Below are 144,179 nucleotides of genomic sequence, written 5' to 3'. Positions count from 1 at the left end.
AGGGAGACACTAACTCTGGAAGGAGAAAGGTGATTGCAAATATTGACTCTCTCAGTCAAGGGGGTATAGCTGGGATTACTCTTTATTTCTTGACAATGGGAGGTATGGACTTCTGATCCCTGAGATCAATCATAATGCAAGAGTTTCAAGCAACAAGTTAAAGGGTGTTCGGGCATTCTCTCCCTTAGGTCTTTGGGCTACTGTGACTTCCAAAAGACTGAGGGCAATTCCATCCACCCAATGCCAAGACCCCTATTTCTTTTGTTTTGTTTTGCCCCAGGAATGGGGCATGAATCAACCATCATCCTTAGGGAATTCTGGGGAGATGAACTAAACATGGTCCTTAGGTTTAGGCCACTTTAAGGAATCTCCATTCTTTTCGAAAGGTTAATCATAGTACCAAAATCAAACCTTTAAGTGCCTAACACTATAGATGAAAAGACAAAAATGAGTTGTCTTTGACTTGGAGGATGCTTTATTTTATTAGATGAAGTAACATTCTTCACATAAACATACACAAAGTAAATGCAATTCTCAAGGAATTTATATTCTAATGAGGAATATAACATATACAGAGATTATGGAGATGGGGTAGGATGCTTGTATGGTGACATGATGTGGAAACTGTCAAGAAGTATCATGGAGAACTAGACTCTGGCAAGATGAGGAAAAAAACTCACTCCTCAAAGCCAAAATAACCCAGGATTGAGTTCCAAGTTCTGGTGGGCAGAGATAAAAATGGAGAACATTCTAGGAATGAGATATGGTGACAAAAGATGAGACCAGTTTGATTGGAAAGTACATAAAGGGAAGTAAATCTGATAAGCTCGGAATGGTCAGCCAAAGCAAGGTTGTAAGTACTTGAAATGCCAGATTAAAGGATTTGAACTAGATAATCTTTAACATGTCCTTTAGTTGGTGAATCCTCTGCTCCTTCTCTCCAAGGCCAAGCCATTGGGCTCTTATTTTCTTCCATAGTGACAACCTGTTGCCAGTATTCTTATTCTTTTCTTAAGTATCAATGCTGTCTTTATTTCCAAAAATCTTCTGGAGGTCTTGGCTCAGATTTCATTTTAAAAATTTATAATTTGTTATAATTTGGTCATGCTACAATGGGGCAGCCAGATGATGCAGTAGGTAGGCCACTGGGCTTGTTGTCAGGAAGACTCATCTTTGTGAATTCAAATTGTGTCCCAGATATTTACTAACTGTGTGACCCTGGGCAAGTCACCCCATTTGCTTCAATTTCCTCATCTGTAAAATGAGATGGAAAAGGAAAGGGTAAACCTCTCTAGTGTCTTTGCCAAGAAAAGTCCAAATGGGATATGCCTGAAAAACAATACAACAAAATCAACATGAATTGGTTCCTCCTAGTTCATTGCAATTGTGCATCTCCCATACATGTGTTCAATATGGAGACCTGTTGTGATTTTCTAAGTTCCTTAGCTTGCTCCAATATGTCCTTGTACATTCATGGTATGTGCAATTTAGAGGTACCATGTCCACAAATGCTGCAGCCTTGGGCATAATGACTGTGTTGACCTGCTCACCCTCACCTCCTTGGTACCTTTAATGCACATCTATTGTACCAGATTCATGTTATCAGAATAAATTGAATTTCAGAGTAGAAAGGAACCTTAACATCTATTCCAAATTTTATCTGAACAAAATACTCCTACACCATACCTAATAAGCAGTTATCCATCTACTTAAACACCTCTAATGAAAGGAAGCTTTCTGAGAAACACTTTCTTTTTTTAATAGTTTTAATTATTAGGAAATTTTTTGTCATTTGATTTCTGTGCAATCATTTTGTTTGTGTGGCTCAAGCCTAGATGAAGACAGGTTGTCACTGTATCCAATGAAGAAGGACTGTACAATATCTGAGTTGCCTATCAGATGGTATTCTAGCTCAGTTATAGACCCACTGTCTTAAATGGTTTCCCTCTGTGGCACCTGTGAAATAGTATCCCTACATGGCTGTACTTGTGCCACAAAGCACCATTAAATATTCCTGGGAAGAAAGAAAATATTTATGTATGCAACCCTTCTCCTTCCTCTGCTCTTCCTCTGGGATGTAGGTCTGCTTTACTGCCCTATGATCTATCTCCTCAAAGAGAGTGAGAAGAAAATAGGCTGATTGGAAATAATCAGAGAATGATGTACTCCCTTTATAAACACCAAAATTATGTACAAGTACTCACAAATAAAAAAGTAACTTCTAAAAATCTGAACAATCAAGCATTGGACTTACACATTTTGGTAACATTTGCTGCCAACTTGGATCAGTAAACATGGTTTCTATCCAGTTCTAAAGTTCTCTTTTGTGTTTTATGTGAAAAATCATGATGTAAGGTCTTCATGGTTATAGAGTTAATACACCTTGAATTTGTATAGTACCAACTTTTTTCTGGGATCATAAATGGACTGTTGAGAAGGGACTTGAGATCTTTAGATTTGTGTTCTTATTACTTGATTTTTATCTGCCCTGAAAGACCTTAATCATTCATTTACTCTTCCTCCAATCATCCAAAGATAACTTAGAAAGAGATGATTAGTTCAGTGTAACAGGGTTCTCATATGTTCCTGACATGGAGTCTAATGGATGCCTCAAACCTTAAAATTACTTCCACTTGGCTATGTTGAAGGTCCCTTGGTATACAGATAACTTTCACCCCATCTCGTGGTATTGCCATGGGTTCATCAGATTAAGGACTTCATTGTAACTAGTTTGCATTTTCTATAATTCATCCATTAAGTTGAAGTGTCTGGGTCTTCCATGTCATTTGGCCTCGGGATTAGCGATCTATACTCACATTCATGTTTCTCATATATTGAATTCTTTATATTGAATTCATAGGTGGTTAGTACTATTTCTCATGTCTAGCAAGTAGCATTCAACTTAATCAAACTATATATAATGTAGGACTGAAACCATCCCTATGATCTTTTTTATCTCATTTTAACTAGGATAACTTAAATAAGAATGTTAAGCGATCCATCGTGCATAGAGCTTAGACTATGTGTTAAAAGACCCTCCAAATGGAAATAATATTGACCAAGAATCATGTTCAGATAGTCTGAAGAAACCTTACTGAATTATCACATGAGATGAGAAGAATTGACTTCGAGAAATTAGAGCAAATTGACTTTCTAGTACATCCATGAAGTGCAACCACTATGTAAGGGGGTGGGGTGGGGATCAGTAGTGGTGGTGGTGATGGTTTTAGCCTTGGATAGATTTCCTTCCCATCTATATGCATCAACTGGAGGAGGACCTTTTGAACATCAAAGGGTTTGAATGATGTTTCAGTTTTTCTTCAGTGTCCTAGCCATATTCCTGAATTGATTGGTGTCTGTGTCCCCATTGGGACTAAAAAGTTCAATAAAGGATCACAGCAAAGACCGTGCCTTTAGGAAATTCCTTGAGTATCTTACAAATGGAAGAAAATTTTTGTTTTTTTGCAAAAAACATCAGTTAGAAGTCACCTCATTACCATGTGTACTCTCTAAGAATGAATCTTCTTTCCTCTGGACTCAATGCATACCTGTAGTAGAGTGTCACAGACTTTGGGGAGATGTTTCATACCAAATATTATTACTACACCTTAGAAAAATATCTCTTTCTAAAAGTTATTTAAGACTGACTGATAATGGGTTAGCTAGGTGGCACAGTGAATAGAGTACTGGCCTTGGAGTCAGGAGGACTTGAGTTTAAATCTGAACTCAGACACTTAATAATTGCCTAGCTGTGTGACCTTGGGCAAGTCACTTAACCCCCATTGCCTTGACAAAAAAAAATCAGACCAAAAAAGACTGACTCCTAAAAGGATCCTTAACTGATAGTCTTAGGGGGAAAGCATACTGGTAGGGGGTCAAGTCAATGTCATTAGAGAAATACTCCTGGCCTCTTAGGGAATACCTCTGAAACCCTGAGGATGAGAAGTATCCATACTCTGGGGACCCAATTTGTGAGAATGAGAATTGGGATTAGGGATCTGAAAATCTTGGTTGGACTACCAATATTTCAATGGATTATTATACTTGAAATTTAACTGTGTTTAATTTCACCATTATTAGTCCTCTATTAGAAGGTTTCTTAGGTTTTTTTATCTTTAAGTGATTTCTCATGACCATATTCTCTCATTATAGGACTGTTCAAATGCTTTCTTGGCTCACATCTCTATTCAGGACTGAGATGATACATATGAACTGCCAAAACCTAGGATGATATCATGGAACAATATTTCTTTTAATGGTGTCTCTCTCTTGAAATGGTCAGGTCGGTATTCATCAGCCATATGACATGAGGTAGTTAAAATCAAATCTTTAAAAGCTTCTTTCTTTGACAGTCTTAATCTCCAAAGATTATAAACATGATCAGGTTAAATTTGTTTCTTGTCTTTCTGCTTCCAATCTCTTCAATCAAGTGAGATCATTCTATGGATTTACAATTACAGCAGAATGCTTTAATTTTTTTATAGTAGTCACCAAGTCTTTGAAAAGACAATGTTGAGGAAGTTGAGGAGAACTTCTCATCTTTTCTGAGTCATTTTTCATTCCTGGTTGCTATACTCTATGACCCCTACATTTAACAGAAATGTTGTGAAATGGGTACTTGTCAACTAAGAGTTTCAGAGCAGCCTTCACAAGTCATTCCAATGCTTTCATCTACCTCTCTTCAGGGTCTTTCAGCGTCTTTCCATAGACATTGAGTTTATTAGACACATCAACATTTCCATGTAATTTCTGTCTCTAACTACTTTTTCCAATCAGTGGTTATGAAGAGTCAAATATTCCTTAAGTATAAGCCTTGGAGTTTATACTAAAACTAGTTATATCCAGCTAGATAGACAAAAGCTCAATTCTCTTTATTTTCCTATGCAGTAAGACTTTTATAGTATCCATAGTGCAAATTCAGCACTGAGAACCACTGACTGCCTAACAGCCTGGGGATCTCAAATTTTTGATAGAGTGTACTGGTCCACTTTAACTGTCTTGTTCTAATTCTGGTAGCCTATGCATAGTCCTTTTCCCTAGTCTTCTTCCCTTCTTTCCCTGTAGGTTATACATATGGACTACTAAAAGCTCTACTAAAAGCTAGGATGATATCATGGAACAAAGTTTCTTTTAATGGTATCTGAGGGATCCTATCACAGGTAAAGGAAACTTTTTCTCTTGAAATGGTCGGGTGTCAACAAGGTAGAGTCAGTATTCATCAAACATATCCACCCCTTACTTGGTTTGGGATTAATTCTAGAACAAGAAACAAGGTCACTTGTCTTACCCTGTTGCTGTACTCAACTCCACTTCTCCGCATTAGCTTGAATCAAGGAGAAGTGAAATACACAGCTTCTTCTTCCTGGAAAATATAGTTGACTTCCCCAAAATGAATCACAAACTTCTCAGAAACTAAAAGGAAAGGATAGCCTTTTCATCCCAACCCATCCAATTTCCCCCTACTTTTGTTACTAAATAAGTAGGTACTTCCTTGAAGTGACTCTGGGATCACAATCAGGGAAGCATAGAGGCAGATCTCCCCTTCCTATCACTACAGTCCCCACCTGTTACCCTCTCACTTTCTTCGGACCCCAGTTGCAACTAGTTGAGGCTTTCAGATGAACCTCTCTGAATCCAGGAAGGTAGGACTTAAGACTCCATTTTGGACAGAGACATTGGAAAAGTGAGAAGATACAAGGAAGAGCTGAAGGATTCTTGGATGGTAGTGTGGGAGGAAGGAGATATGATGTAAAGAGAACGTCATATGAAAAAGAGCTTCTACTTCTGCTTCTCTTGAGGGGCAGAAATAAGAGCAATAGGAAAAAGTTATAGGGAAGCAGATTTCATTTTAAGATGCAATCAGAAGGGAAGTGATTGGATTCACAATTCCTTGACCTAGCCAAGAGACAGGGTGGGGTGGACTGGACAATGGACAAATAGGCTCATGATCATCCTGTTCAGGATAGACAAAAAAAAAAAAAAAGAAGAGGACAAGAGGGTTAGGGAGAGAATAATGCTAACTACACAGGGCTTTCACCTGAAGCCATTGTGTGGGAGTTGGAAGAGACATTAGAAATCTAGTCCAGTTCTTTCCCCTCACCCAGGGAATATTACCCTTACTGGCAGGCAACACCTGTAGGCTCATTAGGATAGATAACACTCAGAGACAGGATATATCACCCACAGAATAGGACTCACCATTTGTTGAATTCAAGACACAGATCATCTCTTGAAAGAATTCAGGTTCATACTATCTCTAATTCAAATGAAAGCATATTGTGGGGATCATGCTCCCCAAGAGTGGACTGGGATCCCCAAAGGGAAAGGAGAAGATAGTTTTTTAAAGGGAAAAGGAATGGAAAGATGAGGTAATCAGGGACATGCAGGCGAGGGGCTCAGAGAAATCCTATCAGGAAGGAAGTTACTATCTTGTTGAAAGGGGGACTTAACAGGGAATCACCTTGTTGATAGGGGCCTTATCTTGTTTCATGGGATCTGGGCAGATGTTGAGTCCTTGCCAGGGAGTGAAATACTTCAGGTTGTCACCTCATCATTTCCCTCTTCAAGGAGTAGGAATCCAAATTCATTTGGGGAACAGGGATAAAGATTTCATCTTCTGGTACTGCTTCCTGCTGTCTAAGAATCATAGAGTTATTCCTGCCTTAATGAGTCCTTTTGATTTAAATAGAGTATATATAGAATCCAGGGGGTGCAGGAAAGATCTTATGGGGATGTAGCCATCCTGGGCCATCATATGGAGTTGAATAGACTTCAGCCTAGAAGATACAATACTACTGAACAAATGCAGGCTGCCTGGGCTAAATATCAAAAGAGGGAAAGGAAAAAGATGAATGATGCTTTAACAAAATCAAATGGGATAGTAAGTACCCTTTGGTAAGTGGATCCTACAAACAAAAGGCATGCAAGGGAAGAATGGTGGGCATGAAGCAAATTCAGATTCATTCCTTTGGAAGCATTTGATGAAGACTTGTGGGTCAGGTATGCTTTCTAGAGTAGGTATTTTCCTGTTTAAGTCACTTGGAAAGATTTTTTTCCTCTGCTAAAAGAACATCTTAACACAAATTTTTCTTCAAGAATAACAAAGTAAAACCATATTTCTATTATTAGAAAATGAAATTTGGAACCTTTTAGATCAGGGAACTTATAATTTTGGTTGGTCATTATCATTCTGACATACAGAAAACTCAAAATTAGTTTTTATAATTGACATTCTTCAATTGCCCCATTTGGAAGATAAGGTTCCACTAAGAAATTAATAATGGCATGCTTTTATTGGACTATACACTCTAATACAAAAGTAAATTAATTAAAAAATTCCCAAATTAATTTCAGTTGTAACAAAAGGTTTAGGAATGCTATTTATATGTGTATTCATATACATAAATGTATACATTGGGAGTGGCTAGGTGGTGCAGTGGATAAAGCACTGGCCCTGGAGTCAGGAGTACCTGAGTTCAAATCCAGCCTCAGACACTTAATAATTACCTAGCTGTGTGGCCTTGGGCAAGCCACTTAACCACACTGCCTTCTAAAAACTTTAAAAAAAAAAGAAAAGGAAAAGGAAAAAGACTAAATGTATACATTGAATAATTAATTTCAGAACAGTGCATATCAGGTAAGTTATTTATAATAAAACATTTTCAATCTTCAGCCATGTTTAAGATAAACAAAAATCTTAGCCAAAAATGGATCTCTCTTTAAGACATTTTCAAAATGGACCACAAATCATCCTTTTTTCTGATATAATTAGCTTTGCTGAAATTTTTTTCCTTAAAATAGAACTGAGATTGTTATGATAAACAATCATATCCTGGTGTCACAAATCTTTATCATTCACCTAATTATTCTTATGGCATTATGAGAAATTAAAGAATCTCAACTAACAACAGGAATATATATATATGTCAAAGACAAACTTGATTAGATAACTATCTAGAATATAGAAAATTCTAGACCAAATGACTCAAATCTTATACCTACATGTTACTATAGTAATTCAGATGTGCTATAGTATTAGCCTATAAATATTTAATATTATAATATCTAACATGATTATAAAAGGACATCAGGGAACATGTTCCCTTATTATTATATTAATTCCAGGGCAAAGGTTATGCAGGTGACCAATTGCATTAAACCAAGCTTAAAGTCAGTCAGTCAGGTGAGATATTGTCACTTTAGAGAAATTGAGTCAGGAGAATTATATCTCAGTCATGTCTTTAAACATTCTTCCAATCTTTCCCATGAGAACTCAATCTGATGTTTATGTATGTAAAATTCCATTAGGTTGCTAGCATCATGGTTCACAAATTCAATAGCACTTCTTTGCTGATTATACCTGGAATCAGATTCAGAACAATGTCAGTTAACAAACCCATAAAATAATTCAATATGAAGTTTCCATAATTAAAACTTCAGATGAATTCAGCTCATAAGGATTATAAGAAACCTATATGGTTACTCTAATCTCTCATTGATAACAGCAGGAGATTATCACAGAATAATCAGAATTTATCTTGTCAATATCGAATCAATGAATGTGTATTATGATGCTTGATAACAAACAAAAGATTTGGGATGAATGAATATAATAATCACAAATTGCAAATACAATAATCCTAATTGCATCTGTTTGGAGACAGATTTTATTAAAAAAAATTGTCTAGTATCCAGATAAGGAGCTGTGGAGTATGAACAAAGTACAAGGACTATTCCCTTTAATTCGAAAAAAAAAAAAACCCCAGATGTCTTATGGTTTGATCTGGTTACCTCTGAGAATTCTGTTCTCTTTAAGGATATGATTTCTCTCTCATCACACCCAATTTGGATCGAGGTACAACATGGAAACAAAGTAAAGACTGACGGAGTGCTATCTGTGGGGTGGGGGTGGGGGGAGGGAAGCAAGATTGGGGGAAAACTGTAAAACAAATAATATCCTTAATAAAAATTTTAAAAAAATTAAAAAAAACATTGTCTATCTAGTAAACTGTGTCCAATTATTAAACATGTTCAAATAAATTTGAATTTAAATAACTACTTTACAAATTCCTTTAAACAATGAGAACATCTTTAAGGTTAAGTAGTTTGCATATATTTCTATACATGTTCTAATTACAGATTAAACAACCAATAACAAGAATCAGATTTCCAAGTAGGGTGACTCAAGATAGCCCATAAAATTACTACTCTTTGTTGACATATTTCTATATTGAAATCCTGAACATCAGAACAAAAACAAAAGCAATACTTAACTTTAACCTTACAACCTAATAGATTTTACATCTTTGTTTCACAAACTTGTTTACCTCTAATTATATCATTTTGAAAAAAAATTCTTTAGGAATTGAATCTTAAAAATGTGTTAAGTTCAAGCAGTCATTTAATTCTTGCTTAGGTTATAGAATGGCAAGAAATTTAGATCAAAACAGTAAAATCATTTCCTTTTACAGCTTATTACAGTAATTTAGTTGCTTTAATATAATCTTAATAGCTAAAAGAGTCAGTATTACAATGGTAAACTTCCACTATTTCTATCCTGATAATAAAAATTTTGTTATGAGAGCTTTAAGCTAGGACCTGGTTATAACAACATCAAAACTGGTCCTGGGTCAAAGTGGATAGAGCACTAGCACTGGAGTCAGGAGGACTTGAGTTCAAATGTGACTTCGGGCACTTAAAAATTACCTGTGTGACCTTGGTCAAGTCACTTAATTCCATTGCCTTGCAAAAAAAAAAATAAAACAAACAAACAAAGAACAAAAAAAAGCCCTTGTCCCGAAGGCCTAAGTACCAGGTAGACATATTTCTTGTATGAGAATGTCCAACATTTCCCAAGGTAACCTCCCTACTTCATTCCCAACTTTGATTCATTAGCCTTAGATTTTAGCTGTTGCTACTGAACTGCTGATTGTTGATGTTTCTCTGAAAGCCCCCATCTAAGGGTAGTCCAAGGGCATAGCAAACCTAAGAATAAAACTTCAAAAAAATATTCAGGGTATCATAAATCATATGTTGGACATAATTGTGATCAACATCAAATTATCATTGCAATAAATAAACTAAAAATGTTCCCTTTCTTAAAAACAGCTTAAAGTTTATCCTGATGCTAAAGGAATAATCACTAAACTTTTATGAAATAGCTTTCTTATTCAAACTTAAGGCAAAAATAAATGATTAAAATTGGAATCTATTAAACCTAAGTTGGTATAAATTGTCTTAAAATATCGTAAATAAATCCCAAAGTTTTAAATATATAAATTCCTAATTGCCACCTTCCTTTAGCCAAAAGATATTTATAATATGCAGGAATCTATTTTCCTCAACCAGAGAGAATAAACTTAATTAAATTAGTTTCATCACAAAGTTTGCCACGGTTTTAAAATTTACTTGATTTGTTTGATCAAATTGTTTGATACGGTCACCAATTTTTCTCTCTAAATGCCTATGTAAACACAAAAACAATATCTTCAAATAACTTAGTTAATAATCTCATAATTTTATAAGTAATTGCCAAATAACTTTATGTGAATTTTCTTTCAGTATAAGAAAAATTTGGAATCTTATAATTTCTTAAATTACATTACTTTAGAACATTATAGCACATGATCAACAAAAATAACCCTAGATAATTATTTCTTAATCTATTTATTGTCTTTTTTGTTTCAACAGTGCAATTTTAAATCTCATAAATGTAGAATATAAGAGAACTTACCCTTAATAATAATCATAATTACTTACCAAATTTCTTTTTTTTTAATTTTTTTTATTTTATTTTTAATATTTTACAATTTCCCCCCAATCTTGCTTTTCTCCCCCCCCATTCCCCACAGAAGGCAGTCTGTTAGTCTTTACATTGTCTCCATGGCATACATTGATCTAAGTTGAATGTGATGAGAGAGAGAGATTATATCCCTAAGGAAGAAAAATAAAGTATTATGCCTGATTGTTGCACTAATGGAATGAGCAAGTCCAAGTCCAAGGTTGATCATCACCCCCCATGTTGCTTCTAGGGTGCACAATGTTCCTCTGGTTCTGCTCATCTCGCTCAGCATCAGTCCATGCAAATCTTTCCAGGCTTCCCTGAATTCCCATCCCTCCTGGCTTCTAATAGAACAATAGTGTTCCATCACATACATAAACCACATTTTGTTAAGCCATTCCCCAACTGAAGGACATTTAAGTTAATTTCCAATTCTTTGCCACCACAAACAGAGTTGCTATGAATATTTTTGTACAAGTGATTTTTAATACATTACTAAAATATTCTTGTTTAAGAGTAAACATAATACCCCTCCCCCCCAAATATAGACCCTCATGAGAAATAAAGTAAAGGAAAGAGAAAAAAATGTGTTTCAGTCTGTGTTCTGATACCATCAGCTCTGTCTTGGGTGGATCACATTCTTTGTGATAAGTCCATCATAAAAGTTACTTCTATATTTTTGCACTGTTGCTGTTGCTGATTGTAATTCCCTCTATCAATTCCTCCCTACTACCATATATTATATTTTCTCTCTCCTTTTACTTTGTCCCTCTTCTATAATGTGCTGTAGGATGGCTGAGTAGCACATTGGACTGATCACTGGCCCTGGGGTCAAGAGGCCCCAAGCCCACATACCACCCCTGAGATCCAGCCCCGTGGTCCCAGACAGGTCATCCAATCCCAGCCCCTTTCAAGAAATAAAAAAGAAAATGTGTTATATCTGACTTTCTCTCCTATGATCTACCCTCTCATCTATCACCCACATCCCCCCCTTCCCCCTTTCCGTCCTCTCTCCTTTTTACTCTAGATGCCTATACCCTATTGAGTGTGTATACTGTTTCCTCTATGAGTCATTTATGATGAGAGTGAAGGTTCCCTCATTCCCCCTCACTTTCCCCCCTTCCATATCATTGCAAAAGTTCATTGTAAAAAAGAAAAAAATCTTTTATATGAAATATCTTAGCCTATTCTACCTTTCCTTTCTCTTACTCCCAGTGCATTTCCCTTTTAACCTTTAACTCCATTTTTACAATATATCTTCAGATTCAGCTCTCTCCTGTGCTTCATCTATAAAAGCTCCTTCTACCTGTTCTATTAAATGAGAAGTTTCATATGAGTATTATCAGTATCATTCTTCTATGCAGGAATACATGCAATTCATCATCATTAAGTCCCTCATATTTTACCCTTCCCTTCCACTCTTTATACTTCACCTGAGTCCTATATTTGAAAGTCAAACTTTCTGTTCAGCTCTGGTCATTTCAGCAGGAACATTTGAAATTCCCCTGGTTCATGGAAAGTCAATATTTTCCCCTGGAAAAGGGTGTTCAGTTTTTCTGAGTAGTTGATTCTTGGTTGCATTCAAGCTCCTTTGCCTTCTGGAACATCATATTCCAAGCCCTATGAGCCTTTAATATAGTTGCTGCTAAGCTAAGTCCTGTGTGATCTTGACTGCAGCTCTTCAATATTTGAATTGTGTCCTTCTGGCTGCTTGTAATATTTTCTCTTTAATTTGGGAGTTCTGGAACTTGGTTATAATATTTTTTTGGATCTCTTTCCAGGGGAGATCAGTGGACTCTCAGTTTCTATTAGACCTCTGCTTTTAGGATATCAGGGCAATTTTTCCTATAGGATTTCTTTAAAAATGAGGTCAAGGCTCTTTTCCTGATCATGACTTTCAGGTATCCCAATAATTTTAAAATTATCTTTCCTAAATCTGTTTTCCAGATCAGTTGTTTTTTCAATGAGATGTTTCACATTTTCTTCTAATTTTTCATTCTTTTGCTGTTGAAGTATTGTATCTTGACTTCTTGTAAAGTCATCAGCTTCCTTTAGCTCCATTCTACATTTGAAGGATGTGTTTTCCTCAGAGTGCTTTCTTATCTCCTTTTCCATTTGACCAGTTCTGCTTTTTAAAGCATTCTTCTCCTCAATGACTTTTTGAACTGTTTTATCCATTTGACCTATGCTGGTTTTTAACATGTTAGTTTCTTCAGTGCGTTTTTGGATCTCCTTGACTAAGCTGCTGACTTCGTTTTCCTGTTTTTCCTGCATCTCTCTCATTTCTTTTCCCAAATTTTCTGCTATCTCTCTTGCATGATTTTCAAAATCTTTTCTGAGCTCTGTTATAGCCTGAGCCCAGTTTCTGTCTTTTCATGGAGTCTTTAGATGCAGTAGCTTGTACTTCCTCATCTTCAGATTTAGTAGGATTCTTGGGATCATAGACAATGTATTTCTCAATGGTATTCCTCTTTTTTCTCTGTTTATTCATTTCTCCAGTCTGTGCCTGGTTTGGGGGTGCTTCCTGAGCTTTTGAGTATTATTGGGACACCCGCTTTGGGGTTTTTTTGGCACACCCCACTGGGACCTTTATTCCTCCAAGGTCTTATGCTCTCTTGCCTATGGTTTGATATGTAGATGACTACAAGCACTCCACTCTGCCCTGGAGCTGTGAGGAAGATCCCTGCTATCTTAGTATGGAGGACCAAACTGCAACCTAGATCCAAGTGTAGGCAAACAGCAGAGTTCTGCCCCAGGGAGAGCAGAGAGATTTCTGCAGTTTCCCCTGACCCCCTTACTGTCTATAGGCTGTGCTCTGGAGGTGCAGGCTGGTTTCCCTCATTCTCTCTGCAGGTTCTATGGCCAGTGCTCCTCACTTCACACTCATTCTGGTATAGCAGAGTTCACTCATGACCCCTTCAAATTGTTGCTGGTGATCCCTGGGCTGGGCTGGGCTGGGCTGGGCTGGGCTAGGCTGTGCTGTGGCTGTGGCTTTTTTCCAACCTCCCAACCTAGTGAAACACACCTTTCTTGCAGAACTAATGAGCTGTCTTGGGCTGGGAAAATGTATCACTCAGTCTTTATGTGAGTTCTGCCCCTCTAAATTTTGGGCAGAGTCATAATTTGTTGGCTTTTGGAGTTTGTGGGGGAAGGAGTTTCTGGGAAATGCTGCCTTCATGCAGTCATCTTGGCTCTACCCCTCCCCAATTTCACAATATAAACAATATATGTATTTTAAAACTTTAACAAATCAGTTGACCTTAATTTAGTTAAATGCACTTCCAGATTACCTTACACAGAAAATTGTCTCAAGAATATTGTAGGGGCAACTAGATGATGCAGTGGAAAGAACAGTGGCCCTGGAATCATGAGGATGTGGGTTCAAATTTGACCTTAGACACTTATTACTTAGCTGTGTGACCTTGAGCAAGTCACTTAATCCCATTGCCTTGCAAAAACAAAAAAAAATACTGTATTTACTAATAAAAATCAAGTAAAGTTATGAAACACTTGCATCTAATTAAAATATCATTAAAAAATTCAATTAATAGTCATCTATCATTTACCTTATGCCAAGCATTTTACATTCATGTGATCCTCACAACAACCCTAAGAGGCTGTTATTGTCTCCTTTTAGAATATTAAACTGAGGTAAACAGACATAAGGTTACTAGCTTGGGGTTATACAGCTAATAAATTTAAAATCAAATCCAGATTTATAATTGCTAATGATAACATTTAAAATTCCAATACCTAGTACTTGAAAGAAAAAAGATTGTTATCCATAAATTGATATATTTCTATTTCTTAAAATATATGATGACAATTCCTAACTGTATAAACATTTCCTCTACTTCCTTAAAGAGCTGAATTCTTGATCCCCTGTCACCTTTACCTATCTTTGAGACTCTCCAGATTAAGAGCTTGTCTTAAGTATTCATGTTCCAATTCTCATTCTCCCAGGAATTTCAAACTGCAAAAATAAAAGCATACCTGTTCAAAAAAATTAGGCTGCCTCAAAGTGTCCAAGGTCAAAATATTATATCTTTGCTTTTAGAATTTCTTAGTCTAAGATTCTAAATTGGTGCTTTCTTTTCTTAAAATTCTATATAAATGTTGGCTATTATTATCTCCTACTCCTTCACCTTCCTCATCATTTTACCCACCCATGCATCCATTCATCAAATATTTATGGATTATGGTTGTTGAAAAAGATAGGGGAAATAAGTAACTCATTTCTGTAGTACCCTAAAGTCCACAGAGCACTTTGGATTTGTCCAACAATCTAACAACAACCTCATGAGACAAAATCTTATCATCTCCAGCTTTCAGAAGGCCCTGAAGGGGTAAATGAATTGTCTTTCTTTTTTGTCTGTATTTGTATCCCCACTGCTTATCACATTGTCTGGAACAGAAAAAAGTATCTAATTTCTTAGGCACTAACTTGCCTATGATTGAGTATCTGAGGCAGTCTTTGAAACCTCCAAGTTCAGGGTTCTTTCAACTCAACCAGGGGATGAGGAGCAGAAAGATTTGTGGTCCCTGCCCTGAGGGATTTAGAGTTCCAATGGGGCAAAAAGACTTCTACCCCAAATCTTAGATTTGGAAGGGATACAGGGTAGGCAGTCGGACCAACACTAAAGCAGAAATCTTTTCCATTTTCTCCCTAGCACTTTGCTTGAAGACCATTCATGAAAGAGAACTCACCATCTCCATTCTCCTTTTGGATAGCTACAGCTAATGTGTTAGGAATAGCTCTTCACAGTGACAGAAGTATAGTAGTCACTTAATACTTATTGACTGATTAATAGGAAGGTTTGCATTGTGTGAAGCCCAAATCTTTTTCTGTATCTTTTCCCCACTCACTCTTCCACATCCCCAAGTGCTCTTGGTTTTGTTCTTGAAGAAAAATAAAAAAATAGAACTCATTTAATCTCTTATGATAGCCTTCAAAATACATTGATAGAAATAATGTTCCTGACAAGTTTTTTTCTTCTCAGGCCAAATATAGCCCAATTTTAATCCTCTTGTGACTTTATTTCTAGTGTTTTCCCATGTGTACAAAATTTTAAAAATCTCTTTTTATAGTAGCAAAGAATTGGAAATTGAGGAAATGTTCATTGATTGAGGAATAGCTTAACAAGTTATGGTATATGGATGTAATAAAGTACTCTTGTTCTGTAAGAAATCACGAGTGACCAGACTTTAGACAAACCTGGACAAATCTACATGAGCTGATGTGAAGTGAAATGAGCAGAACCAGGAGAACATTGTACACTTTAAAAGCAATATTGTGAGATGGCTCAACTATGATGGACTATCAAAAGTTCAGTGATCAAAGACAACCCTGAGGGATCTGACATGCACATCTAGGCAAACAAAACAATACAAAAAACAGCCTATGGTATCTGAATGCAGAGCAAAGCATACTATGTTTATGTTTTAAAATTTCTTTGTTTTTTTCTTTATCATGTTTTTATCCCTTAGCTTTCACAACATGAATAATATGGAAATATGTTAAACACAATTGTACATAGATTGTCAGCTGCCATGAGGAGGGTAATAGAAAAATGTGTAACTCATAAATTTGCAAATGGATAAATGTTGATTTCTAGTGCTTTTTTTTACCATCCTGGTGAATGGATGGTAGAGCCAGTATTTGCTTTGTATATATTTGTTTGCATGTTATCTTCCCCATTAGATTGAGAACTCCTTGAGACAGCCTGTCTTTTGTCTCTTTTTATATCCTTACTTGCTTAGCATATAGTAGGCACTTAATGAATGTCTACTGATTGCTTAATTGACTAATAATCCAATGTATGCATATGGAGGTGGTGTGTATATATATTTATACAACTGTATACTTGACCCATAATTGAGTTCCCTGACTGAAGCATCTACTGGCAACTCAATATATAATATATAGTTTATAAAATACAGAAAAACAATTTAGAAAGAAAAAAAAACAAGCTGATGACTTTGAAGTTTCCTTCCAAACTGTAAGTCTATGATCCTTGATCTGTCCAGATCATTAGTAAGAGAAGGAAGAGAGGAATTTGGGAACTTCTGGAAGTTAAGGATATGAAAGATGTAATATCAAGAGGGTCAAGGCTGACATAGAAAGGAACTGGATATCAGGGTTACTTCCTCTGGGGAAGGGAGCTCAGTTATAGCAAAGGCAGAAGAGGAACCAGAGGGGCTAAATGGAAACCAATACATTCTTGTTCACCAGATTGGAAGTCGGAAGATCTAGGTCCCAATGCCAGCTTTGCCACCGACAAGTTAATGACTTTGGACAAGTAATGGCATCTTTTTGACTTTCTCTGTTTCCTCTTTTTTAAATGAGGGAGTTGAGAGAGATTAGACTAAAGTTAGACTAAGGTCCCTTCCAGTTCGAAGTTTATGATCTTATGACTTTGTAGAAATGAAGAAAGGTGGGAGGGGAGCACCAACAGAGACAGAGATGGACCAAATCAGATTATGTGTCTGCTCTGCTTCCCGGGGGGATGGGGACAAGGGGTCTCTGTCTCAGAAGATATGGTCCTTACTGTCTCAGTCTCAGTATGGGACTACTAGGAAAGAAAGAGCAGAATAGGCGGAGCCAAGATGGCGACAAGAAGTCATTCAGTCTTAGGCACTCTGTGATAAAACTTGAAACTAAGGACTCTAACTAAACTTTTGAGAGACAGAACCCACAAAGGGACCCATTGAGGCAGTTCTCCTACTCAAGGTAACCTGGAAAAGAGCAGAAAGGCTCTGCTCCTCGGGGTCGGAGGGGCAGCCCGCCAGAGGGGTGGCCCCCCAGAGCCAAAGAACTTCAGCCTCCCGGAGGCAGCCCCAGGGTGCTGGGAGCCAGGGCTCACAGCAGCGGGGGAGTCCCCTGAGCTGCACCCCGGGGAGCACCGGGCACAAAGTGAGGGAACAGTGGGGGACCTCTGCCAGAGAACACTTGGAGCCCAGCCCTCAGGGCACACAGCCAGCAGCTTGGCCAGCACAGCCCAGATCCAGAAACAGAAGCAGGTGGAGCTGGTAAGCAGGAGCCCCCAGGGCATGAGCCCATTGAGCTGAGGGAGGGGAGTGAAGAGAGACTGCAGAGCTCTGTCCTCTGCCTCTGGAACAGGACTCTGGGGCTCTGACCACATTCAGATCCTGATCCCAGTCTAGGCCCCCCCATAGAACAGCAGGGCCCCCCCACCTCGGCCCCATGGCAGAGGGGGGTGCTTATGGTCATTCACAGACCAGGAGGGAGGACAGAACCTCACATACTGAGACCCTTGTGGGAGTGTCCCAAAAGCTCAGGAAGCACCCAAAAAACAGGCTTAGGCTGGGAAAATGAACAAGCAAAGAAACAAGAGGAAGACCATTGAGAAATATTTTGCAAATGAGCCCAAGAAGGATCAAAATACTCAGTCTGAAGATGAGGAAGCACAAGCTCCTGCATCTAAAGACTCCAAGAAAAACAGAAATTGGGCTCAGGCTATGACAGAGCTCAAAAAAAACTTTGAAAATCAAATGAGGGAGTTGGAAGAAAAACTGGGAAAAGAAAAAAGAGAGATGCAGGAAAAACATGAAAATGAAGTCAGCAGCTTAGTCAAGGAAATCCAAAAAAATGCTGAATGAAATAGCATGTTAAAAACCAGCTTAGGTCAAATGGATAAAACAGTTCAAAAAGTTATTGAGGAGAAGAATGCTTTAAAAAGCAAAATTGGCCAGATGGAAAAAGAGATAAGAAAATTCTCTGAGGAGAACAAATCCTTCAGACAAAGAATAGAATTCAGGGAGACTGATGAATTTACCAGAAATCAGGAATCAATACTTCAAAACAAAAAAAAAATGAAAAATTAGAAGAAAATGTGAAATATCTCATTGAAAAAACAACTGATATGGAAAACAGACTTAGGAAAGATAATTTAAAAATTATTGGAATACCTGAAAGTCATGATCAGGTAAAGAGCCTTGACATCATTTTCAAAGAATTACTACAGGAAAATTGCCCTGATATTCTAGAAGCAGAGGGCAAAATAGAAATGGAGAGAATCTACCAACCCCCCCCGAGAAAGAGATCCCCAAAAACCAACCCCTAGGAATATTATAGCCAAGTTCCAGAACTCCCAAGTCAAAGAGAAAATATTACAAACAGCCAGAAGGACATAGTTCAAATATCATGGAGCTGCAGTCAGGATCACACAGGGCTTAGCAGCAACTACATTGGAAGCTCATAGGGCTTGGAATATAATATACTGGAAGGCAAAAGAGCTTAGAATGCAGCCAAGAACGAACTACCCAGCAAGGCTGAATGTCCTCTTCCAGGGAAAAAGATGGACTTTCAATGAACCAGGGGAATTTCAAAGGTTCCTTTTGGAATGGCCAGAGCTGAACAGAAGGTTTGATCTTCAGATACAGGACTCAGGTAAAGCATAGAGATTGGAGGAGAAGGGGAAAATATGAGGGACTTAATGATGATGAACTGCATGTATTCCTACATAGAAAAATGACACTGATAAAATTCATATGAACCTTCTCAGTTAATAGAGCAGGTAGAGGGAGCTTTTATAGTTGAAGCACAGGAGAAAGCTGAATTTGAAGATAAAATATGGCGTAAAAATGGAGTCAATAGGAAAAAAGGGAAATGTAATGGGAGAAAGAAAAAGGAGAGGGGGAATAGGCCAAGATATCTCATATAATAAGATTTTTGTTCATTACAATGAGCTATTGCAATGATATGGAAGGGGGGAAGGCAAGGGGGAATGAGGGAAACTTCTCTCTCATCAGAGGTGGCTAGGAGAGGAAATAGCATATATACTCAATGGGGTATAGGCATCTGGAGTAAGAAGGAGAGAGGGGGGACAGGGGGAAGGGGGGGGATGTGAGTGATGGAGGAGAGGATGGACCATGGCGGGGAGAATGGTCAGATATAACACATTTTCTTTTTTACTTCTTGCAAGGGGCTGGGATTGGATGGCCTGTCTGGGACCATAGGGCCAGGTGGACGCTGGGCCTAAGGGGTGGTATGGGGGTTCAGGGTCTCTTGGCCACAGAGCTGGGGATCTGTCTGCTGTGTCACTCAGCTACCCTACAGCAGAGTCAGAGTGAAAGGAGAGAGAAAATATAGTACATGCTAGTGGAGAAATAAGAAAGGAGGGAGTTGTGATCAGCAATGGCAACATTGGAAAAATATGGAAGCAACTTTTGTGATGCACTTACCATAAAGAATGTGATCCACCCATGACAGAGTTGTTGCTGTTGGAACAAAGACTGAAGCACATTTTTTACTATTATTATTTGTGGGAGGGTGCAGGGCAAATGGGGCTGGGTGGCCTGCCTGGGGCCACATAGCAGGGTGATCTTTGGGTGTCTGGGGCCAGATTTGGACCCGGGTGCTCCTGGCTCAGGGGCCAATGCTCTGTCTGCCACCCAGCCACCCTTACTATGATTTCTATTGTATTTTATTTTGGGTGTTTTGTTTTCCTTCTTTTTGGTTTTTGTAGGGCAATGGGGATCAGATGACTTGCATGCCACATGGCTGGGTGATTGTTGGGTCTATGGGGCTGGATGTGGGCTCAGGTGCTCATGGCTCCAGGGCTGGTGCTTCGTCCATTGCGCCACCTGGTCATACCTACAATTATTACTATTTTTTTTATTTTAATTTTTTTCTCTCCTCTTTATCGCCCAAGCAAGTCTATATTCAGGGGGGGGAGGGGTAGTTTGTTTACTCTTAAACAAGAATATTTTATTAATGTAAAAAAAACCATTTGTACAAAATGAGAATTAAAAAAATAAAATAAAATAAAATATAAAAAAAACAGAATAGAGGAGGAAGTGCCCAAAGTTCCTCATTTGCTGACATGACACCTAGAATCTGGGTGGTAATCTGAAAAGGAAGGAAGGGCTTAATAAATATGATATTCATGAGGATTGTAAGGAAAAGGCTCATTTCTCTCCTTTGGGTGACCCAGGCTACATCCTCACCATGAGCTCCTCCAACTATCAAAAATGGGAAGAAGACTATCCAGCTTTAGGTAAGTCCTAGAAAACAGGGAACTCACTGGGCACAGGTACTAGGCAAGGGTCCTCATTTTTCCCAGGGGCTTCTTAGAACTAGAAGGCAGGATGTTAGGAACCACTTGTACCTCTCTTTTTTCCTTTTGATTTACCCAGCTCCAGGACCCCCTTTGGAGGAGTGACCCAGGGTCCCAAAGGGAAAAAGAACAAAGATTATGGTTACAACCAAATTCCATCCTTGCTAACCTATCCCCTTGTCTGTACTATTAAGACATTCCCACCCACTCTCGGCCTACTCCAGATGTGAGATGCAGGTGGCCTTGGGTCTCCTTTGGTTGGGCTTGTGCCTTGGTATTCCTCTAAGGATGTTTCCAAGGGTTCTTCTTTCCTGATTTAACCACAGGTTGGTGGAGGAAATGCTTTCCCAGAGACTGGCCCTCGAAATCTGTCTCCCTGATGTTAGCTGTGATTCTACTGCTGTGGATTCTCCTCATTGTGGCACTGGTCAAGGGTGAGGAGAACAGAAGAAGGAAGCTAGATACCAGGTGGCCTCCCCAGAAGATGGGGTTGCAGGGAGGAGGCGTGAGGAAGGGGAAGAGAAGGGAATTGATCAAGCTTCAGCCTACAGACCTTTAGAGCATTGCTCTACTTGGTCTCACTAGCTCACTCCTCTTACCTGTCTTCATTCTCCCTGCTCCTTTCCTGGTCCCTGCTGACCTCTACTCCTCACAGTGGGTGGGGATCCTATAGAAGTGTGAATGCATCTATTTTGGGGTATTTGTACACATATGTGTCCCTAGGCTCAAAGACCTCCCAAGAACTGGATCAGCTAAAAGAGGAAGTGAGAACCAATGGTAGGTGGATTATCTTTCACACACTGATCCAAATGGGTACAATCCCATGAATCTATGGAACTGAGAAAATTGGGGAACTCTTTCCAGCTTTTAACTGGACAGAGCATATGGGATAGCTAAAAGAAGATATGGTTGCTGTCAGGAGAAATGGTGAGATGGGACAGAGAGGGTTGAGGGTGGGAGTTTAGAAGAATTGTTTGGGGAGGTTCTGAGAGAAAACTGGGGATACAGAGGGGGAGGAATTCAGGCTTACCTTGTCCCAGATCCCTCTCCTGTCCTTATGCCCAGACTCTGCTTTGTGGACTGGTTTGGGGAACACAGAGAAGAAACTGAGTGAAACTCATGCTTGATTACTCAAACTGGAAAGCAATCACAATGAGCTCAACACCAAGAGTAAGTCCTTCCCCCAGGCCAGCCCTCTGAGCCAAAGTCATCTCCTAGGGCCTGCCCCACTCTTTGAACATCCCTACCATAGACCTGGCTGTATGACCCTAGACGAATGCCCTTGGAAGATCAACACTGATCCTACTGAGTATTCCCATAATAACCCACTCTAACCCTTTCCTAACAACCTTATTGACCATTCTTAGAATCAGCCCTCTCAGAAACCCACTGTAGGGCTTGCCAAATATCTTGATGTTGCCACCAGACATAGCCATCCTCCCTCTGTTGGACACACTCTTTTCCCTGTGCTCTCCCAGTGACTCAAGCCCTGGCAGAGGCTGGGAAGGACAGACAAGACATTCGCAGTGAGATGTTCCGGGCTGTGGCTGCTGTGAGAAGTGGGAACAGTGAGTTGATTCAGTCAGAGACATTTGGCTGTGGGTTGGGGTGGCTCAGTCTGAGGGAATCTGGAGTAAGGAAAATGGGAACCAGAAGCCCTCAAAGTGACCTGACCTTAGGTTTAATTATTCACTATTGGCCCAGGTAGCTGCTTCTCCTGGGTCCAAGGACAGGGTTGCAACCCTACCTCCTCTACCCCTCCCCATCCCCATGACTATCCCATTGAGTGGTATCTGTCCATCCTGAGCACTGACCTCTCAGCATAGTCAGGGTTTTCCTGGGATCCTAGATTTACAGAGGCTGGGTTAGCAGCAAGGTTTAGTGTGGGCTCCAGAGGACCAGCAAAAGACCAAGGACCCATGGTAGTTCCAGAGTCATCATCCAGTGTCCTTCCTTGAACTTGACAGCATAAGAGACTCCCTTTCTCAGGCCAGGTTAGAGAGGCAGTTTGACCTGGGCATGGAGCAAACTCTAAGCATCATTTCCAGGCTCCTGCTCCCCGTGCCCTGATTCCTGGCTGGCCTTTGAGGGTTCCTGCTACTTCTTCTCTACCACCAAAGCTCACTGGGACCAGTCACAGCAGAACTGTGCTCAGAAACAGGCCCATCTGGTTATTGTGAACAACAATAAAGAACAGGTAGAAGCCTGGGAGAGACCCTCCCCCTGGGCCAAGGCCAGTGTGAGAAGAAAAACATGGACCCAGGATCCTATGGCCTGAGTGGGGAGCTTTGGAACCTGGGGGGACCTCTGTCCTGGGGGGATGTAAGACATGTCCCTTGCCCTCAGGATGTCCTTGGCTTGAGGGTAGAGGGAAGATACCCACCCACTTAGCTTCCAATCTGAGGAGGTAGGGAAAGACTGCCCCCTGCCCTAGACAGCCTCTTATCCAGTGGGGGAGCCCTGGCCCCTATAGCAGCCACTAGTGTGAATGGGGGAGATATATAACCTATGAAGGGTAGGGATTATGATTCCACTGACAACTCTTACCCCTTGTTAAGACCTTCTTGAACCAGAACACCAAAGGCTTGGGTTACTGGATTGGACTCACAGCAACTTGAGCCAGAGGAATGGTTACTGAGTATAAGTGGATTGATGGTACCAAACTCACTTGCAGGTAAATATCTTCTTCTGGGACACAGGCTCAGGTCTAGGTGTTAATTATTGCATTGAATCTGAAACACCATTACATAGGCTAAAGAATATCCAAGGTTGAAGGGCTCTTATTGAGAAAATCAATATAAAAAAAATCCAAGTTGGAGGACCCTTAACATATAAATTAGAGTATCAGAACTTGAGATGCTTTGGAGTATAACTCATTGAAATGAAGAGGGGAGAACATACCATATGGTATGTCAGCATTGATAAGGACTTGAGAATACAGAATGTTGAATGTGAGAACTAAATGAGATTTTAGAACATAAAGAATGGGACACTAAAGCTGGGATAGACTTTAGAGCATAGACTATCAGAGCTAGGAGGGTCCTTAAAACAAAGGATATTGGAGCTGGGAGGGCTCTTAGAACACAGGATGACAGAGCTGGGAGGGCTCTTAGAACTCAGGATGCCAGAACTAGGAGGGATCTTAGAATCCAGGATGTCAGAGCTGAGAGGAATCTTAGAATACAGGATGACAGAACTGGGAGGGTCCTTAGAACCCAGGATGTCAGAGCTGCAAGGGCCCTTAGAACATATGTTAGTTCATTCAAGTGGTCAGGTCCAAGGAAGCAATCTCCCCAGTCACTAAAAGAATGACCAGTACTTTTTGAACTATTAGCAAATGGATCAGATGTGAATTTAAAATCAAAGGAATAGTGTTAGAGTTTGGGTTCTGCCCCCTCCCTCTTTAAGTGAAATTTCTTTCTTTTTTCCAAACCTTTACTTTCATCATTGTTAAGGGAAAACTGTCAGCTCAGATTATCACTTAGATTTCTTCCAAGTTCCATTCTATAATACTATGATCATTGAAAAAATAATGAAGATTGGGAAAATTGTCATAGGACTGTAGGGGAGCAAATGTGGAGGAGTCTGGAAATTATGGGCTGTTGAACTTGACTTTGACTTCTGGCAAGATCTTAGCATACATTATTGAATGGGTAGTTTGTGAGCTTATATAGAAAAGGAAGCAATGAATTCCTAATGATATCTCTCCTAAATGGTCTCTGACGTCCCATCCGACTTTGAGATTCAGTGATTTTTTTTGATGGTGAAGAAACTAGAAAGCAGAAAAACTGGGGCAAGGGGAGGATCAAGAGACCCAGCTTCAATTATTCAAAGAGCTGTCATATGGGAAAGAGATTGGACTGTTTTTTTTTCTGTTTGGCCTCAAAGAACAGATGTAGGACTAAAGGCTTCAGAAAAGGAGAAGATTCTAGTTTAAGAGAAAAAGCTAGGTTCCAATTAGCATGAAGTGGTTGTTTATATTAGTATTCACATTATTTGAGAGTTACAATTATGTAAAATATGGTTATTGGTTCCAGTCCAATGGAAAGATACCACTGGAATTTTGGTCTGTGTCCATTATTTTCATGAATTGGACAGTGAGAACCTCATCCTTGGCCATCTTTAAGCAAAAGCTAGATGACTCTTTATGAGGATATTGGAGAGAAGATGACTGCTCAGGTTGGATATAATGTTAGAGCTTTGAGGGGACAAGAAAATCAGATAACTTTTTGGTTGATCTTTTCTATTCTATCATTCTTTCCCAAGTATGTGAAGTCCCCAAGTCTGAAAGCACCAGAAGGTATCTTAGGTTATTAGAACTCTAGGACACCAATGAAATTTGGCTTAGTGTGAATCTAGAGCATGGTATCTTCTGTTATCATGGTTATGGAACTTTCTACTCCCACCCCCACAGCTACTGGAATGAAGGGGAGCCCAATGATTCAAGAAGTAATGAGAATTGTATCATGATACTTTATTCGGGTCGGTGGAATGATGCACCCTGTCACAACCTCAATGACAACTGGATTTGTGAGAAGAGGCAGCAGTGTTGAGCTGAAACCTACTGCCCAAGTCTGGTCTAGCACAGAGAAGGGACAATAAATGATTTTCTCTTTGCACTCCCCCCCCCACCCATAGTGGATTATCTAAAGATCCCTGTCTTCTCCTCAAACTAGGGACACCTTAAGGGGAATGGTTGTTTTTCACCTCAAATTGCCCTGGAAAATAGGTACCATGTCTCTTTCACTCTAAAATCTTGACAGCAGAAAAGATAATCACATCTAATAAGACAAAATTTAACAATGACGAATAACCTCAGGTGCAAAAGAAATCAATTTGATGATGATGATGATCATTATCATCATAATAGCTAGCATTTATGAAGTGTCAGGTACTTTGCATATATTATTTCATTTGGTCCTCACAATAATTCTTAGAGATAGGGGCTGAGATGATCCCATTTACAGTTGAGGAAACTGAGGCAGACAGCAGTTAAGTGACTTGGGTTAAGCAAGGTCACACAACTAGTAAGTGTTTGAGACCAGATCTCAACTCAGACCTTCATAACTCTAAGCTCAGGGCTCTAACCATTTTGTCATCTAGCTGCCTTATATGGTAAAAGATGGAGTAGGTATGGCTAGACAAAACTTCATCCACAAGGTCAATATGAATCAACAATGCAATATGGTGGTCCAAGAAACTAATGATGGCTAGTATTCATGTAGCATTTTAAGGTTTGCAAAGTATTTATCAAAAATCTTATTTTATCCCTGTAACAAACCAGAAAGACACTTGGTGCACTTAGTTACTATTTGGAAGATTAGAATCACCTTCATAAGACACAATCTTAAATCACTTCAGAAAGCATGTGCTAATCTATTTAGAGGAAAAAAGGTTGAAAGTGAAAAAACTTATGTATGTGGTCACTAAGACAATCTGAATTACAACCAGAAAAACTCTTGGTGCTGAAGGTTCAGACTTGGGATCAATTCCAAATGAGAATCCACAGAGTCCTTCTCAAATGGATAAACAGATTGCTCCTACCAGTGTTGAATTAAGTATAGCCATTGAAATCACCAATTCAGGTTTTTAATTATCCCTTTTAACAAACTGATTGTTTAATAAATCAATTGTGTTTTGTTTTTGTGATTGGCATACAGGTTGGTAATTATTAAGCATCTGAGGTTAGATTTGAACTCAGGTCCTCCTGACTCCAGGGTCGGTGCTCTACTGTGCCACTCAGCTGCCCCTAAATAAATTACTTTTTAAAGGCAGTTTTTTTAGGTTTTTTTTTTTTTTGCAAGGCAGTTGGATTAAATGACTTGCCCAAGGTCACACATCTAGGCAATTATTATGTGTCTGAGACCGGATTTCAACTCAGGTCCTCTTGACTCCAGGGCCTGTGCTCTATCCACTGTACCACCTAGCTGCCCCCAGGCAGAAATTAGATTTAGGCCATATATTCACACTAGAAACCAAATGTGTTGTTATTTGTCCTTCATTCTCAAAGAAGACCGTGACAGCAGAGAGATGATGCCATGACATACATGTGAATTGGATTTGAGTGAGGAGTTGCTGTGCTAAGTCACCAACTTCACTTTCTCCTCTGGAGTCAACTGGGTCCAACAAACTGATATGGATCAGGATGACAGGATTGACCCTGGATGCAAGGCAGTCAAGGTCAAGTGACTTGCCCAAGGTTACACAGTTAGTAAGTGTAAAGTGTCTGAGACCAGATCTGAACTCAAATTGTCTGTCCTGACTCCACAGTTGGTGCTCTATCCACTGCTCCAACTAGTTGCCCTTAAATAGAATAAACTAAAATAAATTCCAAATGGATACATGACCTAAAAAATCAATTGTGAACAAATCAGAAGAATAAGGAAAGAGAAACCTATGACAACATGGATGGGGAGAACTCTTGATCAGACAAAGGCTAGAGAGGAGCACAGTGAGTTTTATGATGGTGATAATAATAGGTTTAGAACCAGAGGAAATGTTAGAGATTATTTGATTTCATTTCACAAATGAGGAAATTGAGTACTTCTTGAATAACTTGTCCGAGGTTATTCAAGTTAGGAACAGCGAAGCTGGATTTGAATACATCCCTTCTAAATTCAAATCTAGCACAATTTCCACTGCTTTGCAGAAAGATGGTGATAACTATGGTACAGTGAGTTGGGTATTATGGAGAAGAGACCCATGGATTTCATTCCCATGAGGCTCCAAGCTTAAAGAGCATTACATATGGGAAGAAATTCCCCAGTGTTAATTTCCCAGAAGTCTGGCTCTGGAGCAGTCTCATCAATAGGAAATCACTTTGATTTGGGGAGAGTTTTCTGGGTTTATCTAAACTACAGCATGATCTTCATTGAAGGGAGAGAAAAATAGGAGGATATAGAATCATACTATTTTGATCTCAAATTCTGGAGTTTTATGCTAAAAATGGTAACCAGATCCAAGCCAATGACTTTAACAAATCATCAGCCTGCCCTTAGAGATTTTTCACAGACTCTCGAGGTAGACATTGAATTCCAAAGCTTTCACTACAAGGCTGTGAGTGTGAATTAACTGTGTCCTTCCTCCAATGTGTGGGGGTGACTTATTGAGCTTGAGAGGTTATTAGATCATAATCCCTTGAGGATATATAAAAGATTGTCCCCAACTGTTTATAGATGAGGGTGGAGTTGAGAATGGCTCCATTATCTGTGTTTCCTTGTAATTTACTCCCCACAATATCATCATGATATGCTTTGCTATTGGATATTCTATAACTTTCTTTATAATTTCTCCTATATGATTTGCTATTGGATATACCATGACAGTGATATCCATGGAAGTGAAAAGTGTGATGATGTGGTGCTGATCATAGAGTTTAAAGCTAAAAGGACACTTAAGAGAATATTTAATCTAGTCCCTTATCTTGCAGAGAGGAAACTATCAAGTAGTCAATCAACAAACTTTTATTAAGTGCTTTCTATGTTCCAGACTGATCCAAAAAGGAACAAAATATAGTCCCTACCTTTATGTAAACAATCTGATGGTAAAGCAAATAAATATGTACTATGAAGCTATTTTCAGAGAGAAAAAGGAAATAATTAAGAGGGAAAGCTAGGATAAAGAGAAGTTGGGAAAGGCTTGTAGAAGGCTCTTTGCAAACCCACTGGAGAATTCAAATTCAAATAGAAAGGGCCTGCAAAACTTACCTAAGGGCTCACATTGATTTGGAAAATGATATCTTAACAACATTACCTATATTCTGTTGTATTTTATTTATTTTGTTAAATGTTTTCCAATTTTATTTCAGGTTTTGGGAGTGTTCCAGTGGAATGCAGCAGCCTCTGGCCAATTGTTTTGACATCTTTGCTGTAGAAGATGGGATTTTCATTAGGATTTAAAGATAGCCAAGGAATCCAGAAGGCAGAGAGGAGGAGGGATAGCATTCTAAGTGTGAGGGAAAGCCAGAAAAATTGCCCAGAGCTGAGAGATGGAGTGTCTTGTTCATGGATCATCCAGGAGGCTTGTGTTACTGGATCAAAGAGTATGTGTTTGAGGAGTGAGGGGACTAGATTAGGGAGGGCTTTGAATGACAAACAGAACATTTTGAATTTTATCCTGGAGGCAATAATAATCACTAAAGCATATTGAATAGGAAGGGGTTGACAAGTTGGGTCTGTGCTTTAGGAAACTCACTTTGGTGAAGAAATAGATGATGAATTGATTGGAGTGGGGAGACAGGTAGGCAGACCCATCAGACAAAAGTCAAAAAATTAGCACAAGCAAACATTGCAATAGTCCAGGAATGACCTGAACTAGAGTGGTAGCAATGTCAGAGGAAAGAAGGGGATATATTTGGGAGATATTGAAAGGTGAGAAGACTTGACAATATATTGCATATGGAGGAGAGGTAGTCCAGGATGAACTCTAGCTTGTGGGCCTGAAGGACTAGGAAGATGGTGTTACCTTCCACAGGTAATAGGGAAGGTAGGAGATAGGGAGGGTTTAAGAGGAAAGATGATAAGTCCTATTTTGAATATTCAAGCACTCTATTGGACATCCAGTTCAAGATATCTGAAAGACATGGAGCAGCTAGTTGGCACAGTAGACAGAGCACCGACCCTGAAGTCAGGAGGTCCTGAGTTCAAATCCTACCTCAGGTACTTAATAATTACCTAGCTGTGTGATCTTGGGCAAGTCACTTCACTTAACCCCATTGCCTTGCAAAAAATAAAAACATAAACAAAAAGATATATGAAAGGCAGTTGGAGATGTGAGAGATTGGTCATCAGCAGAAAGTGTAGGGAATGTTGAGTCAATATGAGAACCATCAACGTAGAGGTTACTAATTAAATCCATGGGAGCTGATGAGATCATTAGTGATGTAATGTAGAGGGAGAAGAGGGACTAGAACAGAGCCCCAAGGTTAAGTGACTTGTCTAAGGTCATATGAGTAGGTATTAAGGAACAGAAATGAGATTTGAAGTCAGATCCTTTGTCTCTAAATCTAGTTTTTTTCTGTCTTACCTTGCTGTCTCAGTTTAGAGTTGATGGTGATGATGATAATAACCATGATGATTAGAGTGGCTCATGATTCCCATTTCTTCTACAATTCCTGACCTTATATATCCTTGAGGATTTCAGTGTTGGCAATGATGAGCCTTTTAATACCTGACCTCCTCAGGAAACAGTCTCTTTAACTTAAACATATGTCACCTCTCTACCTTACTCCCCAACAGGACTGACCATGTTCAACACCCCAAACCCTTTGGCAAAATTGACCCCCTTCATGAATTTCTGAACTCTGAAACTTAAATCCATGAATTCCTAAATTATGAAATTCAGTCCATCCTTCATACTTTTCCTGAACTCTGGAAGTGTCCCAGCTCTGATCACAATTGGACTGCCTTTCTGTTCACCTCTTTCATGGTCTCATTTCTCTTGAATCTTTGTTTTCATTACACCTGTGGTTCTCCCTGTTCCTCCAGTTCCTAAGCCCTATTCTGAGCTCCCTTCTCCCCTTTCTGGGCCTTGTCTCTATAGTTAGTCTGTTCAACAGGGCACTATCCTCCACCTTCAAATTCCATTTCCCACTTGACCTTCTATTTCTTCTGTTCTGAGAAATTATTATATCCTGAGTCACTTCCACCATCTGCCTTATCTGCTCTACTTTCCAAGTCATCACTCTAGGAAATGTGGCACACTCCCAGATCAAGTTGTCTGACTCCTATTGGACCCCTACCACTTCATGCAATTGATTTTACTCACCTGCCCTCAACCTCGCCTCTCTCCTCAAGTGCTAAATTATACCACCACCATCACCTGCCAGACATTCTCCTTAGCAGGGCACTTTGCCTCCTATTACACTGAGTCAGTCTGTCACCTCTCAAAACATTTTCCTCCTCATCAGAGGATGAGGTAAGCTAACTCCTCCACCTGAACTGATTTCCTTTCTTCTCATCTCTTCCAAGGGATGCTGCAATAATCATTCATCTTCAGTGTCTCCCTTTTTATTGACTCCCTCTCTGCTACCTATAAACATTTCCAGGTGTCCCTATCCTTAAAAAAAAGCAAACTCTTCTCTTGTCCTTTGCCATCCCTTCATTATGCTGTCCTAAACTCCTAGAAAGAGTTTCTACCAGTTGCCCACTATTCATTCACTTCTTAAGTCCATCCAGTCTTACTTCTATAACTACACCAACTGAAACTGCTCTCTCCAAGTTCACCTTAATAATCAAGATTTAATTGTTCAGTCCAGTGACCTCTCAGTATTTAATCCTTCTTGGTGTTTTCCCTACATCTCTTTATTCTGGAAAACCTCCCTGCAACATTGACTTCTGTAATGCATATTTCTCTCTCTCTCTCTCTCTCTCTCTCTCTCTCTCTCTCTCTCTCTCTCTCTCTCTCTCCTCTATTTCTACCTGTGTGCTATTTCTAAATCTTCTTAGGTGCTTTTTTCCCTTCCTTCTGCTTCTGAAAAGTGGGTTTCCCCTCAGTCCCTCAATCCTTTTCTTCCCTCTGTATCCTCTCCCTCTCTAGAGCTGACACATCATTGGCCTTTATAAATGTCTGTTGACTTGACTATTAATTTCATTTAATCTCTGACTTCAACTACCACCTCTTGGTTAATGACTTGCAAATCTGTAACTGTAGTTCTAATCCCCCCTTGAGTTTCAAAAATGGTTTCTTCAGCAGCTACAAGACACCTCTATCTGTATTACCACCATCTAAAATTCTGCATATTCCAAAAGAAAATTTCCCTATTTTTAAAAGTTATTTGTTTTTGTTGTTGCTTCCAGTAAACCAGGCTCACAACCTTAGATCTAGCTTTAATTTCCTCCCTCTCTCACTCTTACATTCAGTTTAATAGCCTCCTGACTAATTTTTTCTTCTTTCTTTCCTCTGCTCAATCCATCCTTCATATAGCTTCCAGAATAATATTCGTAAAACAAAATGTGGATTTGTCATTCTCCTGATGAAAACTCTTTAATGGCTTCCTATTACTAAAAGAATAAAATAACTCTTCAATTAGTCTATGGTTGCTATCCTTCATGTTCAAAGAGGACCAAAATGACATCATTATGTCAGAGTCAAGGTACAATGGAAGTGATTCAGTTTCCTGGCATGGAACTGGTAGACTCCTGATTTCACAGGAATACAACAATGAGGTCAGTACAATGGTTGTAGACCTTCAGAATGCTAAGCAATCTAATACCTCTTCTCTCCCAAACTTTCCTTCAGAGCCTCCCAAATACTGATAACACGTGAGTCAACCTCATCATCTAGGTCTACTTACTTGGAAAATATATTACCAAAATAAGTGAACTTATCCATAGTATTTCTCCATTTGCTGTAAAGATGGTTTCCACATATAGATAGTGTGATATTGGCTGGTGGAGAACTTCTGACTTTTAGTGTTAAATATTAGAACAATATTAGCACAAGCAGCAGAGAATTGATCCATACTTTGTTGCAGTTTGGTTTCAGAGGCTACACCGAGGGCACAATCATATGTGGACAAAAAGTCGTGCACCAACTCTCCCTTCGCTTTAGTTTTGGCTACTGTCTTTACGAGTTAAATAAATTACTATTAGTGTGATAGCTGACTTTGACTCTATTTTTGTTCTCTTTGAAGCCATCCAACAATACCTCTGAAAACATCATATTTAAAAATATGGAAGCAAGCATAGAGCCCTATTTCACTCTGTTGGTGTCTGGGGAAACAAAAGAATATTGCATAAATTGGATTTAAGTGAGGCAGAGTTGGGTGAAGTCATCAGTCTCATTCTCTCTTTCAGAGTCATCAGAGTTTGGTGGGAAGACAAAAGTCAAAATGGCTGATGATGGTTTAGATGCAGTGGATGACCTTGTCCTCTTGGAAGTCTAACCAAGCTCTAAGTTCTCCACAATTCCTGCTAAAGCACCTTCATGGTCTATTAGAATTGATTGTTCACATCTGCCTATTATGCCAGGGAAGTCTACACATACTTGAGGTAAACACCTCCCTACCTCACTGACAAGTCTAAGATTCTTCAGTTACTGTCAACCTGTTTTAGCCCATCTGCTGAAATGGTTTACCTGGATGTATCCACTGCACATGTTATAGCTTTGTGGAGCCACAGGTGAAAGTTGGGTGGTAGATGAACACCAAAGACAGAGAAGCCGCCCTGAAAAGGGCTCTGCAGTCCTTACACCAAAGGTACTAATCTTCCTTGAACATCTCTACACTCTTAAATCTAGTCTAATATTCAAGACTCCTTGTAATGCCTCAAAACAATCTTTTTTTCATATTACTATTTTTCACACACTACTAAAAATCAAATAAGATGATAAGATCCTTCCTAATCTCTTTCTACTTTCTCCCAGTCACCTTACATTCTTACAATCTAGCTCCCTGAAAATACACTCCCTCAGTGTTTATACCTGTTGAAACTTCCTTTTTCCTCCAGGCTTAAATGAGGTCACCCTCCCAGCTCCTAGGTCCCAGACTGAAAGCATTCTCTCTTCCATTTTCACTGGAGTATTATTTCTGGATCTCTCTGCCTTCATTGTTGTCCTGCTCTTCATATTACTTAGAAGTTATTTGTGCACATCATATCACTCACCTTCCAGAAAAACTCCTTGAGGACAAAAATCTCTTTTTTTTTAATCATTGCATCACTAATACCCAACACAGGCTCTTGCACTCAGCTGGCACTTAAAAGTAATTATCTACTAGCCAAGAATTAGCCTTGCTTAATATGGAGAAAGTCATTATCATAAAATTGGTCATTAGGTTATTAATTTTTTAACCATAGAAACCCATGAAACAAAAAATAAATAAATAATGTGTCTCTTTCCAGTTCTGCAGTGATGGAAATGGGATAAAATCCACAAATATTACTTTCACTGTTGAGATTTGAAATATGAAGATCCTTGATCAAGGATCAATGAATTGACACAATCCTGGAGGAACTGAAACATTATGAATATTGATATTCTACTATCACATTTATATCTGATTCTTGGATCCTGACTCTTAGGATATGCTGGTAAATATTTAATAACCAGTTTTCTTAAAAAAAAAAAAAGGAGAGGGGTAGCTAAATAGCATAGAGGATAGATACCTGGCTTTGGAGTCAGGAGAACATGAGTTCAAATCTAGCCTCAGACACTAGCTGTTTCTCCCTGGGCAAGTCATTCAATCCTAATTGCTTCCCTCCCCCCAAAACCCTTCTTAGGAAAAAAAGTACATACATTAAGTGCAACATTGTGAAATGATCCACTATGATGGACTCCGAAGTTCAGTGATCAAGGACAATTCTGAGAGACCTTTTATGGAAAATGCAATCACATTCAGAGGAAAAAACTAGAGAGTCTAAATAAAGAGTAAAGCAAACTATGTTCACTTTTTAAAACTTCCTTTGTTCTTTCTTTCTCATGGTTTTTTCCCATTTAATTCTATTTCTTCTTTCACAATAAGATTAATAAGGAAATATGTTAAAAATGATTATACATGTACAATCAGATTGATTATTGCCATGGGGAGGAAGGAAGGAAGGGAAGTAGAAAAATGTGGAATTCAAAAGTTTGCAAAAGGATGAATGTTAAAAACTATCTTTGCATATGACTGGAAAAAAGCAAATTAATAATTTTTTTTAAAAAGGAGAAAAAGTACATTTTTTTTTACTTTTAAGTTTAGACTGTATTAACTTTCTCTACCAACACTTTCTTAAATCTAGTCAATCAACAAAACAAATTTACAAAAATTTACAAACAATCAACAAAACACTTTACAAATTTCCAAGGTGAAAATGGTGTAAGAAAAAGTCTAAAAATTAAAAACTTAACAATTGGCTCTCTGGAATTGGTAGGAGCTACCTGGGTATATTACTCTCATAGTTTTCATTTTGCATCAGTTCATATAAATCTTCTTGGGTTGCTCTGATTCTATCTCTTTCATCTTTTCTTATGGTACAATAATATTCCATTACATTCATATACCATAATTTGTTTAGTCAAAAAAAGTACTTAAATATTGTTGTTCTTATGTTTTGTTCTTATGTTTCCTTTCCATCTTATGCAGGACTTTTTGGAGTAGTGGTATCACTGGGATAAAATTAATGCACAGAATGACTGGAATAATTTCTTACTCCATCATCCATCCATAAATCATGTTCCCTGGCATGGTCATTCTCCTCAAATCTTCCCAATCCACTGTGCTTAAAAAAAAGACAGAAGAAAAGGCCAACTCCTACATTAAAGGGGAAAAAAACAAAGACTTACCCTCTGACTCACCAGTCTGCTGGTAAAATAGCTGCCAAGGGAATCAATTCTGAAGGATGTGGGTTATAACTCTGGCCTTGTTGGCCCTCAGCTTCCCTGGCAAACAGGTTGAGTTCACTGTTCAGATCACCTCCACCAACTCACTTCCCAGAAGATTTAACTAGAGCAAATAGGGAGAAAAAAGACACAGGGAAAGGATGCCAAGAGGGAGATATTGTCTCTTTTATTCTGTCACCAAAGAGTGGCTCATCAAGGACTCAAATAAAAGGGGAAAGGGGAGGACAATCTCTTTCTGTACCAGAATCTCAAAATTTGCTCGACCAATCTTTCTCTGTTAATGAATCATGTCCTTGGATCCAAAAAAAGGGAAAATGAAAAGAGATAAAAGGTCAAAGTAGATTCACTCAGAATGCAAAGTTTTTCCTTACTTAAATTTGTTTCTTTGTAACTTCTACCCATGACTCTAATGCTAACCTCTAATTAGAGTTTTAAGTTTTTATGTCTTATCACCCTTCTCGGATTAAATGCTTTATGAGGTCCGAGTCTTCTATGCCCAGCATTTAATATCTGTTGAATTAATTAAAAATTTAAATATAGTACATCCAGAGGAGGGAGAGATCATTGTGGGGAGTCAAATGATAAAAATATTACAGAGGGTTTTTCCCCTTTTGCTCTGTTTTTTCCCTTTATAACATGACTAGTGTGGAAATAAGTGACTTGCCCAGGGTCACACAGTCAGTAAATATCTGAAACTGGATTTGAACTCAGTTCTTTCTGACTCCAAATCTAGTCTTCTATCCACTATGCCATCTTGGGTCTTTTTGGCTAGGTAAAAGAGGTCATTCTTTGTCTCTTTTTTTTTTACCTAGCTTTAATCATTGAATGGGCATTGCCTCAATAAAGCTGAGACCTGGGAAAGACCTTATCTTAAAAAGACCAAGGGGTGGCTAGGTGGCACAGTGGACAGAGCACTGGCCCTGGAGTCAGGGGTACCCAGGTTCAAATCCGGCTTCAGACACTTAATAATTACCTAGCTGTGTGGTCTTGGGCAAGCCACTTAACCCCACTGCCTTGCAAAAAATCTAAAAAAAAAAAAAAAAAAAAGACCAAGGTCTCCACTGCATCCAGGGTCATCTCCAGTCACCCTAATCCATATTTGGCTCCAGAAGAGAGAGTGGGGACTGGTGCCTTTGCATAGCCCTTCCTCGCTTAAATACAATTCACTTGTATGTCATGGTATTGCTTCTATAAAGATATGGTCCTCTTTGACAAACAATACGGAATGATGTTTTACATGATTGCACAGGTATAACCTATATCAGACTGTTTCCTGTCTTGGGGAGGAGAAAAGAGAGGGAAGGAGGTAAAAAAAATTTGGAATTCACAATCTTCTAAAAAATGTTGCTAAAAAAAGAAGTAAACAAATGAAAATATGAATAAAAATAAAAATAATCCCAGGGACCATCTAGTCTTAGGGGTCCTTACACTAGAATTCATAAACTTTTTAAAAACTACATTTAGAACTGCATTTCAATACAATTGGTTTCTTTTGTCATCCTATGTATTTTTCTTTATGTATTGAATAAAAGAAATTTTACTGAGGTGTCTATGGGCTTAATCAAGCTGTCAAAGGGGATCAGGACCCAAAGTGGGTTCCTATATGGATGAGATAAAACTGAAACTCATAAAAGTAACCTGGCACAGGGGGAGGGACAAGGGTAAGATTTGAACTCAAGTCCTCCTGCTCTAAATCCTGTGTTGTTTCCAATACACGATGACTCAGCTTGCTTCTTTGGGCCCTAGATCCTAGAACCCAGGCTTTTTGCTTCTTTTCACTGAAACTCCTGGATTGTTCTGGCAGAAGATATTTCCAGGGAGGAAATCTCTTTATCCAAGGAGAAACGTCCTTCACTTTGCAGATCTGGCAAAAGCAAGTCACCTTCCTGGCTTTGGCTTTGGCTCAGTGACTTCTGTCAAAATGTTTTGAACAGCAACAACATCTTGTGGAACTATGATGGGGTAAACAAGGGAAAGGCATGTTTTTGTGTGTAGGAGTCTATTTCCTGAGATCCCAGGAGCTCTCTGAAAGTAAGGCTGGCAGACAATAAGCATTTATTAAGCTCCTATGATATGCTAGACATTGTATTTAGCTCTGGGTATTCAAAGAAAGGCAAAAGACTAGTCCTTGTTCTCAAGGTCAACAATTCTATACAAAGAAGTCAGTGTAGTGGGTAGAGTACTGGGACTAGAATAAAGAAGATTCATCTTCATGAGTTCAAATCCAGCCTCAGGTCTTGTATGACCCTGGGCAAGTCACTTCACCCTGTTTGCCTCAGTTTGTCATCTGTAAAATGACAAGTGGAGAAGGAAATGGCAAACCACTCCAGTATCTCTGCCAAGAAAACTCCCAAAATAGGGTCATGGTGAGTTGGATGTGAGTGGACAAAGAAAAGCAGGATAGATTGAACATAATCAAGAGAGGGAAGCAAGGAGATTGGGATCTAAGGGAGTTGGGGGGAGGAGTCAGAAATCCAGCCTCCCAAGTAAATGAGGCAACCCCAAAGGTCCAAAGTTACAGATATGGGTCATGGGATTGCAATGAGCTGAAAGGGATCTTAGAGGTCATTTCATTCAACCTATTATTTTACACAAATACAGAATATAATATGATACAATACAATGTAATACAATACAATACAATATAATACAATGCAATTAATTAATATAACAGAATTAATATAATAACATAATATAACATAACATAATATAACATAACATAATATAGTAATGTGATTAATATAATATAATTAATATAATATAGTAATGTGATTAATATAATACAGTAATGTGATTAATATAATATAATTAATATAATAAATTAATATAATCAGAAATGGAGTCTGAGAAGTTGAGACTACAGACACATTGCTAGAAAGTGGCAGTCAGGATTCCAAATCACTATTAACTCTGAATCAGGTGTGTGTGTATTAACCTGAAAATTACCTCCAGGAGCAGACACCTACTACATGGGGGCAGCTAGGACAGGACCTGGAGTCAGGAAGGCCTGAGTTCAAATCTAGCCTCAGACACTTACTAGCTGTGTGACCCTGGGCAAGTCATTTCACCCCGTTGATCTCGGTTTCCTCAGCTGTAAAATAAGCTGAAGAAGCAGATGACAAACCCTTCCAGCATGTTTGCCAAGAAACCCCCAACCCATGGGCTCATCACAGAGTCACCAAAGCATTGTAGCATGTGGCAGAGACGGCAGCACCACAATGGCAGAGTCGGAGCAGGTGGTGCACTCCAGCCTTCTCGTTTTATAGATGAGGAATTTGAAGCCCACAGAAGTTAAGTGGTTTGCTCGGTGTCACACAGTAAACTAGCAACTCGGAGGATTGGGATTTGAATCCAAGACCTGTGACTCCAAATCCAAATGCTCTCTTTTGTGGGTGGAGCCAGGCAGTTGGTGTCACAGCGCCCCTCCTTTTTGACTCCCTATTGGCTGACTCAGGTGCCTGTCTTTATGGTCACACCTATCAGACTCCTTGGTGGGGCTGGAGGTTGGTGTAGATTGATGGCTATTTCAGGTGCCCGAGTCACAGGACTAAAAGACAGCTCGCGGGCGGAGACTCCTCCGCAGCGCCTCCGCCTCTCCCTGGGGACACACCCCTCTCCTTCGTTCTTTCCGCAGTATTGGTGATTCCAGATGTCCCTCATTCACTCTCTAAATTTTTATTGGTGCAATTACCTATCCTTTACCGTCTCCCCTTTTTCCATTCGCTGCTTTTTGAAGGGGCGGTGACGTTTCTACGTAAACACGGAGTGTCCTCCGGTTGGCTACTCTCCCGGTCACTCCTGTCAGTAGTCCCGGCGACGGGGGGTTCCGGGCTCCCGGATTGGGCCCGCCGTCGGGCGTAGGGCGGGGCGGAGGCTCCTGTCAGTGAGGTGAAATGGCAGCGGCAGTGCCGGCGGCGGCTGCGGTCCCGGGGGGCGGCTGAGGGGGCCGGGACGAGTCGGGGGGCGGGTGGGAGGGAGGAAGGGGGCGGCGGCCCGAGCTCGAGCCGGAGCCGGAGAACAGAAGGCGGCGGCGGCGGCGGCGGCCATGGCGGCGGCGGCGGCGGCGGCGCAGGTAGGGCCGGGGCTGCCCCAGCTCCGGGAGCCCCGAGCCTCCCCGCCCCGGGCCCGGCCCCGCGCCCCGGTGCACCTGCCGGGCCGGACCGCGGCGGGGCCAGGCCCCCTCGCTCCCTCCCCCCAGCCCAGCCTTGCTGCCCCCCGCCATCCAGGGCCTCGGAGCCGGGGGGCTCGGCCGACAGGTGGGGGACTGGGGTCCGGAAAGAGGAGGGGGCCTGGCCAAGGTCACACGGGACTCGAACCCAGCTCCCCCGGCCCCCAAACCAGGATCTTTTCACCCTCCACCCCCTTCCCCTGCTCCCCTCCCTCCGGCAAAATGCGGAAGGGGGAGGGGGAGGCCTGGGAAGTTGCCCCAAATCCCTCCCCCCCTCTGCCCAAGCGTGGGGTTTGGGGGCGCAGGAGTCTGGCCACCGATCTCCATCAGAGCCCAGCCCCGAGACCTGGCTTGGCTTCTGGCCCCTGGGGGGGGGGGGGGAGAAAGCCAAAGGCTGAGTCTTCTGGATCGCTATGGAGAGCCCCCCCCCCCACAGGCCTTCCTCGCCTTGGTCTGTTCAAAGGGCATGGGGGGCTCCCCCGCCTCCTCTAACTTCTCCCACCCCAGCTTTCAGGATGAGGCAGAATGCTGTAGTAAGAAAAAACCCCGAGTTTAGAGTCAGAAGACTTGGGTTCCGCTGCAGGGTCCGCAGCTTAGACCACCTGTGTGTCCTTGGGCAAGTAATTTAACCTCTCTGCATCTGTTTTCTCATCTGTTAAACGAAGGGATTCCCTCCTGCTCTCTAAGAGCCCTCCCAGTTGGATATCATATCAAGATCACTAAGGTCTTTTCCTTGTCCTCACCTCCCCCCATTTCTGTCTGGTCGTTAGAATTCCTCTGATCCCTTCCCCAGAATTGTAAGGTATTCAGACCTGCTTGGGGTGTCATGCATGAAGTCCTGTGCTATGGTGGAGTTAGACCACTGGCTTCCCCAGCTGACCCTAGGACAAGTGAGGTACAGTACAGGGAAGGGGGTGTGACCTGATAAAGCCACACTGGTACCTGGGAAGCCAGGAGAGCCATTCCAGGAGCAGTGTTGAGAAGAAACTTGGAAAAAGGCAGGGGTCAAGGGGAAGCAAGCTGAGGGTGGGCAAAGAGAAGTCTCTGTGATGATTTGTAGAAGAGAGTTCTATTCAGAGGTCACCTAGTCCAGTCTACTGTGTCTCATGTCCCTTCCTTTGAGATTCTTTGGATTTTCCCTCCAATACAATCATCCCAATTTATATCATTTAACCAGTCTTCCAACTCAGTCTGTTCAACTGCAGGAGGTAATAAGTTGCCAGTCTTAAGGGCTGACCAGACTGGTTGGGTGGCATCCTGACTCTGGCTGATGATGCTGACCTTCAGACGGCAGTAGTCTGCTCACCCTTTCCATGACTGTTAATTGGGGCTGCACCTCGATAGCAAGAATCTAGTCTCTAGCCTTTGATTGGATTGTTTTGTCAGAATGAAATATCTTCAATAGGTTGTGGCATTTGGGGCACAGTAGGGTTGGATGTGATTTTGCCAAGAGCAGGCATTTCTTTGTGAAGTCATATTTTTTTTAGAAAGGAAATATACTAAAAAGCTTGGGTTAAAAAAAAATCAGTGAATAGGTCATTTCATTTTTCTCTTCTGGACTGAATTGAGATTTAGCAGAAGAAACTGCTTTTTCTAAAACTATCTGTTTCCATCTTTCCAGGTGGCATTAGCTGTCTGTCATCTTGCCTCTATCCCAGTTTCTGATTTCTGGCAAGAGGAAAGTGTCAGAGCAGTTGGTTTGACCTGTGGGCTCCTATGAGCTCCTGTAGATAGCTGTGGGGTGGTTTGGGAGGAATTCCATTTGGGTTAGCAGCTGGCATAGAAAGCTGGCTAGAGTCAAGTTAGCTGGTGAGGTGGCATGGAGAAGAATGACAGGAACAGTTTGGAGTGTTTGACAGAAGCAGTTCTTGTTTTCCTGTTCCTGATGGACCACTGTGTGAATGAAAATGACAAACTATTAGAGCCCTGACTATATCATATTATTCAGGCCAGGAAGCAGTTTTGCCTACTTTTTCAAAGAAAGAACTATAAAGCACCCACAGAGGAAGGAGCCTGAGGTGACTAAACTGTTGGCTCTCTGCACACCTTTGAGCAAACCTTTCCCCTCTCAGTGCCTCAGTCTTTCAACCTGAAAAATGGAAGAAACATTATTGAGAATTCCCGGGGCTGGGCCACGACCTAAATTCATCTCAGTCCAAAAAATATTTACTGTTCCCTTTTCAATTTACTTTCCATGGGGCAGTAGAATGAGTGCTATGTTTGTAGTGAGAGAACCTGAGATCATCCCAGCTCTGCCACCAATTTACAACCTTGAGCAAATCATTTTAATCTCTCCAAGCCTTAGTTTCCTCATCTTTAAAATAAGGGGCTTGGAGTCAATGAGTCTAATATCTCATCCAGTATCCTATCTCTATATTCTCTAATCCATTTTGGATACCAGGTAGTAGAAGTTAAAAAAAAAAAAACCAAAACCAAGGTTCCCACCAGTTTATCTATGTTCAATATAGAAGAAATCAGTAGTTTGGGGTGGTTTTTTTTAGGTTTTTGCAAGGCAAATGGGGTTAAGTGGCTTGCCCAAGGCCACACAGGTAGGTAGTTATTAAGTGTCTGAGGCTGGATTTGAACTCAGGTATTCCTGACTCCAGGGCTGGTGCTCCATCCACTGCACCACCTAGTTGCCCCCAAATCAGTAGGAGTTTTGAAGGAGGATCATCTCTATTCCAACACTGAGCTTATCCTACCTGGTATATTACTAGGTAGCTAAAATGAAAGCCTATAAAGCCTGTGTTGCTGCTACATTTAGATGGGGGTCTCCTTAGGTAACTCTTTATGACTGATCAGAAAAAAATTGGCCTGAAACGGAACCAGCAGGAATAACAGGTGATGGAGGGATTAGGTCAGTCTGTCCTATGTGGGAAGGAAATTTGGAACAAGTTGAGATGGGGAGAGGACCTGTTTAGTGCTTAAGAAAGGATGAATCTCCATTTGCTTTCTTGAAAGCCCCAGCAGTCTCTTGGGGTATTTTATGAAGTAGGGAACTAAGATCAATAAAATACTTAAAGCTTCACCTTCATAGGCAGAGTTGGGAGAGAACTCCAGAGTCATTAGCAGCCAAGGACATCACAAAGATTGTAGAAGTGAAAACATGAATGTGCCATTGAGAGAGTAACACCTGAAAATAGGATTTGAAGTTCCTTTATTAAAGTTCAAGCATTCTGGACCATCCTCAGGATGATACAAAAGTGAAAAGCTGTTCATAGAAGAAAAAAATATTTTTGCTTCATATATAGGACCATTGTGAGTTTTCCTGAGGCAAGTATGTGTCATAAGATCATAGGATTTAGAGTTGGGAGAGACTCTTTTTGTTTTTTACAAATTAGTAAACTGAGGCTCCAGGAGGTGATATACTACCCCCCCAAGTCCAACCAAAGATCCTAGGTCTTTTAATTTCAAATCTTGTGCTTCCTCTGGAATACAATATTGCCTCTGCTATTTCATTTGATTCTCATGATATGTGGGGGGGGGGGGGGATTCTGTTTCAAGGTGTACACTGGATCCTAAGAACTATACCTCAAATCAGAAAACAGAAATGTCAGATGGTCAGATGTCATTTGGACCTATCTGTTCTCTTTCCTCTCAGTCTCAAGTGATGGAGTTGTTCTGCCCCTTTCATTGTTCTCCCATTGAGGCTTTTGTAGGTCTTGAAGAAAGCTTCTCTTATAAAGATTCCACTTCTAACAAAACCATAAATATGAAAAAGAATATCATCTGTTCTTCCTGCTTCTTGGTGCTGGACTTTTAAGGAACCAAGAACCCTTACTGGATCCCAGTGCATCATCTTCCTGCATCTTTCATGGCTTAAAAAATTATTTCTTTCATGTTCAAAATTAATTATCTTGGTTAACAGTGAACTTGACCACAAAGGTAGAGAACCTACAAGGTGTGGGTTGAAACCTCCTTTCCAGATCAGATGGAATATTCCAGTAATGACAGTCCTTCAAACTTTAGGCATCGGGCCTTACATATGTTGCTTCTGTTATTAGTAACAGTTGTAATAAATAATAATAATAGCTTACTGTGAACCAGCATCCATCATCAAACAAGGAGCATCCACTGGGCATTGAGAGTCTAAATAAGATGAGAAAGAGTCATTTGCAGTGCCAACTCAAATGGATTTTAAGTGCTAGCTCTGCCACTTAACTTGCTTCGTAACCTTGGACAAATTCCTTCCCAAGAGATGCTGTGATATATTAGGAATTGTACTGAATTTGAAGTCAGGAAAAATGTTCCACCTCTGATACTAAGTGTTTGAATAGCAGCAAGTTGTTTCACTTCTCTGAAGTGGATTTCATTATCCATAAAATGGGGCGTTATTATCTCTCAAGTATCTGCTTCCCAAACTTGTTCCAAGAATGAAATGAGATAATGTATGTATTTTGTAAACTTAAAGCACTATATAAATATCAGTTTAATCACTATTGTTCTCTTTTCTGAGATTTGCAAAATGAGGGGATCAGATTGGATGACCTACAAGCTCCCTTCCTGTTTCACCATTCTCAAAGGATGAGAGAAGTCAGAAACTGTGGAAATAGAGCTCAGGTTATGACCCTGGAAGTCCAAAGGAAGTTTTTTCATCTTTCCCAAAAGATATGAAAGGGATAGGAGTTGAATAGATATAGAATAGTAACAGTAGCACAGTTAAAAGATAGAAATAAGAATCGGTTATGTTAATCCAGTGAAAGGTTTCTTTCCATTGTTAGACTGTTATAGTGTTCCTGTGACCAGTAACTAAATTCTGAAATGACTGTGCTTAGTCAGAGGAGAGCCTCCCATCCTGAGGATGGGAAAATTTTTTTTTGTTGTTACTTAGGAAAAGTAGTACTTAGGGGGGGAAAACCCCCATCACATTTCATTGGGATTATTGAACTATTTTTCTCTGCATTGAAGCCAATTATCATCCTGGAAATGTCTGGTGTATGTTGATGCTCTAAAAGCATGATTGCCCAACCCTTTAGCTCTTCTGAGCCTCATCGCACAACAAAAACTTGTCAAAGGCTACATATAGAATTTAATATTTATTTATGACTACAGTGTAACCCATATTACCCATGAGTATTATAATAATAAACTGTAATAATGCCACTTGATTGGACTTTGAGAGCTGCATATGGCATTTGGGTTGGACACACCTGCCCTAAAGGCTAATAGCTATATTAGACAAACTAGAAAATGTGGTTCCTTTGAGGTCTTTGAACTACGAAGGAGTCTAGGTTCTTAAGGAGCTAAACACCTGTTGTATAGGCATAAGAAGAGATCAGGAACATGATGCACTGGATGGGGGGAGGAGCAGGGAACTCAGGTGGGAGGTAGAAAAGCTACAAAGCATGAACTTAAATGTTTCCATAGGCAGGAATATGTGGGTTCCTTACTCCTTGGAAGGGAGAACTCTTCTTGCTATGTTGGTTTACAAAGATCTGAAAAAAGGGCTATATTTCTGAAAAGGAGATGCCATTTTGAAGAAGGATGAAATCTTATATAAAATATATAGCCCCAAAGCCAGCAGCCTCAACTCTCCTCTAAACTGTTTCTGGGGGAGGCTGTGATATCATTTCAGGACAGGGCTAGTCATAGCAGTGACTGTCTCATAGCCAGTAGACATTTCCAGTGCCTAGGCATTGTGCCCAGGTAGAATAGAAGATTGCTAAGGGGTCAGAGGCAGCAAGGACTTTATGGAAAGTGATGGAGAAGTGAATTTCTTGCTAGTCTAATGAACATCTTGTCTTTAAGCTTGCAAATCTCAGATTGATGATGCTTAATAATTTTGACTCCCTACAAAAACAGCTCATTTATGTAGAAACACCTGACCGATTTCCAGTAATTTCTTATTCTAGTTTTGTTTTGGAAACCCATGTTCAGGCTGTCCCCTCACCTTATTTAACAAAGTAGAGTGGGAGAGAAGAATAAGGAATCAGAACTCCTAAGTTTTCTTTCTAGAACTAATATTAAGGATATTGGAACAATTCTTCTCCCCTCCCTATCCATTCCACCTTTTTGGTCCTTTTGGTGTTTTTTTTTTAAAGAAAACTCCTAGTTCAATCCTTACTGGCCACATGTGGTCTATTGTATGTTTTGAGCCTCTCAGACAAATTCAGGCAATAATTATGGTGATACCATAATTCCAGCTAATTTGGAAATCTCCTTTGTGCACTTATTTTGCCCTCTCTCTTTTCCTCCCTTCCCCCAAATTCTTGGGTGAATCCTTTAGACTCAGCATTTTCTGTTCACAATTCAATTCCTTCCAGCCCCAGCTGCAGACTTTGACTCTCTCAGGAAGCGCTTGAGTGGACTGCGTTGTCAGAATCTTAAGAATGATTAACCCCCAGTTAGGCTGAAGTCATCTTCATTGAGTCAAAACACCTCCCTTGGACTTGTCGGTAGGTTGTTTCTGGGATAGGAGGGTCAGTATACTGGCAAAGATATAGCTAGAATGGGAAGGTTGACCCTGTTGCTTGGGACTGTCATTTGGAAGGGGTGGTGTGGAAGAGGGCCATTTCCATAAATAATTTACTTTGCTTGAAAATTGATAAGGGAACTATTTCACAGGTTGTTTATGGCATTTGGAGAATAGAAGTTCCTTGAGTTTTCTATGAGGTGAATGAGAATTGGTGAAGTTTTGGCATGTTTTAAACATCTAAATGCGACCAATTCCTTTTTTTCCCACAGAGAAGGACAAGGGCATTTCTGTAATTATACTGGGGCAGGAGAAAACAATATGTGATATAATAGAAGAAATGTGTAAAAGGAAATCAGAAATTGAGGTTCTTATGCCTATCTCCATAGCCCTTGGCAATTCTCTTTCTGGTCTTAAGAGACAAATGGGGTACCTACTCAGCCATGGTGAATTTGGCTAATCAGAAGCCATAATATCAACTCATTTCCCAGAATAGGATCTGACCACACACTCTAAGCTTTGATTCCCAAGCCTACCTACTAAAAAGAGACAGAACTTGTTTAGTTGAGCAACAGAAGGTATGCTGAGGTCCCCCATATCTTGACCCATGGTTCTCTGTACTACTGCTGGTAGACAGTATATTTTGGCCATTTTATCTATGTCTCCCAGTAGGAGGGGAAAAGGCAGTGTCTGGAGGTAGGTAGATGAGGATTTTGAGGTACTAAGTAGATGAGAGCCTTGATGCTCATCAGGAATGCCAAGGCCAGTCTCAGGAGCTCCACTGGGTAATTGTGGGGGGGGGGGGGAGATGAGATCAGGAGACATCTGACTTTGGCCCAGATAACCAAGAGGACAAATTGCCAGTGCTTTGATCAATCCTGGGCTTCCTGCTAAGGAAAAACTGACTTTTTGGCCCATTAACAAACAGCCACATAATTAATGGTGAGTGGTAATTGCCTCTGTCAGTGCCAGTAGCACACTCTAGTAAATGAGATGAGAACTATTAGATGCTCAGCTAGGAGGGCAGGATAGTGGGAGAAGACTGTGAGGTGGACAGGGGTGATCAAGAAGGAATGCAGAAACAGTAACATCCATAGCATTAACAACCTATATTCTCTAGGGCCTGCACCTGGATTCTTTCAGCATTCTGGAGCACTCTGGTATATTGTAGGGCTCTGGCAGGAACCTTAAGTACTGTTGTTATAGAGTACTATGGGGCATTGTTAAAACTTGGGAATATCTGTTCCTTGGATGCTATTGAGTTGTATTTGGTACTTGAGTACAATTGGATTTTCAAAAAATCAAATCTTGTTGCCTATTGTTCACTTAGTATTTATCTGGGGGCAGCTAGGTGGTGCAGTAGATAGAGCACTGGCCCTAGAATCAGAAGGACCTGAGTTCAGATCCAGCCTCAGATACTTAATAATTGCCTGGCTGTGTGACCTTGGGCAAGTCATTTAACCCCATTGCCTTAAATAAATAATTTTTTTTAAAAAATAATTTATCTGGGACCCTATGTATCATATGAGAAATTACTTTCCTTATTCCCTAAGGATCCATTCTGATCTTTCTCCTTTCAATGATGGAACCATATTGGGGGAGTCAAGTTCTGAAAATGGGAAAGATGCTGACTTAACTTGTAGGTTTGACTAGAAGGCAAAGGAATTGGAGTGGACTAGAGAGAACTGGTTAATTGGTCAATAGGTGAAGAAAAATAATGTTAATTTTGGGGGCTGAAAAGAGTTGAATGGTAAACTTTTATTGGTATAGACAGAATTTAAGGAGACAGGTGAGACATGAATAGAAATCAGTCAAATATTTATTGAGAGCACACTACATGGCCACTGTTTTGTATAACTAACATGTTTCTCTCCTGCTACAGATGGAGTTGTAATCTCCTTCATTTGTGTCTCCTGTGAACCTCTTTTCTTCCCCTTCAATTTCCCCTATCCCTAACCATTTCTGATGAACATCCCTGAGACCCTGAGCCTTCCCGGCATGGCGAGCCCAGCCCTCAGCCCTGACTCCTCTTCCCATGAGGCCCTTTCAGGCCCTGCCTGTTCCCCTACCTCAGATTCTGAGAATCTCAGCCCAGATGAACTGGAGTTGTTGGCCAAACTAGAGGAACAGAATCGGTAAGTGGAGAAAGGGATATTTGCTTCCTAACAAAAGCCTGGAAAAAGGGCTGACATTTTGACCAACCTTAAAATACTTCTTAAAGGGTCAAATTATACATGATGGCTATAATTGAAATTATACAAAGTCCTACATGGAGCCATTTCTTGGTGTGTAAAAATTAATTCTTCAAAGCAAACTGAAGAAAGAGGAGAATGAAGGTAGGGAGGCTAGTTGGGGGAGGGTGGAGAGAGGCAGAAAGTTCTGGGATGAAGGGAGATTGTGAGGAAGAATGAGATGAGCATGAGAATTCTGAGATTGGACAGGACTAGGACTTTACTGACCCAGTGATGAGGTAGTTACTACAGCTCTCCCCAATCTTATCTGCTGAACAAAGTCCCTAAAACTCCACTGTCATTGAGCTACATAGATGGTCCCTCCAAACAAATGGTGACTGGGAGGGACTAGAAGACTCATATAGGACTGTGGGACCCAATGCCCAAAAAAGAGGGGAAGTTAGCTATAGTCTGGCAGTGATGGCTGTTTCTGTGCAGGCTTCTGGAGGCTGACTCCAAGTCGATGCGCTCCATGAATGGCTCCCGGAGAAATAGCGGTTCTTCCCTGGTCTCCAGCTCCTCTGCCTCTTCTAACCTCAGCCACCTGGAGGAGGACACTTGGATTCTCTGGGGCCGGATTGTGAATGAGTGGGAGGAGTGGCGAAGAAAAAAAGAGAAGCTACTCAAGGTAGGGCTCCTGGGGGGGGGTGCAACTGGAGCAGAGCCCCCCTCCCCAGCAGAGTCCACCAGGTGGGAGGAGGGTGGGGAGCATTCATTACTGCATTAGTCACCACTGATTCTTCTCTCAGGACCATTGAGACATGATTCCTGTGGAGCTTTCATCCTGGAGAAAGTAGAATATATGACATATAGATGCATTGATAATTAAGATAATAATTCATAAACAAGTTTTTGTGAAGCACCTGCTTTGGGCCAAGCACCATGCTAAATAAACAATCAAGATACAAAAAAAGGGGACAAAACTAATCCTGCCTTCAAAGAGCTTCAATTCTAATAGGGCGGACCACATCCGTTTAAATCAATACCTAGAACATAAATTCAGAGGAAATAGAAAGTAACCCTAGAGAAGAAGGAACTAGTATCTGAGATGATTTAGAGCTGTGTCTTAAAGGAAGTCAGTGATAGAGATTCTGAGGGGAATCATTTCAGCATGGGGAACAGCCAGTATAAAGAAACCTGGTTAAGAGATAGAGTGCTTTCTGAAAAATAGCAAATAAGCTATTTTTGATTGGACTCTAGAGTTTGTAGAAGATCATAATGTGTTAAAAGACTAGAAAGGAAACAAGGGGCAAGATTGTAAAGAACTTTAAAAGCCAAGCAGAAGAGGCTCAATAATAGGAAGTCATTGTGATGCATTGAGTAGTGATGTGAGAAGTGATCTGTGCATTAGGAAAATCTTTTGGGAGATTTGAGGTAGGGAGTCTATGAAGTCATCATTAACCCCCTAGCCAATAGCCCTCTCTCCCTCAGAACTCCATGATGGCTACCCCAACACTGCCTCTCAAAGTCTCATTTGCCTTTTAGACTCCAATCCATCTTCTTCATAGTTGCCAAAGAGAGAGTCCTAAAGTGTAGTTCATTCCTTACATTGCTACTGAGAACATTGCAATAACTTCCTATTTTAAGTCAAAAATAATCTCTTAACGAGGCTCTAAGAGGCAATGTGGTGTAGTAAACTAAGAGGTGGCCTCAGAGTTAGGATGGATCTAGGTTCAGGCCCTGCCTTTGATTTGTATTAGCTATGTGACCCTGAGCAAGTCATTTAACTTCTTGTTGCCCCCCCCAATTGTCTTAAAACTATAACTGTACCAGACTGCTTTGGTAGGAGTTTCTTGATGAGATCACAGGACAAGAGGAAAAAAAACAAAATCGCTTTTCGTAAGTGCCAAGTAATCAGTCTGCATAGTCATGGAATTCAGAGGGGAGACATTACTCTTGGACCTGGAAAATTGTTATAGGATTTAGATCAAAAGAGATGTGAGGAAGGGCATTCTAGGTGCAAGTCAGACACTATTAGCACAGGCCCAGAGTCAGAAAGGTATCTAGTGTGTTCATAGGAGAGTGATGAGGTCGGTTTTGCTTCAGTGACAGGCTTTGGTAGAGCAGCAGGAGCCCCAACAATAAAGGAGGTAGGAAGAATCAAATGATTTTGAATATTCTAATTGGGTCTTATGCCCGTTAACATTTCCATTGGTTTGATGCACTGTTTTCAGAACAATGTTTTTAAATGCATAAAACAATGAAGAAAACCAATCACATCAAAATACATTTATTAAAATGTGAAAGAAACAAGTTCCTGAACTTCCTAAGATCCCCTGTTTCAAAATGTACTTAAGGAATTACAGAAGAGGCTTTGGGCTTCTTTGGATCCTAGTGTTTTGGCAGCTGACAGTGACCACCATTTTGTCTCTGGACCACAATTTTGATCCCTCTAGGATTTTGATGCCAAGAACTCAGTAGCAAGTACTATATAAGATATAACGGCAGGAGAGTCATTCAATGTGTTTTTGCAATCCAGATTCTTTATATATCTATATATTTATATAATTATGTTATATTTATATAATTATGATATATTATAATATATATATATATATATATATATTTGTAAAAACAGTAGAATGTGATGCCTGGACTAAGGAAGATCTAGTACTAGTTTATTAAGTTACCTATTTTTCTTCTTGCCCTGCTTTGTAACCTCACAAGTTGATCACATTTCCTTAACCTCATCACCTTTTATAAACCCCATCGATATTAGGTTTGGTTGCTTCACCTCCTCTCCTTCCCACCCCGCTCCCCACTCCCACCAAATGTTTTATAGACTGTTCAGTCAGGTTTTTCTCCCCAATTACTCAAGCCCAATTGTCTCAGTGTGATTCTACTGATCCTGTCCATCTGAGTCACTCTGCTTTGCCTTTCTTCATAATCTGAAAATAGTTCCATTTCCTAATCTCAGGATTGTGGTTCTGTTGGAGTCCACCTGTGAGATGATTTGTCCAACTAGTGGGATTAGGTTCCCCAAAGCCTAGTATGTAAAATAATGTGAAAGAATTTTTTTAATGAACTGAACACAAAGCTGTGAAAAGTAGTAGAATTGTTTCCTAATTTTAAAAATATCCTGATGTGGGACAGCTAGGTGGCATAGTGGATAGAGCACCGGCCCTGGAGTCAGGAGGACCTGAGTTCAAATCCAGACTCAGACACTTAATAATTACCTAGCTGTGTGGCCTTGGGCAAGCCACTTAACCCCATTTGCCTTGCAAAAACTAAAAAAAAAACACTAAAAAAAAATCCCAATGTTCCATAAATTGTAGCAGACGATTTACTACTTTGTTATTTTAAAAAAAGTCAGTGTTTTCCCAAATTTTGTGTAACTCCATTCAATATTTGATACAATATTGTTAGACTTGTTAAGCTCTTCTAAATTAAAACAATAAAGAAGAGGTGCTGGGGGTGTAGTGGATCATACCAGAAATTAAGTCAGAAAACCAAGGTTTGTACCCTATCTCAGATTTTTAACTAGAAGTATGACATTGAACAAGTCATTTTACTTATCTCTGCCTCAGTTTGTTCTTCTATAAAATGAGCATGATTGAACATAATAGCCTAGATACTAGAGATTTGAAGTAAAAAAACAAGTGTTCTTAGGAAGCTAACATTCTATTTGGAGAATATAGCATGTACACAGATAAGGACATACAAAGCAAGATCAGTTAGGAAGAGATAAATCAATACCTGGGAGATCAGGAAGGGATTTGAGTAGGAGGTGACCTGGGAGATGAGCTTTAAAAGAAATTAGGAGTTTAAAGAGGTATAGTTGAGAGGTACAACATTTCCAGTATTGGAGAACCTATATAAAGGTCTGGAGGAGGAAAGTGGAGTGTTGTGGCCTGAGAATAGTGAATAAGCCAGAACTTCACCTATGTATGTGTGTATAGGAATAATGTGTATAAGTTCAAAAATGCAAACTGGAGTAAGACTGTGAAGGCAAATTTAAAGGCAAGATAATTCCTGAAGAGAGTATATAGATAACTAACGAGGTAGCAGTACTTCTACACCATAGCAAAAAAAAAAAAAAATGCTGAAGGTGCAAATCTGGATTACTCGAAGGATGGTTGACTTGTCAGCTTAACTTAGTGCCCTAGATAGAAAGAGAGAAGTTCAGAAAAGAATAGGTTTGGAGAGAAAGATAAGTCAAGTCAGCTAAGTGGCATAGTAGATAGAGTCAAAAAATTCTAAGTTAAAAACCATGTCTCAGACATTTACTAGCTATGTGACCCAGGCAAGTCAATCAGCCTGTCTATCTCAGTTTCCTCCTTCAGAGAATGAGGGTAATAAAAGTACCTATTTTCCAGGGTTACTATAAAGATGAAAATGGGATAATATTTCTAAAACACTTTGCAAACCTTAAAGAGCTTTATAAATGCTAGCTAATATTATTAAGTCACTTAACCTCTCTGTACCTGTTTCCTCATCTGAAAAGAGGGGATTGGTGATGATCTCTGTCTCATTTAGCCCTATCATTCTAGGATTCTAGACAAAATCAGAGCTATAAATCATGAGGTTGGTAAATGGAAGAACGTGCCACTGAACCCTTGAGTCAAAAGCAGTATCTTGTGCTCCTTGAAATAATAAAAAAGAAGTATGGCTACCAAGGTGTATGAGGAAAGAAGAGATGTGCTAGAACCCTGTTCAATTGTATGGAGAATGACTATGGTCCCCCCTGACATAGCCATTTAAGAGATATGTTGCTGTTTTGGAATTTGTATTCAGGACCCAAGAACCTTGTGAGACTCCTCAAATTCACTAATCACTGTGATGGTTTATGTGTGGATGAATAAAGCTGCCACAAAACATCTGTAGGTACTGGGAAGCCCTGAGAAGTAAAATGAAAGTCTGAGATGGGGGGAGGAGGCATAAGTGGGATTTTAACCACCACTTTTAATTAAATAATGAAACTTTTAGAAAAGAAGATACTTAAAAATGAATATCTGTCTATGTAGATAGTATCCAAAAAATAAGATTTGGTGATGTTTTCATACTTCAGAATGATGGATACTTGCCTAAGGGCAACATGAATAATACTAGGAAGAAAAAAACTTGGCAACCTGATCAAGAGGGCATTAAACTGTAATTAGAGGCAAAGAGAGAAAAATTCATAAATATAGTTGTAAAACTAAACACTATAGAGATACCTGGAACTAAGAAGGCATGTAGCCTATTTATTCTTAATAAATCATAAGTAAAAGGACTAAAACCAGAACTTATTGTTATACAGGATATGGATAATAAGCAAGGTCAACTTGAAATGTAAACACAAATATGTAAAAATGATTTCATAAGAATCCCCAAGAATTAATGACTTGGGAGATATTTTAATTTATTCAATAAAAACTTATTAAAAATCCTTAGGAGAAAAAGCTTTACAATTGTTGATCCAACTTCATCTTCTCCCACTTGTTTCTCAATTCCTTGCAAAGTCCCTTTCAACTTTACCTTTTATTTGAAACTTATAAGATTATGACAGCTGTTCCTTACAAAAACTAAAGTCCTGTTTTTAAAAATCCCCATACTGCTTGATCTAGACTACATTCTTCTCTTAGATTCGTTCTTCCTCTTAGGTTTTAGTGATACTCTCCACTCCTGGTTTTTCTTCCTGTCTGTCTGACCACCTCTCATAACTATGGATATCTCCAATATTCAGCCCTGAGACCTCTTTCCTTTCTCTTTACAGCTTCTTGATGTTTTCATCAGGTCCTATGACTTCAGTTATCTTTTATCTATATGTTTAACTCTAATCTTTTTCCTGAACATCACCACCTACTGTGTGAACTTTTCCAACTGGATGTCTTTCCACTAAACTTCTCTATTATGTTATGGACTCCATCATCCTTCATTTCTTACTCTTCACTGCCCCACCCATCCAATTAATTGCCCAATTCTTGTTAATTCTGCCTTCCTAATATAGCTTTCATATGTCCCTTTCTCAGCCCTCAAACAACCTTCACCCAAGTGCAGGCCTCTCATTCAGACTATTACAATAACCTCACTAAACTCTTAGCTTCCAGGTTTTTCTTCTCTGATCCATCCACATAATTTCTCAAATATTTTTTGAAGAGCACTGTCTGACAATGTTACTTTCTTGCTCAAGAACCTTTGGTTATTCCCTAATGCCTCTAGAATAAAGTAAAAATACTCTGCTTAGTATATATTAGCCTTTTACCACCCAGTACCAGCCTATCTTTCCTAGTTTATGATCTATTATTCCTTGATATTGGCCTGCTATCTTGATGAAACTATCCTACTGGCTGTTCCTTAAACATGTCATTCCATCTTTCACCTCTGTTCTTTTGTACAGATTTGCCCCTGCCTGGAACATACTCCTTGCTTATTTCTGCAGGATATAAGCTTTTGAGGGCAGGGACTTTTTGGTTTTATTTTTCTAACAGCTAGTACATTACTTTGCATATCATAGTTACTTAATAAATGCTTTTAAACTACATGACAAGCTAATCACTAAGTCATCAGATTCAGATAAACTACATACCTGAATACTCAAAGAACTGGTGAATATGACTGTTGAGAATCTATCAGTGATCTTTGAAAGACTGGGGAGAATGAGAGTGGACTGGATAAGGCAGTTGTTCCATTTTGTTTAATTTTTTAAAAAATTATTTTAGATGAAAAATAGAGTTTCAGTGATCAGAGAACTTGACAAGAGGCCACTTGACTTTGAGTCCCAGCAAGACTATAAAATATTTTATTAAAGGGATGGTTGATGAACATCTAGAAAGTGATCACAAACAGCAAGCATCAAGAAGAGGTCATAGGATCATAGATTTAAAACTGGGATGACCTTGGTGGTCATCTAGTCTGATCGCTTCATTTTGCAGTTGAGAAAACTGAGGGCCAGAGAATTGAACTGGCTTTCTGAAGGTATACTCAAATAGGTTCCATCAGCGGGATAATTATTTATGTATTATATAGATTTAACATATATGTGTATATGCACATGATATATACACATGTGTACACATATTATATACATGTTCATTTATACACACATAGAGACTGATATGACCATCCCAAATTGAACCCTCCCTCAAAACAGAAGAAAACAGTATAGCAAAATCAATTGCCATGTCATATATTATATGTGATATGTATAATGTTTCTCATCCTAGAGAGGAGGGAAATATTTTCCACTATTTTTTCTCTGGGACCAATATCAGTTATTACAGTTAATTGGTGTCTGGCTGTCTTTTAACATAGTTTTAGTTTACATTGTTGTATAATTAATCTTCTTATATGTTTACTTCACTTTGCATCAATTCACACAAGTTTTCCTTTTTTATTGAATTCCTCATATTCATCATTTCTTATAACATAATAGTATTTCATTTCAGTCATATACCACAGTTCATTCAGTTATACTCTAAATGGACACTCAATTTGTTTCCATGTTGAATGGCATGATAAGCTGGAGAATATCCCAAGGAAAACAAATAGGATGATAAAAGACCTCATCATGTCACATGAGGATCAATTGAGAATCTTGTGGATGCCTAACCTAGGGGTGACGTGGTAACAGTTTTGATGTATTCAAAGGATTGTAGATGGGAAATTAGCTTCTTCTGCTCAGCCCCAAAAGGAAAGAACCTAAAAGCAATGGAGAAAAATTGCAGAGAGACAAACTTCCAAACAAGAAAGCCTGTCTGTATGTCTATAAGGTAATGACTTTACCCTCTACTTGAGAGTTTAAAGCAAAGGCTGAATACTTGCCTGGCAAGTTGTTAGAACATTCTTATTCAGGGGTTGAACAAGATGGATACTGAGGTCTTTTCTAACTCTTTGATTATATAGAAGATTCATTATGCTAAAAACAGCATCTGGTAAATTTGTTGTATTCATTTCTCAATAGGGAACCAAGGGAAATTACTACTCTGAACGTGATTTTGACCACCAGGGAGAAAGTGCTTTAAAGTAAATAGTTTCTGTAATAGAGTACATTCATTGGAAGGAAGGATCACTTCAATTTTGTTTTACTGGTACCCAGCATAGACCCTGGAACACAAGAGATACTTATTAAAAGTCTGGCTAATTTGTCACTCTAATAACATTCCCAAGTCTGTGTTGACTTGTTTTTAGTGAATATATTTTAGTCCTTAGTAGTTAATATTTCTCTTCCTAAAACTAAATAACTTTATAGAATTTGTCTGGGATTGATATTCTGCTGACCTGTTTATAGTTTGTGGAGCCCTCTTTCTCTTTAAAAACAAAACAAAACAGGGCGGCTAGGTGGCATAGTGGATAAAGCACCGGCCTTGGAGTCAGGAGTACCTGGGTTCAAATCTGGTCTCAGACACTTAATAATTACCTAGCTGTGTGGCCTTGGGCATGCCACTTAACCCCATTTGCCTTGCAAAAAACCTAAAAAAAAGAATAAAAAACAAAACAAAACAGGGGCAACATTTTCTCCATCTCTAGCCTCCCAGTCTCTTCCATTTTCTCTGAGTCCCATTTCCTCAAAGGCCACAATAAATAATCATTTAAATTTTTTTTCAATACTTGGAATAATTCCTCTAGCTCTAGAGGCTTGACCTTGTTTATAAAATCATAGACTCTCAGAACTGGAAAGGATGTCAATTGTCATCTGGTTCAAAAGGACCCTGAACAAATGTCCCCTCTGAAACATCCCCCAAGTGATTAGCCAATCTGGGGTTTTTTCCCCATCTAGAGAAAATAAAACTTCTCCTTTTGGATTTATCTATTATTTCTCTTGTGCACAGGTAATAAATGATTTAAAAATGATTTGTGAAAAAAAGAGAACACTCCAAAGAGTGATTTTTTTGGAATTTCTAACCTGTGGAGGACTAATAATGTTTGACATTCCCCTGTTTTCTATAAGCCTAAGGTGACATGACCCCCTTTCTTCCATGTTCTAGTACTCTACTAACAGAATGAGAGAGGCTACTCACAGTTGAGGGAATCAGGAATGGCTTCAATTTTATGAGGAACAGGGAGGATCGAAATGCATTTCAGGCTTTGGGGGGAAGAGAGACATCCAGTGCAAAGGCCAAAGATAGACAGAAAATGGATGGCCATGTTTGAAGGGAGAGAGAAGACCAAATTGACTGGATCAGAGGAATAGGAGGAGAAAGAGTAGTACATCATGATTGTGGAATGATAAGTTGGGACCAAACTGTGAAAGGGTTGAAAACCCAGAAGAGCTTATATTTGATCCTGTATGTTTTAGAAGCCACTGAAGTTTGAGTAGGAGTTTTAAATTTATGGAAAATAATTTTGTCAGTTGGCTGAGGGATGCATTAGAATGGGGAGATATGAGATAGGAAGACCAATGAGGAGGTCAGTGCAGCAGTTCAGGTGAAGAGTAAAGAAGGCCTGAATTTAAAAAAAGGGATTGTGAGTAGAGAGAATTAATTGAATTCAGAAGATGTTGTAGAAGCCAAAATAGTAAGATATGGCAACTGATTGGGTGTGGGAAATAAAAAAAAGTGATGAATTAAGGATACTCCAAAGTTATAAACCTGAGGGACTAGAAGAGAAGGTTTGTGAGAAAGAAAAATAACTTGGGTTTGGTTGTGTTTGAAATAAACCATGATTACGGGGCAGCTAGGTGGCATAGTGGATAGAGCACTGGCCCTGGAGTCAGGAGTACCTGAGTTCAAATCTGGCCTCAGACACTTAATAATTACCTAGCTGTGTGACCTTGGGCAAGTCACTTAACCCTATTGCCTTACAAAAAAATATATTAAAAAAAAAGAAATAAACCATGATTCTAGAGGATGAGGGGGTGAATTATACTATCCATTTCTTGGATAAAGAGATAATGGACTCAAACTGTAAAATAAAACAAGAAACTTCATACACAGCCAATAGAGGAATTTGTTTTGTTGACTATGCATATTTGTTTCTATGACTTTGTCAGTGTGAGCTGAGTTTGGAGAGGATAAGGGAGAGAAGGGAAGGGATAAGGAAAAAAAGACAAGAGAAAAGAAATCCCCTGAGATATTGTTTGTTTTGTTTTGTTTTTTAATTCAGAGAGCAAAAGGAAGTCCCAAGGAAACTGAAACAGGCAGGGCAACTTTGAAAGCTACAAAAATATATACTTGAAAAAAAAAGAAGCATGGAGATCTGCAGTCTCCTGGACAGTCTTCTTTGTCTATTCTACTATGTTTATGAAAATTCCCATTTTGTTTAAAGTTAAGTTCAGAATAAAATTTTGTTAAGACTTTTTTTTAAGGGAGAGATCTCTGTGATCTTCAGTTTGAAATGTTCAATCAGTAGCTTGTGATGTGAAACAAGAATTCAGGAAGGAGACTGAGATTATTCTGAAAACATATATGTATATATGTATATATATATATATATATACACATACATACACATACATATATAACTGAGAGTTATCTTCATGAAACTGAGAATTAAACCCTTAAGAACTGAAAAGATTGTTGAAGAAGTATAAAGAGAAAGGTCCCAGGACAGAGCCTGGGGGTATGCCCAGATTAAGAGGATGCAGAACTAGCAAAATGGGCCTGAAAAGGAGTGGTAAAGCCAAAAGAAAGAGAATCGGGAGAGAGGAGCATCCTGAAGATCCATCCAGAAACCATGACTAGTCAACAGAGTCTACAATTGCAGAGAAAAAAAGGATGAATTAGAAATCATTCATTAGCCCTGATAGCAAAAGAATATTTATTCAGTATCAACTTGGAGCAAGGTGGCAACCTTGGTAGCTAAGGAGCATGGTGTAGAGAGCACTGGTCTTGGAGTCAAAAGGATGGCCTCTGACACTTGACCCTCAGTAGCTGTGTGACCTTGGGCAAACCCTGATTGCCTCCTCACATCCAGGGCCATCTCCAGTCATCCTGATTCATGTCTGGCCACTGGATCCATATGACTCTGGAGGAGAAAGTGAATTAGGTGACTTAGCACAGCTCCCCTCACTCAAATCCACATGAGCTTGTCATGGCATCACCTTCCTGGTGTCATGGTCTTCTTCAAGAACAGAGGATAAATATCATCATATGGAGCACAATATCCCTAGTGTATGCAGGGCTCTGTCTGTTGTTATAGTCTGATCTATATTTTATTAGCAGCTTAGTAGGAGGCATTGATAGTATGCTTACCAAATTTGCAGATGACAGAAAAATGAAAAGGAAAGTAATATCTGGGATTTCAGAATGAGGAGCCAGAAAGGACTTGTCTGACCAGAATGTTGAGTCAAATCTTAACAAGATAATACGTTAAATCCTCTACTTAGATGTTTTAAAAATCAGCTGTTCAGGTACAAGTTGGGAGGAGATTTCTGAATGTCACTTCATGTGAAAAAGACTTGGGGGGTTTTAGTTGACTGCACAGTCAGTCCATGGAATTGAGCAGGGTAGCATAAGACACAAAAAGCTGAAGTATGAGGTCTAAAACAAAGGAGATGAGAATCCACTTCTAAATTATTGTGTTTAGTTTTGGATGCCACAGTTTAAGAGACTGAAAAGATGGACTATGTCTAAACTATTAGAATCACAGAAGGACCTCAGCGACCATCTAGTACAACTCATACCTCAAATGTCTCCCCAGTAGTCAAGAGGACTTTCTGCCTCTGCTTGAAGCTTTCCAGTGAAGGGAAACCCACTAAACATTAAGGCAGCCCAGTCCTCTTCTGGAAAGTGATGGTTGTTAGGAAGGTTTTCTTGACAGTAAGTCACATTTGCCTTTTTGTAACTTCCACCCATTGTTCCTAGTTCTGTCCTCTGGGGCCAAGCAGAACAAGTCTAATCCCTCTTCCACGTGACAGCTTTTCAAGTCAAGGAAAGTGGCCAGAATGGTGAGAATGCTTAAAACCATATTTATGTGAGGATCTATTGAAGAACCTAACTTTTAGAAGAGAATATTTGGTGGGGAGGTATTGTCAAAGGTATCTAGATATTTGAAGAGCTCTCCTGAAAGAAGGATCCATTTTGTTTAATGGGCAAAACTAAGACCAGTGGGGTAGAAGGCATAAGGAGGCATAGTTTAGCTTAATATGAGAATTTTCCATCAGCTAGAGAATGCTCCCAGAATGTTAAGATGCAACCTTCGTACTGGAGGTAACATGAGCAGAGTATGGATAACCTTTTTGGACAGAGGATTCATATTGTGGATAAGGGTTCACCAGATGAGTGCTGAGGACCCTTCTAATCCTGAGATTCCATGATTCTAGTAATTAGATTGATTACATTAGAACGCTTAGGCTGGGGGGTCAGATTATAGGAGACCTTGATTGACATTTATGAGAGTTTAAATTCTACTCAGTAGATAAGAACCACTGAGAGTGTTTGAGCAGGGGAATGCAAAAAGCCCTGTTTTAGAAGAAGCAGCTTAGTTTAGGGGACAGTATGAGCCTCAGATTCAGGAAAGCCATCTCTTGACCCTGGGCAAGGCATTTGTTCTTTCAGCACCCCAGGCAACTCTTTAAGGGTCAAATTACTCAACACCTACTATTAATGTGGCAGGCACTGTGGAAAAGGCACTGCCTTGTATTGAGGGAAGAAATTCCTGGCAGATGCAGTCCAAAAGAAAAAAATCTGGTATTGTGATATGTAGTATTGAGTGGAGTAGGGAAAGATTAGAAATGTGGATGCCAATCTAGAACTAATTTTCACCTATTTGAGAGTCTTTTCCTCCATACCCCATTGTTCCCAACCTGAGCTTCTGAGTCTGATTCCTTTTCCCTACTAAACTGCCAAGAGGACCAGAAACTATTATAGCCTGTCCCATCAATTTGGGTCTTCTGCTCCCCAGGAGCTGATCCGGAAAGGCATCCCTCATCACTTCCGTGCCATTGTGTGGCAGCTTCTCTGCAGTGCCACAGACATGCCAGTGAAGAACCAATACTCAGAACTCCTCAAAATGTCATCTCCCTGTGAGAAACTGATCCGTCGAGATATTGCTCGCACCTACCCTGAACATGAGTTCTTCAAGGGGCAGGACAGTTTGGGCCAGGAGGTCCTCTTCAATGTCATGAAGGTAAAGGGCAGGGGGTAGGCTGTTTCCTTTGTGATCACTTCTACAGAGATCTTAGAGTCAGCTCTCTGGTCCCTCACTTCCTTCAGAGTGTCACTGAGAAGGGATTTTTTTTATTTTCAGTATACTACAATAAGTTTGGATTACTGAGTCCTGGGAGTAGCTGGTTTCCAATGTCTGTTTTTAGTCATTCTTTCAGGAAGACCCTAAAGCTCTTAGTTCTTATGTCCTCATTTTCTTCTATCCAAACTGACCTGTACAGAGAAAATCAATAGTCTCTGCTCCCCAGTTACCAGAGTCACTGGCAGGTGCTTTGTTATTCTTCTCTTCTTCTCTTCCAGGCTTACTCCCTTGTGGACAGAGAGGTGGGCTACTGTCAGGGCAGCGCTTTCATCGTTGGCTTGCTGCTGATGCAGGTTAGTGGTTTGGCCCCTGAAACCATGGCAGCCAACTCCTCTGGTCTGCCCTTGTTAATGCATCATGTGTGTGGCTCTCTCCCTGGGAATCCCTAGCTTCCCTGGGGTGGAGCAGGGGAAGTATTTGACTGGGTTATATCTATGCTGTTTGTCCATTTCTGCGTTCTTTGGTGGAAACATAGGCTGAGCATCAGTAACATGTTGAGACATGACACGGCACTGAGCTGGTCCCTGTGTACAAACTAGTGGAAGGGAAGAGGGCAGGAATGCCAGTAGCAGTCATTCTTTCTTCACCTTCTTCCAGGGGCTTGAAGGTAATTTAGGATAGGCATTTTGGAGACAGTTTTGAGGGGAGGATCTGAAGGAGGGACCAGCACCATGGAACCATGAGAAACACTTCTAAGTTAGAAAGTCTGGCTAGTGGTAGGGCAGACAGCAAAAAGGTGGGAAAAAATAAATACGCCAGAATTTATAAGGAAAACCATAGAAATCATAGCCCTCTGTTTGCCTTTTGGTCACTCAGTACCTAACCTGAATGGCAGATAGGTGATATCAAATGTAATTTTTTTCTTAGTAGATACACTCCCCTTCCCATGAAGGGTATGAGAAGCAAGAGGCATTACTCCTTTCCATAAGAAACCTATAATCTTGTCTGAATCCCTGTTCAACATAGTGTTTCTCTCCTTTCCACCCCAGATGCCTGAGGAGGAGGCATTCTGTGTATTTGTGCGGTTGATGCAGGAATATCGTCTACGGGAACTTTTTAAGCCCAGCATGGCTGAGCTGGGGCTCTGTATATACCAGTTTGAGTATATGTTACAGGTGAGGTGATTTGTCTTTTTGTTGAAAGTCCAATCCCTAGTTCTGATGCTTGTTACAGAAAGTTCTGTTAGCTGAATCCTTCACCAACCCAATAACAGCCTCCCCAGGTGTCCTATGAAGAAGGGCCCAGATCTGAGAGCCAGACTTGATAAAAATCCAGGAGGAACTAGGCTTCGGATAACAACAGTGAAACAAGAGTTGCTTCCCCTGATTTCCTGACTTTTAGGCCTTCCTGTCCTTGTTTCTGGAAGTTCTTTAAGGATTATGGAATTTAGAGAGGAGTACTTAAAACTATCTTTTGTCCATATCAGATTGTGTGGTCTGGCTTAACCATAAAAAGAAACCTTCCCTGTGAGTTAATTCTACCTTCTCTGCTCTGTCTCCCTTTTCTCAATGCCTCGTTTTCTTAGCAATAAACTGTAAAAAGTTGCTTTTCCGAAGGAAGTTACTTTGAGGAGGTTCCTTACTGAGAAGTATATCCTCTCTATTACTTCAAGCCTTTTTTTGGTCCCTTAGAAGGGAATCTGACTCTGCCTGACCTTGAGTTCCAAAGCCTTTTGAAAAGGAGGCACTGGACTGGTTGATTGAGGAAATGCCTGAACCAGTGTTTCTTTACTGTGTCTCTTTAGGAAACAAAGTTAAAAAAATATGTGAAGAGAGGGAGAACAAGAGACCCCCCCCCCACGATCCTCCTCCCCTTCCACTCTGTTTCTATGTGTAACAGTGAAAAATGTCTACCCGCCTCTGCCTATTAAAGGCGAGCTGCAGACGTCTTTGTTTATAAATAGCAGCCCCCACACTGCTCATGGCTGTTAGACAGAGCTGCATTAGTTGGTCCATTCAGGAAGCTAGATGCAAGTGGATGGGGCTATTAGACCCCCTCAGGACTGAGGAGAATTAGGTGGCAAGAAGAAGTAAAGGCTTTCCCATAACCTTCCTTACCCTCACCCTCCCAAGGACTAGCATTAGAGCCAGGCCTGAGGAAGTATAAAGATTCTGTTGATCCAAGTATCTTGAACACTCCAGGGACTGAGCTTTCAGGTGGTTCAGTTTTATCTGGCCTCTGAAGTTGATTTCCATTTCCTCCCTTTGATGAAAAACTACTCTCAATCAGGAATGTAATTATTTTAAGTTAGCCAAGAAGTTCTAAAGCTGAATATGTAACTCAGTATTACCCTAGGAGTCAGAAAGCTTCTCATTCTGGGAGAAAGTTTGCAGAGGTGGCAAGGGGAGTTGGAAGGAACAGATGATTGGAGTACCAATCTGACTCCGTTTCCAGATCCATCTAAGATATCCTGGAGGACCCTAAACTCTATGCCTTGGTTGCCCTCTTTTGGCATCTAGTTTCCTGAAAATCTGTGATTAAGAGTAGGGGTGTCATGAGGACCTTCATATGTCATGTAATGGGAAGGAAGGAAGGACTATGGGAAAAGAAGGGAATTTAAACATATAACATTAGAAAGAGGAACATGGAATTGAGATACCTAAAGGGTTTAGGAAGAAAGAACAAGAACTGCTATAGAAGTCTAAGGAAGTTGGATATTTCCTCTGAGCTTACCTTTGAGGTGAAGATGGACTGACTAAACTCTTAAACCAATGCTGATAGTTGAGCTCTGGTTGGGGTCAGGGTAGTTGTATTAGAATTCTATCTTGGGGAAACATTATTTTCTTTATTTTCTGGCAGGAGCAGCTTCCAGACTTGAACATCCACTTTCGATCCCAGAGCTTCCATACCTCCATGTATGCTTCATCCTGGTTCCTCACACTCTTCCTCACAACCTTCCCTTTGCCAATTGCCACCCGAGTCTTCGACATCTTTATGTATGAGGTGAGGGCTAAAGGTTCAGTGGGACTGAGTGAAGGGGAGAATTCACAGTGATCTAGTTCAGGGTTAACAATAACAGACCAGTTCTCTTCTACGCTAATTTATGATTTTATCATTTTCCCCTTGAGTTTCTCTAGTCTTGTTGTACTTGCCATCTTCTCTCTTTTTTTTTTGTCTTCCAACATAGTACCATCTTTTCCCCCCATCCTGCTCCCACCTGGTTGACATTTCAAATATAGCAGAGACCTAGGACTGAGAGGTGAGAAATAGGTGAAGCCAACATCTTTGACCCTCATTGTAAAAAGGCAATTTCTTCCCATTGCAGGGACTGGAAATTGTGTTCCGGGTGGGTTTGGCCCTGCTGCAGGTGAACCAGATGGAGCTGATGCAGCTGGACATGGAGGGCATGTCACAAGTGAGTGGCAGGAGGGAGAGCCCCGGGAGTCTCAGACAGACCAGATTCACATTTTATAACTAGAAGATTTATCAAAATGAAGCAGGGACCTGACTTGAGAAAGAAAGGATTTAGATCATCCCTAATCCTTGTTTTTAACATACCTAGGAATCTGCAGGCTAAGTCAGAGGCCTCCTTGGTGGAGGTAGTGACCAAGACGCTGAAGGAGGAGTGAGAGAGAGTGAATTTGCTAGTTAGGCCATTCTTGGCATATAGGGCAGGAAGGGAATGCAGAGGGCATAGAAAAGGAGGCTAGAACACATTGTTCTGTCTTCTGCCTCCAGCTTGGGTTCCCTGAAGCCACATGCTGCAGAATGTGCTTTATGGTAAATTAGAATAATCAAATAGACATGGTGTTGGGCATGGTTTCTGTCTGGGATGGCCTAGCCAATAGGTCAGGCCCAGGAGAAAGAGAATAAACAATCCTGGGACAGAATCTTACTGGGGGGAAGAGGTTGATTTTCCACCTCTTGCCTCCCTCCTCCTCCCTCCCCCAATGTTTCCCAGCTGGTGTTTCAGGGAAGAATACACAAAGGCAGCAGTTGTGTCCACAGACACAGGGGGATCCGTTGTATTCAGCCTGAGAGGCGAGCTTGTGGTGGAAGAGCAGGAGCCAATCTCCTTGAATCCCCTTCCCTCCCCCACCTCCTGTTGCCAGCCTAGCCTAAGCTGTGCTGGGCTGTTTCTAACATTTAACCCTTTTACCAGGGGCTGTATGGGTCCCAACACTCTTGGTTTCAATGCCCTGCTATCTTAAGGTAGACTGAGAGAAGAAGGCTCCCCTTCTCAAATTCTACCTCACTCTTACCTTCTTTAAGACAAAGCTTCTCCCATTTGCTTCAGGACTTTACAGGTGTGTGCCGTCTCAGCTTTCTGCTTTGCTTGATTTCACTTTGATTCAGTTAAACATTTGAGCTCCTCTAATATGCATAGCCCCATCCTTGGGTACCTCCAGCGTTTGCCTTGTCTCCTTCTTGCCTTTCTCTTTGTCATTGCAAAAGTCTTTTTTCTCAATCTGCCTACCCATACCTCTTTTATTTTTGTCCTCCCTGTGATATCTCTTTGGAAAATTTGGCCCTGAGTCTGAAGGAAGCTTGAGAGCTCTAGGAATCTTGAGTAATATGGTTAGCTTTATCATTCTTTCTCCTACATTTCTTTTCCCTGTCAACTTAGACAAACAGTTGAGTTCTTTATGGATTTTGGTCTCTTGAAGGAATGATTCATCCATATTGTGTCTTAAATCCAGGGAATAGCAGGATTGATTGGTAATCTTGGGTTTGGGGACTGGAAAAGGGAGAAATTAGGATGCTCTCTTCCATTAACCCTCTAGGGCTATGGCAAATTAAGAATGGCTTTTACATTTGTAATAAAGTTTTATTGTGTTAAAAACAAACACACACACACACACACACACACACACACACATACAAAAGTCATTCTTAACTATCCATGGACTGAAATTGAAGACCCCTTGATTTGGGGAAACAGGAGGCACTGGTAGGGGTTGGGGGTGACTGATGACTATTACTCAAAAGGGAAGCCAAGGGGTTCCATGGTGGGAGGGGTAGCTGTGACTAGGTGTGTCTCCACAGTACTTCCAAAAGGTGATACCCCATCAGTTTGATAGCTGTCCTGACAAGCTGATTCTCAAGGCCTACCAGGTCAAGTACAATCCCAAGAAGATGAAAAGGTCAGTGTGTGGGACTCTCAATCATTTGGGAGTAGTTGGGGTGGGCCAGAAGCTCCAAAGCAGGAGTTTCTCAGGAAAAAAAATGGCGTACAACAGGAGGGGTAGAAGAGGGGGTGCCTGACTAGAATTGAACTGGAGTTGCCCTTCTTTATAGGTTGGAGAAGGAATATGCTGCCATCAAAAACAAAGAGATGGAGGAGCAAATAGAGATAAAAGTAAGTTCTTGACCTCAAGCATTATTCCTTTCCACCCCAAATTGAGCCTTATCTAGCAGTGCCCCCTGAGTGGTGGCATTGTTTCTTCTTTGATCTAGGAATCAACCCCCGTCATTTGATCAATAGACCTTGGGAAGAGAGATAAAAATGCCAAGGGTTGGAAATATTTCTAATGTCTCTATGACTGAGACTGCTCATCTTCCTTCCTTTTTGTCATTTGTCACTGTCCTGTGTAAATCTGCCCCCAGTTGGAGATTACCAAAGTACTTTGAGATCTGCATTGATTCTTTTCTCTCCTAGATTCCCCATTTTCTACTATCCCATGGGGCAGAGACCTCTATGGTCCAGTAGGGCTTAGGGAAGGGCCCTGGCAGATCTGTCATCTAGGTAGGGGAGAAAGGTAAAGTCGAGGAAAGGAGATAGCAATGTGATGTGGTCCAAAAGAGCTCACTTCATCCTAGACTAGAAAGACATAGGATGGGGAAGGTGATCCTTTTACCATCCTCTGCACTGGCCAGTCCCCATGTAGAGGATGTCCAGAGAGGAAGACCAGGTTCTACAGTGGTGCAGGGCTGAGTTTCTAGGCCACTTAAAAGTTGTCTGAAGGAACTGGAATGAGCTTAGAGGGGAAATGGGACAGTTGTTTTCAAGTTGTTTAAGAGCTTTCATGTGCAAGACAGCTTTGGATATGCTCTGCTTAGCTCAAGTACACAACCAGCAATAGCAGGGCCAAATTACAAAGAGGCCAGCTTAGGCTCATGTCAGGAAACCCTGCAGAACAGAACTGTCCAAACGATCCAGCTTCGCCTTGAGGGATAGTGGACATTTTCAAGCAAAATCTGTTTCCCCATCAGCTGGGGCTGTTGTAGACATACTAGTCCCTTCCATCTCTGGGATTATGGGCCCGTAATAACACAGGGCAGCTCATTGGTGCCTCTGCTTGGGCAGCCTCACCCTGTTACAGCTGCTGTGTGCCTCAGCCTTCCACTAGAGGGCCCCTGTGACCCAGCTTGTGTTCTGATGACCATGATGAATCCACGAGGTGGTAGCTGAGGAAGCTGGAGGAGCCCCCAGAGAGAAAGGGCGGGCCTGAATGCAGGAGCTGCTCTTGCACTTGAGCCTGGCTCTGACTCTAAACCCAAGACTCTGACCACTAAGCCATTCAGTCATGTATTGATCATTTAATTTTTATTAAGAGCCTAGTATGTGCTAAGCATTGTCTTCAGTGCTGAGATACAAAATTTGTAGAGGAAAAAGATGGTCCTAGGGACTTCCCAGTCTTACTCGCTAGTAAGGAGATCCCTACTGGGTATGGGTCAGGTAACTAGGTGGTCCAGCGGACAAAGCACCAGACCTGGATTCAGGAAGCTCAAATCCAGCTGCATCATCCTAGCAAAATTTCTTCACCCTGTTTGCCTCAGTTTCCTCATCTGTAAAATGAGTTGAAGAAGGAAATGGCAAATCCATCTCTCTGCCAAGAAAAGAAAATCAAAGAAATAAAGAAAAAGAAAGCCCCAGATGGGTTAAGAAGAGTTGGACGTGACAGAAATGACTGGACAACAATTCTAGGATAGGGGATTGGACTATATGAGCTTTGAGTTCTCTTCCACCTCTGGTATTCTGTGAACAGGACTTGTATTTAGACTGAAGCAGAAAGTTCGATTTAACCAGAATTGGTGACCAAGGGAAGCTTTGAAATCTCTGAAATCATAAAAGGATTCTAATTTGGAAGTGGTAGAATGAACTCTCCTTTATGCTGGTTGATAGTCTAATTAAGCAGGATTAGAAGCCTTTTCTAAGTAGTATAAGCTTTCATTCACATAATCCCTCGCATCTGGGAAGGAGTAAGAGTCAGGGAAAAGAAGATGGCAATGGAGCCTTAGCCTCATCTGGAAAATGGGGTGATACTTAACAACTTCCTTGACCAACTTCTAGGAACAATTATATGAGAGCACTTTGTAAACCCTAATACACTATATAAATGTCAACTGTTTCATGTAATGAGCTTTTTGACATGATGTTTTACTAAGTCACACTTGGCCAAACTGCCCAATTTTAGCTTTCCAAACAAGCCCTTTCTTCTACATGGAACAAAAATAAAGGCTAAGAAAATACAGTGGAGATATTCTTTCAGTATCTGTCATCTATGGGAAGGTGTATAGTAATCAGAAATTTTGAAGATATAATGAAATGAACAGGGAATGATTTTTAAAATTGAAAAGCCAGGTAATTAAGTGTCTGAGGTCACATTTGAACTCAGGTCCTCCTGACTCCAGGGTCAGTGCTCTATCCATTATGCCACCTAGCCACCCCAGAAATGACATTTTCTTTAAAACATCATTTTTATTTATTTTTTGGCAGAGCAATGGAGTTAAGTGATTTGCCCAAGGTCACATAGTTATGTAATTATTAAGTGTCAGAGGTTGGATTTGAACTCGGGTCCTCCTGAGTCCAGGGCCAGTGCTCTATCTACTGGCCACCTAGCTGCCCTGAAATGACATTTTATTATTTCTAGTTTAGGTTTATCTATGTCAATGTAGCCTTTCATTAGGATACAGAGTTGAGAATGGATAGTAATTCAGTTCTTTTGACCTTTTTTTTTGCTTTCTATCCAATCCTTCTCATCCTTCAAGTTTTTCTTCATAGGTCTTTTTTCCAAGTTCTTCATGTGCCTCTGAAATGATGAGAATCTGAATTGACCATAAGATGGTTGTAAGATGTGGTCAGGGGCTGGATCAGGAAGAGGGTGCCCTTTCTGTTCCCTTTGGCTCATCCCCCTGGAGCTGGAAAGGGCAATGGGGACTAGATCAGCAGAGCACATAGATCTGTGACTCAGGGTTCTACATTAGAAGACAAGATAAGAGACCTAATTTGGAGTTATGGGATTTGGGGCAAGTTCCAAGGTCATGGTCTCTTGAGGTCCTTTTAGTCCTAAAATTCTCCTGATTGTGCCACTCACTCCCTGGCATCTGTCCCCAATAGAACAAGACAAAAGAGGGAAGGGTCAATTTTGTGACTCTTAGTATAGAAATAAAACTTCAACCAACATTGATCAAATATTTATCAAAATCCCTGGAAATCCCAGTGTGTGGGTAGAGAGTCCCCTGCCTGCAAGGGGCTGCTCTTCTCTTCTTCTGGAAGGATTATAGCAGGTATGAGACAAATAGGATGCAAGGAAAAGGGAAGAGTGAGAGTGATTAACAACTGAGAGCATCAGCAACCGTGAGGAATGGAGTTGAGGAGGGCACATGTTATAAGTCTAAGGTGACTGCTATGTGAACGATGGAGATGGAGAGTGCTAATTTATTGACCTTGGAACTACCAGCTACATTTTTTTAACTAAATGAAAGTTTTTTTATCCTCAAAAAATCCATAACCATTTGAACATGAACCGAGACTATATTTTCTAAAGTTATGCAGGATTTCTTTGCCTCGAGTCTAGGAACCTATTTAAAGAGAGAGAGAAAAACCTCAAAATTTTTGATATGCATATTTCACTATAATTAATTTTCTTTAGCTTATATATTTTATTTTATTCATTTAAAAACATTTGAAAAGCAATCCATAAGCTTCCATAAGTAGATAGGCTGCCAAAAGGGTCCAGGACACCCAGAAAGGTTTAGAATCCCTGGACTTGATAGAATTCTCTTTGGCAGTAATCTAAGGTCAATCACTTAAAAGGAGATACAATCTTCAGGACAAGAGATTTAGATAATAACTTAGGGACATTGGAGTGAGATTGGAGAAATGGATGGACTTTAACATGTTCTTTCCTATCCTTTCCTTGGCTTTTAGAGACTACGGACAGAAAACCGGCTTCTGAAGCAGCGGATTGAGACACTAGAGAAGGTGAGAAGCATCTCTTTCTGCTTCCAGCGGTTCTCCCTTTTTCAGAGACCTGAGTTCCCAGAAAACCTCACCTGGCATCCTGTACTACCTGGACCCTCCCTCTTTTGAGTTTTCTGGTGGTTGGGTTACCCAGTTCCATTCCTTGTGGATCCTATCTCCTTTTATTGTTGCATTGCAGAGACCACCTTTGTGGTGGAGGGGGCAGTCATTACCCTGAACTGAATGTTGTCCTGTGTCCTACAAGACCAAGGCCTAGGGGTCTGAGTAACCATGTCCTGCGGGCAGCACTTCATGTTGGTTTGTGACAAAGTTCCCACTGTCTTTCAGTGTTAGTGATGCTGTGATTTGTATCGTGATAGAAAATGAGACTGTGATATAATTTCACTGGTGCTTGAGTGACATTGGAATTAACCCTTTGGGCTGGTTTTGCCATAACTGTTCCTTGTAAACACCATGATCTATATATATATATAGACACAGATCCAGATAGATTAATATAACTATATAAACATAGGTATAGGTGTATAAAATATGTGTATATACACATAAGTATATAAACACACACATACACACATGTATATGGAGAGAAAGAGAGAAAAGTAATGCTTCCCTTAATAATGCTAAAACTTGTATATCATTAGATTAGGCTATAGTTGATGTTTTCACTGGATTGCCATGAACTTTGGTGACAATATAGCACCATAATTGTGACAATCCAATAAATACTTACTTAAACTATACCACTCCCTCTTTGGTGCTACCAACAGGGTGACAAGCTCCATAGCTTTGATGGAATTAAAAGGGAAAGTGGATGAAAGGTTCTCTGGTGGAGGGGAGGCTTAGGCCTATAACTTTCTTCCTCCTCCTCTCCCAGCCTACATTTGCAAGTGCTCCCATGGAAGCAAAGGAGGGCAACTGGGCCCAGGCTTACTCTGGACACAACTGAGAACATTTTCCCTCTTTGTTCACTTTGCCAGGGCCAGAGAACTGGATTAGGATTCTGTTTTCTTTGTCACCTAGCCCAGAGATATGTCATGATATGGGAGGTTCTGGGAGTTATTTTGATATACATGAGAACAAAACAACAAAAGTAAAACTCTCAAATGTTTATTTAAAGTAAAAATCTTATGTGAACAATAAAAAATTTTTCCTGATGCTATAACAACTCTATTATGTCACAAAAGAGAATCTCTTGAACTGGTGCATGAACAAAGATGGAAAGCAAGGGGGTGGTATTGGGCAGGAAGCAGTGTGACCTGCTCTTCCTTCTTTGTTAGATATGTACCATTTTCCCTTCCCCAAATTACTATCCCACACATAATTCTGTGGGACTGAAGTAGTGTTGACCTTGGTTGTCTTCTGGATTCCTGCCTAGGGCCTCTGGTCCTCAGCCTGTTCTTTCTATCTTGCTTCTAGCTCTAGTCTACTATGCTAGTAACTGCTGGTTATTGTCGTGTTTTTCTTCTCTCCCCTTCCCCACATCCCATCCCTTTTGCTCTACCTCTTCCCCCTTTCGGGATCTCCTCCCTGTGGGTTTCGGTAGGAGAGTGCTGCTCTGGCTGATAGGTTAATCCAGGTACAGTACTTTTTTTTTTTTCTTCCTACCTATCTTTGATTTCCATCTGCCCTCCATGCTTCTTCCCTTCTGCCAATGCCTAACTGTCCAGTGGTTGCCACCATTTCTTGGGTTTGTGTGTATGTGAGCAGCTCTGGGGATGAAGTGGGAAATGTTCCCATATTAAATGTGGGGGGGGGGAGTGGCTGTCACACAGTGCATGTAATAAGTGACTGCCTAGTTCTAAGTGACCATTTATGAAGTTATTGGGTGCATGATGATGCAGTTTTTAGAGTTTCCCTGTAGTGATTATGTATGTGTGTTTCTGGGTATATGGGAATAGTTTTCCTTTCTTGAGGTATAAGCATATGTGTGGGGGATAGGGAGGAGGGATAGAAAAGAAGAGTCTCTTTGCAGGCTAAGTAGCATGCGTGTGTGTGTGTGTGTGTGTGTGTGTGTGTGTACACACCTGAATCACTACTTTGTTTCCACAGTCTGCCTTCTGGCCTCCCATTACAAATATAAAATGCTTCTTATGCCAATGTCTGGCTTCTAACTAACTCACCCACCTGTTTCACTAGACCATCTCTTCCAAAAACTTTCTGCATTGAGCCTGGATGGGAAAGGTCCATATTTGTTTTTGTTTTATATGGGGTTGGCTGGGGGGCAGCTGTGTGGTCATACAATAGAATGATGGAGTATTTAGAAAGGACTAATAGGGGGAAATTTTCTATGCATCCTATGAAGGAATCTCCTTGCAAGATTGGACTGTGTTTTTGTTCTATTCAGCAGGCTGCCTTGTATAAATTATAACAGAAAGTGTAAATTGCCCAAGGGCTAGTGATCCAATAAAATGTATAGATCTGGTTTGCTATCTGCTCCTTCACCTGCCTGCCCCCCCACCCTATTTCTAAGCCCTTAAAACATTCATTTATTGACCATATATGACATAAGGGAAAAGATGATAATCCAAAGTGGAACAGGGAACTGACCAGCCTCATGTCTGATGTGATTTAGATGAACTGTAGAATCCTGGAGACCAAGCTTCTAGCCCAGTTTCTCTGTAGCTTTACTTGTTGAATTTTTAAGTTCCTTAAAGACTAAGAATATATCTTCTTCATTTTTATAACCCCTTCAGAATCCTTGTACTCAGGTGCACAACAAATGTCTGTTGAATAGAATTTTTGATGTAGCTTGGGATAATGGAAAGTGCTTTGGATCATGTGTCAAGAGACCTAGATGTAATGGTGGGATTCAACCAGTTCGTACCGGTTCAGCAAAACCACAGAACTGATATCTAATTTCATGATGAGTTCAGCAAACCATTTGTTAAAATGGCACTGTTAAAAATGGTTCCAGGTATTCAGCTGGTTCACACTGGTTTGACAGTACCCATACCTAATTTTATTTTGAGTTTGGCGAACTGTTTGTTAATTTATTTGAATCCCACACTGCCTAGGTGCCAATATCCATTAAATTGCTTTTGTGATCTTGGGCAAATCACTGGGTCTTTCAGTTCTTGGTCTATGTTCTGAGACTTCTTGGGGCCTCAGTTGCCCTACTCAGTTTGGCAAACATTTCAGTGTCTCCTTGCTACTTCTGAAAAACTGATTTCAGTAGTGATCCATGCCTCATTAGGCTTAGATAGGAGTTGCTGTAGGAAGAAGAAAGGAAGGAAAGGAAGGAAAGAAAAATAAAGGAAGGAAAAAGGGAGGGAAGGAAGGAGGGAGAATTATAGCCTTCTGGCCATCCTATTATTGAACCTTTTTGACTTGAGCTAAGTTCTAAGTTCATACTTCCTTGAAAGACATAGCCCATTGCTTGGTTTGAAACCTGCCAGAACTTTTTCTCTGCTTGTTTACATTGAAGAATCTAGTCACACAGTCGTTATGCCATCCATGCCTTTTCAGTTGTAAAATGAGTAGGGTGAACTAGCTCATCTCTGACATTCTGCGGCTTCAGAATTTCCCTATCTGATATTTCATATGATCCCCATGGATCCCTGTGAGAGAGGCCTTGTCACAAAGCAACAGTCTTGAGGTTGGTGAAAGATGACTCCAACAGTCCCCTGCATTCCCCTGAGGATCCAGAAAAACAGAATCCTTCCTATTACAGAGTTAAACAGGACTCCTGTGGGCCTGCAGGTGGAGTATTTGAGTCACAGAGTGTGTATGTATTGATTTTTTAATACCATACACCATCAGATCCCTAAGAGGAGCTGGAGTCAGTAAGAACAATATACTTAGAGGATTAGGATAGTCGATTCTATGCTCCTGGAAAACTCGACTTGTCTTCTTCCCCATTCCTGCCAATTTGCTGCTTCTCTTAGTCCTTTCTCACAAAGCTCTTTTCTGCCTCTCTTTTCTTACTCCTCCACCATCTCTCAGCACCTGACCATGAAGCCTAACTACTGTGTCCAATGTACCTTTTGTCTCACATCTCCCTTTGGAGCTGGACTCCCATCTTTGTGTGGCATGGGGTGGGGACTGAGAATTGGGAGGGGTAGGTTGGGAGGCAGGAGCATGAAGAATCCCTGTATAACTGGACCTCCCTTCTCCTTTAGGGGCAGGTCACCCGGGCCCAAGAGGCTGAGGAGAACTATGTCATCAAAAGAGAGTTAGCTGTGGTGAAACAACAGTGCAGCTCAGCCACTGAGAACCTCCAAAAGGCTCAGAGCACCATCCGGCAGCTCCAGGAGCAGCAGGTGAGCCCCTGATGTCATATCTGGGCAAGGAGGAAAAGGGGCCAGTGGGGATGCCGGCATTTCCCTGGCAAGCTGGTTCTCCTGAAGATTGTTCTTATCCTGCAAATGTGAACAAGCGACATATTTGAGCTAAATATATCAAAAGGACATAGATCCGGGGAGAAAACAATGATGCAAATAATCCTGGGTGCCATGGAGTGAGGAATCCTAGTCTAGGAGAAAAAAAAATTGAATTTGGAGTCAGACCATTTTTGCTGATTACTAGGTAGCATGCCAGAGGGGGCAGAGTGTGGGACTTGGTCAGGAAGACAGACAAGCAACTACAATGTGGGGATAACAAAAGAAAAAAGACAAAAGACAGTCCCTGCTTTTAAGGTTCTTAGTCTAATAGGGGAGACAAGATGACAAGAAATATGTACAAATGAGCCACAGGTGTCAAGAAGAACTAGAGTCAAATCCTAGCTCAACTATTCACTAGCCATATCATCCTGGACAAGCTGATCAAACTCTGAGCCTCAGTTTCTTCAGTAGAATGAGAATGATAATTGCACCTGCCCACACAGACACACAAGGTTGTGAGGATCAGATAATATCATACATGCCAAACACTTGCAAGCTTTAAAGCCTTAGGTCACCTCTTATTATCTGTGTGACCTCAGACAAGTCCCCTTACCTCTCCAATCTCTATTTGCTCATCAGTCAAATAAGGAGAACAAGATCATTATCCTCTGACCCTCTCAGGACTGGTGTAAGAAAAGTGCTTTTCAAACCTCACAACAATAATATGAAGATGACTCTGTCAGGCTCCATTCATCTATAAAATGAAAGACTTGGACTGAGGATTTTGTTAAAGGCTCTTGCGCTCTCAACCTAGAGTACTGTTTGACTGGGTTTGGGGTAGCTGGGAGAAGAAAGAGAGGAGACTGACTTTCCTACAGACACTTGTCTTAGGGTAACATGGCAGTCTCAGGACAATACCAGAGCCAGGTGAATTTGTCCAGATGAACTTGGACAACAGCTACCCTGCCTTTGAAGAATGAGTGCAGTTGTCCAAATGTTCTTCAAATGTCATTCTCAATGAGCATTTTATTCTATGACAAGTCAGGGGACTTAGTGAGTAACATGCTGAACCTGAAATCAGGAATACCTCAGTTCAAGTTCTGCCTCAGATACTTCCTGACTGTATAACCCTGAGCAAGTTATTTAACTTCTGTCTGCCTCATTTTCCTCACGTATAAAATGAGGTTTATTCTAGCATCTACCCCCTATGGGTGTTGGCAAGGTAAAATGAGATCATATTTGTAAAGCACTTTACAAACTTTAAAGCACAATATAAGTGTGAGCTTCTGCTAGCTATGTTATCAGTAAGCTAGTTAACGAGAGCCTGGGCTAGGAGGCCATGGAAAGCTAGTCTAATCTGTTACTACGCATCCAATACAGAAGGCCAATGATCACCCACCCCTAACTCCAGGAAATCTTCTTGTATCTACACCAAGCAGGTATAATCCTCCATATAGGAATTCTTATAACCCTCTTTGAGTCCAAGGAGCTACATGACAGCGAGAATTTTTCTTCACAGTGAGCTGAACAGCACACACAAAACCTATCTTCTTATCCCTCAAAGTTCTATAGCAGCATGGAGGTAACCCTAGGTTGCTGAGCTTACTGGGGGAAGCAATTTCCATGGAGAATGAGCCAACCATCCCTTTCAGCTAACTACCACCTCAAGGCAGGCAAGCCAGCCTAACTGAAGCAACCTGGCATCCTGGGGAAGAGAGGGGATGTCATGTTCTAAGCAAGTCCAGCTATTCCCCCACTAAGACTCCAATGAAGGTAGCTCAGGACCCTGACCCCCAAGAGCCTTGACAACAGCAGTGCCCTCCAGACCACCTTCTTCACTTCTAGCCTGTCTCTCTATCTATCACTGTGGAAGGAAAACAGTAACCTAGGAAAAAGGACCCTACTTCTCCATTATCAACACCAACTGCTTCTAATGGCCATGTAAGCCAAAGAATGTCAGGAGGAACACTGACCCCATACCACTGAGTCTGCTTCTTCCCAGCCCCCAGGCCCATTCCAGCCTGGACCTGACAGCTGTTCATGCAAATGTGCCACTGCCCCCTCCTCAGCCACCACAACCCCTACAAAGCAGGGAAAGAAAGTGCTTGGCATTGTCAAATGGTTCTATATCCAAAACGGATATGATTGTATTAGTAGAAATGACTTTCAAGAAAATGCAGCACCATCTGCTATGTCATCATTCCCTGAAGACCATGGGTCCTTAGACTTGCAGCTGGCAGTTGGAATATGGACAAAGGCTGGTCTTTTTTAATTGTATCTCCAGCAGTAGCACAGTGTTGTACACATATGAAGTTCTTTAAACATGCTTTTTCATCCATTCATTCAAAGGCTGGATCATAAACTCTGACAGGTTCTACCCAGATCTTGAGATACATTAAATCCTGCCTGCCTAATTTCCAAGGACCAACCTAGTTAAGTTCAGAGAGGTCAGCTACCTGATAATGAATCCTTTTCCCATAACAACCCATGAAAAAAGAAAACAATTTAAATATCCTTCTGTCCCATGTGACCTCCTTCTAATTCTTCAGTGACATTGAGGTGGAAAGGAAAGAAGATGCCAAGAATCCCACAGTTTTGGGGAGTCATACTACCAGAGGAATTGAATCAAATCAATTTTGATTCTCTTGCCAAAAACAAATCCAGAAGAACAAAGAAATGACAGCTAGCTCATAGGCCTCCTTAGGCAAATAAAAAACAATGAGAAGCATCCTTTCATGAGATATTTGATCTCTTATTTTGTATTCTTTTTTTTAGGGTTTTGCAAGCAGTGCGGTTAAAGGGCTTGTCCAAGGCCACACAGCTAGGTAATTATTAAGTGTCTGAGGCTGGATTCAAACTCAGGTCCTTCTGACTCCAGGGCCAGTGCTCTATCCACTGCACCACCTAGCTGCCCCTATTTTGTCTTCTTGATAAACACTGCAAGAAGATATTATGTATCAACATAAGATAAGAAAATCTATCAACTTAATAAGGAGTTCCCTTCAATTTATTTTCATGAATTTTAATACTTTGTAAGTTTAGTGTTAAAGTAGGAATAGGGAAGATAGAGAAAAGAATGTGGAAAACATGATTTAAGAGTGAGAGAGCAGCCAAAGGGTTAGAATGCAGAAGTATACAATACTATATATCACAAATGATTTCTTTGAGAAGAAATTCAGAAAGTACTGAACAAGCTGCATGCCAAATAACATCAAAAAAATGGAATTGATTACATTTTAACAGACAGAAAACAACAGGTTACCTGTGTGGGAGTCATATTCAAGTAAGCTGCGTGTACAGCCACACCATTAATTTGTTAGAGAAAAGTCAAAAATCAGCATCATTTTGAAGAAGAAAATATGGGTCAATTGGGTCAAGTCTAACCTGACTATTAAATGAGCTATTGATTTGGAAAAATGGAAAATAAATTAGAGAACAGACATCAACACTGCCCATCACCATTTCCTTAAGAAGGTTAACTGATGTAAAAATCACTTACTACAGCAAGGGTAGCAAGTGACTCTCTCAGACTCCCACCCAAAAGCTCCCCCAACCAGAAATTTATTCTTTGTCTTAATTCTTTGCCAAACAAAGGTATACTTCAGAACAGTCTCCTTAAAATCTAAACCCATAAAATCATACAGAGAAGGTGATTATACTTATGAGTAATATTTTACAAAACAAGAAGGGAAAAGAAAAACATGTTTCTACAAAGCTTGGTGACAAGTTGAACTAAACCAATCAATCATACTGAGAAAATTTATGTTTAAAATTTAAAGAAAGAAAATGAAAAGTGCAAAAATGGAAAACATTTGTTGAAATTTCTCTCATTAATTCTTCTTTAATGGTAGTGGAGCTACCACACTTGGACTATTGATATCACTGTCCCTAATTACATGAATTATTACATGAGGAAGCAGAAATGACTTTAGAAACAAAGGCAGAGAAACTAGACTTGAAACATGTACTAAAGATGTCTGTTCAAGAGGTGACACAATTTTGAGAGTATTGAGAGACTGATTTTCAAGTTATCCAAAAGGACAAATATAAAAGACTTGGAAAGAATATTGGACCTTATTGGACCTCAAAAAAAGTCTTATGAGAAAATAGCAGTAACTCTACCTGTGTTACCAGTTTTACAAAACTGGTAGATGAATCTACACAGGCATCAAGAGACTCCTTGAAGATTTGAGAAGGGAGCAGTCTGACTTTGACTAATGACATTTTTACATTTGACTAAGTTGTCCCTGAGCACATGTGCTCACATTCACTAGTGTAAATGACCAAGAATTGGCAATAGAAAATATAAGATCATATGTATTATTATTAGATTTGATACAAAATAATGCCACCTGAAAGGCCCTACTTCACAGTGTAGCTCCCATGCATATGTCAAACTCATTCAAGCTTCCTTAAAAACTGTAACAATGAGATAACTGTTCAAACCTCTGATGATTAATATCAAATGATGCATAAAACAAGACAACATGATCACCAGAGTGTTTGAAATCATTATGGAGAACATCCAGCACAGAGTTCAATTGGAAGAGAGGTTCATTATATGTGGGCAGAACATCCGGATGCCCTTGTTACAGATGAAGTTGTTCCAATTTCATCAAACCCCAAGACATTGGGAACCTCCTCAACAATAACCACAGTCACTTGAGTGCTCTGCTTCATCCATCTCCCTATAGGAAAAACTAAGTAGATGAAAAATTCCTAATGTTCAGACTATAATATAAAGTTGGTTGGATGATCACAGAGCTAACCCATCAGTAAATGGGCCTTGGACAAACTCTGTAGATGGACCATAAATGACCCAGATTTGAACAAGACAGGGGGAGTGATTTGGAATGCCTTTGGAAAAATGTGCAGAGCTTATGATGACTCAGAGTTTCTCCCTGAAAGAAAAGGTCCATCATTGTTACAGCATTATTCCTCTGCAGTAGTGAATTGTGGAACATCACATCTCCAAAGAATTAAAGTTGAAGCTTACCCAAGGGGCGATAGAATGGTGTGTAGTAGGCTTAAGTAAGCTACAGCATATCACTAATGAGAATTGTACAGGAAAAACAGGCTAATAGATTGCAATAGAGGGATGTATAACCAGAAAAGGAAGTGGGATAGGCATATAGCCAGAGTGAAAGGTGACTGAAACAGAGCAATGTAGTGGAATGAACACTGGAGTAGAATTCAGAAGATCTGGGTTCAAATCCCAGCTCTGCCACTTAGGACCTATGTGACCTTGGGTCATTTAAACAGAGCAAGTCCCCTCTTTCCTTATCTGTAAAATGAAGAGGTTGGATGTGATGATTTCTGAAATCTCCAATTTGAAATCATCCTATAAGGACTAGTTTTCTTCCTTCATTTGGGATCATAAAATGTCAAGAGATCCAAAGGAGGGCAGCCCCCCTAAGATACTAAATGGATCCCTTGCAAAACATTTATTGGAGCCCATGAACAGGATATGCAAAAATGGGCAGACATAGATGGGGTTCACCACTGAGGGTGGAGGAGATCCACCCAAGCTCATATCAAATAAATATTGAAGATCCCACTCGTGTGTGTGTGTGTGTGTGTGTGTGTGTGTGTGTGTGTGAGAGAGAGAGAGAGAGAGAGAGAGAGAGAGAGAGAGAGAGAGAGAGAGGGGATTAGAACTTCAGTTTCTGAGTCCCCTTTCCTGAGGAGTAGCTACATAATGATGGCTAATGATAGTTAAGGACAGCTAACAATAGCAACTTTAAGGTTTCTAATGTGCTTTACATGTTATTTGATTTGATTGAGTATAGCCCACTCCTAGGAAGCAGAGAGAAGAGCTGGGTTTGCTTGCCAGGGTGCTGACAACTTTCTCCAGAGAAAGGTTGCACCTTTCTGGGCTTTGAACCCTAGGATCTTTGACCTTAGGAAAGAGAATGATCCAACCCTTGGTTCCTTATAAACAATAATAGTACATGAAGTTAGAGATAACATCAGCTCCAGCTTTTCTCCCCATCAAGCCAGAAACATTATTTTGGGGCACTTTGTGGCCATGGCTTTGGATGAAGCGAGGCTTGAGTGTGGAACTGGAGACCTTGTCACTTTGTAGGCCTGAATCAGAGCTGGAGGACAAGAATGTGTGATCCTACCTAGATGCAGAAACTCAGAGGAATGGACTTAGGTAGTAATTAGTCATCAAGGATTTATTGAGCAATTACTATATGCCAGATACTCTGCTATGTGCTGGGAATCTAAAGAAAGACAAAACACTATTTCTTTCTTTCAGGGAGCTTACATTTCAGTGGGAGAGATAATATGCAAACAACCATGGATACACTTATATGGACACATGTTTATACGCAGAGTAGATGGAAGGTCATCTCAGAGAGAAGATACTAGTAGTTGGGAGTTAGGATGGGAGGACTGGGAAAGGCTATTGCAAAAAGGAACATTTGAAATGAATCTTAAAGAAAGTCAGGAAAACCAATGGGCAAAAAGAAGGAATAACATTCTAGGTGTAAGAGAAGACTTGGAGTCGGGAGATAGTGTCATGCTTATGGAAAAGTAAGAAAGCCAATGAGACTCGATTCTGCAGCACTTGAAAGGGACTAAAGAATCAGACTGTTAAGTAGGTAGAGGCAAAGTTTTAAGAAGAGCTTTAAATGGGATCAGCCAGGGCAGACATGGAGGACAAAATTACAACTCTGGGCAACATATAATCACAGGATTAGAGTTTTAGAATTTGAATTGAGTTTGATGTCATAGGTCATCTAGACCAATCAAAACAAACTAACTAAAATTATGAGTCTGATTTACAGCATCCTTGGCTCAGTAGCTTTTCTGTACTTAGAAGCAATTGAAATTAAAAGTAGGGGTCTTTTAAGCAGGATATCTATATTAGAGTCCAGAGTATCTACCTCCCGGGGAGAAAAACATTCTATGTGAGTGATTAGCTTAGGGGACTTCCTTGGAGTCCCCCATTGTTGCAGGGAAGCATCTGTCTTGGTCCCCCAACCTCAGACTCATTTCTTATCTGATAAACTGTCAACAGCTGCAGAACAAACTGTGCAACGGTTCCTCTGTTCCTCCGTCCCCACCCATGTTCCCCCCCCCCCACTCCACTCCATTTTGTGGTTATCTTTACCTTCATTCTGGAGCTAACAGGACACTCTGTTGGAGGAATCTGTTAGCTTTTTTTCTCACAGCAATAAAGATTCAGCGGGTAAAGAGTATTCTGTTGTCTTCCATTATCTAGGACTTAACATGAATCAGGGCCTACTGTAAGCAGGAAGACCTTGAGCTGCTCTGTGATCTGGCTGGTGAGATAAAACATCTGAAAAAGAAGGCTCATGAGTAAAGGCTAAAGGAACAAAGATGATTCAGCCTGGAAATAGAACTTGGTAGGAAGTGAAAGGTCCTCAAGCCTCAAGACAGTTCACTTTAATCTTTCTGGGCCTCACCTTCCTCATCAATGCAGTGGGAGGGGGGGGATAGGAATGGGAAGAGAAGAACCAGATGATCTCTAAGGTCCTTTCTATCTCTAACAACCTAGGAGCTATATAATATGGAAGGTGAAAAGAAGCAGGAGTCCTGAGGAAATGGGTTAAGTTTACATTGCAGCAAGAGAAATTCGATTTTTGAAATACCCTGAAGGGGATCACTGAAACTAATAATTGAGTGAAACTGTGGAAGAGAGTGAGAAAGAAAGAAAGATGAAAGGAGGAGGAGTGAAGAAAAAAAGAGGGAGAGCATTTTTAGGTGTTTAGCTAGGAACTGCATGAATAGTAAGAACAAATGTTTATCTAAAGCTTTCAGGTTTCTAAAGCTCTGCACCCACATTTTTCCATTTGATCTTCACTATAACCCTATGTGGTAGGTACCACTAGTATTATTCATTTTTTACATAGGAGGAAATCAAGCTTCTTCAGGTTTGAGTTTTGTCTGCAGTTTCATAGTAAGTTGTGGAAAGAGAAGTCTTTCTGGTATGTCAGGATGTCCTTCATGAATAGGGTGTTTTGTTAGGTTCTCTTCATTACTATTAAGGTTTATTCTGTCATTAGGTTTTGTCTTCCCCACTTTTCAGTGCTCCAGCCTCCCAGCATTGGCCTGGTATCCTCATGCTATCTCCATATTCTCAGAAACCTAGATCTGTCCACTCTGGACCACGAAATGTTCCAGATTTATAGGTTTTGTTATTGTTGTTGTTCAGTTATGTCTGACTCCTGAAGTTTTCATCGCAAATACTGAAGTGGTTTGCCATATCTTTCTCCAGATTTATAGTCCTTTGTTTTTTGAAAAGCACTATGACATCAGGGAGGTGATGCCATGACATGCAAGTGAATTGAATCTAATGGGGGGGGGGGTGTCTATGCAAGTCCCACTCTCTCTTCTGGAGTCATCTGGGTTCAGTGGCAAGATTTAGCTCAGAATAACTGAATATCATGCTGCATGGAATGAAAGTCTGGCCTTTTTAAGCTACAATCTTTCCCAAGTTTGTCAGGCAATGCCTCAGACAAACTTAGGGATAAATAAGTAAATACACAGATAGCTTTGCTCTTCCTGGAGGATTGATCTTGCCTAGGAAAACTGAAGAGGGGGGAGAAAATGAACAATTACTTGATTATCTTCTCCTTCATCCTCTAATCAATCATATGCTTCTTATTTGTGTCCCTCATTTTCCTGGACCATCAGGAGTCCTTTGCTTGAGATTCTAGCATCCTGTCAATGTTTGGAGAATGTTTGACCAGTGAGCAAAAGGCTGCGTTTACTCAGATACTTTTCATATTGAATCTCCTTTTATAGTAGTTGTCAATATGAAGAAAAGTAATTATTAAGAGATAGAATAATTCTCATTGTCCAGAATTTGTATTTTGTAGAGTTGAACATCACATAGAACTGGGTCATAATCCTGACTGACAGAAACTTCCTTTTAATGTTTCAGTTTCTCTACTAAGAAATGTTTCCACTCTATTTCCCATATTTTTGAAAGTTTCCTTTGAGTGTTTTTCCTGATTATATCTTTGAAAAATCATTCTTCTTTCTCCAAAGTACTGATGTTTTTACATTGATCAATGAAAGCAAAACCTCATCTCTATATCAAAAGAGAATTAACTTTCTACCATTCTCCATGCTTCTCTAGGATTCAGTTTTTCTCCTTTCTTTGAGGATAAATAATTTAATTTTTCTTTCTCTTTGAAAGGTTTTGTCTTTTAAGCCTAAGCCAAGGTAGTAGTGACTCAAAGTCCAACTTCTTCCTCAATTGTAATAATAAAAATATTAACAATAAAATCCAACATTTATGTATCACTTTAAAGTTTACAAATATTATCTCATTTTACAATCCTAAGAGGTAGGTGCTACTTTTAAGGAAACTGAGGCAGACAGCCATTAAATGCCTTGTCCATAAGTCTCACAGCTAGTAAGTGCCTGAGGTCAGATTTGAACTCGGGTGTTTCAGATTCCAGGCCCAGCACTCTATCCTCTATACCATCTAGCTCTTCCTAATAGGATACTTTAAAGGATATGTAGTCAAGTTAATGTGGGTGCTCTTTTCACCAACACAGCTTGCAAAGCCCTCTTTTTTTTTTTGTCCTGAGCCATCCCTGTGATATTTCCCCAGATATCTTTTATAGAGGACCTCTATCTGATTGTTAAATTCCTTCCTCCTGTCTATCCTTTCTGGGACTTCAGAAAGTAAGAATCTAGATAAAAGAATTGGGGGTGGAGCTGGAATAGGGAGAGAATGAAAGAAATGTTGAGAATAAATATGGTACCATAAGACTTCATCTAGAATGATGACCCTTTATAGATCACTCTCCATTCCCAGGTTACACCTAGAAAATTGTTGTTCATTTAAGTAGATCTCATACTTGGTTGGATTTAAACTATTTAACCAAGGGTCACATACCTTAACAATCCTAATTTCCATCCTCTGTTCACTTCCCCCATTCAATACTAAAGAACCCATTCTGTGGGGCTTGGGAAATTTACATTAATTGTAGATTAAAATGTTCAATGAAATCTCTAGAAAACTCACACCCTTTTTTCTTTGACATGTATTATGGACCAGCTAGTGAACAACAAATGCCCACTACTAGAGAAGCACATATTTAGAAGTTGAATACAGAGTTCAACACAAGCAGGGATTTTCCTGGTTGGAGTACTCTTATTTCCTTACATTTGGCAAACATCTGTTAATAGAGTACTATGTGTGAATCTTTGTGCTCATCCCTTGAGCTACAAAGATAGAAACTATACAGCTCTTATTCCAGGAGGCAAATATATAAAACAAATGCAAAAATCACTCTGATACAAGAGAGAGAAGTGCAAAAGAGTGGTCCAGGCAAAGTGCAATAAAAAATTTGAAGAAAAATGACTTTTACTTTGGGGGGGGGGGGCTGGGGAGCATCAGGAAAGGTTTCAAGGAAAAGGTGACATATGAATTGAACCTTGAAGAAAGGGAGGAATTTTAAGAGATGGAGATGTGAGGAGGAGTAGAAGAAGAGAACATTTTAGACATTAGACACAGATAGGAGAAGGAAGGAGGACAATGGCAAATGAAGAGTTGTAAGGAGTAGAGGCCATATGCATTCACCCCAGATACTTTCTTAGGCTTCAAGCATTCCCTCACCTTTCACAGAGTCAGACTCTAACAAAATAGTCTGTTAAAGTTGGAAGGAGGGAGGCATTTGGTCCAATTTCTTCTTTTAAAGATGAGGAGACTCAGACTTAGAAAGGAAATCACTTTTCTAAGCTCTCATAGTTTGTGGTATAGCTTGATAAAACCCCAAGGATCCTTACTACCAAAGATTCAGTGCTCTTTTCTACTTCTCTCCATGAGGAAGTATTTAACATTTGGGATCTCAAAGACAATGCCCAGTTTGTGGGTTGTTCATATTTTACACTTATATTCATAACTGCCCAGTTTAAGTCCCACATAAAATCCCACCTTATAAAGGAAGCCTTCCTTGACCTCTCTTAATTCCAGTGTCTCCCTTCTCTTAATTATTTCCTATTTATCTTGTATTTAGTTTACTTCATATAAAATTGTTTGCACAGGCAAGGGCACAGTCTCATTAGATTGTAAGCACCTTGTGGGCAAGACTGTTTTTGTCTCTTTTTGTATTACCAGTGTTTATCACAGTGCCTAGCATTGTGGTACTATAAATAAATAAGCACATAAGTGCTTCAGAAGTGCTTAAGAAATATTTAAATGACTGATCAATTAACTAAAGTTAACAGATGATAATTTTATTCTTCCTACTGCCTGCTTTATTTTCCCCTTTTGGCCTCCAAACAAGCTATGGTGAAACTGAGTACAGAGGACAGAGGCACAGATTGAAAAGTTATAGGCAGCTGTGAATGCCCAAAACTGTGTTTCAGGACCTAGTATCTGGTTCTAAGGGAAGCCCAGGGGCCTTGAAAGGAGAAGTGACCAAAAGTTGGAATCCTGTAGACCTCTGTCATGGAAGGGACTTTAGGGGATAGCCTGTGTCTGAGCAGGCTTCTCCCTAAGCTATTCCCAATGAAAACTCAACTAGTTTCCATTTGATCCACCCAAGGAGGGCTCCCAAGCCAGCCCCTTGCACTTTGGGACAATCTGAAGCTTTAGGAATTTTTTCCTTGAGCCAAAAATTGCCGTTTGCAACTTATATCCACTGCTGCTAATTCTGCCTTCTAGGCTCAGGTGCAACAAAATCTTATCCTTCTTCCCTATGAACATCCTTCATGTATCTAAAGGTAGCTCTCTTGCCCTCCCCTAAATTTTCTCTTCTCCAGGCTGACTATCCTCAATTCTTTCATCTGATCTTCATATAGCACATTATTCAATACTATCATTATTTTGGCCAACATTCTTCCTTGTTAGCATCCTTCCCTAAACTTGATGCTCAGAATGGAACACACAGCCTTGCAGATCTTGAATGACCAAAGCAAAGAACTGAAGAACTCTCATTTTCCTTATTCTGGAGACCATTCCTCTAGAAATGCAGCTTAAGGCAGGTTTCTATCTTACCCTATCATATTTTTTACCCCATGCAGGATAACCCTCGCCTAACAGAAGAATTTGTAGCCCACCTGGAGACAGAACTGGAGCAGTCCCGAATGCGTGAGACAGAGACCCTGAGTGCCCTTCGAGAGATGCAGGACAAAGTCCTGGACATGGAGAAGGTGGGCCCCATTGGAACTAGCAAACAAAAGGGTCAGCCTGGGTGGGACCAAAGACTATGATGGCTATTTTTTTTTTTTGGCAACTTCCCCATCTTCCTTATCACAACCTATCAGTTGTTTTTGGTGTATGAGATGGTATGGGATAAGATAGAATCTCCCACCACAAATAACTAAGCTTCTGTGGCTTCAGAGAGAACCTCTGGGTTTTCCCATACCCCCTATCACCACTCCCCCACTTCATTTGCCTCTCTAGCTTTCCTTTCCCCTGCGGTCAATCCCCACTTTGCAAACCTTGGTGAAGGTGTTATCTGTGGCACCTTCAAAGCCAGGAGCCCAGAGCTCTTCTACCACCATCTCCACTCCCCCTCCCCTTCCATTTCCTTCCTGCCCTGGGAGGGAGGCCCCCAGAGAGCACTGAGACCATAGCCCCAATGGTGAGAGGGAAGAGAGCAAAGAGCCAAGAGCTAGAGGGTCAACAGAGGAGGACAGTGGGGCCAGGCAGCCAGGACCCTAGCTCAAACCCAAAGCAGGGCGTGACTGAGAACAGAGAAATGTCTGGATCCCCTTCCTATGCCCAGAACAGGGGACACCCATCTTCTTTTGTGATCATAGCTCTGGACAGAAAGACCAGATCTCATTTTCAGTCCTGAATTAGGGCCTGTGTCTGGGAAACCAGATGACTGGAGAAAAAAGGATATTTGGTGTTGATGATAGAACTGTCCTAGCAGCCCCAAGAAGCAGTACACAGGACATTAGGATCTTCCACAATGTTGTTTAGAGATCTCCAAGCACTTGTCAGTGAGCCAGCAAGCATTTATTAGGCACCTACTATGTGCCAGACTTCATATTAAACTCCAAGGATACAAAGAAAAGCATAGACAGGCCCTAATCTGATGAGCTGCCAGTCTGATGGGGGAGAGGACCTGTCCCCAATCTAATCTAAACAAGATAGATTGCCAGTGGTGGTCTCTGAGAGGAGCCAGGAAGAGGAGAGAGGATAAGGAAGGGCTTCTTGCAGAAGGAGGGATGTTAGCAAAGACATGAAGAAAGTCACATCGCTGTCCATCCTTCCAACCATCTTCTTATCCTTCTGTTCATCCATCCATCCATCCATCCCCTATCTCCTCACTTAAAGAATCAGAGACACTTACTGACTTTGTAGATTATTTGGTCCAATCCCCTATTTTATAGAAGTAAAAATGGATGAACAGAAAAGTTTAAGTGTCTTGGCTCCTACATAACTCTCATCTCTCTAGAGAATTATGCAAAAGGAGTTTGAAAAGTGTTGTTTCTGCATTACCACTAGAAGACAGCTCAGTTGTTATGGTCAGTATGGCTTGAGGGAGAGGCAGGTGAACATACTTTTTCCTTCCCTTTTCCTCCCATACCTTCACTACCTGTATATGTACATACAGAGACTTGTAGACATAAAAACTATGTTCATATGTATATAATACCCAGACAACATATAAATTATGTGCTACATAAAAAGTTTAACTGTTAAGCAGTGCTTATACATCCTGTCTCAAAGTCAATCTCGGTACTTTGTGGTCACTATATGCCTGTGGCATGGAGGGAGGAGAGCTGTAACTTGGGTCTCCCTGGGAGCCCTCTGAATATATGTCAGGAATCCTCCCGTGGGACCTGATGAAGAAGTTGGTCAGAGAGACACTGGTGACTAAGGAAAGGGCCATTTTATGAAGTAGAACCAGCTTAGAAATTGCATTGTAATGTATCAGATCAAATGCTGAGCTTTTATTTAGATATGAGTTCAAAAAACAATTCTGACTCTTCACTGGGTAATCACACAGACCACCTTAGTTTCTTCAGCTTTAAAATAAGGGTACTAATACCAGGTAAGACCTTCTTCACAGGGTTGTAGTGAGACTCCATGAAATAATGTGTGTAAAGTTCTTTGGATACCTTAAAATGATATCTAATTGCCAGTTTGATCATTATAACTTTTACAATGCTTATAAGCCTGATTTGGTCCGAAGTCTAGTTTTCCTTCTGTATCCTTCCTTCCTAGGCAGTGCTCAATAAATTTGATACATGCTTCATTTCAGGGCTTCAATTCAAATACAAAAGAACTTTGAGTTGAACAAACTGCCTAAGGGTGTCTTGTTTGCCTCCAGTTACAAGATGGGAACTACTGTTTGGAACATGCTAGCCATTCAAGGCAGCTAAGAGCAATGTAGGCCCCCATAAGTTGACCCTCTCTCCTCTGTTCTATTTAAATAGTATAAGCCAGTCTGGGGCCAACTTCAGACATTCTGTACCTCCAGCTCCAGCTTTTAAGGGAATAGACATGCAGGATATATTTGGTTTATTTACTGTCCTAACAGAGACAGTAGAGAAGTAAAGAGCCAGAATTCATGGCTTCCACCCTAGTTAACTTCATATTGACTCTACTCTCCAAAAAGGAGACCACTAATGAGTAGGGATCTTTAACCTCTACATTAAACCCTACCCTGCCTCCTTTAGCCATTGCTTTGTGCCCCAATCCTAGTAGAGACTGAAGAGGACCTGTAAGAGGAACCCTATTCATTTGGAAGGAAAAGTTTAGAATGCACCCTATCTCTCCTCCATCTACTCCCCACCCTCATCAAAAAACCAAAGCTCTCCTAGAACTCTAAAAATAGTGCTTTTGGAGTCCTCCCCATAGCCCCTTTGTGCTGTGGTAATCTGACGTCACTCTCACTCTCAGTTTCAGTCAGAGTGGTTGTCACTGTCTCCAGAGCCAGACCTTTCCCAGCAGGAGGGGTATTGAGGGACCTAGTTTATGAGAGGGTATTTAGGAATCAACAAAAATTTATATTGTTTAAAGAGTTCCCATATCCATGGATGAAATGACAAAAGGGATGGAGCCCAGCTGTTCCCCATCTTTACTATGATTTGGACAAGTAGAAAGGGTCTTGGTCTGTAATTTGCATAGTGGGAGATTTAACTTGAACACAAAGAATTTCCTATCTGGGGGGGGGGGGGGTGAAACTCTTAACTGTCTGACATATTAGAGATTTAGTCCTGAAATGAGACTTTTCAAAGCCCAGCTCCAACACTTGCTTGCTTGTAATCTTGGACAACTTCTCTGAACTTGTTTCCTTCTACCATTGAAATACCTTATGGGGTTTTGTGGGGAAAGCATTTTGTCAGCTCAATCAGCAGACATTTATTTAACACCACCTAAGAATTGAGGACACAAAGGCTCCCCTCAAAAAGCTAAGTCTAATAGGGGAAATAGTCTAATGTGCAAACAACTTTGTTCAGACAAGATCATTGGGAGGCAATCAAAAGAGGAACAGGAAAAGCTTTAAGGGGGATTGGGAAAGTTTCTTGTAGAAAGTGGGTCTTTGAGCTGAGACTTCAGGAAAGTCAGTAGGTAGAGATGGGGAAGAAGATAATTCCAGGCATGGTGGACAACTGGAGAAAATGTCTAGAGGAGACAGTGTCACTGGATTGTAGAGTACCTGGAACTGAGTAAGGTATAAGAAGACTGGAAAGGTAAGAAGAGGTCAAATTATGAAGGGCTTATAAAACCAAACAGTACTTTATATTTCAAGCTGGAGATAATACAGGGAATCACTGGAATTGATTGACTGGAGATTAAATGTTCAGATCTGCACACTGTAAACCTTAAAGCCCCACATCAGTAGTATTGGTTGTTGCTTCTGGAATAGTTGCTTCCACATAACAACGCAACCCTATTTTTCAGGGGAGCTAGAGGGAGTTTCACTGGTCCAGGTAATGTAGGGACTGTTCTACCTGGAGACAGATGGATGGACAATAAGACTTCTCTAGAAGCTAGAGGAGTTTATAATCTCTTAATCTTCTAAGTATCTGGTAGGAGCTGACAGTAAGGGTCAGGTGTCAGGCCCGGAGGATGCAATGGGACAAGCCCACATCCTAACTTTTTTAGAAGGGTCACAAAACAGAAGAGATTTGGTTTCTTTGTAACTCCCTCTTTTCTTCATCAATCATCTCTTCACTGCCTTCACTGCCTCCTCCTGTATCCTTTCCTCCGTGTGCCTAACTCCATTTCTTAATCTTTTATCACAATAATTTAGTCTGGAGGATGGAAACCTGGTCAACAGCAGCTTTGAATCACAAAGGAGCTTTCCTTCCTAGTCTATTGCAGTGGAGTTGACCTAAGAAACCTGAGGTTCCTGAAGTCCAGAGGTGCCAAGGCTCCATTTACCAGCCTAGCTATAAGAATGAAAAATGGGAATGAGGAAGACTGTGAGGTTCCAATAAAAAAACAAGGACCAATGGGTTTTTACTTCAGCTGGAGTTAAGGAGAGTATGTCCCTGGCAGTGAAAATGGGCCACGCAGCCCTTTGAGAGGCCAAGACACCAGTCAAGGTATATGAACTAGGGAACTTCTAGACCTGGTAGATAAATATCATCCACTGCTCTCTACAAGTACAAGCGTGGGAGCCTGAGCAAGATAAGGGGAGCAGGGGAGATGGGAGGGAGAGGAACAAAAGCTTGACTCCCTCCACTAACTCTGTTCCCTGTTCTATTCTTCCTAGAGGAACAACTCTCTTCCTGATGAGAACAATGTGGCCCGGCTACAGGAGGAACTTAAAGGTCTAAAACTTCGAGAGAGTGAGGCAGTGGCCTCCCTTCGAGAGCTGAAATTGCAGGTTCAAGAGCTCACAGACAACTGGCAGGTGAGAGCAGCAGGAGCTCCAGGCCTCCTTCAGAGCATTTGGTCTTACTCTCTGATGCACTGCATAGTCCTGGCCTGGCTGTCCAAACACTCTCTGCCACTTCCTTGTCATATGGGCAGAATCATTTCCTTTCTTGAACTTTGGTTTTCTTCAGTCTCACAAGGTTTGCATTCGTTATTAGTCTTCTTCCATTGCTTCTCTGGAGAATGGAGATGTTCCTGGCTTCTTGAAGGCTGTGCCAGCCAAGCAAGCCCTTGCAGGTCCTACCAAGCTATAGAGAAGGTTGGAAGAAGACCTTGACTGCAGATTGCCTGTCTATTGAATCGCACAATTGCAGTGATCATTTTGCTAATCTATGTATCCCAGGTTTCCCAGGCTTCCCAGGATGGGGAGCCCATTCCCCCTCACAGGACATCAGCTTTTTGAAAGCATGGACAGTTTTGTTTTTATCTTTGAATCCCTAACACCTCAGCCAGTGCCTTACCCACAGTAGGCACTTACTAAGTATTTGCTAGATGAAAAAATAAAATTGAACTACATGACAAGAAATTCTTTCCATTTATAGGCAGCTCTAATTGTTAGAAAGTGTTTTTTTTTTTTTTTTGCAACATTCTTCTGTAACTGTATTCTAGGCAGGAAGAATAAATCTAATCCCACTACCCTCATGATATCCCCTTAGATACCTAAAGATCCCTATTATGTCTCCTGTAGTCTTTTCTGCTCCAGTTCCCTCAGCTGATCCAAGTATAGCATCTTCTCTAAGCCAGTCACCCTCTGGATGCCTTTCAGCTTTTCAATGTATTTCCTATAATCTGATTCCTAGAACTGACCATAATCTTCCTGACAGGGTCTGACCAGGGCAGAGGACAGTGAGGCAATAGCCTCTCTCATTTTGGACATAATTCTTTTCTTCTCTTGGCCCTTTGGACTTTTGTGTCCTGTTGTTGACTTGTGCTGGGGTTGCAGTTCACTAAACCCCATCATGTCTTTTCCTCAGAACTGTTGTCTAACCAGGCCTCTCCTCTCATTCCTTGGGCTTTGTACAGACCACCAGGTGGAACTCAGCTTAGTCAGTGTCCAAGAGGCTCCTGGGCAGAGCAGGCCCCATTGTGGTTTCAGTTCATAAAGCTGTGGAGCAAGGTGTGCTCTCTAAGAGCAGACACCTGACTAATGAAATCACAGATATTCCAGAGGGCTGGAGTAATAAAAATAATTCACATTGATAAGAGTGCCTTAGTGTGGGTCACGTGCTTTGCATTGACTCCCTCACAGGAATGTTGTGAAAAGTAGGAAGATAATTTAAATGCTTTGTAAACCAGAAAACCCTTGAGAAATGTTAGTTTTTATTGGTGAGGAGCTCCTGCAGGGAAGACTTTAAAGTTCAGCCTGTGACATGAAGTACCCCCGCCCAGAGTAAAACCAGGGAGAGGCCACCCCCATCACTCCCTCCTCTGTATGTTTTCATATAGTCCCAGGGTAGGGAGAAGACTCGGAGGCAGGACTCCTGGATCTTATTTGGAAGACGCTCATTAAATCATTTCACACTCCAGGATTGGCATGGAGAGGTCAGGACACTGATCTTAGCACCTAAGATCTCTTCTGACCCTAAAGCCTGATGACCCTTCCTCCCTCCTGGATAGGCCCACCTCTCCCGGGGAGGGAGATGGAAGGAGTCTCCCCGGAAGCTGGCCCTTAGTGATCTGCAGGATGAGCTGATGACTGTCCGGCTACGTGAGGCCCATGCCCTGGCCGAAGGGAGGGAACTGCGGCAACGAGTGGTGGAACTGGAGACACAGGTCAGAGAACCTCTCCAGAAGGAGGAATGAAGAAGGAGTCCATCTTCCCTGGCCTCTGCCCCCCCCCACCCCGCTACCAAGCCTCCACCATCTCCCTGCCCCAGCTAGGCTCGTTGTTGGCACAGGCCTTACTGGTTGCAGGCCAGGTGGCACCTAATTTTGTTAGACCCAGGCTTCTGGCTCTTAACTCCGCCTGCACTGCCTGGAGCCCCTTGGTCACTTGTGTTGACTTCCCCTCCCTCTAGGACCAGATCCACCGAAACTTGCTGAACCGTGTGGAAGCAGAGAGTGCAGGCCTGCAAGAAAAGCTCCATTATCTGGTGGCTCAGAATAAAGGCCTGCAGACCCAACTGAGTGAGAGCAAACGCAAGCATGCTGAGGCTGAGTGTAAGGTGGGCCCCACCCCTGACCCCCACCCCCAAGCTGTGAATGTGCTTCCCTGCATGCTCAGAGGCCTTTCCCCATCTTCCAGAGCCTGCCCTCCAGCCCAATCTGCTGGGCTCCCATCTGACCTCTCTCCCTCCCTAGCCTGAATCAGCTCCCTGTACCTTCCTCCTGCTTTTGCCCCTCCAGAGCAAGGAGGAGGTGATGGCAGTAAGGCTCCGGGAGGCAGACAGCATGGCTGCTGTAGCGGAGATGAGGCAGCGAATCGCCGAGCTGGAGATTCAGGTGAGGGACCAAAGTCAAGGTCAGAGGATGTGACCAAAGAGGAAAGGCTCCTCTGTACCCCCTCCCCATTCAGTTACTGGGATGGGGCACCTTTTTCCCTTCCAGAGAGAAGAGGGTATGATCCAGGGGCAGCTCAACCACTCAGACTCCTCCCAGTACATCCGTGAGCTAAAGGATCAGATTGATGAACTCAAGGCTGAGGTAAGTCCAAGACCTACCCCAGCCTTTGACTTCTACCCCATCTGCCTTCCAAGAAGGGAAACCGTCCATTCCCTCTGTAGGCATGCTGGGAGACCTCTACTGGGCCCAAGCTAATATGCCTAGAGGAGAGATTCCCAGGGTCCTATCCTTCTTGGCAGATCTCCCAGAGGTTGTGCTAAGAAAGGAGCCAAGTACATCCCTCGTCTGACAGAGAATGGTCAGATCTTCCCTAGGATGAGCTCTCACTCCTCCCAGGGCAAATCGCAGGACTCTGAAAGGCAGAGAAAGAGCCAACATCTGAACCTCACAGTTGATTGGTCCTTTGGCAAAATGAATGGCAAGAACCCTGGCCTAATCATCAGAAGACTATAGTTATGGACCTGGCTCTGCCACTGGCTCCAGGGTGGCCTTGGGCACATGAACCCCTGGTTCTTTCCTCACCTTAGTTTTCCTAATTTATAAAATGGAGTAAAAATCCCTGCTGCCCAGAAGCAGGTGAGGATCAATTGAGATAATGGAAGCAAAGGCACTTGGGAAAGTTTAAAACCACAAATTATCTTCCATTATTATCATTTATTGCTTCTGTTTCAAGGAATTTCCTATTGTCTATAGAGCAGACACAGGATTGTACCCACAAGTGCAGAGGGAGACAGAAGGAACTGTCTCCTCGATGTTCTCTGTCTAGGTCCCCAGCCCACGAGCTGGTCTCCTGCAGAGCCCCCTGGTCATGACCAGAATCAGTGCCTAGAAAGGGAAGAGAGGTGCCAGCTGTCAGAGGTGGAGGGGCCCAGATCATCAGGGAGAAAGGAAGGGAGACCAGGAGGCAGGACTCCCCAGGATGGGCTCCCTGGCTGTGCTTGGTGTCTCAGGCCCACTCGTGGGCCCCACACCAGGACAGGAGCTCCCTGCCCCATAACTCTTGTCTTGATCCGAGCAGAGTCTCTCACCCTGGGCAGGCTGGCAGCTGGACCGAGGCGACGCACTGCATGCTGGGACTTGTAGGCTCCCACAGGCCACCCCTCCGTATCAGAGCCCAGGGTAACTCCCCCTCCCCCAGGGCCTCCCCCTCAGGCTCTGGTGTCTGGCTGATTAGGGCTGGGCTAAGGTGGAAGACCTTTACCTCAAAACCTCCCCAGCCTTCTTCCTGATCCCCCAATCTGGCCCCTTGTCTTCCCCTCCAATCCAGTAACAACCTTCTTGCTGGTGGGGCCACACGGGTCCGCTATCTCCTCCTGCTCAGTGTTCACCAAAGGGCCATTGCTCCTTTCTTTGTGGCCCCTTGCTATCCCTCCCTCTTTTTCTGTTTCCCTTCCTAATCCCTCTGTCATCTCCTTTGTTTCCTCCATCTCCATCCCCCTCGATCCTCTCTAGCATTTCCTTTATCTCCCATCTCATCCTGGCCATAGCTTATCTTCCCCTCTTCCCCTCCAATATAGGTTTGGATCCCTCCTTCCCAACCTTATTTCCCCTTCCCATCTCCCAGGTTCGGCTACTGAAGGGCCCACCCCCATTTGAGGACCCCCTGACCTTCGACAGCCTCCATTTGGTGCGTCATTTGGATGAGGACTCGCTGCCTTCCTCTGATGAGGAGCTCCTGGGTGTGGGGGTAGGGGTGGGGGCAGCCCTACAGGACGCCCTGTATCCTCTATCTCCCCGAGATGCCCGGTTCTTCCGACGCCTGGACCGCCCAGCTAAAGACAGTGAGGGCAGTACGGACAGTGATGCCGAGGAGCTGGCCCCTTCCTATGGTCAGAGCCTGGGTAACTGAGGACTGCCTGCCTCCTGGCCCACCCCATCCGGGGCCCAGACCTCTCCCATTCAGGGGGCAGCCTCCATTCAGCGTTCTTCCTGGAGGGGATGAGGGGGAGTGGGGCCCATCTTGGGGTGCCTAGCCCCTCCACAGAGTGCATCCGAACATCTACCTTGAGTGTTGTCTACGCTGCCCTCTCCCAGGGGCACTTGTGATTCACTGTATTTAAACTCAACTCCATTCTGTGGCTCCCTTCCCATCTCCCACCCCCCTCCTTCCTTTCAGGGGTTCTCTAGGGCAGGGACTGGGAGACAGGAGGATGCCATGACTCCAAGAGTTCCAGGCTCCTCTCCCCCTTGGAACATTTCTGTGGTCTTGAAGTTTCTGATTCTTCCCAGTATTATTTATTTCTCTACAAGAGGGTTGTTTTATTCTCCTCCCCCATCCCTGACTGCCCAGGACCAGAAAGCACTGCCGTTCCTTCCCCAAAGAGCAGCACAGGCATCGGGGTGGAGGGGCATAGAGGACCACTGATCAGTACTGGCCTTCTCGGGGGCAGCTGCCCTCTTCTTGGCCTCCATTCCCAGGATTAGGCTGTCTTCTCCTGCCCCACCACACCTTTGGAGGTGCTTCAGATTAACTAAGTCCCTGCCACCAGTTCTGCATCTCCACTTTTGGGGGGTTGGTGGGGGAGGGGAAGGCAGGATTCCCCCATTAGCAGACTTGACAAGGGAAGCAAGAGCCCTGAGCAAAATAGTTCCTCCTGAAAAAGAAAAAGCCAGATCTTAGCAGATGGGTCATGACTACAGGCCTCCCCAAGCCATAGCGTAGCGTCAAAGCAAGACTAGGATTCTCTTTCCTGTAGACCACCAGCCACCCCCAAGCTAGGGCCTCCTCCTTCAGTCAGGCTGATCTTTGAAGATGCAGGATCTCCAAGCAACCCAGCCTCATCTGCTTGCTGGCTTCCGTGGTATCTCCCACTCTAGAACTCCTTGGCCTGGTGTGTCCATACTATCCATGACTAGCTCCTTCCTTTCCAGGCTATCCCATTGTCACCCTTGAGGTGGAGGGAGGGGCTGGCCTTGGAATAGGAGAGATGGTTGGGGCAGATCCTGTATTGGTTTGGGTATTGTGCCTTCCAGTAGCAGCTGCCTCTTCCTCCCTGTGCCAATTCCATTTTCTCACCAAATTATTTCTCCTCTACTACTCTCTTCTTGCCATCAGCCTAACCCATACTTGGGTCACTGGAGAAATAGGCCCTTTTTCTGCTAAAACCAAAGTCATCCCAGTCTGGGGAGCAAATAGCTAAGAGAAGGTCTAGAATGATAAGCACCTGCTATTCCTGAGTACCTCACCACCCTCCTGTCACTAGTCCCCACTATGGATAAGGAAGCCCCCTGTGTCCAGAGGGGTGAGGAGGGTGTCTTTGGGCCACAGGTGGGAAGGAGGTTCCCCATGTGACTCCTAAGCTAAGAAGCAAACTGTTCTGACCCCTCCTTGAGCCTTCAGAGCCTGCTGGTCCCACCAGGAGCAAGCCTCTTTGCCCCTCCTCAGCACTTTGCTTTCTATCCTCTTCCTGGTGTCTCTTGTTTGCCAACATTAAAGGTGCTGCTGGGCTTCCTCCCAGCCAGATGGTGACCAGACCCTAGAAGAAGGGGCAGGGGGATTGTCACTTGAGTGTCTCAGCCCATTGGTCTCTCCCTGCAGTCCAGTATCAGTATTCACCCCCATCTGTGCCCTTCTACACTTCACCTTTTCTCCAGCCCAGCAGAAGCCACCTAGGAGGGGAAGGAAATTGGGCAAAGAGGAGTAGAACTGTCACCCTGGTAGGCCCTGCCTAGGAACCTGCTGTTGGAACTTGTGCCTGTGGCCATGGAAGGAAGAAGTGCCATATTCTCTGGAGAATAAGACTTCTGGTCTTCCACTTCATCCCTGACTCCTCCCCTTGGGCTCTGTTTGCTGAGTTTGAGAACTTAGGTGCCAAAATCCATTAAGTGTCTACTTAAGCTGCTCTGGGGGCCTGCTCCCCCCAAACACACACACACACACACTATCCCCTAACTGTTATTCCTTGTCCTTGCAGGAGGATCAGCCCTGTTCTTCATTCCTCAGACCCTGTACTCTTGTCCTCCCCCACCCCAGGCATTGAGGGCTCACGGCTCCAGGGCAGCCCACCACATTGGTGCTCCCAAAGCTATCTCCTGACCCCTCCACTGTTGCCCCTGCCCCTTAGCTGATATCAGAAGCAAATAGTCTGATCTATATTTAATAGGAAAGCCCCTGTGGGGCAGGTTCCCCCCCCCTTTACTCCATCCCTTTTCTCACACACATACACATCACCCTCCCACTGGCTCTGTCCTTTGTGCTGAGACCAGAAGTAGTTGAGAGTGATTGGTACTCTGCAATGTCCTGTCAGGTGTAAGTGTATGGCCTCCACCTCCCCCCCCCCCCGCCCACCACCATCCTCACACTGCCTGTACAAACCCATGTGTCTCCACGCAAGGTTGGAAAGACAAATAATAAAGCATATTTACACAATCTTAGAATTGGTGGGCAGGATGTTGGGGGAGGTGGTGGAGTTTGCTGGGAGAGACCAACCTAAGCTAAATGAGATGAAGACTAGGGAGGCCTGAGCTCCATAGCTTAGACAGGAAGCAGCTTAGGTCTCTCTCCTATCTCTCACCTAAGAGCAGAGAACATGAAGGGAACAAGAGAGGTAGAATAAATTCTATTTCAGGACAGAGTATGGCTGTGGATGGAGGTAGGACAGACCCTGAGAACTTGGACACAATCAGGAGGGGTGCATGCTAAGAAAAGTCTCATCTCATCCCAAACCCTTGGGTTCCTAGGGCTTGCTTGATTGCTATGGAGTTTCAGATGTGTGCTGGGAAGGGGATGAGATTGGCAAGGATGAGCAGAAGGTTTGGTGAGATGAGATCCAGTAGCTTAGGGGCTGAGGTTGAAGTCAGTGGTGACGGGGTATGTGTGTGTCAATGACGTGTTTGTGTAGATTACTGTTTGTGTGGGTGGGTGTGAAGAAGGATGTGTGGGTAGGGTAAGGAGTGTGCTTGTGTGTGAGGAGGTGTCATGAGAGTTACCATACATGATGTACCAGGGGAACACCGGAGCCCATAAGTAGCTTCCAGACAATTTAACTGAATGAAGAAGACACATAGAAAAATAAGAGCCAGAGGAAGTATACAGAAGTTGATTCCACTGAGGTTGGAATGGACTGGGGATTCCAGGAGGAGGTAAGACTTGAACTAGATTCTAAAAGGAGGATAGGATTTTAGTTAACTAAAGGTGAGAAGGAAATTGCAAAACCAAAACCAGGATGTAATAGTATGTGCTATCTTGGGTGATGAGCCAGAAGTGGAGTGATCAATGTGACAAGTCAGTGGGAGCAATGGAAAGTAAGGCTAGAGAGGTGGCTAGGTAGTGCAGTGGATAAAGCACCAGCCCTGGAATCAGGAGTCCCTGGGTTCAAATCCGGTCTCAGACACTTAATAATTACCTAGCTGTGTGGCCTTGGGCAAGCCACTTAACCCCATTTGCCTTGCAAAAACCTAAACTTAAAAAAAAAAAGTAAGACTAGAGAGGCAAACTCAGGACATATAGGACCTCATGATGATCCTCCTGGGATGGGAAGCTACTGACGGTTTTTTTAAGGAGGGGAGATCAGAGCTAGGCTTTAGTAAGGAAGGTGAATCTAGCAGATGAAATACAGAGAGGAGAGACAGGCAATTTTAGAAGACTGGAGCAAAAGTCCAGGTAAGAGGTAAGGGGATAAAAATCCATCTCTAATTTGTATGGGAATGAATGAGCTCCTCAAACTAAAACTGAAAAGTTTCTAATAAGTCTGATATGCTGGACAGGAAACAAGGATTTAAAGGTATGAGCAATTCCTCTCTGGCTAGCAGAAGGTTTTGGACTTCAGAAAAATAATATTCATGTTATACTTTAAAATTACAAAATATTACATATGAATGTTATGTGTATATCTGTCTATATATATATATATATATATGTATGTATTTTTAATAATTTGAATCTTCCAGCCTTGTGAAATAGGAACTTTTGGTAGTATCCCCATTTTGTAGATAGAAAACAGGCTCAGATGAATTGACAAGTCATACAAGTCAGACTTTAAATTCAGGCTTTCCAAGATCATCACAATGTTAAGCTTTCTGGATCATAGATTATACTTTAATAGATCTGTGATCCCATCAGTGTAGATACTTTCCCCATTGATGGAAAGCACACCCCTCTGCAGTCTTGTGTGATTCTCATCTCTGCTTTTTTTCAAGTCCTCCACAGAAGACTTACCTGGTGTTTGGAAGCTTTCCAAAACTTAAGATTGGCCTCTGGTCAGGGCATCTTGCAGGACTGGGAAAGACATCTATGATAAAAAAAAAAAAAAACAAAAAAAACAACTCAGTGGCCTGATCAACAAAGTTTTAAAACAAATGTGACAGGAAGAAAATTCCTATATATAAAGCATAAAAAATTATATGATATGGAGGACATAATCTTAAGCTTTAAACTAGAAAGTAATACTAGAAGCCATCTCATTCAATGCCCTCATTTAACTGATAAATCAGGACCCTAAGAGGTAAAGTGCCTTGTTCAGTCATAGAAACAGAAAAAGTATCTGAACCTACATTCTAGGCTCTAAATCCAGTGTTGTCCCCTGCCCCCCCCCCCCCAGCCCCTCCGACTATGGCCACAAAGAATAGTGCTTTCAATAAAGAAAAAAGATCAAGAATGAGGTTCTTTGGTTCTCTCAAGTCCAATTGCACAGTCTGAGCAATAGTGACTAAGATTTTGGCACAAACAAGTACAACTTCATAACTTTACTGAGACTTGGGGAGATGGAATTCAGGACAGAAATCTATCCATGGATGATGATATATTTTGTCCGAAAAGAAACAACAGGAAGGAGTAGTAGTTTGTACATTAAGAAACCTGTGCACAAACCTGAATAGAAAAGAAGAATTAATTGGTGGGTGAAATGGGACTACAGAAACCACAAAGAGAAATGACCATGTCATCCTAGAGTCTGTGATAGCCAAGCATAGGACAAAACACTGGAAATGTTAGGCTTTGTCTCAGAGGGCAGGACTGGAGTGGAAACTGCAAAAAGGCCAGTTCACACTTGAAATTAAGAACTTCCTAGAAACTATCCTAGAGGAATGAACTGCCCCTTATTTGAGGTCTTCGAGTAAAGATTGGATGAGCATTTGTAAGGGAAGCTTTAGAGTGGATTTATGTTCATGGACAGATGATGACCTCTGAGATCTGCTCTAGCTCTGAGATTCTGGGATTCTTGTAGCAGATTCCAGAGAATTCAGAGGAAAGAAACGTCTGATCTTGTGACTTAGAAGAGTGAGAACTTCCTTTGGGTTGAAATAGGACATTTATGTGGAGGTAAAACTGGAGCTAGACTTTGATGTGCATGTGACTGGTAAGGTGGGGAAAGTATTGGAGTATGGTTATGGTAGAATCTGTGTGTTGGTCTGTTTGTGGGGACTTAAGGTGAGTATCTCCTGAGGCCCAAGACCAGAGGGCAGAGATTGTGTGTGTGTGTGTGTGTGTGTGTGTGTGTGTGTGTGTGTGTGTGTGTGTGTGTGTTAGTGAGAGAGAGAGAGAGAGAGAGAGAGAGATTAGGGTGGGGTTGCCTTGGCATCCCTACTCAGGTCTGAGAACTGGGACAACTGGCCCTCATTCATTCTGGGAAGGAAATCTCTGTAGTTTGCAATGGGAGCTCAATTTAGCGTATGCTCCCATGCCTGGTGGGGGTATGATGTGGGTGTTTGAGGATCATGGGGAGACAAATGGGAAGATAGGAAAGGAACCCAAAATAGAGCCACTTTCCTTTTAGAATCACAGAATGAGCTGTTGCCAGGATATTGGGGGTGAGGGAAGAGGAAGAAGATGGAAAGACCCCAGAAAACTTGCTGCTTAGTTCTCTCTAGTTCCCATCCTCCAAGGTTCATCTGAATGCCTAAAAGCTACAGAAGAATCCAAGTTAGAATTTGTAGGAGAATCTAAGTTAGGGTCCCCAAAGAGAGAGGAGTTAGGGGGGTTGAGGGGAGTCTTCAGACTAGAATCCTAGTCTGCTTTCTTCTACCTCCCACCTCTGGTGGGTAGCCCCTGAGATGCCTCGATCCTTCCTTGTAAGAAGCAGGAGATCCTCTGGAAGAAAAAAGTTGGTTGGTAAGTATAGCCTGTCTTTCTGGAGATTCCAAGCCCCCAAATCTTGTAGGGCTCCTATGGAACATCTGGGTAGTAGGCTACCCAAGTTCTGGAGGGAGAGAAGGGCTGAGGAGCAGAGCAGGAAGACAGGATAACTGGTTAGATTCAAATAGATATTTAAGGGCCTTGAAGGGGGGAGGGGGTAAATTAGTAACCAGGATACCTTAGAGGTAGGGAGGGAAGGCACAGCAGAGGCAGGGATTAGAATGTCTGGGTTTTCCCATGGTACTTAAGGAGTGATGGATTCTTCTTGTATAGGCTTTACTTCAGGGGATCCAGCCCTGTCTGTGGGGAGCCTTGGAGGCACATGGGCTGACAGTTCCCCAGACCCTGGCGCCGGCTCCTCCCTGGGGTTCCCTGCCCTTACTGAGGGTGAGTTCACTGGTCAGAGCTCCCCTGGGCCTGGGAATGGAAGCCAGAGGATGGTGGGGTTACTAGTCAGTTGGGTTCTAGGAATCTTAATGACCAGATTCATTTGGCATAACTCCAGGACTCCAGGGTCTGGCCACCCTCTCCTGGGATGGTCACTGTCCCCAACCCTGGCTCCAGCCTCAGCCTGAGACTGGAGTTACTACCCAAAGTCTGCAGCCCCGGCTACCACTGCTACCACCCCCAGCACAAGCCCCTCAGCAACTCAAGGTAACCCAGGAGGCTGAGGCGGGTAGGGGCAGAGGGGTAGAATCACCCCAAGCTGCAGTCTCTAGTTGGTGGTGGTGGGGGAATACTGGCCTTGTCCTTCTTTCCACCCCCCCACGTCCTGCCCTCCCTCAGGAGAGACTATTCCCTTGCGGCATATGTGGGAAGAGTTTCCGGCGCTCCTCCACTCTGTCCACGCACCTGCTCATCCATTCGGGCACCCGGCCCCACTCCTGCCCCTTCTGTGCCAAGCGCTTCCATCAGAAATCTGATATGAAGAAACACACGTTCACCCACACTGGTGCGGGCTGGGAAAATGCATATGCCAAGGGCTGGGGGGTGGGGTGGACAGCAAGCTTCCAGGCTACAGAAAAGGCCCTCCTACCTGCCAAGAGATCTCTCACTTGAGGAGGGAAGTTGGAAAAGAATTCAGGCCATTGTCAGCCTCATCTCTTCCCCTAGAATTCACCTTCACTGGGCCTCCCATTCTTTGTCAAGCCCCTCCTTTACCCTACACTGCTCTGATTTACCCTATTGGCCGGTCCCCCAAATCCAACTAGCTTTACTCGCCATCTGCCCCTCAATATTCTTTCATAACTCCCCAGTTAGGACCGCTGGCTTACACCCCCCCCACACACACACACGTGCATTTCCACAGTCGTCCTCATGCCTAGCCCACCCCCAGACCCACTGCCCTTCATGTGTTCCTGACTGGGCCCCCACTTCCAGCAAGTTCCCCTCTACCTTTCCACAGGAGAGAAGCCTCATCACTGCGGAGTGTGTGGAAAGGCCTTCAGCCAGAGCTCCAACCTGCTCACTCACTGTCGGCAGCACGGTGTGAGCCGGCCCCTGCCTCGGAGGCCACAGTGCCCCCCCTCGCAGGCATCTTCCTGCCCCAAAGAGCCATCGAGCACCTCCCTGGGGATCCTGAGTCCCAGAGAGAGAGGAGAAGCCAGTCCTTAAAGTCTTCTTCTCCACCAGTAGAAATAGTGTGGGGAACCCCAGATCCAAAAATGCTAGCCAGCCTACGCCCCCAGACACAGCAGCTCCGGCTCCACCATCTCATCTTTATTACAAACTAAAAAGGCCTTAGAAAACACACGGGCACGGCACGCAGACTTGGGACCACGGGGGCAAACCAGCGAGGACAACCTACGGCCAAGGGATGGCGACCGAGGGGGGGGGTTCGGGGTCCCTGGGTCAGGAAGCCGGAACGCCGGCAGGCCTCTCCCCGCCGTGGAGCCGCGTGGGAAAATGGGCAAAGTGCGGGCGTCGAAGAGGCTGGGCGCAGGGGCTGGGCCGGGCGCCGGGGCTGGGCCCGGCTGGACCGCGGGCCTCTCAGTGGAAGGTCTCCACCTCCACCACCGTCCAGTCTCCCTGCGGGGAGGCCACGTCGTCTGGGGAAAAGCTAGTCACCGAGGTGATGCTGGCCCGGGACTCGTCCAGCGGGGAGAGCAGCTCGGCCCAGCGGCCCAGCTCGGCGTCGCTCAGGGCCGGCCGGCCGCCCCCGGGCCCCGGCCTGGCTCCGCCCGGGCCCTCCGCGGCCAGCAGCAGAGTCCGGCTCAGCAGCTGCTGCACCACGCTGGCCTGCAGCGCGCCCAGCTGCAGCTCGCCCGCCCGAGCCGGCTTGGGGCCGCGGGGGGCCGGAGGCGCCTTCTCCACCGTCCGCTCGTCCTCCTCCTGCGGGTCCTGCCCCGCCCTGCTTGGGGGTCCAAAGGCCGGATCCGGGGCCTCTGCCTCATAGATGGTGGACAGGCCGTCGGGGGGCGCGGCCACGGGGGCCCAGGGCAGCGGCTCACCTACGGCAAGGAAGGCGGGGCGTGAGGCCGGGCCGCCCCCCACGGAGCCGCCCGCCTCCTCCAGCCCCAGCCCCTTGGCTCCCGGGCTGGGGTTACCTGGGCCGCCGTGGGGGAGCCGGGGGCAGGTGGCGCAGGGACTGCGGGTGGGGACCCCCGGCCGGCTCCAGGCAGCGGGGGTGGCAGGCAGCGAGCTCCGGGTCCGGGTCGGGGGGCGGCGAAGCCGGCGCCCCTGTGTCGGGGCCGCTGTCGTAGGCCCGCAGCTCCTCGGGCGTGCTGGTGGCGCTGCTGCTGTGGCCCGCCAGGTCCGGGCCGCTCAGGGTGCTGGACGGGCTTCTGGACAGCTCCGCCCCCAGGGGCCCCAAGGACAGGCCGGGCCCGGGCAGGGGCAGCGTCCCGGGGGGCGGAGGGGAGGGCGTGGCCTGGGCAGGGGGCGTGGCCGGAGGGGAGGGCGGGGCCTGTCCCACAGGGGCCTCCGGGAGAGGGGGCGGGGTCTGGGGAGGGGGCGTGGCCGGAGGGGAGGGAGGCGGGCACGTCCAGGGGAGAGCGCTGAGGGGTGGGGCCTGGAGAGGGGGCGTGGCCAGGGGCGGGGAGGGCGGCACCAGGTGGAAGCTTGGGGCTTCCGGAGTGGCCAGGGGAGAGGAGAGGGGCGAGCCCAGGGGGCAGGGCAGGGCCTGAGGAGGGGGCGAGGCCGGGGGAAAAGGAGGGCGGGCCGAGGGAGGAGCCGCTGGACCTGAGGGAATGGGAGGCGCCTGGAGGGCGGGTGTGGCCAAAATGGAGAGCCTTGGATGAGGGGGAGGGGCCCGGCGAGGAGGCGGGGCTGAGGGCAAGGGCGGATCCTGTGGGGGAGCTAAGCCCTGAAGAGGTGTGGCCCGAGGGGGAGAGGGCGGAGCCTGAGGCGGGGGCGTGGCCAGGAGAGGGTCCGCCCCTCGTTCGGACCGCGAGGCTAAAGGAGAGGGCGGGTCCTGAGGAGGGGGCGAGCTGGAAGGAGCGAGCTCAGTCCGGAGAGATGCGGCCGCAGGGTGGGCGGGGCCCCGTGGAGGGGGCGTGGCGCGAGGGGTTGGGGCCTGGAGAGAGGGCGTGGCTAAGGCAGGAGAAGGCGGGGCCTGTGGCCATGCGGCCGAGGGAGGAGGATGGTTCTGGAGACCCGCAGCTGAAGGGGAGGCCGGAGCCTGCTGGGTAGGTGTGGACAGAGGCAGACTGACCTGAGCAGGGGGTGCGGCCAGAGGGCAGGTAGGGGCTCGTGTAGGGGGTGGGGCCAAGGGAGAGGGTAGGGCGTGTGTAGGGGGTGTGGCTACGGGAGAAGGTGGAGCTTGTGTAGGAGGTGTGGCTGAGGGAGAGGGTGGGGCTTGTGTAGGGGGTGTGGCTAAGGGAGAGGGTGGGGCGTGTATAGGGGGTGTGGCTACGGGAGAAGGTGGAGCTTGTGTAGGGGGTGTGGCTGAGGGAGAGGGTGGGGCGTGTGTAGGGGGTGTGGCTGAAGGAGAGGGTGGGGCTTGTGTAGGGGGTGTGGCTGAGGGGAAGGGAGGGGCTTGTGTAGGGGGTGTGGCTACGGGAGAAGGTGGGGCTTGTGTAGGGGGTGTGGCTACGGGAGAAGGTGGGGCTTGTGTAGGGGGTGTGGCGTGTGTAGGGGGTGTGGCTGAAGGAGAAGGTGGGGCTTGTGTAGGGGGTGTGGCTGAGGGGAAGGGAGGGGCTTGTGTAGGGGGTGTGGCTACGGGAGAAGGTGGGGCTTGTGTAGGGGGTGTGGCTACGGGAGAAGGTGGGGCTTGTGTGGGGGGTGTGGCTAAGGGAGAGGGAGGGGCTTGTGTAGGGGGTGTGGCTAAGGGAGAGGGAGGGGGTTGTGTAGGGCGTGTGGTCAAGGGAGAGGGTGGGGCTTGTATAGGGGGTGTGGCTAAGGGAGAGGGAGGGGCTTGTGTAGGGGGTGTGGCCGAGGGAGAGGGAGGGGCTTGTGTAGGGGGTGTGGCTAAGGGAGAGGGAGGGGCTTGTGTAGGGGGTGTGGCTAAGGGAGAGGGAGGGGGTTGTGTAGGGCGTGTGGTCAAGGGAGAGGGTGGGGCTTGTGTAGGGGGTGTGGCTAAGGGAGAGGGAGGGGCTTGATTGGGAGGCGTGTCTAAGGGAGAGGGTGGGGCTTGTGTAGGGGGTGTGGTCAAGGGAGAGGGTGGGGCTTGTGTAGGGGGTGTGGCTAAGGGAGAGGGAGGGGCTTGTGTAGGGGGTGTGGCTAAGGGAGAGGGAGGGGCTTGTGTAGGGGGTGTGGTCAAGGGAGAGGGTGGGGCTTGTGTAGGGGGTGTGGCTAAGGGAGAGGGAGGGGCTTGTGTAGGAGGTGTGGTCAAGGGAGAGGGTGGGGCTTGTGTAGGGGGTGTGGCTGAGGGGAAGGGAGGGGCTTGTGTAGGGGGTGTGGCTACGGGAGAAGGTGGGGCTTGTGTGTGGGGTGTGGCTAAGGGAGAGGGAGGGGCTTGTGTGTGGGGTGTGGCTAAGGGAGAGGGAGGGGCTTGTGTAGGGGATGTGGTCAAGGGAGAGACTGGGGTTCGCTGGGGAGATGTGGGCAGAGACAGACTGGCTTGTATGGGAGGGGGGTCAACTAATGAAGTGGGAGGAGCTTGTGTGGGGGTTAGGACTAATGCTTGTTTAGGGGGTGTGGGGGAGGGAGGGGCTTGTTTCGGGGGCGTGTCTAAGGGAGGAGGGGCTTGATTGGGAGGCGTGTCTAAGGGAGAGGAAGGGGCTTGTTTAGGGGGTGTGGCTAATGGAGAGGGAGGGGCTTGTTTGGGAGGCGTGTCTAGGGGAGGAGGGGCTTGTTTAGGGGGTGTAGCTAACAGAGAGGGAGGGGCCTGTTTGGGAGGCGTGTCTAAGCGAGCAGGGGCTTGTTTAAGGGGCGTGTCCAAGGGAGAGGATGGAGCCTGTTTAGGGGGCGTGGCTAAGGGAGAGGGCGGAGCCTGCTGCAAAGATGAGGGCGGAGAGGAACTGGTTTGTGGAGAAGAAACAGGCAAAGGAGGGGGCGGGGCCTGCGTGGGGGCGGTGGCTGAGGGCGGGGCGTGTCGGGACTTCCGGCCGGGCGGGGGCGTGGCGGGAAGGGCGGGGCCCTTGGAGCGCAGCGCGGGGCAGGCCGAGGGCGGGGCCGCCGAGGCGGGGCCGGGGAGGCGGGACCGGCCCCCCGGGGAGCCCTCGGCGGACTTCCTCCTGGCCGCAGCCGCTGGGCCGGCCACGGGGTCCCCAGGACTCTTGGGGCTTCTTCTGGGAGCTGCGGCTTTGGGCTGGGGGGCGGGCCGGGCCCTGGAGCTGGGGGGAGCCCTTGGAGACCCTGGCTCGGGTCCCGAGGCCGCAGCCAGACGTGGCCCCGGCAGCCCCGGTCTCGAGGCTTGGGCCACCTGGGTCGGCCGAGCGGCGTCTGGAAGAGACGGGAGAGTCTGTGGCCCCCCGTGCGCCCCCGCCCGCCCCCGCCGCTTGCTTTCGGCTCCTCTCCAAGTCGGAGCGGGCGGGGGTCCCTCCGGGGGTCACCCGCAGGCCTCACCCTCCCTCCGCTGCCCCCCTACCTCCGCCGGCTCCTGCCGGGGCCAGGCTGCTCCGGGCTGCGGGGGCGGGAGCGGGGGCCGGCTTGGCCTTGGCCGTGGCCTCCCCGGGGCCGGAGCGGGCGGGCCTGGCCGGGGCGGACGCCGCGCAGCCCCGAGGCCCCGGCCTGAGAGGAAGGAGAAGGCTCGGGTCAGACACGCAGAAGGGCCGGGCCGGGCTGAGGGCGCCCCCCCCCCAGGCGGGTCTCACCCGGGGAGGGGCCCGGGGAGGCAGCACACCTGGGGAAGGGTCCCACTTGGGGAAGGGCCAGACATGAGGAGGAGACCAGTTGGGGGGCCGTGAGGGGGCGCAGTGGAGAGAGCTCCGGCCCTGGAGTCAGGAGGACCTGAGTTCCAATCCGACCTCAGACACTTAATAATGACCTAGCCGTGTGGCCTTGGGCAAGCCACTGAACCCCACCGCCTTGCAAAAAGCAAAAAAGGAGACCAGTTGGGAAGGGGGTCACATCTGAAGAAAGGACGCCATATCTAGAGAACAATTCTGAGGAGAAAAAATGCCTAAGGAAGGGCCATGGCTGGGGGCGGGTAGGAGGTCCAGCCCCCAGGTGGTCCCATCTGGGGAAGGGTCATATAGGGCAGAAGCTCACCAAAGAAGCAACCATACCTGGAGGTTCGGCCAGCGCCTGGGCCTGGTTCTGCTTTCTTCACCAAAGGCTGCCTGGGCACTACAGAGAGAAGCCACAGGTCAGTTCAGTCCTGACCTCCCACAACACCTTAAACGCACCTTTGGAAGGGGACAGGGCCACAGGGGGTGTGAGTCAGGGGAGGCCGGTCTCGAGGGCTCTCTAGGAACCCCGCAGCTGTCAGCCCTGGAAGGCACCTCCGGACACCTGAGCCCACCAATCTGTAGGCCCCAAACTCCTCTCCCTTTACTCTCTAAGAAATAGAAGGAGGGAAGGCCAAGGAGGAGCAGGGCCAGGGAGGAAAGTTCAAGGTCATTCTAGGGAGGCACAAGTCAAGGGTGGGGTCCAAGGTCCCAGACACAGGGTCAGGATTGGAGCTGGGGGTCAAGAAACAAGACCTGGGACCCTCTACCTGTGCTCGGAACACTGGGACCCATCTTGCCCGTTCTGGAAGGCCCAGATGGGCTTGTGGCCACCTTGGGACCAGTGGCTGCTCTTCCTGCCTGTTCCCCTGGAGACCTCTTCGCCACAGCCCTGGGCTCAGCAGTGGCTCGTGGGGGCACCGTCCCTGATCTTTTTGGAGTTCCAAGAGGCCCTGGCACCGAGGAGTTGGGCAAGCGGGGAGTCAAGGGGGGTCGATTCCCCCCGACTTTGGCTTTAGCTCCAGTGCTCATCCTACAACAGAAAAATAGAGAAGGTGGCACCTCCATCCCAATGTGGCTGCAGCCCCTTCCCCCACTCCAGTCCCTCTGGCCTTTGCCATCACCCAACCGGCCAGGGCCTCAGTCTAAGCCTCCATTGCTCCTCTCCAGCTGGAGGAGGGAGCCAGAGCCCGGCCTCCCCCAGCAGCTGGGGAGCCTGCAGGCCTTCCCCGCTCTCCTGTGCCCGTCCCATAGCAACCAGACCCTTGCTACCCAGCCGGTTTGGAGGGAATACACCAGATGGGGACCCCTCCCCCTCCCCTCCCCTCCCCAACACAGCTTAGAGAGAGATTAGCACCATCTTGCCCTGTCCCTGAAAAACTGCGATAATCCTGGGGCCACCAGCCAGGCCCCGGGCAGAGACCCAACCATCCTCCCCGGTTACCCACGAAGTCCAGAACCCCCCCCCCAAGATCCGAGGAATCAAACACAGCCCCCTCCCTCCCCAGCATAGATGCTGTTCAGCCTCAACACGGCCAGCCCCTGAGAGGACGAGGAGAAACCGAGGCTCCAGGTAGGCCCGAGAAGGGGCCAGGGATCAGATGCCCATGCCTCTACTCCGGCACATGGAGATCTTAGGGAAGGGGGAGCCTCCAACTCGAGTCAGGGCGATCGGATGTGCTCCCGGGAGGGGGCTGTCCAGCGCCCCCACCCCCACTTTGATTCCAGACACCTGCTGGGGGGGAGGGGGCGAAGGGGGGGCTGCCCTGAAGGAGTTAAGGGAGACAAAGAGCCCAGCGCCGCCGCCGAGGGCCCCGCCTCTCGGCCCCTCCCCCTCCACCTGCTGGGCGCCCTCCGCGCCCCCCACCCCAAGCCATCTCTCTCAATCACCTTTAGCCTCGAGCAGCTGGAACACCTGGGGCTCCTGGGGGGGAACTCCTGGGTCCCCTGGGAAGGCCGGACCCGGCCGCAGGGCCTGGGCGACGAACCAGGGGAAGGGGGAGGAGAGGGAGGAGACCAAGGAAGGGGAGGGGGCTGGGGGCGAGGAGATGGCCGGGGAGCCCCGCCCCCTGCCCCAGCCTGGGCCGCTAGAGGGGGAAAGGCCCAGTGGCCCCGGGGTAATGGGGGTGAGGGGGAGGGAGAGAAGGGGAGACTAAATGGGGAGGGGGGGATGAGAAAAAGGAGCAAGAGATGGAGGAAAGGGGGGTGAGAGAAGGGAAGAAAGACGAATGGTGAGGGGGGGGGATGGAGCTGAGAGGCAGCCAGAGACACAGGCTGCAAGCCGAAGGGGGAGGAAGCAGAGGCTGGAGCCAAGCCGGGGGTCTGGGGGTGGACGATGAAGCTCCGGGGGAGCTTTTTGAAGGGGGTGTTTCCATAGCAACTGTCACCAGGCGTCCAGAAGGAGCAAAGGGGGGAGTGGGAGGAAGGAGAATCTGCGGAGATGCCACCCACCTGCCCCCTTGGACCCCACACGCTACCATCCCCCTCCCCACGTCCCCCCGAGCCCCAGCCCCATTCTACCCCTTCGCCTCATTTCAGCCTACCTGGCCTCTCCAGTCCTCTAGGAAACTGACAGGCTGGGGCTCTGGACAGGTTGGGGGTGGCGCTAGCTCTCCATTGGTCTATTTTCTTTTCTTTTTTCCCTTTTTTCTCTTTTTTCCCTATTGGTCTATTTTCCTGTGGGCAAACCAATCATCATGCTGAGTATCCCTCCACATTTGGCTTCTAATCTGTGCTTCCACCAAGGGCTGGGTGAAGAGATGGCTGGTCCTGCCCAGACTCCTCCAGGGGCCCAAGAACCAGGGCCTTCCTCACCAAAGACTCCACCTTCTAAAGAAACAAAAGGATAGCCCTACCCTTGAGGGAGGAAGGGACAGGATGGGGGCGGGGAGAGGAAGGTGGGGCGGGACGAGCAGGGGAGGTAGAGAAAGGGAGAAGATTGTCGGGGTCGCAGAAAGCCCCTTGGAGTTTGAAACTTTGGCTTTCTCTTTGGAGGAGATAGGTTGGAAAGCTTGGAGGACATAGGGTTACAACCTACAACCTCTGTGAACCGGCAAGGCTCCTGAGCTCTCAGTTTGCTCACCTTCAAAATGGGACGCCAGGTGGACTAAGGCTTTGTACAGTCCCTTCTAATTCTGAATGTGCACATATAGGATGAGGATGATGAGGATGAGGATGTTTGTCCTTCATCCTCGAAGAAGACCGTGACATCAAGGAGGTGATGCCATGCCAAGCACATGGATTGGATGTGAGTTATGGGTGCTGACCTGTTTCCCTCAGAGCCATCTGGGTCCAGTGGCTAGACATGAATCAGGACTATTGGAGATAGCCCTGGATGTGTGGCAATCAGGGTTAAGTGACTTGCCCAAGGTCAAACAGCTAGTGAGTGTCAAGTGTCTGAGGCTGGATTTGAACTCCCAGCTTCCTGACTTTAAGGCCAGTGCTTTATCCATTGTGCCACCTAGCGGTCCATATGTGTGTGTGTGTGTGTGTGTGTGTGTGTGTGTGTGTGTGTGTGTGTGTGTGTGTGTGTGTCTGACCTGTGGTAGAGCATTCTGAGCTCGTATTGGGCTGCTTAGTCACAGCCGGACACACTATAATTAATTATGTCTCAAACATAGTGATGTCACTTTAGTCTTTTTGGATAACAAAGGACAAGAATCAACCAACTCTCTCTCTCCCTCTCTCTCTCTCTCTCTCTCTCTCTCTCTCTCTCTCTATATATATATATATATATATATATATATATATATACATGTTTATATGTATGTAGACATAAATGTGTTTATATGTTTATATTCATATACATATATACTTCTTATCTGAGAACTATAAAACAAGGCAAGGGCCATAAGAAAAATAGGAATGTAAGATTTGTCAATACATAAAATGCAGACGAGTGTGATTTAGATATCTATTCAGGGGTCTGGCCCCCCCTTGGAGGAAAGACCCTGTTGTTTTCACCTTTTTTAGAAATAATATGATCATGGCTGGATTCTAAAATCTTCTCTTGCTCATCTTAATAGAGGATTGAGCAAAAATTGTAACTACAGATCACACACAACTATCTGTAAGTCTAAGAGGACAGTGTTCAAAATAAAGGGCATTGTCCCTAGTTGCTCTCAAGAGCAAGGCAATAAATGAACATTGCCAATCCAACTTCCCTAGTCCCTCTAAATTTTGGTTATTAAAAGGTCATCATAGTTACCGATTTGAATAAATTCATTCATCTAAGCAAAACAATAAGTAAAAGTCAGGGAAGTTATGCAAATCTGAATACACTGAAGAGTGCAGGCTAGTAAAGGAAGTACAGATGGAGGCAAAATAAAACACCTTGGCTCAGCCAATAAGGAAGGGACTGATCTCACCCAGGGGAGCCCACTCCTAGCAGGTCCAAGGATTGAAAGTGCATATTTTGGGAGTGAAAAACTGATTTCCCCTCACATGCCTGGCTCCAAAAATGATTTCCAGTTCTTCTTTGAAAACTCCTTGCCTTGGGGGTAGCTAGGTGGCCCTGGAGTCAGGAGTACCTGGGTTCAAATCTGGCCTCAGACACTTAATAATTACCTAGCTGTGTGGCCTTGGGCAAGTCACTTAACCCCATTTACCTTGCAAAAACCTAAAAAAAAAAAGAAAAAAGAAAAGTCCTTGCCTTGCCTCTCCTGATCCATCTCTGTCCTACTCATTCTTCACCTCTCTGTCTTCTGGAGTTAGTCTCTGAGATCTCCCATCAAGTTGGGAGTCACAGCTCCTAATATGAGTCACAGCTCCTAAGATATCTAAAGCATATGAAACAGAGACCAATTCCAGAACTGTCTTCTAGGGCATCATTTAACAAAGTGTTAGAAATAAAAAAAACCACAATGGGAGCTAACAAAAGATGTTCTTTTACACTCAGGGTCATGAAGGAAGACTTCATGGAAGAGGTGTCATTGAAAATGTACTTCGAAGAATGGGAATAAGATTTCAATAGGTGAAATAGTGGAATTATTCTTCAGAATTGGAAGACTATAATACACATTTGAAAACTAGGATGCATAATGGGTATCATATTGCTTACCTTCTTCCTGAAAGGGAAAGGATGGAGGGAGGACAAGCACTGGGAACTCAAAGTTGTAAAAATGGATGTTTAAAAACTTAAAATTAAAAAATTAAATTCTAAAAAAAGAAAGTTGTGATGGTTTCCTGGTCAGCCAGTCATGTTTGTCTCCTGGATCATTGCTCCACTTCTAACCAACTGTCAAGTCTTCTCAGCTCTATCTCCACAATATCTCTAACAACAATAATCTCCATTCTTTTCTCTCCACTTATATAATTTCTATTCCATTCCAAACCCTAGTTGGCATTCACTGGATAATTTCAGGAGTCTTCAAATGGGTCTCCTTGCTTCCACTCTTTCCTTTTTTTTAATACAGCCTCCATAAAAAAAAAAAATTAACATTCCTAAGACTAAAACTTGACTATTATCACCCCCTACTTAAAAATTTTCAAGAATTGTCTATTACCTCTAGAATAAAGCATGAAGTTCTTAGGGTGGTATTCAAATCTTTCTATTATTTGGATTCCACCTACCTTTCCAGGCTAATTACTGAAATACTTCCTTTTGTGTTGGCATAGGGAAGACAAGGTTTCACAGCGCCAACATGGTGGAATAGAAAAAAAGATGGCTTTGAAGCAAGAGAATCTGGATTCTAATCTGGACTTTTGCATTTATTGGCTGGATGATATTGGGCAAATCTCATCTCTGTGCTTTAGTTTCTTCATCTGAAAAATGAGAGATGAAGTATACTCAGGGGGCTATAAAACCTTTGGTACTGACCTAATAAAACTATAATGGGGTGGGGGGGGGACAGCTAGGTGGCCCAGTAGATAGGGCATCAATCCTGGAGTCAGGACAACCTGAATTCAAATTTGACCTCAGACACTTAACAATTACCTAGCTGTGTGACCTTGGGCAAGTTATTTAACCCCACTGCCTTGCAAAAACCAAAGAAAAAAACCATAATAGGTCTGTATCTTAAAAGAGATTTAAAAGAAGCAAAACAAAAAGGGAAAGGACCTATATGTACAAAAATATTTATAATAGCTTTAACCAAATGGATTGGAATTGGAATAATCTGGTAGATCAAATTAGAAATTAAGGGGAGGCTCATCAACTGAGGAATAGCTGAATAAATTGTGGTTTGTGTTCATGATGGAATGATATTCTGCTATCAAAAAACGATGAATAAGATGCTCTCAGGAAATCCTGGAAGGACTTATATGAACTGATGCAAATGAAATGTACAAAATAACAGCAATATTGTAAGATGATCAGCTGTGAGTGACTTAGTTGTGGATGACTTCCCATCAAAACAAAGATCCAAGACTACTTTGAGGGAATTATTTTGAAAAATGCTATCTATTTCCAGAGAAAGAACTGATGATGTGTAGATACAGTTTGAAGCACACTATTTTTAAATTTTAATTTTCCTAAGGTTTCTTTTTTGTGAGGGGGGGGGTCTATGTCTTCTATCACATCATGGCTTCTGCAAGTCTACACATTTATAACCTATATCAAATTGCTTGCCTTCTCAAGGAGTGGGGTGGAGAGGGAGGAAAGGAGAAAATTTGGAACTCAGTTTTAAAAACAAGCATCAAAAATTGTTTTTGTATGTAACTGGGAGGGAAAGTTAAATAAATAAATGAATAAATAAAAGGAAAAAAAAGAAAAACGAAGGGTGAGAATTGTACTGGCAGAACTCTGAGGTTCCTTCCATCTCTAAATATATAATCCTTTGACCTAGTAATAGCTCAAAGTAGCTGCTCAGAATGTAATTTTTGTGGATAAGCCACTGGGTGGCATTCTAGACACAAGCTAACTCATTAAGTGTACACAAATGAAACAGTCACTATTTGATGCTCAAAATCTGAACTCTGCCATGCCATTTCTGGTACCTACCCAATTTACCCATTGCCAGGTTGGGCTTTTCCTCCTTGGGTGTTTCCAAGGGTTTTTAGGTAAAGGAATAATTTCATCTCATCTTAATTCAAAATAGGTTGGCTTGTGTCCTTATTCCTGCTGGATTTCATTTTGCATGACTCTAAAGAATCACTTTGGGGGTCCTCTTTGGATTAAATTGACTATTTGCTGACTGACTGCTCTTTCTCAGTCTTTTTCAAAATTTTCATCCAGGTCATGCCCACTAACTATGGCTGTATCACAGAGTCTTATCCTAGGCTCCTTTCTCTCCTCTCTGTACTATTTCACTTGATTTCATCAGTTCCCATGGATGGATGATGCCCAGATCTTCTTGTCAGCTCTAATCTCTCTCCTGGTTTCCAGGCTCACATCTCCAACTGCCTATTGATCACCTTGAACTGAATGCTCCAAAGATATCAGAAATTAAACATTTTAAAAATAGAACTCAATGTCTTTCTCGCATATCCGTCTCTCTCTTTCCTGTCAATATCATGGGCACTACCATCCTCTCGGTCACCCAGGATCTTACAGGTCTGAACACATTATCCCTCTATTCAATAAACTCTGGTGGGCCCCTATCACCTCAAGAATCAAATATAGGGGTCGGCTAGGTGGAGCAGTGGATAAAGCACCGGCCTTGGAGTCAGTAGAACCTGGGTTCAAATTCGGTCTGAAACACTTAATAATGACCTAGCTGTGTGGCCTTGGGCAAGCCACTTAACCCCATTGTCTTGAAGAATCTAAAAAAAAGGAATCAAATATAAAAATACTGATTTTGGCATTCAAATCCTTCATAACATGATTCCCCCACACCTTTCCAGTCTTCTTATGTCTTTTTTTGTCACGTACTTTATAATCTAGCTATACTACCTTCCTTGTTCCTAGTACAAGGCAGTCCATTTCCCTAATCCCAACATCATCACTGGTTGTCCCCCATTCCTGGAATGCCCATCTTCCCCATCAGCTCCTGGATTTTCTGACTTCCTTCAAGTATAAAAATTCCTAAGATCCTAAAAAAATAAAATCCTTAAATCTTGATTCTCTTTGATGTGATTATCTCCATTTTGTCTTACAAATATCTTCGATTCTTTTTGTACTTAGCACTTGGCCCAAGGCCTTCCATTTAGTGGGAGCTTAATAAGTACATGTGGAGTTTGACTAATATAGAAATATATTAAACTCGACGTTACAGGGTACAATTTATATCAGATTGTTTGCTGTCATGAAGAGAGGGGTGAAAAGGGAGGGTAGTGGAGAAATGTGGAATTCAAAACTTTGCAAAAGGATAATTGTTGAAAACTAGCTTTGTATGTAATTGGAAAATAAATAAATAAGAGGAAAAAGTGCTTGTGGACTTTTTTGTTCTTATATATTTGAATTAGGTCCATATATGTGAATCACATATATCTTGGAAATGATCCTTTTCTAACATGGAAATATGTTTAGCATGATTGCACATGTATTATCTACAACAAGCTTCTTTTCTTCTGGGGGAGGGAAGGTGGAAGGAGAGAATTGGGTAATCAAAATTGAAAAAAATAGATGAATGTTGCAAATTTTTCTTTACATGTAATTGAGAAAAATACCATTTCTAAGTCGATTTCCAAAGACGATTAGTAAAAAAAAGGAAAAGAACCTATATGTTTTAAAATATTTATAGCAGCTCTCTTTGTAGTGGCAAAGTACTGGAAATTCGGGGGATGCCTATCAATTGGGGAATAGCTGAACAAGTTGTGGTATATGGTCTTATAAGAAATGATGAAATCATTGCTTTTAGAAAAATGTAGATAGGCTTGCCTGAAATAATAAAGAATGAAATGAGAGAATGAAGAGCACATTGTACTGCATCAGCAATATTGGGTTTTAAAAAAATTTTTATTTTATTTAAGGCAATAGGTTAAGTGACTTGCTTAAGGTCACACAGCTAGGTAATTATTAAGTATCTGAGGCCAGATTTGAACTCCAAGGCCAGTGCTCTATCCACTGTGCCACCTAGCTGTCCCAGCAATATTGTTTTAAGAACAACTTTGAGTGACTAAGTCATTTTGACTATTACAAATACCCAAATTAACTACAAAAGACTTGTGAAGGAAGATACCATCTGCATCTAGAGAAGGAACTGATAAATAGAAGTTTGTACAGATGATTTTAAATATATATATATATATACATATTTGTATCTAATGGTAGCCAACTTTGTGGGAGGGGACTAGGGAAGAAAAAAGGAAAAAGAAAGCTATTTGTTATATATTTTAAAAGACTAGCAAGTTGTACATGATAGATTTACAATTACTTATACAATCATCTTTTTTATTTTACCAAGTCATGGAAATGCTTGTTTTATTTGATAAATTAAAAATAAATAATTGTTTTTAAATGATCCCTTCATCAGAGTGTTGCAAAGCTTTTCCCAGTTACATACTTCCCCTTCTAATTTTAGCTGCATTGATTTTTTCTGTGAAAAAATTTTCAAATTTCATATTATAACAATTGTCCCTTTCAATTTCTATGATCTTTTCTATGCTTTTCTTGATAATGAACTCTCCCTATTTTTAGATCTGAAAGGTGTTTTCTCCCTTGGTTCTCTAATATGTTTATGATGTCACTGTTTATATCTATGTCATGTACCCATTTGGAGTTTATCTCAGTATAGAGAAAGGTACAGGAGGTATACCTACTTTCTGCTAGATTGATTTCAGTTTTCCCAGCATTTTTTTTTCAAATAATGAGTTGTTATTTCAATAGCAGAGTTTTTTTGTTTATCTAATACTAGGCCACTGTGCTTATTTGCTTCTGTATATCATGTACTTAATCTATTTGACCTATTTCTTAACCAGCACCAAATCTTAGCAATGTGAGATTTAAAACTTCTGAACTGGAAAACCACAGCTCCTAGTGAGGTTCAAAGAGCCCAATTTCCCTTCCCTGGTCTTTCGGAGCTAGAGTTTCCTAGTGATCCCACTCCCAACAATTATGGTCTCAGAAGTAAAGGGTGTGGGGCAGTTTCTGTCCTGGCTCATCAGAGTCACCCCTTGCAGTCTTGGCTGGACCATTAACATCACCATTGCTATCTTCATAATCTCCTCCCTCTCCCTACCAAATAGACAATACCTTTGCTGGATACTTCATGGGCCTGATGGCTGAAGATCAGAGGTTGGCTCCAATCTCCTTCCTCAGATCTTTAGTAGGCCTCTTCACAGATGTATCTCCATGTCTGGAATGCACTCCTTTTTTACCTCCAACTCATGAAGCACCTGGCTTCCTTAAGGGACACAGCTCAGATGCTAATTCCTCTATGAGATGTTTTCTAATGACTTGTGATTAACTGTCTCTCCTTTTTGAAAGTAATTTAGATTGATGTTTATGTATATATGTATGTGATTGTGTGAAAATATATGTATATGAAATAATATATATATCATATAATGTTTCAAGTACCCCCTCCTACAAGAAACCCTTCTTGATCCCCTCCCTCTCCCAGTTATTAGTCTCTCTCCAAACTTCAAATGATTTTGTATTCACTTTGCTATATAAATGTTACTTCCTTCTAAGAGAATATAAGTTAATTGAGAGCATTTTTAAAATTTTTGATTTGTACCCTAGGGTACAAATGACTTAAATATAATAGATGATTAGCAAAGATTGACTGAATTTGTTGAATTTGACTACACTAGTTTTGATAGAATATCTGATAGGTAAAAATGGGAGATGGACTGGAAAGATAGAACTTTGAATGTCAACCTGAGAGTTTGCACTTTCTTTGGCAGACCTTAGGGAACAACTGCAAGCGGGCTTTGGAAAGAGAACTGTTCAGGAAAAACTGAAGAACAAGCACCTATAGTGGGAAGATCTATTGCCTCCAATAGACCGGGGAGCAGGATTATTAGACTGGATGCTGTGGGAGTGCAAGTGAGAAATAAAGAATTGATATCTCCTTTATTTTATATTATTTTTAAAAGCCTTAGTCAATTTATTTTGTGTTAATAGTCAGTTCACTGTTGAGTGGTTGGCTCCCTCATTATGGGAGTTTGAACTCCCTTAACTCAAATCTGTAAATTTCCTGACCATTGGGGGAAATGAGTCAATCTGTCATAGGATGTTTGCCTATTATAAGACTTTCCAAAGGATGTGTTGGAAGGGTTAGGGAACTCCTCTCTCTGAATCAAGCCAAGTATAACCCACTCTTTATTACTGTGTCAGACCAATCATAGTCTTAGTTTGGCTTGCATCACTGTACTATTTTTGGTACTGCTACTCTTTCAACTGTAGAAAAGAGTGGCTCTTATTACCTTCTGAGGAGCCTTGGATCCCTTTTATTGGCAATTGCTAGTCTTGCTAATAAATTGATCATGCTCTGAACTTTGTGCCTCAGTTTCTCTTTATTGTAGATTTTTATAGTGACACAGAGGAGGGTATATTCCAAAGATATTGAAGAGGTAGAATCAACTGCAACTTCCTAAACTGTCCAGAAATGGAAGAGGATGCCTCAGAAATCCTAAAATATATAGGTCTTTATGTGAAGGCTGAGTGACCATGTATAAAGGATGCTTTAGAGAAGATTTTTGCATAAGGGGAAGAGAAAGGAACGACCATGAAGAAGGGTCTAAGGACAAGGTACTGTGCTAAGAACTCATACAGTTATTATCTCATTTGGTCTTCATAACAACCTGGGAAAAGTTGATTTGCATTTTACAGTTGAAGAAACTGAGGCAGACAGGGGTGAGGTGATTTGCCCAGGTTCACACAACTAGGAAGTTTCTGAGGTGGGATTTAAACTCAGGTTTTCCTGACTCCAAGCTCAGTACTCTATCCATTGGGCCTTCTGGGTATTTGATTAAATGATTTTAGGGTCCCTTTTTAACTCTAAGCAAAAATATAATTTTGGGATCAGAGTGATAAACAAAAAAAAAGTAAGCATTGGAAGCCAACATCGAGGAGAATTTTGGTGTCCAATGCTTCTTGGAAGATTAGGGCTAAGGAAAGAAAGATCTTTGAATTTGGTCACTTTGAAGTGTTTCATCTCAAGTGGGGCGGGGTATGCTAGTAAATGTCCAATTACTGACTCTCTTGGGGGAAATATACACAGGAAACACTTTTAACATCATTAAAATTTTCTCCATCACTTGCTTAAGGTCTGTTATGTAGCATTTGGCAATTTCTGAGATGTAAATGCTCAAATTGAAAATTTAACAACTGTCTCCCAGCACTGTTTGAACTAGATCTAATACACCTGATGGTCAGGGCACTGGAAAAGAATTGAGATCATTTAGTCTGATCCATTCATTTTACAGACAGGGAAACCTAGAATTCTTTGCCCTACAGCACCCTTGAAATATGACAGTTATGGGATAACAGATGGAACAAAAACCTTGGAGGCTGGAGAGACACATCAATTAATTAATCAATAAACATTTATATTTTTAAAAGCAATTATTAGGTTACACAGTGGTTAGAGCTCTGACCTTGGAGTCAGGAGGACCTGAGTTCAAATATGACCTCAGATACTTAATAATTATCTAGTTGAGTGACCTTGGGTAAGTCACTTAACCCTATTGCCTTGCCAAAAAAAACAACCCAATTATCAGGACCTATTTTAGCCTAGTACTTGCCAACAAATCTAACAAGCTAAATTAAATGGATGAATATTTTCATAAATATAAATTGTCCAGATTAGTAGAGAAGGAAACAAAATACTTAAATAACTTCTATGTTAGAAAAAAAAAACAGGCCATCAAAGAGCTCCCTAAGAAAAAAAAATCACCAGGATCAGATGGATTCACAAGTATATTCTATCATTTACAAAACAATTAATTCTAATACTACTTAAACTATTTCAAAAAAATAGGCAAAGAAGATGTGCCGCCCAGTTTCTTTTATGACACAAACATGGTGCTGATATCTAAACCAAGGAAAGCAAAAACAGAGAAAGAAAATTATAGACCAAATTGTCTAGTGAATACTGATTCAAAATTTTTAAATAAAATATTAACAAGCAGATAATATATCACAATGATGTGACCAGGTGGTAATTATATCAGGAGTGCAGGACTGGTTCAATATCAGGAGAACTATCAGCATAATTGTTCATTTCAATAACAAAAACAGTATACATCATATGATTATCTTAATAGATTCAGAAAAAGCTTTTGATAAAACAACACTCATTTCTATTAAGAACACTAGAAAGCATAGAACAAATGGAGCTTTCCTTAAAATGATACATGGTATCTATCTAAAACTATCAACAAGTATTATCTGTAATGAAGATAGACTAGAAACCTTCCCAATAAGATAATGGGCAAGGATGGTCATTATCACCAGTATTGTTCAATATTGTATTAGAAATACTATCTATAGCAATGAGAGGGAAAAAAAGAATTTGAAGGGATTAGAATAAGCAGGAATAATAGAAGGAAATAAAACTATCACTCTTTGCAGATGATAGGATGGTATACTTGGAGAATCAACTAAAAATTTAGTTGGAATAATTAAGAACTTTAGCAAAGTCACAGGATAAAAAAACAAATAAATAAATCATAAGCATATCTACATATTACCACAAAGTCCAGCAGAAAAAAATAGAGAAATTTCATTTAAAATAACTGTAGACAATTAAAATACTTGGGAGTCCACCAGCCAAGACAAACTCAGGAACTATGTGCACACAATTACAGAATATTTTTCACACAAATAAAGTCAGATAAAATCATCTAAATAAATATTAATTGCTCAAGGGCAGGCTGAGTCAATATAACCAAAAAAAGACAATTCTACCTAAATTAATTTATTCAGTGTCACACCAATCAAACTACCAAAAGAATTTTCATAGAGTCAGAAAAAGTTATAACAAAATTCATCTGGAAGAACATAATATTAAGGATATCCAGGGAATTGATGAAAAACATGTGAAGAAAGGTGATCTGGTAGTACCAGATCTCAAACTGTATTACGAAACAGTAATCAGCAAAACAATCTGGTCATTGACTAAGAAATAGAGTGGTGGATCAATGGAGTAGATCAATACAGAGTCGTAAATGATCATAGAAATATAATGCTTTATAAACCCCAAATCCAAACTTAAAGACAAGGATTCACTATTTGACAAAAACTACTGGAAAAATTAGAAAAGCAGTTTGGCAGAAACTATGTGTAGACCAACATCTCACACTGCATGCCAAAATAAGGTCAAAATGGATATATGAGTTAAACATAAAGGAAATACCATAAGCAAATTGGGGGAGCAAGGAACAGTCTACCTGTCAGATCTCTGAATGAAGGAAGAATCTGTGATCAAATAAGAAATAGAATCAAAGAATGTAAAATGGAAAGTCAAATTTATTAAAAAGAAATCTATGTCATTCTCCAATTCATAGTCAAGGAATAGGAATAAGCAGTTTTCAGATGAAGGAACTGTCTCTTGTCAATTAAAAATGCTTGAAATCATTATTGATTAAACAAATGCAAATAAAAACAATTCTGAAGTACCACCTCACACCTTATCAGATTATCTAATATGAAAGAAAAGGGAAATGACAAATATTGGAAAGGATGTGGGAAAATTGGGACACTAATGCACTGTTTTGGTGAAGTGTGACCTGATCCAACCATTCTGGGGAACAATTCTGGGTTATAAAACTTTACCTTTCCTTTGACACAGCAACAGTCTTAACTAGGTCTGTATCATGGATTTTTTCTTTTAAATGAAAAGGACATATAGATACAAAAATATTTATAGCAGGGGTTTTTTGTGGTGGCAAAGAACTGGAAATTGAGATGATGCCCATCAGTTGGAGAATGGCTGAACAAATTTGGCATAACATTGTGATGGAATACTATTGTGTTATAAGAAATGAAGAATGCTTTTAGAAAAAAACATTCAGAAAGAATGCTTTCAGGAAAGATATGAACTGAACTGATACAAAGTGAAATCAGCAGAACCAGGAGAATATTGTATCCAGTAACAGCAATATTGTACAAAAATCAACTATAAACAACTATTTTCAGCAATACAATGATCTAAGACAATTCCAAAAGACTCATGATGAAAAATGCTCTTCATCTCCAGAGAAACAATGATAGAGTCTGAAATACATACTAAAGCATACTTTTAAATTTTTTCCTTTACTTTTCTTGTTTTGGGGTAGGCTTTTTGGTCTGTTTTTTCTATAACATGAATAATAGGAAATATGTTTTGTATCACTGCATATATATGTATTCTATATCAAATTGCTTGCCTTCTGATTGAGAAGGGGAGAGAGAGAGAGAGAGAGAGAGAGAGAGAGAATTTGGAACTCAAAATTTTTAAGAAGAAAGGTTAAAATTTTTACACATAATTGGAAAAAATATTTTAAAAACCTAAACATTTCTGTGTCTAGTATGTATCAGGCAATGTGAGTTTTACAAAAAAAGAGGCAAAAGATTGTTCCTGTCCTCAAGGAGTTTAATCTAATGGAGGAGAAAACATGCAAACTCATATATACAAAGCAAGCTGTATACAGGATAAATAGGAAAAAATTAGGGAAGCCATTGGAATTAAGAGGGGTTGGAAAAGCCTTCTAATTAGAACTTAAGGAAAGCCTGGGAAGTCAAAAGTAGTTGAGCAGGGGGAGAGTATTCGAGGCATGTGGAACAGCCAGAGAAAATGCCTAGAGCCAAGAGATGGAGTATCTTGTTTGTGGGATAGTCAGGAGACCATTGCTACTGGATCTAAATGTATGTGTTGGGCATGATTATTCATGTTAAATCTATAATAGATTACTTGCTGTCATGGGGAGGGAGAAGGAAAGGAGGGGAGGGAGAAAAATGCGGAACTCAAAAGTTTACACAAAGATGAATGCTGAAAACTATCTTTGCATATGATTGAAAAAATCACATTCAACCAAAAAAGAAATATATCTGTTGGGGAGCAAAGTCTAAGAAAAAGTGGAAAGAAAGAAGAGGCCAGGTTGTGAAGAGATTTGAATGACAAAGAATTTTATATTTGCTCTTGGAGGCAATAAAGAGCTATTGGGGTTTATTGAGTAGGGAGGGGACATGATTAGACCTAAGTTTGAGAAAAATCATATTAGTGCTAAAAGGAGGAAAGATGATGTTTGTCCTTCATTCTTGAAGAAGACCATGACATCAGGGAAGTAATGCCATGATGAGCATGTGAATTGGATTTGAGTGAGGGGTGCTGTGATAAGTCACCAACCTCACTTTCTCCTCCAGAACCATCTGGGTCCAGTGGCCAGATAGGAATCAGGACAACTGGAGATGGTCCTGGATATGAGGCATTCAGGGTTAAGTGACTTGTCCAAGGTCACACAGCTAGTATCAAGCATCTGAGGCTGGATTCAAACTCCTGTCCTCCAAACTTCAAAGTCAATGTTCTATCCGCTGCACCACCTAGTTGCCCTTAAGAGGAGGTATTTGAGGCAGGTAGACTAGACACCCCCCCCTCCCCAAGAAGACTATTGCAGTAATCAAGGCTTGAGGTGATGAGAGCCTGCACTAGAGGGTGGCAACATCAGATGAGAGAAGGGGAGTGCAGTGGAGATCTCAAATGTCCATGTGTCTAGGTATTTCCTAAGCTTCTCCAGCTTCTTTATTTTTAATGGGGGAAGAGGGGAGAAAGGAAGCAGAAATGGTTAAATGGAAGAGAGATGAGAAAAGAGAACTGCTGGCCTGGAAGTCACAAAATCTCAGGAAAGGCAAAGCCTCAAAGGGCTGACCTCCTTGCCTCAGCTCATTTGACCTGAATGTGCTAATCCCCCAAGATGAGCTCTTGGTTAACTCTCCATTCAGCCAGCTAAACCCTCTTTATGGACAGATAGGGGATATAGATATAGTTTGAGAAAAACTAAGTAGACCCAGAATCCCTTTTAGTTCAACTCTGTTTGGGGTCCAGTGCCTGAGGAACCTTCCTTTAAACCCGCCCCTGGTCTCCCTGCTGGTCATAACAGAGACTCCACTGGTCAGAGGGAAGAAAGGGAATGGAAGAATACTTGAATGTCTGCTTCCACCGATTCAAGGAAAGACTGCAAGGCCCTCTTATCAATAACTCCCATCTCTGTATCTCCAAATACACTGGTCTGAGCTCCTCTCTCTATTTGACCTTCTTTCAGCCCTGGGGGGGCTTAAACTAGCCTTTTAAGATCCTACATTTTCTCTTCCCCAATTTTAATGCAGAACCTGCCTATCCAGCCCCGACCTGTGACCCTAAAGGGTTGACGGGAAAGGAGTGAAACCCCCTTGGGCTGGTTAGCTGGTTTGCCTGCTGTTATTGGCCCCATAGGGGACCGGCTGGACTCTCTTGGTGCTGACTCCCTGATTAATATTCCCTTTGTGTGTTGGTTTGGGGGTTGATTGGCTGCTAGGGAAATGCTTTAAGGACCCTCCTAGTTTCCCCCTCAATTAACCAGAATTGCCCACCTGGGAAAGCAGAGAAGGAAATGTTAGGCAGCTGGGTGCTAGGGAGGCCGAGTCCTCTCTCCTCTCTGAGTGGCCGCTACATAGCTAAGGTTCAGTTTCCCCGGGTGACCCGCTGCTAGGCGGGCCAGGAACGTGGTCTAGCCTCCTTGGAGACTGACCCCCAAATGACTGGCTCCATCCCCAGAGAACCCACTTTGCCACCCCCAGTTCCGTTGTCCAGCCTAGAAGCCTCCCCAGCCTCGCGTGCGGTCCCCACGGCCAGCCAGGAGCAGAGAGCCCCCCTCCGCCTCAGTTTCCCTTTCCGGCCCGTCTCGGGACTGGGTAGGGCTGGGGTGAGGGGCGGGCCCAGGTGGGCGGGGCGGCCGGGGCTCCTTAACTCCAGCGGCCACGCCCGACTTGACTCACCCGCCTGGCCCCGGGGCGGCTGGGGACGTCCGCAGGAGACCCGAGCGCATTCCGGGAGAGCCGGCCCGGAGCGGGTGAGGCGAGCCGGGTCTGGCCCCGGGGCAGCTCGGATCCGAGGACAGGGGTCTGGACCAGGAGCTCGGGAGCGGTCCCGACAAGTTGGAGGGAGGGAGTTGTCGCTCTAAGAACGGGGGACCTGTAGGGAGAAGGAGCTCTGTCCGGAGGGCTGGGGGATCTGGCCGGGAGAGGGACCTCCTCCGAGGGTCGGGATCTGTCCGGAGGGCTGGGGGATCTGGCCGGGAGAGGGACCTCCTCCGAGGGTCGGGATCTGTCCGGAGGGCAGGGGGATCTGGCCGGGAGAGGGACCTCCTCCGAGGATCGGGATCTGTCCGGAGGGCAGGGGGATCTGGCCGGGAGAGGGACCTCCTCCGAGGATCGGGATCTGTCCGGAGGGCAGGGGGATCTGGCCGGGAGAGGGACCTCCTCCGAGGGTCGGGATCTGTCCGGAGGGCAGGGGGATCTGGCCGGGAGAGGGACCTCCTCCGAGGTTCGGGATCCGTCCGGAGGGCTGTGGGATCTGGCCGGGAGGCCGGGATCTGTCCCGAGAAGGTGGAGGGAGTTCTCCCTCTACTAGGAGGGGGACCTGCGGGGAGAAGGAGCTCTGTCCTGAGAGCTAGGGGATTCCGGACCAGGAGCTCGGAATCTGTCCGGAGAAGGCGGAGGGAGGGAGCTGGCCCTCTCCTGGGAGGGGGCGCTGAGGGGAGACGGAGCTCTGTCCTGAGGGCTGGGGGATCTGGACCTGGAAAACGAGGAGTTTGGAGAGAGGATCTTGGCAGAGGGTGGGGCTCTATTGGGGGAGATTGGGATTATTCCACCCCCACCCCCCCCAGGAAGATCTGATGGGAAGGAGGGCTGTGAATGCTAGAACATGCAATCTGTCCTAGTACAGTGCTGAGAGCCAGATCCACTGTTGGTGCCATCGAGGCTGCGCCCTTGAGCTGAGAGGGGGACTCAGAGAGAAAAACAGCTGAGGGCAGACCTATTTGGGGATCCCTCCCAGCCCAGATCTCTTCTACCTTGAGCCCCTATCCCCACAGACCCTGGCCTGAGATGCCAGTTTCAAGATCTCAAATCCACTTGATTTTTGATTTCTCTCTCTCCCGTCAGCTTTGAGATCCTCTGGCCTTCTGAGCATCTGGGCACTTCATTATCCCTTTGCTTGGACTAGTCAGTGACTTGGGCAATTGGCAAATATAAGAGGGTCTGACTTCTAGGGACTTCCAATCTCCTTCCCCCAAGGATGATGAAAACGAATCTATAAATGAATCCGGGATTATAGGGCAGAAGTCTCAAGCCAGAATAGGTAGGTGCTATTTACTCAGAAGGGGCTGGAGTGGTCCGGGAAGGCTTCTCATAGGTGAGACCTGAGGAGAGCTTTTACTGAAAGACCAAGTTGGAGAGGATTTGCAGGACAATAAAAGAGGAGAGGACAATTGGGAAAGGGAGTGACAGAGCAAAGGTTGGGGGATAGGATCCATGGAGCAGAGAAAGAGGGGATTGTACAGGTGGATTGGGACTAGTTAACAGGGCATTTTTAAGGGTCCTTTCCCCCCTCTAGACTGGGGAACACCATGGAAAGTCAGGGCAAGGACCTGGTCAGACCTGGACTTTAGGAAGATACCTGGTAGATACGGGAAAGATATAGGAAATATCTTCTGAAGGTGAGGGAAGAGAAAAGAAGGGAAGCTTGTCAGGAGATCATTGTCAGTATAAGGGAGTGAAAAGGTCCCTTCGCCTTTCTTTTCTGTGGCCTTCCTGCCCCCTACCTACTCTTTGTCCAGGCATCTGGGGCTCTTCCCTTACTTATCTGATCTTAGGAAATGAGTAAATAAATCTCTACCACAAAGGAGTCAGTGTTTGAAATGACTGTCTATGGGACCTTCCCACATATTGGCATTTAGACAGGATTAAATGTCTCCAGAGGAATGAAGTTCTGATGAAGGAATATCAGATCTCTCTTGAGGGTCCAGAGTCTGCTTGGATTGTCTGAAATCACTGTAGACCAGAGGTCAATGTTCCCATCACTTGAGAGCTCAGCATATAGAGGTCTCTTCTTCTTGGCCCTTCCACCAGAATCTTTTTGAGACAACATCCTAGCATGTGGAGACAGTCATGTGTCTATGGGGGCTTAATGATAGGTTTGGGACAACAAAGTTAGAATTAAAGACAGAGATAATGACAATTCCCATCTGTCTGTGATTCTATATGCCACTCTGCATTTGGGTGTTTGGGTCTCTGTCTGGGATTGTCTATCTAGGGGTGGGTAGAAAGGGTGTCATTGTGTCCATCTCTCTATAATGGCTTTTGTGTCTGATGCTGTTCATCTATTCCTGGGTTTGCCTGTAACTTTCTGGGTTTGTGACTAGGATTGTGTATGTCAATATATAAGAGAAACTGGTGGGCTGGGGAGAATTTCTCTGGGCAGACTATTGTTTCTGTGTGAGCCTGTAATGAATAACTAAGCATAAGAAAGAGTTTATCTGCCTGTGATTGTCTATCTGATTGTGTGCTTGACATACATGACGGGAATTGTGATTTTTCCTCAGTATTTGTTTTTCTGGAGTACTTTTCTAACATTTTCACTGGTATGAACTGGGGCAGAAAATGAGGGCTTTGTGACCAAAGCTGATATGTGGTAAGTTTGGTTTAGGGTTTTTGCTGTTTTGGGTTGGGTGGTGTTTTTTTTTTTTTTTTGGTGAGGACGGGAGAGGAGTGTATTATTGCTGTTGTTCATCCTTTGTGGGTTGGAGGCCAGGAAAAGACTTGATGTTGACTGTGGAAACTGAGACTTAATAGTGACAGACATAATTAGGTGTTTAACAAATGATTCCATGATGATCTTCTTTGAAGACAAAACAATTCAACATGTATTAAGCACCTACTAAGTCTTGGCACTCTTAGGGACTGGAGGCTATTGAGAAATAGTCATTGTTCTCAATGAGTCTCTATTCTATTTGGGGGGATACAATGTGAACACAAATATAATTACATATATATATATATATGTATATATATATATGTAATATGAAGAAAATGGAACAGTGAGGCAGAATCCAGGAAGGTTTTAAGGAGAAGGTTGAATCTTGAAGGAAGTCAAGATTTTAGGGTCATGAGGCTGAGGAGGAAAGGTCTTCCAGGTGTGTCCTTGTGTGAATGAATGTTGTGAAGCAGCATTTTGATCATGTAGGATAGAGAACTGACAGTAGTCCAGTTTGGCAACAACTGATCTCTGGGAAGGAAGTCCTATGAAATAAAGTTGGAAGGGTAGGAGGAGTCAACTTGTGGGGGTTTGAAAGAATTGTCACTAGAGATGGCTAGCAAAGGATTCTAGGACAAGGAGAGTGACTATGTAAGGGGAGAGCACCAAGGGGACCCCCAGGCTTATATCATCGCAGCAAAGGGTACTTCTGTGCAAACACACTCACACTTTTCTGTTATCATGAATAGGCCCATATATGTGTGTGTGTGTGTGTGTGTGTATGTGTGTATGCTGAGCAGCCTACAGTCATGTGGATGTTTCTGTCTGTATGTTTTCATGTGCCACAAGCAAGCATAGGTGTGGGCGTGTCTGAGTGAGTCTGTACCAGTATGGGCCGATATCACCAACTGTGAAGGGGTGTGTGTGTGTGTGTGTGTGTGTGTGTGTGTGTGTGTGTGTGACTTGGCTACCCTGTACAGAACTGAGTCTCTGACTCTTAACTTTGGGTGTGTCAGCATGAGTGTGTGTGTGTGTCAGAATGTGAGTCAGGATGTCCTGGTAGATGTGTGCATGTGAATGTAGGGACTGTATGAATCAAGACAAGTATGAGCCTGCCTCTTCTGGAGGATGCACCATCATGCACATGGGCATGATGTGTGTGTGTGTGTGTGTGTGTGTGTGTGTCTGTCTGTCTGGGTTGGTAGGGCAGACTGATCTGTGAGGACCTAGACCTAAGGGTCGGATCCCTAGCCTTAGCATCCCAGATACTGTTTCTGTCCAAGAGCCTGCCAGGCTGAGAGACTGGAAACACCAGTGTGATACTGGCTGGGGTTTGGGAATGATCAGCAGGGTTTCATCAGCTCCTTCCAAAGGGAATTGGTGGGAGTCTAAAGTGGAAACATGATCTGGAACCCAAGGGTCTTTTAACTCCAACTCTCAAACTAAATTCTGGGCCTAGGGCTATGTAGAACAGAGAGAGCAGGGACAGGATGGTAAAGTATTTTGAGAGCCATAGGAGGGACCTTAGAGAAAATCTTGTCTTATTCTTTCATCAACAGACAGTGAAATTGAGACCCAGAGAGGCAAGTAATTTGCACTAATCACACAGCTAGTAAATAGGGGTTACAGGTGGTTCTTCAGGCTTCTATTTAAGTTGTCATATTGTGGGAACTGAGCAGAGAGGTAGAGGTGAAAGCAGGAATAATGATAAGAGGCTCAGGTCAAGATGAGCTGTGATTATCAGGGCTAGGGGGCAACTTCTGTAATAGGAGAGACAGGAAGGCTAGAGGAGATGGATCCTGGAGTCTATTCTCTGCTGTTCCCTAAAGGGGAGAGCACTTGAGACTGGGGAACCCTCTTCCTTGACTAGTTCCTCTTGACCTGGAAACTCCTAGATACATGGGTTTCATCTTTTTGGGTCCTTCTCTGACCCAGTTTTTTCTGTATGTCACACCCCTGAGGCTCTCTACCCAAGCATGTTTCCAGGTGGTCTTGCTTCCCTTCCTTCCTAGGGCTAGGGGACACTGAGGGAGAGAGTGGGGTAAGGAAGGAGGCTAATTTCAGAGAGCAAGGAGCCAGTCCAAATACTATAGTAGGTGGTGTCTGGCCTTGATCCAGTCCTTCACCCCACGCCTGGCTTCCTGTGTCTCCCCAGGGCCCAAGATAATAACCATAGCCTTAGATCAGAGTTGTAACAGACCTTAGAAATAAATGGTCTAATCCAACTCCCTCATTTAACAAAGTAGGTTGGTCTGCAAGGACACCCAGGGACAGAGAGACAAGGAAGACCTAGTGGCTGCTTCCTTATCCTTTCTCTCCTTCCCTTCTCAGCTAGGATCCAGGGTTCCCATTCCTTGATCCCCTAGTCATTTCCTTTTCTAAGTCAGGTATCCTTCCCTTTTTCCTTCCCAGCATTCAGGTTTCTGTTTTTCACTTCCCATCAAAGAGCCCCTGCCCCTCAAGGAGCTCAGCCACCCCCACCACTAAGGTCCAATTGACCCGCCCCTGTTCAACTCTTCCACTCCCTGCCCCTGGGGCCCTGGTAACCAGAGCCAGGCACTAGCCGGCTTTTCCGGTTGGAGGTGGCAGTGGGTTGGAGGTGGCATGGGGAGTGCCCCCATGGGGTGGGGGTGGAGGTAGACGGCTTCATTCCCACCCCTAGAAAACCTAGAATGGGGATCCAGGGTCTGAGAGACAGGAGTATCCCCAGCTCCTTCAGGTCTGAGGCAGTTTATGGCAGTAGTTGGGGAGAATTAAGAGTCTGCACTTTCCTGGGAATGAGATGAGGGCTAGTTGGCTGCTTGGGTCCCAGGGAGGGAGTGGTGTTTGTTTAAAGCCTGCTCTGCTCCTTGGATTCTGGGAGAAAAGGAAGAGAAAGAGGGTGGGGAGGAGAAACTAACTGAGAGGAGGTGTACTGAGAATATGAGAGAATTAGAATTGAACCAGGGGAAGGGTCTGAGAAGGCATCAGGGTGTGCAGGGGAGATCTTGGAGGCAGAAGGCAAGCCAGTGACTGGGTAGAGGGCCCTTTCCTTGCCCTCTCCCCACACCCCAAGCACCTTGGTTTATTCTCAGGCAACAGTATAATGGAACTAAAGCAGTGGTCAGAAACACTAAGTTTTAGCGGTAGGATCTTGGTCAAGTCCTTTCCTTTACATTGGCCTTTGTTTCTTCTGTAAAAGGACCTTTAGAGGTGATCCCAATTCTGACATTCTATAATTCCTCCAGAGGCAGGATGATCCCAGTGGCCGAATTCAAGCAATTCACAGAACAACAGCCAGCATTCAAAGTGCTAAAGCCGTGGTGGGATGTGCTGGCTGAATATATCACTGTGGCCATGCTCATGATTGGGGTCTTTGGCTGTACTCTGCAGGTGAGGGTCCAGAGCCCTCTGGACAGACCATGAAAAGAAAAGTGGAAAACCCTAAAGTTGGGCTTGGGGTGGATCTTGGTGGAAGGGAGAGAGGATTCCATACTGTGGAGAAAGAGGGAATGGAAACACAGTTGTCAAGGCCAAGGTGGTGTAAGGTTGAACTGAAGAGATGAGAGAGATCATCTCTCCTGTCTATATGATTCCCATAGAGGCCAGAACCCAAACCTGGGCCAGTGCTAAAGACTTGGCAAACCTACATGTGATTAGGAGTATCACCACTCCAATAATTCCTTAAATTTATGGAGCACTTTAATTGCATGTTTTGTAAAATCCCTGAAGTGAGAGCCAAACAAGGGAAGGACTATATTTACAGTATGAGAAACTGAGGCTTTACAGTGATTCTAGCCAGCAAGGCAGGACTAGATGCCAGGCTTTTCCCATCAGCCTCTCTGGGCATTTTTCATTCTTTCTTTTCCTATCTCCCCTATCCCCAGGTGACTCAGGACAAGATCATCTGTCTGCCAAGCCACGTACCCCGGGAGAATCTATCAGACACACCATGTGGGGAGCTGCCCAGGGGGATCTCTGGGGGTACAGAGGACCTTCGGGAGCTCAGTGGTCTCAAGAACAACCTAGACTTACAACAGTATAGCTTCATCAACCAACTCTGCTATGAGACTGCGCTCCATTGGTATGCCAAGTACTTCCCCTACCTGGTTGTCATCCACACGCTCATCTTCATGGTCTGCACAAGTTTCTGGTTCAAGTTTCCTGGAACCAGTTCCAAGATTGAGCACTTCATTTCTATCCTGGGCAAATGCTTTGACTCACCATGGACGACTCGGGCCCTGTCCGAGGTTTCTGGTGAGAACCACAAAGGGACCTCTGGACGGGTAACAGCTACAGCAGTTGGGTCTGGAAAGGCAGGTGAGACAGAAAAGGTGCTGACAGAGCCAGAGAAGGTGGTGATGGAGCCACCAGCTGTCACTCTATTGGACAAAAAGGAGGGGGAGCAGGCCAAAGCCCTGTTTGAAAAGGTTAAAAAGTTCCGCGTGCATGTGGAAGAGGGTGACATCTTATATTCCATGTACATCCGTCAGACAGTGCTCAAAGTATGCAAGTTTCTGGCTATTCTGATCTATAATGTCATCTATGTGGAGAAGATTAGTTTCTTGGTAGCCTGTCAGGTGGAGACAGCAGAAGTCACAGGGTATGCCAACTTCTGTTGTAACCACACAAAGGCTCACCTCTTTGCCAAGCTGGCCTTCTGCTACATCTCTTTTGTGTGTGTCTATGGTCTTACTTGCCTCTATACACTCTACTGGCTCTTCCACCGACCCCTCAAGGAGTATTCTTTCTGTTCAGTGAGAGAGGAGACAGGAATGGGGGATATCCCGGATGTCAAGAACGACTTTGCCTTCATGCTCCACCTCATTGACCAATATGACTCGCTTTATTCCAAACGCTTTGCTGTCTTCCTCTCTGAGGTCAGTGAAAGCCGGCTCAAGCAACTCAACCTCAACCATGAATGGACACCAGAAAAACTGCGCCAGAAGCTCCAGCGCAATGGAAGAGGACGGCTAGAGCTGGCACTCTGCATGCTGCCTGGTCTACCAGATACGGTGTTTGAGCTGAGCGAGATAGAGGCCCTCAAACTGGAGGCCATCTGTGACATCACCTTTCCTCCAACCCTCTCCCAGCTGGTCCAGTTAGAAGAGCTCAGCCTGCTCCACTCCCCTGCCAAACTCCCCTTCTCCTCCTTTGTCTTCTTGAGGGACCGACTCAAAGTGGTAAGGGTGAAATGTGAGGAGTTGCGTGAAGTGCCCCTCTGGGTGTTTGGGCTACGGAGCCTGGAAGAGCTCCATCTCGAGGGTCTTTTTCCTGCAGAACTTAGCCGGGCAGCTAATCTAGAGAGCCTCAAAGAACTGAAGCTACTCAAGAGCCTCTCCCTGAGAAGCAACGCAGGCAAAGTACCCCCCAGTGTGACTGACGTGGCTGGTCATCTCCAGCGGCTCAGCCTCTATAATGATGGGGTACGGTTGCTGACCCTTAATGGACTGAAGAAGCTAACAGCACTGAGGGAGTTGGAGCTGGTGGGCTGTGGGCTGGAGAGGATACCCCATGCTGTCTTTAGTTTGACTGCGCTACAGGAGCTAGACCTGAAGGACAACCATCTCCGCTCCATTGAGGAGATCCTAAGCTTCCAGCACTGTCGCAAGTTGGTCACACTCAAGTTGTGGCATAACCAGATTGCCTATGTCCCGGAACACATTCGCAAACTTAAGGGTTTGGAACAGTTGTATCTCAGTCACAACAAGTTGGAGACCCTGCCACCCCAGCTCTGCTTCTGTACCAACCTCCGCCTGCTTGACATTTCTCACAACGGCCTTCGCTCCTTGCCCCAAGAGGTGAGCATCCTCCAAAACTTGCAACATCTTGCAGTTTCCTACAATGCTTTGGAGGGTCTCCCAGATGAACTCTTCTTCTGCCAAAAGCTGAGGACGCTCCTGGTGGGTTACAATCATCTAAGCCAGCTCTCTCCTCGAGTGGCTGCCCTGCACGCCCTCAGCAAGCTAGAACTCAAGGGTAACCGGCTAGAGGCTTTACCTGAAGAACTTGGTAACTGTGGGGCACTCAAAAAATCAGGGCTGCTGGTAGAGGAGGCCCTGTATGAGGGACTCTCTGCTGAAGTGCGGGAGAAGATGGAGGAGGAGTAAAAAAGGGTCCCTAGGAATTTCATCAGTTTGGGAAACCTCACTTGGAGAGTTTAAAACTGGGGAAGGGGACACACACACACCATAAGGAGAAAAGGCAAAAATCAAGAGGAAGGTGGGGTGTGAGGGAAGCCCTTAGACAGGTTAGGGAAGTAGTCCTAGGCCTGTGGAATAAGGGTGGGGTTCTTCATGGTGGGATTAGTTTAATCCTGGAATTCAGAGACAGCCACACCTGTCTCTTTTGGCTGGTTTTCTCTTTCCAGTCTGAGGTTGGAGTCAACCCAGTTTAGTTAAGGTTCGTATCCTCCCTTTATCCTTATTCACTGAATTGTCTATTTAGTGCCTTAGACCATGAGAAAAAAGAAGGAGGTTGTTGTGGAAAGAGTGAAAAGTCATTCTCAAGGGTGATTTGAATACTCTCCCACCTCAGTATCTGGCATTCCTAAGAGGTTAGGGACTGTTTCCAAAATCCTGAATCCAATTCCTTATTTATAAATCTATTTGTTATAAATACTTTTTGAACAAGAATTTGGAAAACTGAGGTTTTTTTTAAAGTTGAGAAGATGGACGCTTCTTGAAAATAGTACAGTTGTCTCTTCCACATCATGACTTACCCTATCGCAATTTCAATAAATCAAGGATTGGGATAAGAAATGAAATGGGGAATTTTGGGGGAGTTTTACAGAAGCCACAGATGACATGAGAGGGCCAGAAGATGACACAGAGACTATGACCAAATACTTAACCCAAATTTTGCAATAAGATACTCTAAATAAAAGGGAAAAAAATTAAAACTTCACAAAGGGAGGGCCAAAATATGTTACTCAGATTTTCCACCTGGGGGCGCCATGCCCTAACTCCTTTTGATATGGAAGGGATAATCGTATCTTTTGTAGGCTTGTTCAGAACAAAGCACATGCTTAATAAATGTCAAAGACAATGATTGCCACATTAATTTCTGGTGTTGCCCAGCTAAGCCTCTATTGTTTTCTCCCCCCCAGACCTCCTGAGGCAACCATGTCCAATGGGGGGGGGCGGGGAAAGGGGGCAATTTTAATTGTCAGAAAATTGTTAGAAATCTGCTTCCCTGTCACAGTGACTTCTACTAATTTGCTCTAATTTTTCTTTTGGAACTCAAGTAGAATAAGTATAAACCTTCTACAGAACATCGATCATTTATTTAAAGAGCAATTAGTTTATTTCCTTTGGCACATCGATGCATCATGATTCCTCTAAAACCTAATTGCCTTCTTTGGATGTGTCAAAAATGTGAAGTACAGTACTTAACACTATCAGATTTAGAGCTGAAAGAGAACCTCAAGGTCATGTTGGTACCGTTTCCTTATTTTTCAGCTGAGGAAACTGAGGACCAAAGAGGTTAGTGAGTTGTCTAAGATCGAACATATAGTAAGTTGGAATTTGAACCTAGGATCTCTGATTGCAAATCCAACTCTTTCCACTTATTTAGAAGAGGAAAAAGAAGGAAATAAAGGGATGATCTGGAGGCAGACAAGTAAAAATTCTCTCTCTTCTGATTATTATCTTGTGATATCTTGAGCAAATCACTTATCCTTTCAAAGTTAGAAATTGAGAGTTGAATTAGCCAGTCTCTAAGAACCAGCTCTATGTTCTGGATTCTAATTGAATTAACATATATAAATTGCTCTGCAAAACAAAATTTTTAATTCCTATTGTCTCCTACAAAATGATTTTGAGGTCCAGAATTAAATGTAACCTTGTTCTTGTGACTCAATTTCCCCATTTTTTCCTGATTGAGATAGAGCCACATTCCTAATTTCAGGCAATGATCTCTGTGTCTTATCCAGTCCTGAGGAAAACTCTATGCAGGAGATGTGACTAGACAACAGCTAGGATAGACATTTGGGATTCAGTGAACTTCAAAACTAAATATGTGCATACGTTGGGAGATAGTAGCCCCCCCCCCCAATAAAAACCTCCCAAAACAAACCCTGTGATGATAAGCTTTATTAAGTGAAGCCAAATATCACAGGCAGTAATCTCTTGTGCCAGAAGATGGAATTTACCATGCCCTTGCCTCAAGGTCATCTTCTTACTTTTCCGCTCTCTCTCTTCTCATTGGTAACTTTGGAAAAAATGCATGATTAAAATTGTAGGACCTGACTTTTAATACTATATGAAACCTTTGACAGGACATGGCCTCTTTGTGTTTCAGTTTCTTAAACTGAAAAGGAAGGGGTGGACTAGATGACATTGAAAGTTCCTTCCAGCTCTAAATCAATACTCCTGTAATTCCTGTGGATTCCTTCTATGTTTCCTCCCCCTCTTCCTTTATCTCTTTTTAAATTTTCCTTCATTCATTACACAATTTCCTTTGTTCACTCATCAGCATGGCCACTGGTCAATGATCAGCCTCATGGATCAAAGCAATCTCCCTCTCCTTCCCAAGGTCCATAATTAAGATCTTTCTGTGAGGTGAAGGATGGGAGGGGGCAGGGAAGTGGGGGGGGGGGGGGAGAAGGGTCACTGTTAGCATTTTCACCAAGCCTTGCTTTCAGTTACTAAGGCCAGGCTGTGCTAACTTAACTGCTGAAAATAGAGAAAGGTAAAGGACAGTCCCTGAGGAGCTCACAGTCCAAGAGACCCAAACAAGCTATATATGGGTTAAATAGGAAATAATCAATTGAGGGGAGGCACTGGAATTAAGAAGGGTTGCAAAAGGCTTCTTCTAGAAGGTAGGATTTTAACTGGGATCTGAAGGGAACTATAGAAACCAGGAGGTGGAGATTGGCATAGCAAGAACAAACTTCCAATCTGAAATAGTCTTAGAAATTTATTTGGTCATTTGGTAGATAAGAGAGAACAGGAAAGGGTGTGGCTCTATTTTGACTAAGCTCTGCAAGGTTTACAGCTGTATAATGGGGTTTAAATAAGGATGACCCACCCACAAACCCACCAACTTGAAAGTAAGGTAGATTGCAATGATTAACAGTAAACTTTCAGTAAAATGTGGGTAAAATAAAAACACAGCTTGGGTAGTGCCAAAACAAGATCTGAGTGGATTCAAAATATAAATGTCTTAGGTACATCTAAGAAATGGGGGAAATAAAAATTCCTTACAGTCACTTTTGACTTTCCTGGAAAGTTACTGGTTTCAAACAATCTCTAGTCACAAAAAGTTAAACTTAAACAGTATAATAATGATTTCTAAACAACATAATAGAGAATTTTCCATAATTTCCTCTCTTGGGTTATCAAAGCCCAATATTCTCTTACTGGTAGAAGCATAATTACAGAAGCAAAAGACTGGGTTATAATTTATTTCTTTTGGAGGTAATTGGGATTAAGTGGCTTGCCCAGGGTCACACAGCTGATAAGAGTTTGTGACTGGATTTGAACTCTGATCTTCCTCACTCTAGGGCTAGTGCCACCTACCTGGCCCTGGATTATGATTTCAAAGGGAGTTCATGAAAACCCAATTTAGTGGTATCCTCCTCACTACCTAGCTCATTAGAACTTTTTAGAATTCCTTAAATGAGGCGGGGAGGGCCAAATTGGTGACAAGCTTTTCCCAATGTCTCACAGGGAGATCAAATCGAGTCCTAGGGCTGTTAGATTTAAGCTTACAACAAAAAACAAGCACATTGTAACTACATATCACAAAACTCATAATCCCATGATTCCTTCAATGTCATAAAAGTTGAACAAACTTAGTAAAGCAGTCATAATTCCATACATTCCTGAAGGAGACAGACTCCATTGGTAAATTAAGTCATGTTATAAATTAAACTACATTTAGAGGATTCACAAAGGATTTAGAGAGAAGATTTATATAACAAAAGAGGGTTAGGGAAAACCTTCCTTATACAGTTAGCTAGGAGAATAACTAGATCATTTTAGGGAACTCAAACATTCCCTTGGTTTTTACCTGATTCATGTAAAATAGTTAAAAATATTGTTCCCTAAGACAGTTTGTATCAGATGAGGTTAATAAAAACAGAAGAAAAGTTGTAATGGCCCTAATCCTCAGATAATAATTAAAAGGAATTTAGGCATATTCCTTTTGCAGCAAATATAAATGCTATGAATCATTAAAACCAAAGTAATCCAGTAATGATCATTAATAGTAAATAATTTCAAGACTCCTTGTTCCTAGTAACCCACTCCCAATATCCATTAATCAGAATTTTTCACCTTGAATCTCAGACATCTCTTGTAGTCATCTAATACCTGACAACATCTTCCCTCGGAAATTCTGGAATAGGTTTCATTCTTAGGGCAGTTCTGGAAGTGTTCCTTTAGCAAAGTAGCTTCTTTGGCTCCAAGTCCCTTGCAGATTCCTTATAATGTGGCTACAATATGCTAGTAACAAGGACTTAACACATTCCTGTAAATTTAGTTTCCCAGTATTTAATTCATATGATGAAAACCAGTTCAAACCTTATGGAGCTGATCCTATTAACAACATGTCAAATTAATGTCAAATTAAAAGCCCATAATATCGGAAGCTAGGTGGTGCAGTGGATAGAGCAGTGGCCCTGGAGTCAGGAGTACTTGAGTTCAAATTGGCCTCAGACACTTAATAATTACCTAGCTGTGTAGCCTTGGGCAAGCCACTTAACCCCATTGCCTTGCAAAAAAAAAAAGCCCATAATGTACCTGAAAGTAGAGAATTTCATTTTCTCTATCTTGAACCCAAATTTATAAATAAACCTGTTTCTTAATGTTATCAAAAAGACACTTCAAACCTGGAAAAAAAACCCCATGATTTTTCTTTATAATTTTCAAAGCAAAATCCTCAATCCTGTTTTGCTTATTACTAAAGCATTCTCAAAGCCTGTGTACATACATACACACACACACACACACACACACACATGTCATTTGGTAGTTAATCATATATATCTATCTCTCTTGGTTTCTCAAAGTGAAGTTAACTGCTTCAATAAATTTAAAACTCTTACTTTTTTATCTATCTCCCTCTTCTTTAATGTGTGTATAGACACATAAATATAAGCATAATGTAATAAATACTTTAAGAATTTAATTTTATAAGATAGTGTTTATATGTACACATATACATATATGAATATACACACATCACATATTTTAGTAAGAAGATGACAAAGTTAAGAACTTATTTACCAGGGGTGGTTAGGTGGTGCAGTGGATAAAGCACCGGCCCTGGATTCAGGAGTACCTGGGTTCAAATCCTGTCTCAGACACTTAATAATTACCTAGCTGTGTGGCCTTGGACAAGACACTTAACCCCATTTGCCTTGCAAAAACCTAAAAAACAAAAACCCAAAAACTTATTTACTTAGCTGCTCAGGATATGGAGTTCAACACAAATTCAGATTAAAAACAGTAATATTTTTCATACTTGCATCCTAATATAATAATTTGGAGATATTTTAGTATTACAATAGCAAAAGATTTTATAATTCACCTATCCTGATTATAGAAATTTGCTATGGAAGGGAAAAAGAGGGACAAGGTTGTCCCTTCAAGAGCACAAACTAACCTGGCATTAGCAAAACAGGGGACAGAGTCCCTAATCTCTGATTTCAAGTAAATGTCAAAATTTGGAGAAGGGAATGGCAACCCATTCCAGTATCTTTGTCAAGAAGATCCCAAATGAGGAAATGAAAAATGACTGAACAACAAAATGTCACAATTAACAGTCAATCATGTGGCAAAGTTCCATATTATTCATAGGGTATAATAACCAAGTTCAGAATTAACCAAGTAGGGAAACTTCTTGTTCAAAAAGTAAATAGCACAATGGAGATACTGAGTCAATAGACTCCTACTTTGTCTACACATGGTTGTCTCTTCAGCTTTTCCAGACACAGGCATTCACATGCAGCAGTTCTCAGACCCTGTATGCCCTTTGAGCAGTGGACTATTGGCTTAATGATAATTCAGACAGGTATACCTGAAATCAAAACACAGAACAATATTAAACTACAGTCCCAAGAAATTTTACCTTACTAAGTTCTCCAAGGTAAAAAGACCTTCGTGCATTAGATAACTTGTGATGTGGAAGCCCATTTAAAAAAAAAAGCTCATCTCACTGTTTCCCAAACATGACTCCTTCACTAATCTAGGGTCTTTACAATCAGCTAATCAGGACAAGACATATTTGATAAAATGGTCCCAATCTCTTCATAGCAGGCTCAAAGTTGATCTGGTGATGGTCCTTAATTTTGGGGCCTGAATCATAACTCCATGTTCACCATGATATCAAGGCAGCTACTGGACAGTCATAGACTAGGTATATAGGAGGGTGATGAAGAAAGACAGGAAGAGAAGTTTTAAAAAAGGCAACACTACCAATTTAAGCTTAACAGATTTTTTTTTTCTTAGCAGCTGAATTCCAAGCCCTTGGCTAATCAAGCCAAGATTATTCATTTTGAGATGACAGTAGACTGGATCAATTCTAATCTCATCTGAATTTTTATCCTGGACTAAATCCAAAGCACAAAGTCCTTTAATTTTCTGGGCACCTGGAGTCAGGGCCTGGACTGTGTTTGACCTGAACTTGAAGGGACTTGCTATGTTTTATTTGGTCCAGTGTTGGATGAATCCTGTTCATTTTTTTTTTTTTAATATTTTTGCAAGGCAATGGGGTTAAGTGGCTTGCCCAAGGCCACACAGCTAGGTAATTATTAAGTGTTTGAGGCCGGATTTGAGCTCAGGTACTCCTGACTCCAGGGACGGTACTCTATCCACTGCGCCACCTAGCTGCCCCCCTGTTCGTTCTCAATCCTAAAATCAGACTTAACTTCTATGCTCTCAGAATGTTTCCAGGTCTATTTGGGGTAACCACCAAGTAAATTCCACTTCTGACAACAGAACTGTCATTTGCAGGAATGAACCCCAAGATCTAAATTAGTTTTTAAAATGTTTTTAAGATGTCTGGGAGAGGAGAGTGAGGAGAAAGCATAATAAACATTGGGGATAGGTAGAAAAATGCCTGGAGTTAAAATATGGAGTGTCTTAAGGAATAGCAAGGAGGCTAGTGTCACCAGATCCATGTTGGGAGAATATAAGGTATAAGAAAATTGGAAATGTGTATTGGGGGGGCTAGGTAATTGAGGGTTTAATACCAAACTGTGGATTTTGTATTTGGTTCCAGACCAAATATTGGTAAGGAGAACCCCTGGAATTCCTGAGTTGGGGTTGGTGTGTGTGACATACTGGGACCTCAACTTTAGGAAAATCACTTTAGCAACTGGCAGGCAAAATGACGAGGTCATTGCAGTATCAGAAAATCAAAAGAGATTTGTCTGAGAGATGCTGTAAAGTCTTTGGTAATAGATTGGATATGGGGGGGGGAGATAAAGAGGGGGTCAAGTATGACACTTAGGTTGCTTGCCTGGATCAATATTGGATCAATAGTAAAAGGAAAGTTTGAGATCTTTGCTATAAATATCTTAGAACATATAGGTCACCTTGGAAAACAGACCTAATAGTGGTATTGCTGGGTCAAATAGTTTTCTAATTCTTTGGGCATAATTCCAGATTAATCTTCAAAATGGGTGGATCAGTTCCCAGTTCCACCAGCAGCGTATTAACTGTCCCAATTTTCCACATTTCACCCAGCATGTCACTTTAGCCAATCTGATAATTGTGAGATGTTGATTCAAAGTTTTTATTTCAATTTCTCCATTCAAAATGATTTAGATTTTCTTAATAGGACTATATAAACAACCTGTTGGGGCAGCATGGTGAAGTGGATAGAGCACCAATCCTGGAATTAGAAGGAACTGAATTCAAATCTAATCTCATTAGATTACCCAATTGCTTAAAAAAAAAACCCCTCAAAAACGCACAACAAAAACAGCCTGTCCATATTCTTGATTATTAAACTGAGGGTGGCACAATGGATAGAGTGCTGGCCTTGGAGTCAGAAGGACTAGAGTTCAAATCCAGTCTCAGATACTTGACTGTGTGACCTTGGGCAAGTCACTTAACCCTGATTGCCTCACATTCAAGGTCATGTCCAGTCATCCTGAATCATATCTGATGGCTGGATCAGGTGACTCTGGAGGAGAAAGTGAGGTGGTGACTTAGCACAGCCCTTCCCTCACTCAAATTCATTTTGTGTGCTTGTCATGGCATCACCTCCCTGATGTCATGGTCCTTGAGAATGAGGGACATACAAGAACTCATATTCCTACAATTTCACTAAGTTCTCTATATATTTGAGATGAGATCTTTATCTGATAAAATGTAAAATTAATTTTCTGCTTTCCTTCTAATCTTGGCTATATTGGTTTTATTTGTACAACCTTTTAATGTAATCAAAATCTTCTGTTTTATATATCACAAAGCTAGTTTATTCATGAATTCTTCAATCCATTCATTGATGGGTACTATGCTCCATGTTCCAATTTACTTGGTATCATATATCTAAGTCATGTATTCATTTTGATATTCACCTTGGTAAATGGTGGAAATTCATCCCCAGTTGCTGCTGGACTGTCTTCTAGTTTTCCCAATGAAATTTTTATCCCCAAAGCTTAAATCTTTATCAGTATAACCATTACTGTGCATCACATGTCTACTGCTCTATTTTTCTATTTATTTGTCAGCACTCTGTAGTCACTCTATGTTTTATGTTTACAGTACCATAGTATTGCATCACAAATCTACACAACTTGTTTAGCCATTCCCCAAATAGGCATTCTCCCAATTTCCAGTTCAAAGTAAATAAACATTTGTAAACATAATTACTATAATTATAATTTAGTTTAAGATCTGGTACTGCTTGCAGTGGCTCTTGAAAAAAAATCCCAGTAGTGGGGCTGTATTAACTCTTTCAGAGCCTGCCGAAAAAGAAACCTGCTCGAGTCATTTCACATTTCAGGTCCCTTCTAGTCCCAATTCAGCGGTGTCACCTCAAATTTTTAGGGGGCCTTTCCTTTTTTCCTTAAATTAGGATGAGGCTAAGAAAGCTCCCTTTGCAGGCCTGACCTCCGCCGGTCATTGACAGACCCGGGGTTCGGCTTTTCTGGCTCGGCCGTTATCTTGGGCTCCAGCGGTCTGCCGCTTTCAGCCAGGGTCCTGGGGGGCGCCGCGGCCCCTCGGGCTGCCCGCGGGGAGGGGGCTCCGGGGATGGAGGGCAACAAGCCGCCGCCGGGGGTGCGTCCCGGGAGGAGCCCGCGCGCCGCCGAGCAGCGGCCGGGCACGGCCGGAAGGAGCCGGCGCCGCCCCCAGCGCGCAGGCGCCCCGGAGTCCCCGCCCCCTCGGCGGGGCTGGCGCGCGCT

General features: G+C 42.9%; 4 protein-coding genes across 12 annotated transcripts; 3 read left to right on the top strand and 1 right to left on the bottom strand.

Moving 5' to 3' along the window:
• The first annotated feature begins 20,750 nt into the window (after positions 1-20,750).
• CLEC4G (C-type lectin domain family 4 member G) lies at positions 20,751-25,412 on the top strand. Its single transcript, XM_074200425.1, is given in 9 exon segments — positions 20,751-20,799; positions 21,186-21,293; positions 21,583-21,636; positions 21,724-21,786; positions 21,925-22,029; positions 22,338-22,427; positions 22,908-23,056; positions 23,418-23,533; positions 25,274-25,412. Coding segments are annotated over 9 exon segments (873 nt in total).
• A 14,044-nt stretch (positions 25,413-39,456) lies between these two features.
• EVI5L (ecotropic viral integration site 5 like) lies at positions 39,457-113,422 on the top strand. Of its 8 annotated transcripts, none has more exons than XR_012472187.1 (22): positions 39,457-45,741; positions 47,641-47,893; positions 48,428-48,617; positions 60,752-60,976; positions 61,315-61,389; positions 62,086-62,211; positions 63,896-64,039; positions 64,362-64,451; positions 66,083-66,180; positions 66,335-66,395; positions 70,191-70,244; positions 71,788-71,820; positions 74,363-74,503; positions 86,579-86,707; positions 91,237-91,377; positions 93,018-93,173; positions 93,419-93,565; positions 93,747-93,842; positions 93,948-94,043; positions 95,527-99,044; positions 111,455-111,549; positions 113,200-113,422. XR_012472187.1 is itself a non-coding variant. In XM_074205079.1 (21 exons), exons 2-21 carry the CDS (start codon positions 47,724-47,726, stop codon positions 95,556-95,558), a joined length of 2,286 nt encoding a protein of 761 aa, XP_074061180.1. In that variant the 5' UTR covers positions 39,458-45,741; positions 47,641-47,723; the 3' UTR covers positions 95,559-95,644. The 8 variants fall into 8 exon arrangements, 4 of the variants coding, with proteins under 4 accessions (XP_074061177.1, XP_074061178.1, XP_074061180.1 ...); XR_012472188.1 differs by lacking the exons at positions 111,455-111,549; positions 113,200-113,422 and adding exons at positions 101,944-102,985; positions 103,439-103,845; XR_012472189.1 differs by lacking the exon at positions 71,788-71,820 and having other exon boundaries at positions 39,458-45,741.
• On the bottom strand, positions 104,023-105,976 carry PRR36 (proline rich 36; the record flags this gene model as incomplete). The annotated part of the gene is given in 3 exon segments (XM_074202234.1): positions 104,023-104,483; positions 104,580-104,658; positions 104,660-105,976. Coding segments are annotated over 3 exon segments (1,857 nt in total), but the record flags the coding sequence as incomplete, so codon positions are not given.
• Positions 113,423-126,080: 12,658 nt separating the features above from the next.
• LRRC8E (leucine rich repeat containing 8 VRAC subunit E) lies at positions 126,081-137,392 on the top strand. 2 transcript variants are annotated; one of them, XM_074205073.1, is made up of 3 exons: positions 126,081-126,155; positions 132,067-132,211; positions 132,706-137,392. In XM_074205073.1, exons 2-3 carry the CDS (start codon positions 132,074-132,076, stop codon positions 134,926-134,928), a joined length of 2,361 nt encoding a protein of 786 aa, XP_074061174.1. In that variant the 5' UTR covers positions 126,081-126,155; positions 132,067-132,073; the 3' UTR covers positions 134,929-137,392. The 2 variants fall into 2 exon arrangements, with proteins under 2 accessions (XP_074061174.1, XP_074061176.1); XM_074205075.1 differs by lacking the exon at positions 132,067-132,211 and having other exon boundaries at positions 126,100-126,155.
• Positions 137,393-144,179: the final 6,787 nt, after the last annotated feature.

This window comes from Macrotis lagotis, chromosome X, assembly GCF_037893015.1.
Source record: "Macrotis lagotis isolate mMagLag1 chromosome X, bilby.v1.9.chrom.fasta, whole genome shotgun sequence".
NCBI lineage: Eukaryota > Metazoa > Chordata > Mammalia > Peramelemorphia > Peramelidae > Macrotis > Macrotis lagotis.
This window is presented reverse-complemented; position numbering and strand designations above follow the sequence as displayed.

Coding starts and splice junctions, on each gene's coding strand:
- LRRC8E (XM_074205073.1), top strand. CDS start 132,074: ATGATCCCAGTGGCCGAATTCAAGCAATTCACAGAACAACAGCCAGCA. Junction 132,212..132,705: donor TCTTTGGCTGTACTCTGCAG/GTGAGGGTCCAG, acceptor CCCTATCCCCAG/GTGACTCAGGACAAGATCAT.
- EVI5L (XM_074205076.1), top strand. CDS start 47,724: ATGAACATCCCTGAGACCCTGAGCCTTCCCGGCATGGCGAGCCCAGCC. Junction 62,212..63,895: donor AGTTTGAGTATATGTTACAG/GTGAGGTGATTT, acceptor ATTTTCTGGCAG/GAGCAGCTTCCAGACTTGAA. Junction 64,040..64,361: donor TCGACATCTTTATGTATGAG/GTGAGGGCTAAA, acceptor TTCCCATTGCAG/GGACTGGAAATTGTGTTCCG.